The sequence below is a fragment of the Tiliqua scincoides genome, chromosome 2 (assembly GCF_035046505.1).
Source record: "Tiliqua scincoides isolate rTilSci1 chromosome 2, rTilSci1.hap2, whole genome shotgun sequence".
In the NCBI taxonomy this organism is placed as follows: domain Eukaryota; kingdom Metazoa; phylum Chordata; class Lepidosauria; order Squamata; family Scincidae; genus Tiliqua; species Tiliqua scincoides.
The window spans coordinates 248,366,635-248,507,897 of record NC_089822.1 but is presented as its reverse complement, the minus strand read 5'-3'; the positions used below and the strand labels follow the sequence as shown (position 1 = coordinate 248,507,897).

The window sequence follows — 141,263 nt, the reverse complement described above, 5'->3', positions numbered from 1 at the left end:
GGTCATTTGAGTTGACTTTGTGAATGTGCCTGTATGTGGCACAACTGGGCTTCAGTATATGTGGCCCAAAGTGAGCTGCCTTCTCAATGACAAGACTGGTCTATGCCACGAGGGGCGTGCCTAATGGTATTCCCTCCACTTTCCCAGAATGCATCCGGTTGGAATTGTCGCAGAAGATCAGCGTGGCAAGCAGTGCAAGCCCCACAGAGGCACTTTTGGGCAACTGTCTTGTCTTCATAACCCAGTATGGCTACCTCAGAACATTGGGCAAATCCTTCTGGATCAGACTAAGAGTCCATCCTTGGACCTATTTGGTCCAGTGCCCAGTGTGTCTCAGGGAAACTCACAGGCAAAGCACTGAAGGCAATAGCACTCCTTTGTTTTTCCCTAGCTCAGTGGTTTTCAAACTGGGGCATTGTGACACTCCAGCCAGAGAGCCCTGGCCACTTTCCCCTTAAGGGGTGAGGGCTAAGGGGGCTGCAGGGACTGGCATTTACTTACCAGTCCCTGCAGCAGCCTCCTGGAGGGGGTGCTGAGCGGATTGCACTCCACTTCTGGTTTTGCAGAAGCAGGGCAGGATTGCTCCACTTTAACTTTTTAAGACTTGGGGAGCCCTGCGGACGGTCGCACAGGGCTCCCCGCACCCCAGGGAGGCTGCTGCAGGGACTGGCAAGTAAATGACAGTCCCTGAAGCCCCCTTAGTGATGTGATCCTGGGGGTCGCGTCACTGCCTCCCCCCCCACCCTGCAAGGACGTACTGCGGCTCAAACTGTCCTAGTGTTTAAGAACCGCTGCCCTAGCTGTTGTCATTCCGAGAGATACTTCCCTTGAACATGAAGTTCCAATCACTGTTAATGGCTAGTATCAGTTTAAGAAACCTCTTATCATTTCCCACCCTTTACTTGTCCTCCCTCCCCCAAACTGAAAACACCCAGATGCTTTAGCCTTTCCTCATTGGAAAGGCACTCCACCCCCTTGATCATTTTGGTAATTCCTCTTCTCCTTTTCCAGATTGACAAAACATTTCTTGCTACTGGGCAACTGGAACTGAACACCATGTTTGAAATGCCGTTGCAATTTAAAGACATTCCAGTATTGTCAGTCCCTTTCCTAATAATTCCTAAACATGGACTTTGCCTTTTTCCTTGCTGCTTTTGTTGAGCTGTCTACCATAATCCCAAGATCCCTTTCCTGGATAATGAGCTCCTGCTGAGGTTTCTCACGTGACTCAGTCAGCATGTGTGCACAGTTGTTTGAGCCTAGTGCTCAACTGATCAAAATACTTGATGACCAGATCATCAAGCAAATGGAGATTCAGTTTCCGTGCATGTCAAAATGGTGGTGTTTTGACATGTTCAGAGGTACTCTGTGCATACTGTTTGGACAGGGCCTTGAATCTCCGGGTCCAGCGAACAGTCAGTTTATGTGCTTCGTGATGTACTTTGTGATTCAGTGCTTGGTGTTGGTGTGCGTGATGCCCACCAAGCACTGAATACTTTTGTAGATTCTTCTGACCTTGTATGGTAATTGCTGGAACTCTTGCACATTTCTAGCATCTATTGAAATGGGGGGGCCTTCGATACAACCATTAGGTTCCTTCGTGTTTTGCTATAATCTTAGAATTCTGTATCTGAGTCTGCATAAACTTGTGTGTTCAGTGCAAAGAAGATAAATATTCAGAGGCTAAAGAGTAGCGCATTTAGTACATATCTGATTCTGTACATGTCAGGTGAGATCATGGATGCTTGGAATCCAAATGGTCCTGCCAGTATCTCTTCTCCTGCTGATCTCTCCCCGTGCATGTCTTCTCCCTATTTAAGTGGTGGTAAGAAATTGTTTTGCAGGGGATTTGGGACCCAGTCCTATCCAACTCTCCAGCACTGGTGCAGCCACAATGCAGCTGTGAGATAAGGGAACAAACATTCCCTTATCTTGTGTAGGCCTCTGTGACTGCCTTCGCAGGACAAGATGCTGCACACGCCCCATTGGCACGGCTGCACTGGCACTGGAAAATTGGATAGGATTGAACCCTTAAGTCAGGGGTTTTCAAACTCTCATGGAGAGTTTGAGCCACTGTAAGTGCTTGCGGGGGCGGGGGGAGGCAGCAGGGATGGGTGGAAGGCAGCAGCGCGATCCCCAGGATCGCACCGCTCAGGGGGCTGCAGGGGCTTGGATGCACTTACCCAAGCCTCCTGCAGCCTCCCCAGGGTGCGGGGAGCCCGGTGCGAACCTTTGGCAGGGCTCCCGCAGCAGTGAATGTAAAGGCAGAGCAAACGTGCTCCACCTCCGCTAAAGTGGAGCACGATCACTCCGCTTTCACTTTCACTGCTGTAAGGAGCCCTGCCAAAGGTTCACACCGGGCTCCCTGCACCCTGGGGAGGCTGTAGGAGGCTTGGGTAAGTGCCTCCTCCCTGCCTCCAGGCTACCCGCGCCCCTTAAGGGGGCAGAGGCCAGGGCCCACAGACTGGGGCGTCGCGATGCCCCAGTTTGAAAAGCCCTGCCTTAGATGCTGGGGCTTGTGGTTTTGATACTGAGTGACCTCTGGCTTCTTTTTGTTTCCCACAGCAAGTGATGGAACAATGAAGGATACAAAAGGGAAGACTCTACAGGAGGACGAGGATGACTTCGAACCCCAAGTTGAATTGCATTTCACCATATTGGAAGAATCAGAAGGGGGCATTTCTCAGGGGAAGCTTTGGCACTGTGACATTGATGCAGAATTACAACCAGATAGTTCCTCTCAACCAGAACCAGATGATGAATCGGTTTACTCTGACAGAACACGGTCCCCCTCACCAGAGCTCCAGGAAGTGCTCCCAGACCTTGACAGGGTTGCTGGAGAAAGTAGGGTACAGACTTATCCACAGCAGGGCCCTGAGCGGCAGGTCGAGCTGCACTTTACCATCCTGGAGGAGTCAGAAGGGGGCATTTCTGAGGGCAAGTTGTGTGCCAGTGAGATCAGTCTGGATGAGCCACTGGAGGTAGACCACTCACTTCCTCAGAATCCAGAGCATCAGTGGAATAAATCCATGCACTGGGGTGAGAAATTCTGCCAGCCATCAGATGCTGAGATTTCTCCCCTGGTGCAGGAGAGGCTGGAGGGAGAGATGAAAGGGGATGTTTCCCAGCAAGAAAGCTCCGATCAACAGGTAGAACTTCATTTTACTATCTTTGATGATCCTGAGGAAGTGAGTCTTTCCCAGGGGCCTGAGGATTACCCCTCCTGGGAAAGCCCATTCAAACCAGGAATGTATCCGGGAGACTATCCAAAGGGGGATTGGGACACATCCATCGATAGTCTGGGCGATGTCTTCGAAGCATCTTTCCAGCAGCAGTTCTACCCGGGAGGGAGGATGTACCCCTGTACCGAGTGTGGACGAGTGTTCAACCGCAAGTCCACCCTGACAAGACACTGGAGGACCCATACGGGAGAGAAGCCCTATTCTTGCCTCTACTGTGGGCGGAGCTTCAGCCTGAACCTGAACCTGCTCACTCATCAGATGACCCACACAGGGGAGAAACCCTACAAGTGCCCTGACTGTGGGCAGAGTTTCACCCGTAGCACGAGTGTCACCAGGCACCAGCGAAGCCACCAGGAGGGGAGTCCTTATAAAAATGACCTGTGGGAGGAAACCACAGGAAACCTGTGGGAAGAGACCTTTGGGTGCCCAGTGCCCTTTCCCTACCCGATGCCTCTGGTAGAAGAGAAATCCTACATGTGCCCGGATTGCGGAGAGACCTTTACTCACAGCGGGAGTCTCAACCGACACCTGCGGATGCACAGGGGAGAGAGGCCTTATAAGTGCATGATGTGTGGGGAAGGCTTCTGCTCGATGTCAAAGCTTTACAGGCACGAGAGGATCCACATGGTGGATAAGCCCTACCATTGTGAAATCTGCGGGAAAAGCTTTGCTGTCAAATCGACACTGACCAGGCATCAGATGCTCCACCAGGCGGAGAGGCCTTACATGTGCTCTCACTGCGAAAAAGGCTACGTTCAGAGGAGCCACCTGGCCAGGCACCACCACAAGGCGCATCCCGGCGTGCCCTTCAACCCCGTCAAAGCGAACTGTATGCCTGCCACCATTCTGGATTCCGACAACCTAGTCACCTATTTCTGGGGGGATGAGGAAACGGACACTACCTCTGAGCCTGTCCCGACTCAGTTGATCTACTCGGGAGCAGACTGCTGAAGGTGGGAGGGGGGGGCTATCACTAGCCTGGAGCTATGTGCGCCCTGGAGAAGGAACACCTTGGTCCTCAACCTTTTGTACTCTGTTGATCTAACCAAGTGCTGGGATGCTCCTGAAGAGCTTGGGGGTTTGGCTCCCAGTGGATTCTTGCTGCAAAAACAAAGCAGACTTTGTTACAGGCAGTGCCAAGACTCCTTCCTTGCCTTGTTTTTACTACAACGATGCATAAGCCTCAGTGCCACCTTGGCATACAGGGAGGGTGCTTTGCCGATCCCCATCACCGGACACTGTAGGTGCCCCAGCATCAAAGTGCTATGTCCCCTGAGACAGACAAACCGCAGCCAACAGCAGAGTTCTGCAGAAACCTCACTCCAGGCAAACTGGTTCAAATGAACGACTACTTAATAGAACAGGAACAACAGTGCCATTTGTAATGGGGCAGCCAGAATGCCTGGGCTGATGCATCCTCCCTTGCAGAGGAAAGAGAGAGCAGCCCAGTCTATATGAAAATGTCTAGTATAGTGAGATGTGTGGGAGCTTGGGAATTCTTTCACATTTGGTTTTTGTTTGAAATAAGATGAAGTCTTGGGTTTTTTTTTTCTGTTTTGTTTCTTTTTTTAAAAGGAAAAACTATGCTTTCTATCTTTTTTGTTCGTTTGTTTTGTTTCCCTTTGATGGCCAAACTCTTGAAACCTAAGTAAAATACTGAAATGGAGCAAGTGTCCAGATGCTTCTCAGAAGTTTTTTTGCAGTGCAACCCCATATGGAATGGGAAACTAAAATCCCCAACCTTTGGTGGTGGGGAAAAGATGGGTGTTGAAAACTCTGAGAGGCTTAAATTGGACTAAAGCAGTGCTTGAGGGGCCAGATCTGACCCGACCCCCCCCTTACTGTTAGCTTAGGGAATTTTCAGCTTTTTTCATCTCACGGCACACTGACAAAGCACTAAAATTGTCAAGGTACATCATCAATTTTTTGACATGAGGCTGGCAGGGGGCTCACATCTCCCAATGTCCCTACTAATAAATAACCCTTCCCAAAGTCCTGCGGCACACCTGTGGGCTATCTGTGACATACCAGTGTGCTACGGCCCAGTGGTTGACAATTACTGCCTTAGCTACTGGGACCAGAAGGCTACAACAGAGCGTAGTGTGACTAACGTTGGAAGATGTGGGGCTTGTGGGTTGCATTGGGATCCCCTTCCAGCTTCCCCGATAATTTTGACCACTGGAATAAGGGTCCAAGTAGCCCAGTATCTTGTTTACTGCAGTTTCAAGTCAGGTGCCTGTGGGAAACCAGCAAGCAGGGTGCCTTCCCGCACCATTGCGCCTCCCACTGCAGGGACAGTATGCATGCCACTGAATAGCAGAACAGGGAGTTTTTGGTTTAATTATCATGGCTAACAGACCTGTCAGTGGTTGTCCCTCTATGAACTTGTCTAACCCCATTATAAAACCAGTGACTACCTGCATATCTCGTGGCAGTGAATTCCACTGGAACAGACCATGGTTCACTATGGGTCGTTTCACACGCACACAATTCATTGGATAATTTGTAGCAGGATGCGTGAACTGGCTCTGCCAAAAAGTGATACATCCGAGCCTGTATGGATGGAAGTTAACCTGTAGCGTTTAATCTACAGTGGTGTATCATGCGTGCAAGTTGCAGGTTAAGAATGCAGGCTTTAAGTGATGAACAGACACGTGTGATTGTATAGGAGAGGAAAGACATTGCCGCAAGGTTGTTTTGAAGCTCCAGACCTCATCTAAAAGATCATAATTGAACCCATGGGGTATTTGCACTGAAAAATGGTACCTTTTGTTGGTACCTTAGCAGAAAGAAGACAAGGAAAGGCAAGTCTGGGAGGTGACTCTGCTAAGGCACAGTATACCTGCTGTTGCAGACTTGCACTGTAGCAAAACTTTGTGTCTCTACCAAAGCAGGGGAAATAAAATTGTGCTGGACAGTTCATGCCATTTTCAAGGATGAATGAGGTGAGGTCGTTTGGCGTGATTCTCCAGCCTAGTGAAAAGGAACTTTATCTTAATGATTAAAAATAACTGGCCAATTAATTCAGAATGAATCAACAAAACATGCGTACACACACCACAAAGGATTCCAAATCACTGTTGATTCTGTGGCAGTGATGAACTGTAGCTGGTTAAAGAACAGTTTCTATGTTGTTTATTACTTATTATTACTTTTTCCTTCTTTAGTCCGTTTAGTTCAGTGGTTTTGCATTTTTCCTGAGCAGAACACTTGGATGAGGGAAGCACTTTTTTGTGTGCCCCACAGGTGCCACACCTCATAGGAGGGAGTATCTAGTAGATATTATAGTAGCTCACTGATAGCACTACGTTCCCGAAAAGAGTTTTGCCCTGTGGCACGTGACCAAAAAGATTGAACACCTTGTAATTCTTTGTGTGTTTTCTGGACAGATGCTGCAAATCAGTCACCGGTGGTAGTAGAATTAGGGCCCAATCCTATCCAACTTTCCAGCACCGGTGCAGCTGTAACACAGTCCCAAAGTAAGGGAACAAATGTCCCCATATGTTGAAGGGGCCTCTGAGACTGCCACCTCACCACAGGATGCAGTGCATGCCCCATGGGCACAGCTTTACTGGCACTGGAAAATTGGATAGGATTGGGCCCTTAATCTGAACTAGGAGTAAAACAAGACTGTAGAAATACTGAGAACAAAGCTAAGGAAATGCCCCCAAATGGTGGCATCTCCTAGGAGAAAGAGGATCTTCTGTGGTTATGATACCAGGGGCCTACATTGGCATGGTTGAATATTCCTGATAAGATTTACTGTTTAAAAGCTTCATCCCAGCCTTGATCTATTCCAGAGGTTTGGGACAGTTGACAAAATTACTGAGATGTTAGACAGAGAGGCTATGAATCAATCTCCCTATTCAAGAAACAACAGATTGTACCACTTCAGAATGGGGAGGGTGGGACTAGGGTTGTATCATCCATTAGACAGGACGAGAGGGCCTCAGTCATGGATTGGGGGGAACAACATGTTCAATTTTTTATTTTTGTAATACAATCAACAATAATCCAATGTTGTTTTATTTTTTTTCTGAGGCACTAAAGTGGATCATTGGGTTGGGGAGGGTATTTCAAAGGTTTTCCGACGGTTAAAATACACCTACCCAGTGGCTTTGCTAGGGGGTGTGGGCCACATCAGGTAATGCACATGGTGGGGGGGTGACAAAAATTTTTAAGTCTTGGTATTTTCGAATAATACCATCATGTTATTCGAAGCGGATTTTCATGAAGGATGCAATGGAATAAACAGCATTGAAATGATCTTCTGTTCGATCAGTGTTATACCCAAACAACCAGCAGGGAGTGAGGAGATGGAGCAATGCCACACCCACTGCCGGGGGTATTGTCCTGCCCATTGCATGGAAGGAGGTCCATCATGGGAGTGGCATGCAGGCCTCCTGGGTGTCACAAACCTTAGTGATGCCACTGCACCTACCTATCCCTTCTCCATTTCCATGTATGTACAAAACTGGATGGGGAAAAGGGAGGATGTTGGGACTACATACAGATCCTTGGCAAGGAAGGATGTGATTTTAAATGCATTTCATTCCTGATCCCAAGAGGACTGTATTGCCAGTAAGTGTGGCTTGGTTCTGAGTGAGACGGGTATCTCAATTTTTAACTGTGAATGGGGTGGGTAGTCTGAAGATTTCAAGTACTCTTCCACCTGTCCCTGCAAGGGTAGGGGACAAGGCACAGCACCACATTCGGTGATTACAATGTTAATGTGCCCATCTGCACACGCGTGTCGAAGTTCATCTTCATGTTTCTTAGAGTCACCAAGAGTAGTCCGCTTGCCATGGATAGCAATTCAGCTCAGTCGGGAACATGAGAACATTAGAAGAGCCCTGGATCAGGCCAAAGGTCCATCTACTCCAGCTTCCTGTATCTCACAGTGGCCCACCAGATGCCTCTGGGAGCACACAAGACAGCAAGAGACTGCATCCTGGTGCCCTCCCTCACATCTGGCATTGTGAGATAGCCCACTTCTAAAATCAGGAGGTTTCACATACCCTTCATGGCTTGTAACCCGTGATGGACTTTTCCTCCAGAAATCGGTCCAATCCCCTTTTAAAGGCGTCTAGGCCAGATACCATCACCACATCATGTGGCAAGGAGTTCCACAGACCAACTACACTCTGAGTCAAGAAATATTTTCTTTAATCTGTCCTAACTCTCCTAACACTCAATTTTAGTGGATGTCCCCTGGTTCTGGTGTTGTGTGAGAGGGAAAAAAACTTCTCTCTATTCACTCTATCCATCCCCTGCATAATTTTGTATGTCTCAATCATGTCCCCCCTCAGGCGCGTTTTTTCCAGACTGAAAAACCCCAAACATGATCATTTTGGTCGCTCTCATCTGCACCTTTTCCATTTCCACTATCTCAGTTTCCATGGACAGAGCTCTTTCTGAGTTGCAGAGAGAAGCCCCAGTCACAGTTTGGGTCTCTCATCTTCCACCCCCTTCCTTCTTTAGCGTATCCACCCCCCTCTGCTCTCTCTGCCTCATTTATCCTTATCTCCTGCTCTGGTTGTGCAACAGTTCATCATGGGGCTAGCCTGCTTGGGCAGGAATTGCCGCTGGAGTCAGCCGAGCCTCTGGAGGGTCCCCACAAATGCTTATCTTCAGCCTGAGAGTACAAAGTCTACTTGGGAACTTCATGTCCTGTGACCTGGAAATTTTGTTGGCTGGAGGGGGGGGGAAATACTACTGTCCATTTGCCTTCAACCTTTGCATAAAAATAGCACCAGCTGGTCTTCTTGAGTCTCTTGAGCCTCCCAAGAGGCTGGAGGGTGCCTGGCCTTCTCTTCCTTCCATGTGATGTCTTCCTAGCCACTGACTTGAGGGTTCTGGTTGGGATCCCTGGAGAAGACTCTGCCTTCTCTCCACCTCTGCGCTCCAAGTGCTCCTCTTTCCCTTCCTTCCTGTCTCATCAGTTGCTGGTCTGGTCTCTCCTTCTCTAATATTTCTTCTGGGTATCAGGAGAACTGGATAGTTTGTTTGGGGTGGGTGACCCTCTGTTCCAGCTCTTTCTGGCTGCAACCAAGGTGATGCCTATTTGAATCCTGAATCTTGAAGGACCAGCTGCAGCTTTTAACCCAGCAATCTTCAACCTTTTTATTTTTTAAATCTCAGGGCACACTGAGAAGGTGCTAAAATTGTCAAGGCACACAATCAGTTTTTGGTCAATTGACAAGGCACATCACACTGTTGGCCAGGGGCTCGCATCCCCCAAAGGCCCTACTCCTATATGATCCTCCCCCATATGTCTGCTGAACGCCTGCAGACCATTCACAGCACACCAATGTGACATGGCACAGTGGTTGAAAATTGCAGCCCACCTATGATGTAAGAGCACCCCTTTGCATGAAGGACCTGCTTCTTACGGACTACACCAAGTCACAATCACATATCATTGATCCTGTGGATTAGAATATGTTGTGTCTGCTCCTGTGCTTCCAACAATAGCCAGACCTAGAGAAATCTATGTTTTGAGCTTAAAACCTTGTTTTAGTGACAAAATGCAGAAGGCCACACACATCACATTCGATGAAAGAAAACAAAAGGACCCTGGTTTAGCATATTTAGCACACAACAAAGCACAATATACACACCCACCAACATCAAAAATTTATAACTTGGGTGCATTCCCAATCCCTGTGTACATATAGTTTCTGGAAGACATTCTGCATTGGGGTCAGGATTGGGGGCACAAACTTAAACCAGGTCTACTCAGAAGTAAGTCCTATTTTGCTCCAATGGAGCTTACTCTCAGGAAAGTGTGGTTAGGATTGCAGACTTTGTTGCTTTATTGTTATAATCATATTGCCCTGTGCTTGGAAACTGCTTTGGGCACCTTCCTCTGATAGGGAAAAGTCGAGTATGAATCTTAATAAATAAATAACCAGTATCCCAAAGAAAAAGCTCAGTAGGGTGTCCAGTTCCGTGCTTCCTTTATCATTATCCCCCCGCCCCCATGTTTCTACTCCATCCTGAGCAAGCACTTCTTCAATTCTTCATAAATGTGTTGGCAGGTGCTAGTGTATTGCTTACTAATAGTGTTTTTCCCCTTTTCATGTAACTTCTCAGATGGTGCACTTAATACTGCATGCGATTTTGTCCCCCAAATCTGATTTTATTGAAGGCAGAGATTTTCTTTTTCTACTCCCCAGCCAAAGGCAGGCTAGTTGGCTCACTGGAGGCTTCTCTTGAGACTGCTTGGCTGGCCTCCCAGTCTGGTCTGATCCAGGCTGCCAGCTCCTGGACCTCTCTCTCTCTCTCTCTCTCTCTCTCTCTCTCTCTCTCTCTCTCTCTCTGTTTGCAGTCTGTACTGCTGGCATCTCTTTGTCTTCCCATCACTTCACTGAGGGCCCTATCCTATTCAGCCTTAGCGCCAGTGCAGAGCTCCAGCGCCGGCGCTAGGTGTGTCGCAAATGTGCTGTAACGCACATCCGTGGCACCCAGGGAGAAGAGGCTGCTGGCACTAGACCAATGCCAGTCAGTGTTGAGGCTCAGCTCTGCATGGAGGGCTGGCTGGCGGTGAGTATTTTCTCATGGAGGGTGGGGCGGGAAAGGAACCAGCCTGGGAGGGCTGCAAAACCCTACATGGAGGCTCTCAAGACTGCACCAGGAAAATAGCCAGCGCAGACTTGAGAAGCCCCATTGTGGGGTCTGGGGCTTCCCCTGACGAGACCTCCAGCAGCCTCAGTGGTGCCACTGGATGCAGTGGTAGCCATTTTGACACTGCTGCACCTGGTGGAGCCACTGGGGATAGGATTGGGCTGTTAGGCTCCATTTCAAGACTCTTCCAGTGCAGCTGCCACAGATCTCTTTTGCCTCATCCGACTTCTTTTTCCCACCCCACCCTCCTTGCCCCTGCATTTCCCTGTTTGCCCTTCATCTTAAGTCAGTTGGCATCCTTCAGTCTCAGAAGACTGTGGTATTGCGCTCTGAATGGTGGTTCTGGAACAGAGTGTCCTCTCCAGTGCGCGAAGCCTGGGTAAAGTAGGTATGGAGGATAGGCTGTTACCCATGCAGCAAATCCCCCCTCTCCACTTCGCTGAAATGGTCCAATGGAGAGGCAGAAGCCAATATGGTTGGTTCCAGCGGCATCGCAGGAATTGCCAGAATGTGACTGTGTTCAGCCATGAACTGTCTCAGGGACTCCGGCTCCGGATTTTGCCTTGAGGTTGACTCCTGAAGCTTTTTCCATAAATGGATGTAGCCACAAGGCAGTGGAGGTTTGGGATCAGAGTTTTCCTTCTCTCAGATGAGTTGCCTTCCCAGGCTGACAAGTCCCATCTACCCGGTGGCTGTTTAGTCGCTTCTTACGACAAGTACAGCCAAACTGAGGGCCTATTCTTAGCCCCCAGGGGTTCATCTTAAGAGAGTTGTACATTGAGAAAGAGGTGGGCAGATTTTGCAGCAGGAGCAGTCTCTGTCACAGAGCTGCAGGAGAAAAGGCAGTTTCTAGAGGGCTAGTGTGGTACAATGGCTGTAGTGTACTGTGTTGCATGTGAGTATTGGAAGCTTCCCCATTCCTGCATGTGACTGATAGGGTGTTCTTGAGCAAATCACGGCTTCTCAGTCTTATCTACCTCCACCAGATAGCTGGGGACATAAATGAGTCAAAAACGGCAAAGTAAGTTGTGAAAAGCCACCTGTAGTCTATGTGTTCACCCAAAAGGGTGGGCCTAGGCATGCTGAAGAATATACCTTTCCCTCCAAAGTTTAATTTGGATGTATGTTTCCATCACAGTGGGGTCACTGCTGCGGAGGCCCTGCCTTGCCCCACACCTCTAGCTGCAGGAAGTCCGAGCATGGTGTTCCATCAGGAATGCTCAGCTTGGACTTCAATAAGTCCTACATCCAAGTCTTAGGATGTTTCAGTTCCATCCTAACGCCACAAATCACATTAATCTGTTACTACAACTCTCGGCGGGGGGAATTCTGTGACGTGAAAATTGTGGGTTGCAAGGAAAGCAAATATTGGGGATTTAGTTTTGCCAGACACTCTCCCCTGTGCCCTCTATACTTACTCTGTGCTACGGGTGTCTCATCTTTCCAATTCTTTTCTCCCACAAACTTGTTCCATTACTATAATTGTGTTAAAACGATATGGAGCAAATCCTCTGGGCTGAACTTTGCCAGTTTCCCTAGCAGACTGTTTGTCCAATGCTCCAGATCCACCCACCCCAATTATCGATACACTGTACATTATTGTTTATGCCACATAGACTCTTTTCCCTGGCACCATTCCCAGGGACTACTGAGCCCAGCCTCTGCTCTTTCAACTTAAAGGGATTTCTCAGGAAAACAAAACCTAAGTGGTATTTTGCTTACTGAAGGAGTCATGGCTGCTGCTTCTCATACAAAGCCACCCCCCAAACCTCAAGCCTGAAAGCCGGGACTCTCAAGGGCCAGAAATTCTGTCTTTTCTGTTTTTCTTGCTTGAAAAAGGAGACACTTGCAAACCAGCCTTCCCCTACGGATGGCAAGAGAGGAAAAAGTAAGGCAGACAGAAAGGAAGAGAGCACACCTGAGGAGACGGAGGGGCAGGGGCTGTGTGGGGAGCATGGAGAGGAGCCGACTTGGTTCTGCCTTAAGGAAAAGGTTCTCATCTGTGAGGTCTTCAAAGCTTCAGAGATCCATGCATCTCACTCAGCAGTACCCATTGAAGATGCAGCCCAGAAGTACAAGGTAGGAAAATGTTGCCTTTCTTCATTTTGGACACTTCTATCCTGCCTTTCTGACATCAAAAAAGCATGTGAAGGTAGCTAACAAATTATGAAAAGGAATAATAAAAATCTGGGACAATATGAAAACAAGACATCTCATAAATGTCATAACTAAACTAAACAGTAGGAAGATCAACACTATAAAATCAGCCATCACTTCAGTCACTCAAGGCATAGGAGAATCCAGCTGCCTCTCCCCTGCTGCTGAAAAGACAACATTGGTTCTGAAACAGTGTCTGTAGGTAGGGTGCTTTGGAAATAAGGTCCCAGCACAGGAGAGGCTCTCTCTCAGGTTGCCACCTGTTATGCTACAGCTCCTCCCCACTGGGTCACGTGCCCGCTTAAGGCTGATTAGTTTCCCTTTGTTTGACTCACCAGTGCAGCAAGCAAAAGTCAGAGTCAGCTCCCAGTCCAATCAGTCAAAGGTGCCAAGTCAGAGTCCAAAGTCAATATGCTGGGTCACAGTCCAAGGTCAGATTCCAGGTAAACTAGTTAGTTAGTTAGTTAGTTAGTTAGTTAGTTAGTTAGTTAGTTAGTTAGTTAGTTAGTTAGTTAGTTAGTTAGTTAGTTAGTTAGTTAGTTAGTTAGTTAGTTAGTTAGTTAGTTAGTTAGTTAGTTAGTTAGTTAGTTAGTTAGTTAGTTAGTTAGTTAGTTAGTTAGTTAGTTAGTTAGTTAGTTAGTTAGTTAGTTAGTTAGTTAGTTAGTTAGTTAGTTAGTTAGTTAGTTAGTTAGTTAGTTAGTTAGTTAGTTAGTTAGTTAGTTAGTTAGTTAGTTAGTTAGTTAGTTAGTTAGTTAGTTAGTTAGTTAGTTAGTTAGTTAGTTAGTTAGTTAGTTAGTTAGTTAGTTAGTTAGTTAGTTAGTTAGTTAGTTAGTTAGTTAGTTAGTTAGTTAGTTAGTTAGTTAGTTAGTTAGTTAGTTAGTTAGTTAGTTAGTTAGTTAGTTAGTTAGTTAGTTAGTTAGTTAGTTAGTTAGTTAGTTAGTTAGTTAGTTAGTTAGTTAGTTAGTTAGTTAGTTAGTTAGTTAGTTAGTTAGTTAGTTAGTTAGTTAGTTAGTTAGTTAGTTAGTTAGTTAGTTAGTTAGTTAGTTAGTTAGTTAGTTAGTTAGTTAGTTAGTTAGTTAGTTAGTTAGTTAGTTAGTTAGTTAGTTAGTTAGTTAGTTAGTTAGTTAGTTAGTTAGTTAGTTAGTTAGTTAGTTAGTTAGTTAGTTAGTTAGTTAGTTCTCCCTCAAATATTCACTCTTCCTACAACCCACACCCTTTCCTGCCTTAGATGCTCCTTATATCCTTTGGTACCTCATTACCTCTAGTGGCTGCAGCTGTGCAGCACACCCTCTACTGGAAACCCAGGCCTTGACTCTTAAAGGGGCCACTGTAGACACCACATTCTACCTCCTCGCCAGATCTTCCGCAATGCCAGTACACCACCCATTTAACTTTGGAAGGTAGGAAACACCCAAAACAGGACCTCTGGAGCATAGGGAACAAGAAGGTTCATATGGGAGTCATGGCAGGCCTACAACCTTCAATGAAAGCTGCCTTTCCAACAGTGCAATGCTAGGCATGTCTACAAGAAGTAAGTTCATTGTGTTCATGGGGCTTACTTCCTGCTAGGCGAGTTTAGGATTGCAGCCTAAAAGGTTCCTGCCAACAAATTTACCATACATACTATTTCTGAGCCCACCAAATTTTACAATTGTAAGCACTAGCACACCACTGGTGATTATATTAGATCAGTGAGATCTGGATTCAAATCTCTTCTTGGTTAGGAAGCCCAAAGTGTCCTGGGGCAATTCACTTTCTCAGCCTAACCAGCCTCACAAGGTTGTTGTGAGGCTAAAATGGGAGCGAAGAAACCACACAGGCTCTCGTAAACTCCTTGGAGGAAGGGTGGCATTAAAACCTCGTATAAAAATGCATGGGTGAAGTATTCTTTCTAGTCCTCTATCACTATTCTGAGTATGGATCCGGGAGGTTTTAGTTGACCTAGAACTTGTAATGCTGACTGCAAGTGTGAGATCTTGTTGGTTGGGTGTTAGCAAGTCCCTCTGCCCTTTGTGAAGCTAACTGACAACTAGAGGAAAAGCCTTCTCAGTTGTGGCACCTCATATGTAGAGTGCCCTCCCCAGGGAGGAATATTGGCCACTGAACTTCACAGCTTTCTGGCACCAGGTGAAGAGATCTGTTGATTTGCTTTTCAATCTTATTCTGGCACATCATCAAATCTGGTTTTAATCTATGCATTTATTTATCCTGCTGGTTTTATCACTGTGCTATGCTTCTAGTTGCTCTGCTGTTTTAACATAGAGTTTTATTATATTGTTTTTACTACCTTGTGAGCCATTCTGGGAATTTTTTTAACTGAAGAACAGTATATAAGAATTTCAAGTAAATAAATAAGTCCTGCTGCTAAGGTCTGGTCAAACTATTGCTGCTTCCTATGCCAGGCATTTTTCCCTCTCAGGCCCTAGCTCCTTAGACTACTAGACCCTTTCTCTGACCCTTTGTCTAGCCTGGGTTTCCTCTTGTGTTGCATTCCCTTGCCTATCTAAATACTAAAAACTGAAATATCAAGGGATAAAATATAACAAATGGAATATATTAGATACAGACCAGTCAGCTGGTGTCCTGCAAAATGTCTTATCGGATCAAAGTTCAGAATAAAAGCAAGCAGGCTAAAGTTCAGTAAATTGAAACAAAGACCCTGGAATCACAGTTAGCAGCGCATCAAAGTTGACAGTCACTTCATATTAAGGCTGTGAAATTGAAGTCCTGGGAAACTACTGCAGTTCAATCCAGTCCCATGTTTTATTTGTTGTTCCAAGTTGCCTTTTGGGCAGGAACCTCCAGGGGATGACAACCATCCTCCCTCCCCCCCTCACTCTTAAACTATGACAAAAGACTGGTTTCTCAGGCTGACATCACCTTCTACATGGCTGAGGCAAGAGGTGCAGTTTGCTGACAACATCATATCACCATGGGTACAGCTGCCGTAACCGTGCATAGTCTTTTATTTTTAAGCTTTACAAAGAACTGCCAGTTGCATTTCATGACTATTTAGCCCTCCCCCCCATTTACATGTTTCCCTCTATCCCATGCACACATGTTCACATGCATGCACACCCTCTGATGTAGTTCACAAACTATGCTTCCATACATTTCTAAGTCTTTAAAGTGCCACCTTTCTCGAATGAGGGCACAAACGTGGGGTGAAAATAAATCCTGTAATCAAAAATAACTCAGGTGCTCAGCTTTACAGATGGACACTTGGCCCCTTGGCCCGTTTCAATTCACCTCTCCCAGGTGCCTCGCCATGAAAATGAAATGCATGGAATTCAAATGGGCCCACTTTGCAGAGCCAAACAGAGATTCTCCAGAGCTATGAAATGAAAGGCTGGAGTGTTCCAGAACCACTTTCGAATAGAACCAAACACAAGGAGAAGAGTCAACATAAGGAATTTTGAAAAATACTTTTTTCCCCCTCTTTCCTGCCAGGAAAAACTGCAGCACAATGTGTATCTTTTAGAGCAGAATCTGGAAAAGTCTCTGGAGCTGAAATACCAGGAAGGGAAGAAAACAGCGCTGTGGAAGGCAGGTGTCATGTACAAGTCTCTCTGGGACTTGCTTCTGCTGTAGGATGCAGAACAACACTGATTTCCCGAGGGGTTTCCCCTACCAAAAAAAACAAACACTCGGCATCTTCCTCTGAAAACCTCTCTGACCTTTCAAAGTGCTAGTGAGAGTGTTCTAAAATATAATTGTGTTTTGGGGGTGGTAAACAATGTGTTAATATAGATCGGAGTGGCCATGTTTGTTTAATGGAAGCACCCATATATGATACGTTTCACTGGTTTGAGAGCCGCAATATTTAATACGTATAATAAATATATTTATTCACCATTTTACACCTTATTCATTTTATACCTGGTAAATAATTCTAAAGCTTGAAAATTTCTTATTTCCCTTTTATATTATATTATATTATATTTTTTGCATCATATTGTGATGCAAAAGAAGAGTTCAACCAACATATGTCCAAGAGCTGAACATTATTACATGTGGTTGGCAACCTTCAGTCTCGAAAGACTATGGTATAAGCCTTACAGCACCCGGTATTCCCAGTTGGTCTCCCATCCAAGTACTAACCAGGCCTGACCCTGCTTAGCTTCCAAGATCAGACAAGATCGGGCATACATGGAGGCCCCTGTATCTGTGGATCCCATATCCACTTATCCACATACATTCACTTACCTGCAGATCGAGTCCATGGGGCCCCTGAGCCCAGCAGAGGCCGTGGACATCTGCCGGGCTCAGATTGAGCATGACAGTTAAAAAAATCAACTTCCGGTTTCTCTGGAAGGCATTGGGCATCCCAATTCTGAGCTGCCCAGAGCGTGGGGCTGCTGTGGCACCAAAATGGAAGCTGCAGTATCCAACGTGTCCCAGGAAACCACAAAGTGAGAAGTCCTGCAAGGCGTGCAGAATGCCCTAAATTCCATCCTTGGCATCTCAAGTTGAAGGGTCTCCCATAGCAGGCCTGGCCACCGCCTGGAAAGCTGAGAATGTGATACTGGGCTAGGTGGTTCACCAGCCTGATCCAGTATGTGAAGTCTGTGACAGACAGATTGAGCTCCAAGCTGCCAGTTTCTCTCACAGGGAGTGAGAAGGGTCCAGCTGGAATGTGTGGATTTTTCTGCCTAAACTTCCAAGAGAAATGTTCTTTCCAGTTTCACAGTTTTCTAGGGTTCTGCCAGAGATCGAGCTTGGCCCCTAGCATTCATTTACACTTTTTCTTCCACTAGTGGATATGTCTCTGGATCCAGCTACAGCTCACCCCAGCCTTGTTGTTTCCAAAGATGGGAAGAGTGTCCAATACAGAGGTGCGCGGCAGGAGCTGCCTGACAACATGGAAAGATTTGACACTTACATCATTGTCCTGGGCTCGAAGCAATTCCCCTCAGGGAAGCACTACTGGGAGGTGGGAGCCAGCACAGAATGGGACCTGGGAGTTTGTAGAGGATCTGTGAGCAGGAAGGGGCAGGCAATCATGCTGTCTCCCAGGAATGGGTTCTGGAGGATGTGGCTTCGGAAGGGAGACCAATGCAAGGTCCTGATCTCTTGCCCTACACCACTGCCCATAAGCGTGAAGCCAACCCGGGTGGGGATTTTCCTGGACTATTCTGAAGGCGAGGTTTCATTTTACAATGTGACAGAGGGAAGCCACATGTACGCATATATTGGCGCCTTCTATGTTCCCTTGCGGCCTTTCTTTAGCCCAAGCCGCCATCGCAAAGGGGAAAAAGCAGACCCATCGTCTATCTGCCCTGTTATAAAACAGGATACTACCAGAAGCAAAGAGACAAGAGACAAAACTCAGAAGGTATTCAGGCACTGAAATAAGAGTTGTCCTGCCATACAGTACCAGCTATAACCTCATTTGATTGTTTATTGTCCTTATGGTCTACCTACCCTTTGATTCCCTCCCCATTGTAATGTCTCACTTTCCTAGACTACTCTAGTCTCCAAACCCATTGGCATGGAGGATTCCTCCCCTCCAGTTTGTAGGCCAGAACAGCTCCCATCTACTCCCTTGTCAATTTGGCTTTGAGAAAGAGGCAATAAGTACCAAGCCTCTTTGCCGTGACATTTTCTCTTTGATATGCTATGAGACCTCAGTGTACCAAACTATGCACACCACCCTGAGCTCCTTGGAAGAAGGGCGGTATAAAAATGAGAAAAATAAATAGAATAATACTAAACAGTTCTTCATGTCTATCATGTCTAGACTATCATGCTATCATGTCTCATTTCTTAAAAATGACTGTGTATGATCTTTAAGACTATACTGTTCAAGTCTTCTTAGTTAAAAACCACTAACTTGGATCCTTTTCATTACATTGCTTCATTTCCTCCTTTCCCAAGTCAGTGATCCTTGGGCCCAATTTGTTATCACTGCTGCCCGAAAAGCACCATTCAGCCATGCTATTGTCAAGAATGCTGGATTAATGGCTATGTAGGATCAGAGCTGAAAATTACAGCTCAGAACTGCTGGAGGCATATTGATGAGCAGTAGGAAGAGGGAAATACAGAGATCTGCAAAGAGGGATTCCCTGCAGCCAATGAAAAGATTATTAATAGAATAGAATCACAGAATCATAGAGTTGGAAGGGGCCTAATAAGAGCCCAATCCTATCCAGTTTTCCAGTGCAACTGTGCCAATGGGGCATGTACTGCATGTACTGCAGCCAAGGTCACAGAGGCCTCCTTAAAGTATGGGAACATTTGTTCCCTTACCTTGGGGCTGCATTGCTGCTGCACTGGTGCTAGAAAATTGGATAGGATTGGGCTCTCAGTCATCTAGTCCAACCCCCTGCCTGTTTTCATTCCACTCCTGTCCAAAGAAATGGCACCATGGTGACTGGATACCACTAGTTTGATTGTATAAATACTTTGACCCTAATAATTTCCAATATTTTTTCCAGTAAGGAAGGGCTTAAACCTTATATTAAACCCACGTGCTGTTAATTGCTTCAGCAATTATCATTATTATTTCTATAGCACCATCCATGTGCACAGTGCTTTACAAGGTATAAGAGCAGGTTCCTGTTCCGAAGAGTCGACAATATCAAGATCAGTGCAGAGAGAAGGAAGTGGAGGCTAGAATACATGGGGAACAACATTATTTCAGTTACACCTATTTGGATTCAGCTACAGGGTGATGACTACAGGGTTAGGCTATACAACATGGATATGCAGCTGTGTTGTACAGTCAGTGGTACACCCCTGTGCTTCCCCCTCGAAGTGCCTCTTACTTGCAAACAGATGGCTTTGGGAAAAATCGGAGTGCTTCAGGAGAGGAGCACATATTTGGACTCCCCTGTCCCTAACTGGAGATCCCACAGAGATCTATGCACAAGCACATAGATGCAGAAACCAACCCTCTGAGTAGAAGTTAACACCAGCAGAATGCTTCAGGCAGAGTATAACTCCAAACTCCTATCTGGGATCCTGGCTGGTGTAGTGTGAGCAGGGTGACCTTAACGTCCTCCTTTTAGCCTTGTGTCCCGGAAACAATTTAAATGTTGTCCTTTTCCCTGTGAGCAGGCAGCGCATAGCCTTCTTGTAATTAATAAATTCTAATGTAATGTGTAATTATATGTAATAAAATATATGGAATATAGTTTTGCATTTAATAATAAATAATATAGTGTTTAAATTAACCACATGAAATCAAGGTACAATAAAAAAAACTTTTAACTTTTATTTTGTCATGTCCTATATTTTGGGGTGCCCTGTCCTCTTTTGCTGTTATGACATCTGGTCACTCTATGACATCTAGTAACTTTAAATGACAGCTCGGACCTTTAAAATCCTGGACAGCCTCCTGAAATACCTAGGCTGCAATCCTATGCACACTTTCCTAGGAGTAAGCCCCATGGAACATAATAGGGTTTACTTCTGAGTAGTCATGCCCAGGATTGTGCTGTTAGTTTTATTAAACACGGGCCCATAAGAGTGCTGAAGAGAAGGAAAAAGCCACCCTAGAATTAGGAATACTCTAGCCAACCCCTTGTATACCCAGGCTCTGATCATTCCCATTCATTTCTGAGTATCTTTCCTGCTCACAGTCATTCCCCTAAACACCCCCAGCTGCAGTTCCCATGCTTGGGGTTGAAAGAAGGTGCAAAGCTGGCCGCAGACCCTTCTGGAAGGAAGCTACTGTCACAGGTCTCTGTCCCTTCCACATGGCTTGCCATGCCCAGTCTGGGAGCAACTGGCATTGCCCCACAATGTGCCTCCTGATATTGCCCATGATGATTCTCCTCAGAAGCTCATTGGGTTGAAGCAGCTTCTGCGCTGTAGGCACAGAGGCTTCTCTCTGGCTACCCCCAGCACTGGGCCAGCAAAGATTGTGACCGAAGCCAGAGATCAATGGATCCTGGGGAAAAAGGATCCAGGATCCTTTCTACAACCAGGACAACAAGGAGAGGAGGAGGTGTGTCCTCGAATTAGCTCCACCCTCTCCTTTCAGCTGAGGTTTCAAGGGTGTTGCCCACATCCAACCTGGCAGAGTTTGTTCCTCACCTTGCAGACATTTTTATGCAGGGAGGAGAAGGTGCAGATCCAAAATTTCCATACGCAAAAATTTTTTGTGCAGATCAAAAATTTCCATACATAACAATGAAGAGGAGGATTCTATAATTAGTTTGTTAGACAATGGAACATAAGAAAAAATAAAGTAATAACATGTAACACTCTGAGCATGTACAGAGTGGGGAAACAATTAGAATCTGTCCCCTCCTCACACATTGAATTCACTGAGTCTTGCTTCTGAGTAGATATTCAGAGTTGCACTATTACAGAGACCAATTTATCCTCTCTTTTTTTATGTCCTGCAGGGCTCCCACATAGCCCTGGCACCTCTCCTTTAAACATTCAGCACTGCTCCACCTTCTCTTGACAGCATTCTGTTCAGATAACACAGTTATCTTGAGTGGGTTGCATGCACAAGGATCTTACCCTTTTATTTCACATCAATTCCATCAGAACTACTACTGCTTAGAATCACCCAACAGAACATGGTCAGGTGTCATGAGAAGGGATCTTGCTGCTCTCTAAGAAGTCATTAGTGGTGGAGGGATGCACTGAAGAACACAATTCTGGGAAATCCTCTCATGTAGCAACTTGGGACTGAAACATTCCTTCAGGCTCATTGCTTCAGTTCATAAAAGTGTGAGCAACTTTTTAAAAGCACATCATGATTAAAATTTAGTAGAACTACTGCAGACCAGATAAAAAGTGCTTTAGTCAGCTCCTGGACTGCCAGATGGACAATGCTTGATGTATATCAAAACATCTGAGTTCTTTCCACTATCAAGAGGAAATAAACTACCAGCAAGGTTTAAAATGGTATCTGCATTCAGAAAAAAAAAACAGCTCCCCCACCCCAATATGCTTGAGGAAGAGCTCTGTGTAACTGGAAAACTTGCATAATGCAGTATGATTGTAATAAAACACTGTACAGTCTGTACTACAGTACTATTAATTGACTGTGACCAGGGCCTAGGAGAGGGGGGTAAAGGGGTTAATGTGTACCCGGGCCCAGGTTCAAAAAGGGGGCCCAGGAGCCCAGAAATTTCATGGGATCTTACAATTTCCTAGCTACTCAGACTTCTTGCCTGCACGGATGCTGGGGATACTATCACAAGCATGAAATTGCAGCTACTGCAGGTACTAGCAAGCCAGGCTGAGGAATGCATACATGACACTCCTTAACACAGTGTCAAATCTGGAAGGAAACTGACCTGCTACATTAGCTCTTTGGCTTGTAGATCTGTTTACCAAGGAGTGTATAGGAGCTCGGGGTACAGCTGCAAGACTACAGCTGCTGCAGAAGCAAGTTTTGGTATGCACAGGACACCTACCATTCTAGGGGGAGCCTCAGTATGATGGTGCTCATTTTCTGCATTATTTTCTATATTTTAAAGATTTTAAAGAGATTTTAGAGAGAGGGTGTTTGGTTTTCTGCATTATTGCATCTAGCTGCGGATGCTACATGGGTGGGTTGACCTGGGCTCCAATGACTTTTCCAGCTCTCATCCCTCCATCCTGTTTTGCCCCTCCCTGCCCCATTCTGCTTGCCTGTCACCACCCTCCCCTGCTCTGTTTCACCCCTCCCCCTTTGCAAAGGGGTCCAAAAGAAACTTTGTACCCCCTGATAAAATTCCTCTCAGAACCCTGAGTGCTACAAAAATTTGACTAAGTCTATACTGCCATCTATTGGTGGAAGCTCTTACTTGCACTGCCTCTTGGGAAAGAATTGAAAGATCCTGTGAATTCAAGCCATTTGTCCAACTAGAAAATAGCAGGCTGGCAGGATAATAGGCTAGCAGAAAATAGCAGGGTAGCAAATTCAACAGGTGAAAGCAAAGCCTTCCCATCACTGCATCTGCAGGCTCTGAAAAGCTTCAGCTGCCGACTTTCTTGTTGTGCTGCAGTTGTTCAAACACACAAGAATACTGTCAGGGATATAAAACTGGCAGCCCAAGATCAGCTGTGCTTATTTTTAAGTAACATATTTAGGATGGGAGGAAAATAAAGTAATATATACATTATTTGAAGAAGCAATGCTGGCATGGGTTTTTGTATTAACAATTATAAACACTGTCAAATTCACCATGCATGGGAGTGGAAAATTTCCCCTGGATTCCAAGATACAGTAGTCATATTTAAATTTGAAAGGCAGAGTTTTTGACATTCATGATGCTTTTTACATATCTGTTTTGTAAACCACCTTGAATAATGTTTCTAGGGCAGAGCATACTTCAAAATTTATAACAGTATAAAGTTAGGGGTAATGCTCTCCTACTTGAAAACTCTCTGCAGATGGAAAGTCAGCACCAAAAGCAATAGGCTAGGGTAGACTGGTTCTCCCTGCATGTTGCTTTTCTATTAGCAAGGAGTTCATTTGAAACCTGGAGGAGCAGTCAGAAATGGCATTCATAAGAACATAAGAAAAGCTCCTCTGGATCAGGCCAAAGGCCTATCTAGGCCAGCTTCCTGTATCTCACAGTGGCCCACCAAATGCTTCAGAGAGCACACAAGACAACAAGACACAACGTGCACCCTTGTATGCTATGTAGACATGGTGCTCTCCCCTGTATCTGGTACTCTGAAGTAGTACCATCCATTCTAACACTGGTGTTGATCCAACTTTAGCCATGATGCATTTAGCTGGGTCACTTTCTAGTGTTTCTTTGGTAGCATGACCCCCAAATTCTTTCTCTTTGGCCAGAATTTCCTAGTTTCCAAACATCTGGTGACAGAATGGACAGCAGGGCTTATTGGGGATGCTTATTGGGATGCAGGGGAGGGCACCTGGGAGCAGGTCCTGTCTTGTGTGCTCTCTGAAGCATTTGGGGGGGGGCACTGTGAAATACAGGAAGCTGGACTAGATGGGCCTTAGGCTTGATCCAGCTTTTGGGGCTCTTCTTATGAGTTAATATTCTTAAGACATTTGTCAGATTGACCTTTATTCCTGCTGCCAAGCCCCATGGTGAGAGCACTAATGTGCTGAAGCAAACTTAACAAAGAACCTTGTTCTATTTTGCAGGTAAGGCAGAAATTTTAGCATAAGCTTTGTGAATGAGCATCCCCTTCCATCAAATGCTGTTGAAATGCTAATCCAATGGGTGCTAATCTGTTTAAATATTTTGATATGGTGGCTCCTGCCTCCCTGCAGGCCTCTGATTTGGAGGGCTAAAGATTAGAAATATCTATTATCTCACCCATTGTTTGAGCCTGTTGCAAACAAGCACCATTGCTCCCTCTGAGATGGAGTACTCTTAATCAAGAAAAGGACAAGAACTGAAGCACTGGTCCTCAACCCTTTGGAGACCCAAGGACAATAATGAGGAATTGAGGAAGCTGTAGGGCTTCCTTAAATAACAAAAGGGGAAGGCTGAAAGGAATCTCATCAACACAATCTCCAACAGGAAAGGGAAAAGGACTAGGGCTCTGCTCCCTTCCTAGAAGAATCCAGGGTCATCAAGAGCAATTCATAAGTTTGCAAAGCTACTTTTTTGCAACCAATCCATCACCTCCAAGCTTGAAGGCACCAGATTTGTTTGGAAATCTATTCAAAATAAGGAGGGGGGGGGGAGAGCTGTTTATCAACTGGACCTTTTGGACTTTATCAAGGTCCAATCTCAACCAACCAACCAACCAACCAACCAACCAATCAATGGAGTATTTTCCAGCCCTGTCTGAAATGCTGGAGAATTACTTCCAGCCAGTGTTGAAGATACTAAACCAGAATGACCAAGGCTCTGAATCAGTATGCTTGTTATTTCAAGTTTTAGGGGTGGGGAAGGGATCCTATATGCTCCACCTGTTACTATTTAGCAAGTTCAGTGCCAATTTTCTTTGGAACATATCCCTGGTAAATAACAGGTCTGGTCTAGAGGGTAGAGCCTCCGTTTACCCTGAAGATAACATTTGAAGGTCGCCAGTTTGAGGCCACAGTCACCATGAATGGCAAGACCTTGAAGCAGCTGACGAGCTGAGTTATTCCACCTGTAAGTGTCTTGGCCACCCTTCAAGTGAGAGATGCTTCATGGGAGCAAACTGGAGGCCAGAATGTGATGCCAGATCAGCAAAGATCCATGTGCAATGTTGTGGTTCTTGAAAGACAGAACCTTTCTTCAATTGTAAAAATCCCTACGGGGCTTTAAAACAGCGTGCCTATGTAAACCGCCTTGAATTAAAGTCTGAGGAGAAATCTGACGACCAAGAAAGGCGGTATATAAATAACTGTATTATTATATTGCACTTTTCAATTCACAAGCTGCTATGTGAAAATTATATTTGGAGGAGGGGCCATAGCTCAGTTGTATAGCCCCTGCTTTGCATTCAGAAAGTCCCACATTCAACCCCTGACATCTCCAGACTGGGCAGGAAAAAATTACAGCCTGGAACCCTGAAGACTTGCCAGTCAGTGTCAGCAATACTCAGGTAAGGTTATCCTCTGACACCATATAAGGCAGATTCCTGGAACTTGCCAGGTAACAGCCCCCTTCCGAAAGATCCTGTAAATTAAACCCATGAACAGAAGGCAAATCCATAGTGTCTCTAGTACATGTGCTTGGGAAAGGCACATGAAGGACCACTAATGTGGCATGTGATACACAGCCTGCCATTTCAACCCTTGCCACTGGTGAGGACCATTTTGAACCATTGTCTAGCAAACAAGCAAGTCACATATTACACAGGCCAACACACATTTTGCTTCCTTAAACGTTACACCAATTCCTGGGTGTATTTGGGGTGCTGATTCCAAAAATGGCATCCGTTTTGCCCTATCACGTCTAGTTTTGGAGACACGGCAGAGCCTCATTAGTGAATGGTTCAAGCAGCTTCCTCATGAGGAAGCTGCTTGAACCATTCACTAATGAGGTTATACTATATCTCCAAAGCTAGACGTGATAGGGCAAAACGGATGCCATTTTTGGAAAAGGCACCCCAAATTCATATCAAACCACCATAAAGTTTGGGAAAAACTTTTCTGACCCTCAATTTTGTAGGCCTGTGTTATCAGTCTCTCTATCCTGCCACCCCTCCCCCCCTGCAGTGGTTCAGATGTTGGGCCCATATCCCCAGGGAGAGAGAGCACGAAACCTGGGCTTAGGGTTGTAACACACATGGGAGCATATTCAAGGACAATTATGATTTCTAATATAGTTATGAGCCTCTTTGTGACAAGGATCATTTTATTTTTTTGCTATGTAGACTGTTTTGAGAACTTTGTTGTTGTTGCAGTACCATATGTGTGGGGGGAGGGGGACAAGCACCCTCTTGGCTTTGAAATCCATGCAGGACAAGGCAACTGGAGATAAAATGAATACTATGCAACAGGCAGAGTCACCTTCTATCATGTGTAGTGGAAGGGTTGTAGGGTTGCCAGTATCCAACCAGCCTCTGTAAATATGTCTTCAACACATAGTATCTTGTTTTGCAGAAAAAGTATGTCTTGTCCCCATGCCTGAAAAGTCTCATGGGTTGATTGCGGCAGGCCAAAGCATGAGTTTTTAGAGCAGACCAAGCTGCTAATTTAATTTGTTCTTTAGCCCATTGGCAGCCCTAGGGATGTAGGGATAAGAGGAATCAGGAGTGATTCCCATGGGAAAACAGGGATGTTCCAAGTACACAAGCATGTCCTGTTTTAAATCTCTGTGACTCAGAAGGGCTCATGTTCTGATTAGATTACTTCCAGCACTGATTAACATCCCAATCTAACAGCCACTCAGCTCACACTGTATTCAGGGCTGAAAGTGGGTAGGACAGAGGTCTCCTTGGGGTAAGGGAACATTTGTTCCTTTACTCTGTGTCAAGCCCCAGCCTGTGTCAAGCCCCAGCCTGCCCAATGGGGTTACTTGGATCTGCAACAGTAAAATCATCCAGTGTGTCCAAGAAGCCCCAAGCAGGTCTTTCAGGGCTAGGACTGGGGGTCCTAGGACAGGCAAGCTGGGGGTCTTGCCCAGCACCCTAATATTTATTTAAAAGGATCTCTACCCCACCTTGGGACACCTGTCCATCTATACTGTTCATCCAAAGCTGCACACATATATGCATTGGTTCATCTTTCTCAGGTTTTCTGTAATGCAACCCTTTGGGGATAAGCAGAGATGTGGCCAAGTTTGTGGAAGATACTAAACCTTTTCAGGTAGGGAAGTCTAGAAGGGATTGTGAAGTGCTGCAAAAGGATCCCTGTGAACAGGGGGAATGGGCAGCCAAATGGCAGATGCAATCCAATGTAAATAAGTCTGGTCTAGAGGGCTGAGCCTCCATTTGCCTGAAGATAACAACCGAAGGTCGCCAGTTCGAGGCCACCGGCACCGTGCGACCTTGAAGCAGCTGACAAGCTGAGCCGAGCTATTCCATCTGCTCTGAGCATGGGAGGATGGAGGCCAGAATGTGCAGCCAGATCAAGAAGGAAACATCTGAATGTTGTGGTTTCTTGAAAGATAGAAACCTTCTTTCAAATTGTAAAAATCCCTATGGGGATTTAAATTGCCTGCCTATGTAAACCGCCTTAAATAAAGTCCAAGGAGAAATCTGAGGACCAAGAAAGGCAGTATAGAAATACCTGTATATAAAATAAATAAGTGTAAAGTAGTGCACTGAGGCAAAAAATCAAACCTTCACATGTACACTAATGGGTTCTGAGCTGTCTGTGATGGATCAAGAGACAGGCCTTGGGGGACTGGTGGACAGCTTGATGGAAGTGTTGACCCAGTGTGCAGTAAAGAAAGCCAATTCCATGCTGGGGACCATTAAAAAGGGGATTGAAAATAAAACAACCAATATTATAATGCTGTTGTACAAATCGATAGTAAGGGCACATCTTGAGCATTATGTCCAGTTCTGCTCACTATATCTCAAAAAGGATATAGTGAAAATGGAAAAAGGTGCAGAAGACAGAGACCACAATGATTAGAGGGCTGGGATACCTCCAAGAAAAGGCTAAAGAGCTTGGGGCTCTTCAGTCTAGAAAAAAAGGCACCTGAGGGGGGACATGATTGAGAAGAATAAAATAACGCATGGGATGGCTAGAGTAGATACAGCCTGTCCCTGAATAACAGATGAAAGGGAATGGCAACAAGATACAGCTATGATGTTATCTTGAGTGGTCCCTGAGACATCTGGTGGGCCACTGAGAGATATCAGAAGCAGGACTACATGGACCTTGGGCTGATCCCACAAGGCTCTTCTTATGCAAGGCACCTGCTCTGTTGCTGATCTATGTCCCCTCCCTTGAATAAGTGCCAGTAGTAGAACCACGCGACTCTCCTTGCACAGAAACAGCTTTGCAGGAGTACAGTTTTATTAACGCAGTGTGGCAGGCGAGGAAGAGAGGAATTAGGTATAAAACTTGTGCAACTGTAATTGCACAAATCTATAATTAAAAATCAGAATTTGGTAGAGAACAGAGATTTTCAGACTTTAACCTGACTTCTATAGTCAGGAAAAAAAATTGTTGAAAAGTGTATTTAAAGTGAAGAAATACTGGCCAGGTTTTGTGAAAAGTCCTGTGTCTTGCTTGCGCATGTTAGGGCCCAAATATCCCCCCTTTTAAAAAATGCAGCTCCGGACCTTCAAAGGCAGGAAACAGTCTGGTTATCATATAGCCACCACCACCATCTGATGATGTACCTTATTTCTAAGGGACCTGGCTGTCCACTGGTAAAGGACAAAATGGCCAGTTAAATAAACCACACACTTTTGTGTGACAGATGCCCCCCCCCCAAAAAGATCAGGATTAAAAAGACAGCAGTTTAAATTTTATTGATAAAAGAGACTTTATTATATAAGAAGTTACAATAGAAGTTTTATTTATGGGGCACAGAAACTATTAGGGAGTAACAACCCAATACTGAGCTGCCCAGCGCACTGGGCTGCCTCAGTGCCAAAATAGCTGCCTTGGCATCCTAAGGGGAAGGGGGACATTTGTTCCCTTCTCCCATGTAAGGTAAAATGCCCCAGAATGGGGCTACTCAACTCTGCCCGGCTATTTAGCCGGTGTAGAGTAACCAAGAGGCCTGACGCAGGGCTCTGGATTCAGGGGAGCTGAGCTCCACCGGTCCCGCTCCCTCCCTCTCCACCACACCTTCTCCCTGCCTTCCTCCTCACCCTGGAATGCCACCCCCACACCCCCTCTGCTGCCCAATGCTCACCCAGAGCTCCGGGAAGTGGTCGCCTGTCCTCTGCTCAGTGCTGACTCAGCTTGAGCTCGCACTGAGCCATTACCTGCACTGGCCGGGTGGTAAGTGTCGCAGGTGTGCCTTATGATGCATTTGCAACACTGCAAGCCAGTGTGCCAAGTTCAGGATCAGGCCCTAAATTCCTCAGGACAATAAGAAACACAAAGTTCAGAATAAAGCAAAAGATCCTACATTAAGAAAGAAATCATTATCAGAGGCCTATTAAGTCGCATTAGTCAAGGCATTGATACATAAGAATGACCCCACGTTTACTCTATGTCTGGAGCATGGCACCCTCTGCGTGTGGAAAAGAGTCATATGATGCAGGCTTTCTGGGACAGAAAGCCTACACAGAAAGTGGGGAGATATTGTCCCATCCAACCCTCCTCATTTCGTTTTAGGATTGAGGAGGTCATATCTTCATTAAAGTGCTTCGCTCATATTTGCTTGCCACTGTTGATCTTTCATTTTCAACAGTACTGGGGAGGGAGGATAGTTTTGATGGCCCATCCTAGATCGGTGGTGCTGTTGGAGAGAAGCAAGAGCAAATAACACAGGTCTGATTCAGCTTCTGGATGCAGTAAGAATTTGCTGGAGAGCAAGGCAAGGTGATGATCTGGAAAACAGGGTCAGGAAGGACTCTGGCTGGTCTGTGAAGGCCACCCATGATCCTCTGGTCACATGGAAGAAGAGGGGAAAGCACTGGGTCAGTGGGATGGCATGACCTTGTTCAGTCTACTCTCAGGACAGAGTGGTAAGGAGAGTTGAACGATCATATACACTAGGAATTTTTGCTAAGGCCAGACTCATCAGAAGGTGCTATTTCTCACCTGACTGGGGCAATTCCACTCCCGAATGGTGTTTGTATCGCCGGTGCAGCTTGAGGAAATTCTCATGTGTGAAAACCCGCCCACAGTCACAACACTTGTGCGGCTCTTTCTTGTTGTGGATTCTCGAATGAATCTGAAGGCTGTGGTTGAACCAGAACCTTTTCCCGCACTGTAGGCAAGGGTGCGGCCTCTCTCGGACATGGGTTCTCTTGTGCCTGCTGAGATTAGAACTCACGTTGCAACGAAACGGGCACTCGGAGCATTTGAACGGCTTCTCTCCTGTGTGGATTCTCACATGAACACGAAGGGTCGATATGTTGTAGAAACTTTTCCCACAGTAAAAACAGAGAAAGGGTCTGTTCCCTGTGTGGTTTTTCTCATGTATCAGAAGGTTTCCTCGGCTCCTGAAGGATTTCTTACACACAGTACAGATATGCTTCGCCTGCATTTGTTCTGATCGTTCCTGATTAGTGATGACCTTTTTCTTCGGAGCTTTGCTTTGGGGGTCTCTCAATATTGTTCTCGGGCATTCTCTTCCTTTCTTGAGGTCCCCTGGAGAGGCTTTTCCTGATGCTGAGGAAGTTCGTTTTACCTCCATTAAAATGAATCTTTTTCGTTTTTGCGGACTGAAAGAGATCGCCCCCAAGTTCTGAAGAGCGGAGCTTTTGAGTTCATTTGCAGCTAGAAGTCCTGGCAAGAACATGCTCTGAGATGGCTGACCAAGGCAGGGACTTACTGGCTTACAAAACTTTGGAGTATTTTTAGGCAACTTAGAGGAAATAGTCACATGTGGCTTATTTTGAGGACTCTTGCAAGTATTTACCTTCCTGCAGGTCTGAGGGCTTTTGGATTTTCTCCCTGGTGTTATCTCTGGTTTCTCCAGTTGACAGAAGCAAGATCTGGCCTGCCTGCCTGTCAGCTGGGTCTCTCTCTTAGATGTCCTTGTTGTCATTCTCTGCAATCCCAACCGCTGACCGGCACAGCCCCTTTTCTTCTCGCAGCTTTGAAGGACGTATGCTTTTCCGGAACACTTTCTTGGCTGAACCGGTTGACGGAGGGAGTGATTCGCTTGCCTGAAATGCTGAAGAGCACTGTCTTTCCTTGTCAGCTCTCTTCTCAATTTTACCAACTGTCTGACAACCCTCTGGTTCTGCTGAGCCTTTCCTTTGGATTTTTTGGATACAAACACCTGCAATTCTGCTTGTGCATTAATGCGCGTTTCTCCTCGCTTAGAACTTTGAGAAACTCTTACCTCAGATCCTTTCATTAATGCTGCCAGAGGCCCTGGTTCTCCCTCCTTCATGTTCAGGGAAGTTTTCCGTTTAATTGTGCTTGACGCCACCTGTGGCTTGATGTTTACAGGACCCTTCTCCACAGAGAAGTGGTCATTTGTGGAACGAGAAAATGCACAGTTTACCTCAGGCTGTTTGTGGTGTGTTTCTTTCAGGTGGATCTTCTCGTGTCTCCTCAGATGCCATGTTTGAATGAAGGCTTTGCCACACGTGGCACAGCTGAAGGGCTTTGCTCCTGAGTGGATCTTTTGATGTCTCTTGAGGTGGTAACTATCAGAAAAGCATTTCCCACATTTAAGACATATATATGGCAGCTTTTCTCTGTGGGGGCTCCTATGGGTGAGGGGAGAATATTTTGTGGTAATTTTTTGGTCAGAATCAGAGGATTTAGAGATTTTTTTCCTCATGTGGCCTCTCTGGTGGCATCCAAGATAGTTCTTTTGAGAGAACTTTTTCCCACATTCCAAACATTGATAAGGCTTCCTTCCCTTGTGGATTCTCTCATGATTGAGCAATGAGCTCTTTGTTTGTGTGCTCTTCCCACAATACTGACATTTAAAGAGGCTACTTTTTATGGGCATTTTTGGGTGCCTAGTGAGGTATGAGTTGCGAGTCACATCCCTAAGGGTCAGGCCTTTATATGGCTTGCATCCTTCGCTTGTTCTGTTCGGCACAGTGAGGGGACCTTTCACCTTCAATCTTCTTGCATGCTCGACGTGCGTATATGGTTTCTGTTTTATGTGGGTTTCCAGGTGCTTGACGAGGTGGTGCTTTTGACGGAAACAATTCCCACACTCGTCACATCTAAAGGGTTTCTCCCCTCTGTGGATTCTCTCATGATTTGTAAGTCCATCATTTGAACTTAAGCATTTTCCACAATATTGACACTTATGGAGCTTTTTCTCTACATGGATTTTTCGGTGCTGAGCAAGGTACAAGCTGCGAGTGATAACTTTCCTAGCGATACGGCCCCTAGAAGGATGTTCTGCTGCGCGGAGCGTTCCGAAATAAGAGGTAGAACTCCTTGTGCTCAACCGCCTCACCCTCTTGGGACGTTTGTAATCTGCCTGTCTCCTGTGGGTTTTCTCATGGTTCTGCAAACGCTGCTTATAATAGAAACTTTTCTTGCACCAGGAACATTTATAGGGCCTCTTTTCTGTGTGGGTTCTCTCATGTTCAATTAGCATAATTTTGGCCCGCAGACTTTTCCCACAAAATTGGCATTTGTAGAGATCTGTGTGAATTATCTGGTGTCTAGTGTCACCAATGTCCGACGTGACAGTTCTTTTACAGACAGGTGCTCTAGAGGGCTTCTTTTCAGGAGCACCGCTTGAAGTTTCCATTCTTGCTTCTTCTTGCCCCTTGGGAATTTTGTCAGCGACCTGCCTTGTGTGGATTTTTTGGTGTCTGGTGAGATGTTCTTTTCGAGAGAAGCCTTTCCCACACGCAGGACACTTATGCGGCCCTTCTGTTGCATGGCTCCTTTGGGGCCCCTTTGCTGCATGTCTCCTTTGATGCTTCAGAAGTTCCTTCTTCAGGTGAAAGCACTTCTCACACTCAGGACACTTATGAGGCCTGTCTACTGGGACAACCTTCGTAGCCCATTTCTCACTGCTGGGATGTTTATAACCCTTTTCTTCTGCATGCCTTCTGTAATGGCTAGCAAGGACTTTTTTGGCTCTGAACCTTTCTCCACAGATAGCACATTTATAGGGAGCCTCTCTAAAGTGAATTCTCTGGTGATTGGAAAGGGACAATTTTGACTTGAAGGACTGGCCGCAGTCAGGGCAGGCATTCCAGTGCTGCACCTCTGAAGTCCTCTCTTTGGCTGTGCTCACATTTACGTCACCCGCTTCAGCGAGATTACTCTTTATCTTTGCAACCTGGCTTCGTGAATATTTCTTCATCTGGAGCCAATTCTTACAGGGCCTGAGACTCCCTTTAGAACTGGCTAATGAGTTTCTGTGAAGCCTGGGGCCTCCACGCTGGGGATTTACTACTTCAGCTTCACTCTCAGGTTCATCATCTACAGGCAACAAAAGGAAGATTATATACCTAAGTGGGTCATGATCAGAGTTGGGAAAAGAAATAAACAAATTCAGTACAGGAGGGGAGAAGGGGAAAGGCAAGGGGTGAAATTGAAGCATGCGAATTTTGATGGATCAGACCAAACACCAGCATTATTTTTCACAGCAGCCAACCAGATGGCTCTGGAAGCTCAGGAGCATCTTTCCTCCATGAATTTGCCTAATACCTTTTTAAAACCAATGGCCATCACCATATGCATATCACCATAGCAGTGAATTCCTTAATCATGTACTGTTTGAGGAAGTATTTTCTTTCATATTTGTCCTGAATCTCCTGCCAGGCAATTTCATTGGAAGACCCTAATTTCTAGTATTATGGGAGAGGGGAAAAAAAAAACAACTCTTGCCACTTTTTCCACACCACACATAATTTTACAGACACATAATTTTACAGAAAGAAGGCCCTTTAGTGGCCTTCTTTCCACAATCATTACAGTCTTTTTCTTGTTGGGAAGGTACTCCAACTCATGCCCCAAAAATGTTGGCCACCCTTTCCTAGTTCCACAATATCCTTTTCTGGGCAATCCCAATCCTATTGGCAGGATTCCCAAACAGCAGTCAACAGGACAGCAGGCAAGTTATAAACAAGCATATCAATTAAATTCCACTTACAGCCCAGTCCTAACCAACTTTCCAGCACTGATGCAACCATGCCAATGCGCTGAACACCGCTTCCTGTGGTGGTGGTGGAGGCAATCATGGAGGTCTCTTCAAGGTGATGGAATGTCAGTTTCCTTACTTGGGGGTGGGATTGTGGCTGCATCAGTGATGGAACGTGGGTTAGAATTAGGCTGTTAAAAGCTTGGGTAAATAAAAATGGCTCTAAGTTGGTGCCTAACAGTATATGTATATGCCTGATAGGTGTGCCTGGGAAGGATGCAACCACACATCCTAAACTGGGTGCCACCACAGAAAAAGTCCTATCTCCAATTCCAATACCCAGAGCAGAGGTTTAACCCATTTCTGCCCAGTCCACAGGTATATACATTTGACCCCTGTTGTGCATATGCAACTTTGGGCAAAAATGTCTTAACAGATGAATTCAAGACACCAGCAAGTCATGTGGCATAGTAGAAAGATTACTCTGGAAGCCTTTGTGTTAACCAAGTGCAATGCTGAGCATTATATAGCCACTGATATAGAAGCCCCTTCAGGGCAAAAATGCTGTTACTTCTCTGGAACTTATGAATCTGCTGTACACCATTCCACTGCACATTAAAGTCTTGCTGGCTGAGCAGTGCTCAGCCATGGTCTTGTTTTAGATTAAGAACTAGTTTCAATTTTAATCCCAAACTTTTCATGGATAACCCTAACCTGAACTGGAGGAGTCTGAACTGCAGTAGATCACTGGGCTTCTATACCGATCCCACCAGGCTAAATGCTTTGGCAGTCGTTTCAATGTTGGTTTCACCGGCCCCTCATCTGCGCTGTCTTCAGAGCTCTGGAGATCTGGGACCCAGGCCTCTTCCCCACGATCCAGGCGACTGAGAATCTCAGAGGTGTGAACAGGAAACCCCCCTGCAGTAAACAGAAAGGGAAAGTTAAAAGTTTAAAAAATAATAATAATTGCTTACCTCTATTCTACATAATTTTATTTCATGCATTTCCATGTAGTGTGGATCAATTATAGGTCTTAGTGGGATGTTGTGATAAACTTTGGCTGATGAAATAAGCTGCCTACACTTTAGGAATGCATGCACCCATTTCACTGTTACCATGCAACTACATTGTAGGAAGGGCAATGGCTGCCCCCCATTTGATCCAGTTGCGGACCCACCATTAGCTCTGATGGGGCAAATGCCCCAGGCGCAAGCCTTTAGGACTCCGCGGAAGCTCCCGACGAGGTCGGAAACTGTGCTTCCGGTTTTCCAGAAACATAATATATAATTTATAGTGTTGGGGAACTTCAGAGAGGCTTCCCTGATGCAGCTCTGGATCGCGTGAAGCTCCATGAGTCTCAGGTGAGATGGGGGGCAGATTTTCACACAGGGGGGCGCCATCACAGACCTTAGCCCTGGGCGTGGGGTTGGGGAGGTCCACCACTGATTTGATCACCAACAAGCCCAGCAATGAGCATGAAATTTACTGCCGTGGAATCCTTACCCAGTGTAGACACGGTCCTGTAGTTCTCCTGCATGACACTTCTGTATAAAGCTCTCTGACGACGGCCTGTAAGGGAATACTGCCCTTCATTGGAATACACTATCACTTCCACAAAGGCTTCTGGCACCTAGAACAAGAAGCAACACAACACCAGCACAAAAGAAGCCCCTTACTTGGAACCAGCCGTGCTGGCCACAAATGAACGGGGCAGCATACATAATAATTAGCATGTTGGTCTAGGACCAGAGAAATGTGAGCACAAAGCTAACTGGGTAACTTGGAGTCCTTCTGAGTAGCCTATCTTGCAGGCTTGTTGTGGGAATAAAATGAGCCTGGGAGAAAGCTAGGGACACTCTTGAAGATCAGATGGAACAAAAATGTACAAAGAATATCAGATATCTAGCCGCCCTGGGTCCCGTTAGGGAGAAGGGCGGGATAAAAATAAAGTTTTATTATTATTATTATTATATGTATGGTAGCCCAGGGGTCAAAAATCCTCAAAACGCAGCGATAGGACCATTCCAGGGTCCTGAACAACTATGGACCTGGACAACTGGAACAGGTCCTGGGCAACTATATCCTGGTCAAATATATCCCAGTAATGGACACTTGTGTCCTCCATAGCCAGGGAGGCAGACCAGGGACAGACTGCACTTGCTCCCAGTGTGGAAGGGATTGTCACTCCCGAATCGGCCTTTTCAGCCACACTAGACGCTGTTCCAGAACCACCACTCAGAGCGCGATACCATAGTCCTCTGAGACTGAAGGTTGCCAACTAAGTCCATTCTTTTTGTGTTCCAGACATTTGTGTCCCAATATATGTATATTTATATTAGACGTAAGAACATAAGAACAGCCCCACTGGATCAGGCCATAGGCCCATCTAGTCCAGCTTCCTGTATCTCACAGCGGCCCACCAAATGAAAAATGTATTTTTTTAAAAAAAAATTTTTAATGCAAAGGTAGGATTATGGTTAGGGCGGGGATAAGAGGCTTAGGATATATAACATGGAGTTTGTTGCCCAGTTGGGATGGGGTGCAAACGATTGAGACACAAAACGAAATCCAGATGCAAATGTCCAGGGATGCCAATGACCAGGAAACATTTGACAAAGATACAATCTTCCAGGATGCAGATACCCTAGTCCCCAAAAACACACGTATGTAGTATATGGTATATCAAGCACTAGACAGGCTTTAAAAAAACAAAGAAAACCTGATGAGCCCATTTTTCAGGCTTGCATTTTTCAGGCTTTCAGGCTCAAAGAGATTTGAGGAGGAAAAGGTCCACAGAGGCAGCCAACGAAGAGAAAAACTGCACTCGTAGAAGTTGCAGTAAGCTAGGTACCGGTGGTGTAGCTGGAGGGGGGCGGAGCACCCAGTCTGGTGGGGAGCCTCAGCCCAGTGGCCCAGCCTCAGCCCGTATGGCTCTGTTTTGCCCCCCCCCCAGGAATGGCTCCAAAGGGAGGGGCTGCTTGCCCACTGGGTTGAGGCTCTGGGTGCTCCACCCCCCCTCCAGCTACGCCACCACTAGGAACTTTGAAAGATGGTCCGAGTGTGTGCAAACTGTACGCAGCAGGAGTTGGGAAGACTTCAGGCTCGCATAACTGACTGGTGTCGTCCTGTAGTTTTTCTACTAGAACCCCCCCCCCCCAATCAAAGGCAGGTGCAAAAGAGTGGCTTGTGGGAGGAACCAGATGCAATATGGTGGCAGGACCAATGACCTGCAGCACAGTATGAGCCACACACTGGGAAATATCTATTCAAATTATTTATTGCTGATCAAGAAAGCCCTGTTCAGCTTGAACCCAGATAGAGGGGGAAATGGAAAATGCTGGCTAGCCAAGCTCCTTGGCTTTGTGTTGACGTGCTCTATGGCCAGGGCCAGCCCATCCAATCCATGAGGCCTACTGAAGTGGTTGTCTCAGGCAGTAGGTTGTCGCAGGGAAGGTGCCCACCACTGCTACTCCCTGGATTGGAAAAGAAAGGAGGGGCAGGGCCTAGTATAGGGGGGTAAAGGAGGTCATTTGTACCCGGGCCCAGGGTGAAAAAGGGGGCCCAGAAACCAAAGGAGGGGGGCCCACAAATTTCCTGGGATCTTACATTTTACCATCTACTCAGACTTGTTGCCCACACAGGACACCAGGGACACTATTGCGAGAGTGCGGCTGCAGCTACTGAGCTACCGGCAAGCCATATATGCTGGGCTCAGGAATACTCACAAGACACTCCTTAACACAGTGTCAATTCTGGGAGTCTACTGGCCTGCTACAGTAACTCTTTGGCTTGTGGAATCTACTAACCATGAAGGAGCGTATAGGAGCTCAGGGACACAGCTGTAGGACTACAGAAGGACGTTTTGGTACGCACAAGACACTTTCCATTCTAGCGTGAGCCTAAATATGATGCTAATTTTCTGCATGATTTTCTAGATTTTTAAGGTTTTAGAGAGACTTAGGAGAGTGCTTGCTTTTCCATCTTACTGTATCTAGCTGCCAATGCCACATGAGTGGGTAGACCTGGGTTCCAAAGACTTTTCCAGTCTCCACGCTCCCCCTCACCCTGTTCTGCCCCCCCCACCCCCATTCTGCTTGCCCATCACCACCCTCCCCCACCCTGTTCCACCCTTCCCCCTTTGCAAAGGGGCCCAAAAGAAACTTAGTACCCCCTGATAAAATTCCTCTCAGAGGCCCGGGGAGGGGGGGGGAACAGAGACAAGGAGGAAATGTGGAGGGGAAGAGAGTGCTGAGAAAGAGTAGGAGAAGTAGAGGCTGGCAGGGGCATTTGGGGAGAGCGCCTACTCACATTCTGAAATCCTACCTGAGTGCAAAGGAAGCAGGGGGCATATCCACAGACCAGTGGCGGACCTCCCATTATGTTCTATGGGGCAAATGCCCCAGGTTCGAGCCCCCAGGAAGCCTCCCTGAGGTTCCTGATGGGGTCGGAAACTGCTTCTGGAGAAGCGGAAGCACAGTTTAAAGCCTTGGGGAAGCCTCAGGAAGCTAGCCTGCGGTCGTGCAAGGCTCTGAGCCTCAGGTGAGTGGTGAGGGGGCAGATTTCTGTGCTGGGGAGTGGCGACAGCACCTTTGCGGACCTCTGCCCCAGAGCGCGGGGCTAGGGAGGTCTGCCACTGCCACAGAGCACACTAATGTGAGGGGAGGGGACAGCTGGACTAGCCAGCGCACTCCTGCTGCCCCTCCAGCTAAGTTCATGCTGTGCACCTAATCAGAGCTGAATTCTAACAAAAAACTCTAGCAGAGCTATACAAAGACCTGCACAAAGGCCACCAATAAATACACTTGTTTTACAGGTGGATGGATAGCGAGGCTGAGAGACAAGCAATACAAGAACATCAATGCGGATAACTTTTTTTTTTCCAACTTGCCATTATAAAACTATATGATGCCAAAGAACCTTAACAATCCATTGCTAGTTACCCAGAGATCTGAATTTACCTAACCCAGTAGGACTTATGTACAAGAGAATCAGCATAATAGGCTTTAACCCAGTTCTGCCTGGCCCACAGATGTACCCATTTGATCCCTGTTGTGTATATGCAATGCTGGGCAGAAATGTAACAGAGGCACTGTACTGGGGACAAACAGGGATACTGCTTAGGTGAGCTTCCCAGAGGCCCTGAGTCTGCCACTGCCAGAAATGGGATCTCATGGACTTTTAGAGCAAAATCTTATGTCCACAGATTTTCCATCTGTGGATCTGGCTCAGTGTGGCCCCCCCCCCCCCCACCTGCACTGAGCCACTTGGCCCAATCTGAACCAAATCTTCCCAGGACTTCCTACTGCCTTTTAAAGACATAGAAACTTCACTTCCAGTTTTGATGAAAAACTGGAAGTTGTATGTCCTATATGCAGAAGTAAGTACCATTAGGTACAGTGAGACTTACTCCCAGGTATACGTGTGCACAGGATTGCAACCTGAGGGGCCAATCCTATCCAATTTTCCAGTGCCGATGTATCCATACCAGTGGGGCATGTGCTGCATCCTGCTATGGAGGGGCAGTCATGGAGGCCTCTTCAAGGTAAAGGAATGTTTATTCCTTGAGACTGCATTGCAGCTGCATCAGTGCTGGAGAGTTGGATAGGACTGGGGCCTTTCATCTGATCCAGCAGGGCTAATGTTCTAAGAGCAACTGGAGATTTTGCCATAATTGTGACTACTCTAATGTTTCAGTTGGGAGGGATATTTCTAGTCTCTCCTAGAAACACTGCTATCTCCTTAGCAGTGTTTCTCAAACTGTGGGTCAGGACCCACTAAGTGGGTTGCAAGCCAATTTCATGTGGGTCACCATTCATTTCTATATTTTATTTTTAATGTATTAGACCTGATGCTGCCATGGTACATGACTGCATTTGGGGAAACGTTATAGATCTGTACTTTTAACTGGCTACTACGTATATGCTTTTAACAATGACAGTAAATGAGACTTACTCCTGGGTAAGTGTGGGTAGGATTGCAGCCTAAGATTGTCTTCCTGCTTGATGATGTCACTTCTGGTCATGACATCACTTCCAGTGGGTCCTGACAGATTCTCATTCTAAAAAGTGGGTACTCGTGCTAAAAGTTTGAGAACCACTGCTTTATAGCATTATATTTAAGTCACCTCAGTCCCAGAATCTGCTAAAATAAATGACCACAATTTGTGCGTGCGTGTGTGTGTGTGTGTGTGTGTGTGTGTGTGTGTGTGTGTGTAAATTTTAAATCCTGAACAAGAGCAAAGTATATACAAATTGTGTAACTGTCAAGCTAACTTCCTGTTTAAAACATGCAAAATCAAATTAAGCAATCAATTTCATATGCAGCAATAAAGAAGAAAATGAGCAGGTGTTCAGTTATCTGAGTATGCTTCTCTAGTTACAAAATTAAAGGACAAGTAGAATTCCATTCAAGTATTACTCCATTAATACTGGAATGATTTCAACAAACCACCAATCTTGTTTCTACTCTGTCAAGAACAACAGTCATTCAACTGAAGGGTCCAAGTTTGGTCTTCAGAACTGACTTAAAGTGCTTTAAGTGCTGCATATATACAACAGGGATTAAATGTGTACACCTTTGCGCTGGGCAGAAATGGGTTAACATAAAGAGCAGGACCAGGGGATGTGTCTCAAGGGACACCCAGAGTACCAGCTACTCCCATATGCCCTGAGGCTAGGAAAACTAGGCTACTTTGGGGGCTGCAAGAAATTGCCTGAGCTCTGCAAATTCCCCAAGAACTGCCTCTTTTTTTAGGGGCATAGACTGTACTTTTAATTGCTGCATAATAGGCAGCAATCTAAAAGCTTGTATCAGCTCTGGGCGGGGAGAAGAGTTCTCTTTCCCAGGCTGGACTCCTGGATCTGTAAGAGCTGCAGGACAGGCAGTAACACTTTTGGCAAGAATACATTTCCCCAGCCTGGAGATGCAGTGATGGAGGAAGCTTGACCTGTTGAACTTCTGCTTGAAGTACAACTGCTAAATGTACAAGAGCCTGATTCAAAAATGACATTGGCAACCTCCACCAAATTGTCTTGAGAGACCAGCAAATTTTCTTTAGGGATTACCAGCCTTCCAAAGAGGGAACAGCATGAAGATTGCTAATCTGGAAGGAACTGGGATGTGCCCACCTCATGGGCTCCAGACTCAACTTGTTTTAGGAAACCATCAGAGAATTCTTGAGATAATTGGTGGTTATTTGTCTTCTGAGACTGAGAGGAGCCTGCTAAAGTTCAGATAAAGTTAATGGAGAATTCTGTTTCTGATCTATAGAATGGCAGTCTTGCCCCTGTCTGCATGCTTTTGCAGGTAAATGATAGAAGCAGGTAAAAGTGTTTTGATTGATATTGATATCAATATTACTGAAATATCAGTTGATACTTCAAGTATCCAAACTTTCACAGAGTGGATTCAGCTCTTACAAAGAAGCAATATAAGATGTGGCAAATGGGACTCCCTTATGTGCTTTCTAATGTCAGAACCGAAGGAGAAGCTGTTTAATAAACAATGCTCTTATTTCACATTTCTATTGCCTCCTTCTTCCAATGAGTTCAGGGCATATGAGGAACCTCAATATCAGCCTAGTAATCATCCTGTGTGTTAAATGAGCTGGCCTGAAGTAGAACAGACAAAACAGAATATTTCTTCACCCAGCGTATAATTAGACTATGGAACTCCTTGCCACAGGATGCAGCACTGGTGCCTGGCCTAGATGCCTTTAAAAGGGGACTGGACAGATTTCTAGAAGAAAAGTTCATCACAGGTTTTGAGCCATAATTGGTATGTGAAACCTCCTGATTTTAGAAGTAGGCTACAAGGGTGCAAGGGACTGACGACAAGATGCAGGTATCTTGTTGTCTTGCGTGCTCCCTGAGGCATCTGGTGGACTGCTGTGAGATACCAGACAGCTGGACTAGATCGGCCTTTGGCTCTTCTTATGATGGTATAGTGGTTCAAACCTGGAAGACGTAGTTTTCAAATCCCCTCAGCCATGAAGCTTCCTGGGTGACCTGGGCCAGTAATTCTCTCTCAGCCACACCTACCTCACAGGGTTGTTGTGAGGACAAATGGAGGGAAGGAACTATGTACACCACCCTGAGCTCCTTGGAGGAAGGGCAGTATAAAAATGTGATCAGATAGACTGGACACAGAGTACATTACTCAAGTGGGAGTTGGGAAAATTCTCACTTCCACTCTCAGCAATTTGGTATAGTGGTTACTTTGGATCCAGACTGCCAAGAGTAAATTCAAATCTCCAGCTCACTACAAGGTTTACTGGGTGACCTTGGGTTAGTATCTTACCAGGTTCTGTTGTGAGGATAAACCAGAGAAGGTGAGCATGTAGGCTGACCTAAGTATCTTAGAAGAAGAGCAGGATAAAAACATAACCATATACAACTCATTTGGTGGGCCTCACGCAAACCACCATCTCCTCAGCTCCTCTTTCTTCAGTAGGGGATTAACAATACTGGCCTACCTTACAGGGCTGTTGTAAAACCAGAACATGATTGGTAAGCCACAACGAGTACCATTTATGAAAGGTGGAGCACAAAATAGATATGATGACGCATGCTTAAAATGCATTCAATTATTCTAAGTTCAGTGGGAGATGGGTGAGCTTTTCCTTTACCTCAACCCTACACATCTCCCATCTGGAAAGATGGAAGCCCTTTAGACATTCTACAGGAAGAGTGAAAAGCGGGTGTCTCTCTTCTGTTTTGGCCCATCTGAATCGGCTTAATCCTGAAGCCTTCCTTTTCATCCACAGCTCCAAAGCAAGCCTCTCCCCCCCCTCTTGTTCCTTAAAGGTCTTTCTGCTCCCCCCCCCCAGCAGCTCCCTAGGCTTCCCTTACTTGAACTGCCTCCACCACAGCCATCTCCCTTCTGCCAGGAGTTCAGGATGATCTTGAATCAAACCGGAGACCGGCCTCATGAAGCCTGTTGGGGAAGGAGAAGAGCAATTTTTTTTTTATTAGAGGGCTAGTTGCTTTTCCAAGCTGGGAAGTTTTATTCAGGTTCATCCCCCCTCCCCCCCCCAAACAAAAGAAAGCCATGCTTCCCCATCCCATATGCATGTTAACAAAACAGGATCCGGCCTTGGGGCCCAATCCTATGCGTGCCTACTCAGAAGTAAGTCCCACTGAGTCCAATATGGGGCTGGCTCCCAGGAAAGCAGGCGTAGGATCCCAGCCTTTAGACCCTGTGAACATACAAAGTCACAGGTAGGTGCCCATTCGAAGAACATGATCCACTCAAAGCCAGCCACTTGCTACCCCCAACTCTCCCAGCACCCAGAATGGGGTGAATCAGTATCCCCGCGGACCCCTCCTCCTCCTCACCCCCCCCCCCATTCAGCCTCCCTCTCGGCTTCTCCAGGTTGGCCGGGGGACCACAAGCCCTGCCTCTTCCCTCTCCTGCTCACCTGGAGGAGCCTCCGACGAGTAGATCGCACCAGGAGAAGCGCTGAGCCCCAGTCAGACGGGAGGGGTGAAAAGATCCGGGGTGAAGGGCTGCCCTTCTCCCACCCACGTTCCTCTGGGGAAGCTGCACTTGCTCAGGCAAGGCCCCTGGCGATTTCCTAGGAGGGCAGAGGCTTCCGAAGCCTGCAGTAACTGCATCTGACCCATCAGGCAGTCACACTCCCAATTGGGGGGGGGGGGAGCGAAGGAGTAACATCCCTGCCCTCCACCGGGGCCCTCTGGTGGCCGCAGAAGGTTGCCATCTGTGCCTCCTGGCCCTGCTCCTGTGCCTTCAACTCCTGTCTTGTGTGTTGCTGCTGCAGACACCAAACCTGCAGGTGCAGTTTGGACCATTCCTTTTATTCATCCATGTTTCTATATTACATGTATGTCCTGCTAGATGGACAGCTAACAACAGTGAAAGGTTGTTGGGATACTGCCACCTTTTTTCGCTGGCAGGGCTCCTGCGCGTGTATGTCACTGCTAAGTGTCAGCAATAAAATCAATCCGTGATGTTTTCTGACATGGAGATCAGGAAGCTTCCTCTGTTGAATGTCCACCTGTGCAGCTGTTAAAAACATAGGAGCTGTTCCAGAAAAGAATGGATAATACCCCTGCGTGTGACTTAACAGTCCAATCCTATGTGTGTCTACTCAGAAGTAAGACCCATTGAGTTCAATGGGGCTGACTCCCAGGAAAGCATGCCTCAAACAGATGAAAGCACTGAAGCTGAAACAGTGCAGTCTGTTGAAGGTCATCTGAAGGGGCCAAGAACTGAATTTAAACATCCATGTTAAATGTTCCATGTTTAACATCCATGTTAAAAAAGAGGTTGCTCAAATCAACAGTAATAGAGGCCCAGCGGAAGTGAATATCGCAAAGGAAGAAGGGCTCAACTAAGTCCAGGAGGGTGCCTGCATGGCTAACCAACCAAGTTAGAGAGGCCGTAAAGGGCAAGGAAGCTTCCTTCCATAAATGGAAGTCTTGCCCTAATGAAGAGAATAAAAAGGAACATAAACTGTGGCAAAAGAAATGTAAGAAGGTGATACAGGAGGCCAAGAGAGACTGTGAGGAACACATGACCAGCAACATTAAAGGGAATAATAAAAGCTTCTTCAAATATGTTAGAAGCAGGAAACCCACCAGTTGGCCCTCTGGATGGTGAGGGAGGGAAAGGGGAAATAAAAGGAGACTTAGAGATGGCAGAGAAATTGAATGAGTTCTTTGCATCTGTCTTCACGGCAGAAGACCTCAGGCAGATACCGCTGCCCGAACGGCCCCTCCTGACCAAGGAATTAAGTCAGATAGAGGTTAAAAGAGAAGATGTTTCAGACCTCATTGATAAATTAAAGATCAATAAGTCACTGGGCTCTGATGGCATCCACCCTAGAGTTATTAAGGAATTGAAGAATGAAGTTGCTGATCTCTTAACTAAAATATGCAATGTGTCCCTCAAAACGGCCACAGTGCCAGAGGATTGGAGGATAGCAAATGTCACGCCGATCTTTAGAAAGGGAAAGATTGGGGACCCAGGGAACCTATAGGCCAGTCAGCCTAACATCTATACCGGGTAAGATGGTGGAATGCCTCATCAAAGATAGAATCTCAAAACACATAGACGAACAAGCCTTGCTGAGGGAGAATCAGCATGGCTTCTGTAAGGGTAAGTCTTGCCTCACAAACCTTTTAGAATTCTTTGAAAAGGTCAATAGGCATGTGGATGTGGGAGAACCCGTGGACATTATATATCTAGACTTTCAGAAGGCGTTTGACATGGTCCCTCACCAAAGTCTACTGAAAAAACTCCAGTCAGGGAATTAGATGGCAGGTCCTCTCCTGGATTGAGACCTGGTTGAAGACCAGGAAACAGAGAGTATGCTAATATATGCAAATCTATGGTAAGGCCACATCTGGAGTACTGTGTCCAGTTCTGGTCGACGTATCTCAAAAAGGATATAGTGGAATGGAAACGGTGCAAAAGAGGGCAACTAAGATGATTGCTGGGCTGAGGCACCTTTCTTAAGGAGGAAAGGCTATGGCGTTTGGGCCTCTTCAGCCTAGAAAAGAGACGCCTGAGGGGGGACATGACTGAGACATACAAAATTATGCATGGGAAGGATAAAGTGGATAGAGAGATGCTCTTTACACGCTCACATAACACCAGAACCAGGGGACATCCACTAAAATTGAGTGTTGGGAGGGTTAGGACAGACAAAAGAAAATATTTCTTTACTTGGCATGTGGTCGGTCCGTGGAACTCCTTGCCACAGGATGTGGTGATGGCATCTGGCCTGGATGCCTTTAAAAGGCGATTGGACAAGTTTCTGGAGGAAAAATCCGTTATGTGTTGCAAGCCATGATGTGTATGTGCAACCTCCTGATTTTAGAAATAGGCTATGTCAGAACACCAGTGCAAGGGAGGGCACTAGGATGCAGGTCTCTTGTTATCTGGTGTGCTCCCTGGGGCATTTGGTGGGCCGCTGTGAGATACAGGAGCTGGACTAGATGGGCCTATGGCCTGATCCAGTGGGGCTGTTCTTATGATCCCTTATGGCAGCCATTTTCAGCCACTGTGCCTGGCACACTGGTGTGCCATGAATGGTCTGCAGGTGCGCTGCAGGAGGTTGGGGGAGGGTCATCTATTAGTAGGGCCATTGGGGGATGTGAGCCCCCCACCAACAGCATGGTGTGCCTTATCTGTTGTCCAAAAGCAGATGGTGTGCTTTGACGGTTTTAGTACCTTGTCATTGTGCCATGATATGAAAAAGATTGAAAATCACTGCCTTATGGGAATTGGCTGCAATACTAAAACTACCAAAAAAAAAAGGCAGGTGAGTAAGTGAGGTGGGAGGGCAGGGCCAGCAGTATCGAGTAACCCCATTGCAGGACTGCTTCCCTTAGTTCCCTTCCACTGACGAGCCATAGGGGACTGCCTGATTGAGTGCTGGATACCAGGGCAGCCATTTTGTTATCGTGGCAGCCCTACATGCCAGGCAGCTCAAGACTGGGCTGCCCGCAACAGTGAAAATGATCGGCTATGGCTTTATGTCATTAATAGTCCCATCCTAACCAACTTTCCAGCACCAATGTAGCCATGATGCTGCTTGAAGAGGCCTCCGTGATTGCCCCCCACCTCAGGATGCAGCATGTGTCCCACTGGTATGACTGCCAGTTGAATGTGTGAGTGGTTAAGAAAGTGGGGCTCCCCCCCCCCCCGCTGAAGGACAATAGTAAATACTTCACCTTTATGAAATGAGAAATATGCCATTTATTTATTTCAAGATACTTATAATTAAGTACAGAGCGTAATTTTCCATTACACTCAGCGAATCAGTTCCTGCTTAGAAGAGGGGCTTCCTTAAAGAAGGTGTTCATTCTAAGTAAATAACTATCTGGAACTGAAAAGCAACTGTTTTCATCCAGCTTGATGAAAGTTTGGCACTAATCATTCACATGCCCTCAAATACACATACATATCTGGACGTTGAGAACAGGGATCTGGAACAAGGGTGCCCAAACCCTGGCCCTGGGGCCACTTAAGAACAGCCCCACTGGATCAGGCCATAGGCCCATCTAGTCCAGCTTCCTGTATCTCACAGCGGCCCACCAAATGCCCCAAGCACACCAGACTCAGTGGCCCTCAAGGACTCCCAATGCGGCCCTCAGGGAGCCCCGAGTCTCCAATGAGCCTCTGGCCCTCCAGAAATTTGTTGGAGCCCACACTGGTCTGATGCAACTGCTGTCAGCATGAGGGCAACTGTTTGATCCCTGTGAGCTGTGGGATGAGGGCTCCCTCCACTGCTTGCTGTTTCACGTCTGTGATGCAGTAGTGGCAGCAAAGGAAAGGCTAGCCTTTGTTTGGCCATGAACTTTTATAGGCCTTGAGCTATTGGAAGACCATCATTCATTCATATAAGTTCATCTTTAATATATTCATTTATGTAAACTTATGTGAATTTATTTAAATTTTAAATGTAAATTAATTTTTTTTCCCCTGGCTCCCGACAGTGTCAGAGGGATGATGTGGCCCTCCTGCCAAAAACTTTGGACACCCCTGATCTAGGAGTTTCTGTTGCTTATGAGGAAAACAGAATGGTTTTCTATTTCTTTGATGCTCTACCTAGAAATGTGGCAGCCTTCCTAGAAAGGACTGTTGGCTATGGCCCCATTTTGATTTAATGAATAACCAAATAGGCACTGGAGATTTTTATGAAGTGGGGGTGTGGGTATGTATGTGGATCTAAGTGTGTGAGAGAGAGAGCTTTGCAGAGGAATTGAAAACAGCGGGATGGGAAAAAGAAATATCACTGGCAGTGGGGGGAGCCAAGAGGTAAAGCAGAAGTAGCTGCATACATTGAAGCAATGGAAAGAAGTCCAGTTGGCCTTAGTGAGAACCCTGTCTTCAAAAATCATGGAGAGGCAATCAGCCTGGGAAATGGAGGGCTGATCTGAATCCTGGCTTGGACTACATTTGTCAACCCTGAGAGCTGGCTGTGGCTGTTTTTTCAGAGGCAGACAATAGCCTATTTCTAGGTTACACTGCTTCAGACTGCTGGTTGGGGCTCAAAAATTCCCCTATTTTTAAAAAATACCCTCCTACCCACCTACAATCAACAATCCAAAGACAGGTTTACCTCCTTGTGAGAACAAGGCAAAGACAGCTAGGATAGGTTCAGAAGTTAGACCTGGAAGATCCAGGTTCAAATCCCTGCTCAGCCATCAAGCTTCCTAGGTGATGTTGGGCCAGTCATGATCTCTCAGTGTAGCCTACCTCACAGGGTTGTTGTGAGGACAAAAGGAGGGAACCATGTGCACCACCCCGAACTCCTTGAAGGGTGATATAAAAAAATATGGGGGGAAAAAGTTGAGGGGGCATGCCAAAACAGGGTGAGAAGTCATAGACTCTTACTCAGCCACGGGTGTAGATTCAGAAAATATTTTGAGACTGGCACCCCAAAACTAGATAGGCTTTTCATTTTTGCTGATATCTAGAAATAAACAGAGATATTTCATTATCTGGGATGCACTTTTAGGCATGCTTCTTCAGAAGCCAGAGCCACTGCTTTTAGTGGGACTTGCTTCTCAGTAAATATGCTGAGGACCGAAGCCTACTGTTAACCTTAGCCCAAGTTGTGTATGTGTAGAACTGAAGAAAATGGAAGGTAATGCTGTTTAATGTGCTCAGATAAATCAAGACACATGCTCTAAATAAACACTTCATTCTTTTAGGCAGAGGGATTGCTACATCCAGGTCATTTAAACATATTTAGAAATGGCCACTTTTTTCCCTAGGTGGCCTGTTCCATTCAGTTGCAAGAGGAAAGGCTATAAAATGCATGACATCATTTTGTGTCATGTACCTCTTCTAATTTGGTTACATTTTTGAATGGCTCTCACTTTTTCTAATATTGACCTTTTGGGCAGGCATATTGGGTCATGTGAAGACACTAGTTGTGTATTGTCTTGGGAGACGGTATGGAGGGGGGAAATTTGGGGATAAGAACATAAGAACAGCCCCGCTGGATCAGGCCATAGGCCCATCTAGTCCAGCTTCCTGTATCTCACAGTGGCCCACCAAATGCCCCAGGGAGCACACACAACAAGGGACCTGCATCCTGGTGCTGTCCAGGATGTGTCTTTATTCCCCCCCCCATCTTCATCATTCTCATGATCTTCTTCTGCCATCAGTGCTCCTTGCTGTCCTACCACCCACCCACATGCACAAAATAAAACCCAGAAAACAGTTCCTGCTGACAAAGTTTTATGAAGAACATGGTAAATAATCCAAATTTGTGGTTTCGGATTCTCCTGGTGGCTTCTGAAAAGAGTCTGCTGCTCTTGGAGAAGTCATAATACAAAACATTTACCAGAAAATCCTAATTATTTGGATTGTTGCCCAAGATGGACATTGAAGCCTTAAAAAAAAACCAACAACAACAATCCTGGGCATTATATATTGTGTGTCTTAAGAAGTGGAACCGCTCTAGTTTTGTAACCCACAAAAAATACTTAATTCTATCGTTGTCTGTGGTGCGAGTTTCACCTTTTGGGGTTTCAGTTCTTGCAAGTCAACAACCTCCATGTAGGAGCCAGGGAAGGACACTATAAAATGTTTACCAGGAGCAAAGAGAGAACTGCACAAGCAGCCTTTATGGCACTGTCCTGTTTAACACACGAGAGTGTCGTGGAAGCTGTGTAAGTGGTTATAACCCCTTGACAGCCCGGAGATTGGACAGGCACCTGATAACACACCTAATGGGGAAGGAAGAAAGGAATATACTAAAGAGTAGCAAAGTACAGTTAAGGCTGAAACAACCTGTGCAGTCTGAAATGTTTCATTTTTCACAGACAGTCATGTGTACAGGTGTCCCCCCTCCCCCAAATATCCTTAGTAAATAACTCCTTTGTGGATTTTTCTGGCACATACATATTCTGAAGAGGAAAGAGAAGCTTTGAATTAGGATTCAGATAGTTTAAACATCAAATTACGCGAAGCCCCCTCTCCCTCGACTAGGCAGACCAGTCACTCCATTTTTTCCATTATCATTTGCTTCTTCTACCAGGCAGGCAGCTTGGTACCCACAGCATCCCAAGCAGCTTGTGTAATTTAAACGATTTGAAACTCAAGATCTTTCTGTCACAAGCACCCTGAATGTCCATTTCCTGAGCAGAATCCTTTGGGTGCTTTGAATGTGAACAAGTACAGCAGATGGACCTTTCTGGTTGTGAGGTAGTTTATTACCATTGACAAATCACAGCTTGAATCTTGCAATAGCACTGAATAGTTCTTGAGGGACTGTCCTATTCCATCACAATGGAAAAGCATTTAAAAAAAAAAAAGTCATAATAGACCTACTAAGAAGTTGTGGAAATACCTATTAAGAAGTCTGATTTAACTCATCCACATTGGGGACCTTTGCTGTGTTTATCTTTAAGTGAGCCTGCAAATGTTTTTTGAGGGATGAACGTCTAGCGAAGCTTGTGTCACATTCTGCACATGTATAGGGTCTCTCTCCTGTGTGGATTCTCAGGTGACGATTAAGACCTGAGTTTGTTGTGACTCTTTTGCCACAGAAAGAGCAGCAAAAAGGTTTCTCTCCTTTGTGGCTCATCTGATGCTTAAAAACACTGGATTTTCTCTTGAAAGATTTTCCACATTCAGTGCACTGATAAGGCCTGAGATCCGTATGGGATGTTTGATGTCTTGCAAGGTCATTGGGAGTCACGAAGCTTTTCTCACATTTTCGGCAGTGGTACGGTCTCACCACACTGTGAGTGTTGCTATGTCTTTTGAGGGCATACTGGTCTTTGAAGGATTTCCCACATTCAGAGCACGTATGGGGTTTTTTGCTAATGATAATTTTCTGATGACGAGAGTTGGGAGAGTTCTCTTTGATGTATTTCTCACCATGTAGCCCTCTAACTGAATTTTCTTCTCTGTGGGTGCTCTGGTGTTTAATAGGCGTTGAGCTAGCCAAGAAGGATCCTTCATCCTCAGAGCATTCTGGGGAATTATCCTCCACATGGGCTCCTTGATGTCCTGAAAGGACTGAATTTTCAGTCAATTCATTGACATTGTCTTCCATATGATTAAGTTGATCTGGAATGAGAATTGAACCAGCCTTGACGGTTTTGTCACCATCTAACCATTCAGCATAATTTTCTTCAGAGTGAACACTCTGGTGTTGAGGGAGAGCGGAACGGTCCCCACTCTCAGCACATCCATGGGAATTTTCTTCCACATGAACGTCCCGATGCCCAGAGCAGACTGAATTGTTAAACAAGTTATTAAAATGGTCACCTGCATTGCTAGCTTGATCTTTAGGACATTCTGAGCCATCTCTGAAGCTTCTCTCATAGCCTAACCTTTTAGCAGAACATTCTTCTAAATGGGCATCTTGGGCTCGGGTGAGGGCAGAGTCATCCGTGCTCCTGCAGCATTCAGGATCTTTCCCTTCCAGGTGGACTTCCTGATGCCCAGAGAGGGTTGAACTGTCAGACCAGTTATTAGAGTTTTCTTCTGTATCGCTGGATTGGTTTTTAGCCAGGGCTGAGCTGCTGCCAAGATCTTTCCCATCATTGGGCGAATGGCCTAGACTTCTTTTTGCATGTATAGCCAGATGCCTTCTGAGGGAATACTTTGTTCCAAAAGCTTTACCACAGATGGAGCACTGATAGGACCTTGTTTCCATGTGGATACGCTTGTGTCTATTGAGGGAATCATTGGTTGCAAATGTTTTGCCACAGAAAAGACAGATGTGTGACCGTTCTTGCATGAGGATGTGGATCTCCTGGTGATGAGCGAGGGCATCTCGGAAGGCAAAGCCTTTCCCACAGGTGCTGCACCGATAGGGTTTGCCTTCTGTGTGCTGCTGCTGGTGCCTACGGAGAGATGACGGGGTTCTGAATCCTTTCCCACAGTGAGCACATTTATAGGGACAGACTTGTCCTTCTGCATGGACTTCCCGATAGTGAGAGAAAATATGTTCAAATGCCAAGGTTTTCCCACAGTCAGTGCACTGATAGGGCTTGCCTTCTGTGTGAGTTTTCCGGTGTTTGTTGAGCAGATTTTTAGCTCTGAACTGCTTCCCACAATAGGAGCATTTGTGCTGATGAGGTTGTCCTTCTGTGTGGTCTTTCTGACACTCAGGGAAGGACTTCCGGAAGGCAAAGCCTTTACTCCAGTTGGTGCTTTCAGAAGATCTGCATTCTCTGTGTTCCTGCTGATGTCTCCTGAGATTATAATCAGTTGAGTAGACTCTCTCACAGGTAGGGCATCTGTGGAGATGTTGTTTTGGGTGTATTTCCTGTTCGCCAGCAAGCAACATTCTTTCCTTAAAAGTTTCCTCTTGGGAGGCATTCTTGGACTGTTCTTCTTGGGTGTGACTTCTGAGATGATTAGTAAAATTTTGGTTGCCTTTGAAAACTTTCCCACAGTGAGGGCATATATGGAGGTTTTCATCCATTGTTGTCTTTGGTGACGAGCCAGTGTCAAGGGGTTGCCCACCATCACGCCACTGATTACAGTTCAGCTCCTCTTGGACAATCTGATTTGGAGCAAGCAGTGCTCCCTCCTTGAAGACACCCCCTTCACTCGGGCATTGGCGTTGTGGCTCTCTTGTGTGGATTACCTGATGATCAGCTAAACACCTCTCATCCTTGACACATTTCCCACCGTCTGGGCACATATGGGTCATTTCTTCCACGTTGCTTTCCTGAGGCGTCATGCGGGGCGGGCTTTTCAAAAAATGCATCTCATAACTCAGGGATCGGTGGAGTTCTTCTTTCTCACACATCCTCCAGTGACTAGCCAGGCTTTGATCTCTAAAGTTCATCTTGCATTCCCTCATGTGGACTCTCTGATGTTTGAGTAGGGATGATTTCTCCTTGTAACCCTTTCCACAGTCAGGACACCGGTAGAAACTGCCTATCTTGTGAGACATCATTTGATGCCTAACGAGATCTGTCTCTTCCAAAAAGCCTTTCTCACAGGCCGAGCATTTATAGAGATTTGCTCCCGAGTGGGCCTTCATCAAATGTCTAACCAGATGTCTTTCAGCTGCATAGCTTCTCTCACACTCAGGGCACTGATAAGTGATTTCACTGGCATGCATGCGCCGATGTTTGGCATAAGAGCTGCTTGTAATGAATTTCTCCCCACACTCAGGGCATTTATAGGATTTTGTTCCTGAATGGGAACTTTTCATGTGTCTTCTTAGATGCTGAGAAAGGTTCCACTTCTGAAGGAAGTGCTTAGCGCAAATGGAACACTGATAGGGCTTCTCACTACCATGGACTCTGACATGTCTGTTAAGGGATGATTTTCTAGCAAAGTTTTTCCCACACTTAGAGCATGCGTTCTGGCTTTCTCCTGCATCTGTTCTTTGCTGGCTGTTACCAAAAAGGTTCTCATTATTTTCATTGGCATGATGGAACTGGTCTCTTATACTGCCCGGACAGCTCTGCAGGTGGCTGTCCAGACCCTTACAGAGTTCAGCCCTTGTATCACCAAAGTCACATTTACCCAGCAGTGAAGCCCGTGGCTTTGTTATCCTGGCACCTTCTAGCCCTGCATTCTCTTCTTTCTCACTTGTCAACTCATCATCTGTTGGAATAAGAATAAAAAGGAGTCATTCTCTGAGCAAGCTGGGAAGAGAGAGACACAGACACAGACACACACACACCCCTACCTCAGATCGGTTAAGGCAGTGGTTCTCACACATTTAGCACTGGGACCCATTTTTTAGCATGACAATCTGTCAGGACCCACTGGAAGTGATGTCATGACCGGAAGTGACGTCATCAAGCAGGGAAAATTTTTTAGCAAGCCTAGGGTGCAATCCTGCCCACACTTACCTGGGAGTAAGTCCCATTTACTATCATTGTTAAAAGCATATACATAGTAGCTTGTTAAAAGTATAGGTCTGTAACATTTCCCCCAATGCAGTCACATACCCTGGTAGCATCAAGTCTAATATATTAAAAATATTGAAATGAATGGGGACCCACCTGAAATTGGCTCGCTAATCCACCTAGTGGGTCCCGACCCACAGTTTGAGAAACACCGAATTAAGGCATCTTGTCTAAAGGTTAAAACGTGCAAGGCTGTTTGGCTGCAATCCTAACCACACTTTCCTGAGAGTAAGCCCCATTGAACAAAATAGGACTTACCATTCCACCCCCCCAGCTATGCTACTGGAACATGATAGAGGTTTATAAAATTATGGCCAGTGTGGAGAAAGTGGATACAGAGATGTTTTAGCTTCCTCTCTCATCCCATTAGAACTTGGGATTACCCAACTAAGTTGATTGGCAATAGATTCAGTTGTGGGCTTTCGTTTCTGTCTTTTCTTCACATAAAAGGTACTTCCAATGTGCTGCTTTGACCATTGGCGAATGACAGCATCTCAGCAGTACGGCACACAGTCTACTTGCAGAAGGCCCCAAGTTCAATCTCTAACATCTCCAGGTACGGCTGAGAAAGACCTGTCTACACTGGAATTCTGCAGAGCCACTGCCAGTCAGTGGTACATGATGCTGGACCAAATGCTGAGATTCTGCATTAGGGCCAGTCCATCATGTCCCTGCTTTTTCTCCAGCTATGAAAATACTGGAGAAAATGGGGAAGGGCACAACATCGTGGTTTTCATGGATAGCCCAACTACAATTTTCTGGGGCGCCAGTAGGGCAGGAGTTATCAGGCCAGTGGGGCAGCTCCTCTTTTTTTCTTTTTAATTGTTGTTTGAACTTCACCCAGCCACCACCTAGAATGGAAGGAGGCTCATAGCATTTTCTATCCTGAAAGAAGGCATCATTCTGCAACTTGAAAAGAAAGCTACCCCCTACTGCCGTACCAATAATCTCCCCAACACCACCCAGAAAAATGTGCCCTCAACCACCTCAAAAAGCAACAGGCTGATTAGCTTCCCACAGGGATTCAAAAGTGCTGAGTCCCAAACCATCACCCCAGTTCTACTCGGAATGATGAGTATCGTATGTTCATACATTTACTTATAGAACTGAGAGACTGAACTCTTAGACCTGACAACTACCTGCACAACATGCACACACGAACAGGGTCCACCCATATAATCTGACCCACCCACTGAGATCCACCTTTTAACCGTGTCCCTTTTAACCATGCCATCATTGGTGGAAGTGGGGGTAGTGGTGAGGAATAGGGCCTTCTCAGTGGTAGTACCTCGACTGTGGAACTCCCATCCCTTTGGAATTAAGAACTGTTTCCTCTAAAGCAGTAGTTCCCAACCTATGGTCCATGGACCACAGGTGGTCCACAAGACCCTAAGAAGTAGTCACGAGGTCTCAAGGAACAAAACTCACATTTGATCGCTTCTAGTATCTCGCTAAGCAAGAAATCGCCCAAGGATCACCTTCACAGAAATGTCAGCTGTGGGTGGTCCATTCTCCATCCTCTTTGATAGTCTGTGGGTGAATTCTCAGGAGATGGACCACCAGAGAGGGCAGAGACCAGACTGCCCACAGCCGCATGTGGTCCACAACAATTCCAATTTTTACCTCAGTGGTCAGCAGGCTCCTAAAAGTTGGGAACCACTGCTCTTTGGAGACCTTCCAGCAGGGCCTTAACACGTTTTAATTTAGGATAGCAGTCAATGATTGACATGTTTCACTGGCATTTTTTATTAATTTTTAGTGGTTTTTAATTCATTGTTATGATCCAGTGGGTTTCTCCGGTTTTACTGTTTTTATTGATAATTGTTATCGGTTTTAAATGTTGTAAGCCATCTTGGGTACCCTTACAGGAAGAAAGATGGGGTATAACTTCAGTAAATAAATACAGAGAGAGAGAGAGAGAGTGTCCTGGTCTTGATGCACTAGGGAGAAATGCTGGCCCTGACGACAGGACGAAAGCCATGCCTGCTACAAAGATATCAAGCATTCCAGAGACAATCCTGACCTGAACTAGATGAATCTGAACGCACGTTCACCGGGCTCCGGTAGGAATTCCACCAGGTTCCCGTCATTGGGCACTTTTCCAACAGTAGTTCAACAGGCCTTGCAGCAGAAGCACTCTGGAGATACGGGGCCCAGGCCTCCTGTTCTTGTTCCAGAGGAGCAAACAGCTCAGATTTTTCAAGAGGAGGGGCTGCAAGAGAAAAAAAAAGAACCAGATAAGCTACTATGGACACACTCCCTTGCCCCCCCCTTTTTTTGTAAAATCAGATTCCCCAGGCAGTTACTGCTTTCTTTCCAACAACCCCTTCCCATCTGGCAGTTACGGGCATACCTGAATATTAGCTTTTTAGATCTGGTCTGCTTGGGTTCATTGTATTCATCCCCCACCCTCTAAGTGGTGCAAGTCATAGGCTGCATTCTTTTTTTTAAAGATAATTTGCAGAAGTGATGTTTCTAGCATGCTGTTAGCTTCCAGCGCAATTAATTTAAAAACAACAAAATGGCATCCCTTCATTGAAATCTATGGTATGGAGGTCGCCATATTGTAAGCATACTCTGCACACACTATGGAGGCCGCCATGTTCCCGACAGGCTTCTCCATTCATTTGAATAGAAAATAGGTGGAAGTGAAATACGCGAGGTGGTGGCCGTCTTTCCTAGCTCTGAGCTTGCTCGGAGAAATTCTAGCATGGCTAGCACGCTAGAACCTAAAAAAGAACATAACCCAAGCATGTTGGAAGTGTACAGAAAAGACTCTCTAGTGCTTCTAGTGCTAGAAGGAGAAAAAAAATACAGCCATAGCTTCAGGGGAGGGCCCATCACTCTTCAGGTGAGGGCCCATCAGTGGTAGAGCACATGTTTTGTATCAAGAAAGTCTCAAGTTCAAAACCCACCATTTCCAGTCAAACAGGTATCTGTAGCAGACCTGAAGAGGGAGTTCTGCCCATGATGTTCTGAATTGAACGGTGTTTCTCAAACTGTGGGTCGGGACCCATTAGGTGGGTCATGAGCCAATTTCAGGTGGGTCCCCATTCTTTTCAATATTTTATTTTTAATATGTTACGACTTGATGCTACCATGGTATGTGAATGCATTAGGGGAAATGTTACAGACTTGTACTTTTAACAGGCCACTATGTGTATGCTTTTAACAATGATAGTCAATGGGACTTACTCCTGGGTAAGTCCCAGTAGGGTTAAGATTGCAGGCTAGGATTGTTAAAAATTGTCCTACTTGATGTCACTTCTGGTCATGACATCACTTCCGGTGGGTCCTGACAGATTCTGACAGATAAAAAGTGGGTCCCGGTGCTAATTGTGTGAGAACCACTGAAACAGATATTACTGGGGCAAATGGATTAGTGGTCAGATTTCACATAAGAGAGATTAATATATTATATCCCTGGCAGAATTTTGTAGGACAAATGACAATAAGGTTGCTCTTGTGTCTTGGGGGGTACTATCTACCTAGAGATCAGGAGCTACAGCACCCTCTTGGTCCTGTATGATCTTTCTATGGCTCTTGATACCACTAAAGTCAGTTTTCTTTTTAGAAAAAAAATTACAAAATCACATTATAATCAACAAGAAAAAAATTAAAGCATTAAAAAAGTATACGAAAGGATTCCCAAACTTATTCCAATAAATTACAAAAAAATACCCTTTCTGAATGAATTTTATCTTGCAGTTCTGTGGTACTTCTTATGTGTTAGACCAGGGGTGCCCAAATCCTGGCCCCAGGGCCACATGCGGCCCTCGTGACCTCTCAATGCGGCCCTCAGGGAGCCCCCAGTCTCCAATGAGCCTCTGGCCCTCTGAGTATTTGTTGGAGCCCGCACTGGCCCAACACAACTGCTCTCAGCATGAGGGCGACTGTTTGACCTCTTGTGTGAGCTGTGGGATGAGGGCTTCCTCCACTGCTTGCTGTTTCACATCTGTGATGCAGTAGGGGCAGCAAAGGAAAGGCCAGCCTTGCTTTGTGCAAGGCCTTTTATAGGCCTTGAGCTATTGCAAGACCTTCATTCATTCATACAAGTTCATCTTTAATATATTCATTTATGTAAACTTATGTAAATTTATTCAAATTTGAAATGTAAATTAATTCCCCCTGGCCCCCCAACACAATGTCAGAGAGATGATGTGGCCCTCCTGCCAAAAACTTTGGACACGCCTGTGTTAGACAATTTTGCAGGATGAAATCCTGCACCCATGCAATCCTGCACCAATTTTACACCCATGAAATCCACCTCCAGTCTTTTCCAACCACACTCTCACAGTGGTTAGCAAACCTCATTCTTGAAGAAACACAACAGCCAGAGAATGTTTGTGAGGCCATTCTTAAAGGGTCTGACCTTGCGAGCACAAACCTATGCTTGTCTATTCAGAAGTCCCATTCAATTAGGCTCACTCTCAGGAAAGTGTCCATAGGATCACAGCCTTAAAGTGTAATCCAAACAGAGTGCTTGGTCAGCACAGACCCCCATGCCAGCCCAAAACTGTAGTGAATGTGCAGTAAAGCACATTTGTGACTACTCTCTAGCCAGCTAGGCTGGCAGGAGGACGTGCGCTGGCCTCCCTGTGCCAGATCCAGACCTGAAATGGGTAAGTTCGTGCTGGTTGAGGCAGGCCGGAGTGGGTTTGGGTGGGAGAGGGTGGAACGGAGGAGGGAGAAGACATTTTGGGGCAAGAGAGGAGGTAGATCGGCCTGGGAGGGGGCGGGCCCGGCTGCAGCAATGCAGGCCAAATCCTCGCCCCCACCCCTGGGCCCTGCTTTAAGACTTTAAACAGGCTGCTCAGATTTGCACCAGCAATTTTGCTGGCACATATCCAAGTAGCTCCATAGGGGTGGCTGAGGTGTGACACAGGGTAAGGGGAAAAATATTCCTTTACCCTGAGTTGCTCTCCAGCCAACATCTACCTTGCGCTGGATACAGTGCAGGCCACTCAGCCTGCCTGTTCCAGAGCAAGCAGGGATTGGTCTGTTAGTTTGCTTATAAGAGGCTGCCTTTGACCACTGGCTCATTTAGTACTTTCTGCACTGAATGGCAATAGCTTTCCAGGGTTCACCCTTTCCTGAATATTAGGGATTGAACCTGGGATCTTAGCATGAAGACCACGAGCACTCCCCTCTCCTGCTCTACACACGTGCTACTGCTCCTCCCCCCTTCACCCATAAACATGTTCTGGACCATCATGTTTTGCCTGCACCCCATGAAGCTACACTCCATCTCTTATAATATAGTGGCAAGCCTTCTACAAAAACGGCTAACTTATGTGATTGTGTGTAATGGAATTTAAAGCCATTTCTGCCCGATGTTGCATAAACGCAACAGGGAACAAATGTGTACACCTGTGGGCTGGGCAGAAATGGGTTAATGAGGAGCCACAGTTCAGGGGTAGAGTACCTGCTTTGCACACCTAAGGTCCCGGGTTCAATCCCTACCACTCCAGGTAGGAGAAAGACAGATTCCTGCATCGGACTTTGGAGAGTCACCTGCCTGCCGGCATTAGCAATACTGAGCAAAGTGGATCAGTGATATATACTCTGTATAATGCAGCTTCCTATGTTTCTAACTGCATTCAGTTTCCAATCCTATACAACTCAGCAATTTTCAACCAGTGGACCCACAATTTTAGTGCCTTGTCAGTGTGCTGTGAGATGAAAAGGGTTAAAAATCACTGCTATACACTTTCCTGGACTAAGCTTCATTGAACACAATGGGAATTCCATGGCATCGTCACTACTGATATACAGTGGTTTTAGACCACTTCCAACTGTCACTGCAACCTCCACAGACTCTTGGAAATGGTACAGCAAGGATGTTAAGAATTCCCAGTTAAGAGACCCCCTCAGGCCTGCGATTTTCAATCAGTGTGCCGTGGCACACTGGTGTGCTGCGAGTGGTCCACAGGTGTGCCGTGGGATTTTGGCAAACTTATTTATTTATTACTTATTTATTACTTATTACTTTATTACTTATTTATTAAATAAGTAGCATTCATTAGTAGGGCCACTGAGGGATGTGAGCCCCCTACCAGCAGCATGGTGTATCTTGTCAATTGTCAAAACTGTGATGGCGTGCCTTGACAATTTTAAAGCCTTGTCAGTGTGCCGTGAGATGAAAAAAGTTGAAAATTGCTGCCCTGGGCCTTACTTCCTCTCAGAACTACACATCCCAAGATTCCCTGGGAAAGAACACCTATTAATCCAATTTAAGTCATAGAGCTATGTGCCCAGTATATTCTTAGCTCCGCCTTTCATGCACGCACATGCAGCAATTCAGCTTCCATGATTCCTTGGGCATCTTTATAGTTAAATCAGGCCAGATTCAGTTTCAGTTTGCAGCACTAAAGATGTACCCTTAAAGAAAAGACAACTGGAATCTGTCTCACCCATGGAGAGGACGGTTCCACAGCTCTCTTGCATGGCATTCCTGTAGAGGCTTCCTTGATCAGCACCCAGGAGATTCCCCTGCTGTTCCTGAGAGGAAGACACCTAAGCCTGGAGGGTAGGGACCAGGCCTCTGAAACCACAAAAAACCATCAATTTACTCACTCAGGTCTGCAAGTTGTATGCAAGGATTCCACCTCCCCAGTCCTTTAGCATAACCCCCCCTGAGAAAGGAGGAATCACCCCTTTACCTGGGCTTATGTTCTTATGTTATATTCTTACTCCACTCTGGCAATTTGTTTCTGAAGGGAGTGAATATGGGCAGTAGGATCTGGAAGGGAGAAGGACCAAAAGGAGGTGGTGGCATTTTTGGAAAGGAATTTGCATGAAAACAAAAAGATGTCCCCCTCCCCCAGTGATCTGGGCTTTATACACAGAATCACTCAGTCCTCTTCCTCTAACAAATCTCCATTTAAACCCTGGGGGAAATGAAGTAGCTTTCTTAAGAGGTATCATGTTTCCCTTTAGCAAGGCCTACATCATACCTTCTCAAAGCCCACCCTCTTCTGTGAAGACTTTGGCTTAACCCCTTAGCCTACAACAAAACCTAGACACATGTAAAACTATCCCCTTGTCTGCTTCTCCCTTTCCCCCCCATCTCCTCCAAAGCCTAAATTGTGTAAGCTCTTTGGGGCAGGGGTCTTGCCTTAAGCTTCTGTGACTCTGTAAAAACGCCACGTGCAGTGGCATAAATAAAATAATACCCATTATCACTGAGTTTATACCCAGGAGCTATGGAACTCATCACTGCCATTTTCCACTCCACACCCCTTGCAGATCAGGGCTCTGCCTAAAACACCAGTGCCTCTGAGCATGTGCAAAGTACTTGACACCCTCCCCACCACAGAGCAACCACAAAGGCTCCCAACACATCTTGGGGAAGGGTGGGGGAAATCAAGAAGAGTTTCCAAATCAGAGGCTCCATATGGCCTTATTTCAAGTCACTGCTGAAAGGGAATCACATCGACCTGCGCTCCCTCCCCAGATTCATCTCCCTCCCTCCTCCTCCGTTGTAGCAGTCCCCACACGACAGGGGAGGGGAAGGACAGGCGTGGTTTGCAGGCAGCACCTCTCATTTGGATTGATCGCCAAGCCTGCCACCGAATACCCCCACCCCCCCTATTGAAACACCAGGGAAAAAAAGAAATCAATGGCAGATGCCAGAAAGGCTGCAGTTTCCAGGGCTGGTGATGGACGTGGAGCAGCTCAGGACAGAACTGGCTGGCTCCATCCCCTCTCCTGCCCCTTTTGCAAAACCTCAGTGTGGATTGAAAGGCTTGCTCCTTGTAACCCTGGCTGGGAAGCTTTGCCCATATTGATCACCCCACTCAGAGGTCTCCACGATTCCTAGGAATCCCCTCTTCGTCCCCAAGCCTCCCCCCCCCGGTCCTTACCTGGATCTCCAGTCCCAAAAAGGATGGCAGCAGCAGAATCCAGTTCAGTCTCCTACTTGCAACTTCTGTAGCAAAACTCCCATGGCAGCAGGTAGAGACAAAGAATCAGACTGATCTTCTCCCTTCCCTGTGCTTAAAAAAAAAAAAAAAAATCCAGCTTGGAGGAGCTGCAGGAAGAGATGGATCCCGGATCACAATGGAGTCTGCAGAAGCATCTCAATTTCAAAGCACAGCCCCCAATATGCTGAGCGTAAGGAACAGAAAGCTAGCCAGCCAGCCAAGCAGCAGCAGCCCCTCTTTCAGAGGGAACCAGCGACCTCTGCTGGCAAAGGAGAATGAAACAACCGCTCATCCCAGTTCCGTGGTCTTCTAGGGGCCGGTTCACACGATACTGCAATCCCTGCATGAAAGAACAACCCATATGATCAGGGCGTTCCAGCATCCAGCAGAGGGGGTAACACTAGAACTAGGGGACAACCACTAAAATTGAGTGTTGGGAGAGTTAGGACAAAGGAAAGAAAATATTGCTTTACCCAATGTGTAATTAGTCTGTGGAACTCCTTGCCGCAGGATGTGGAGTTGGCATCTAGCTTTTTAAAAAGGGGATTGGACCCATTTCTGGAGGAAATTGAAAAGTCCATCACAGGTTACAAACCGTGATGGGTATGTGCAACTTCCTGATCTTAGAAGTAGGCTACCTCAGAATGCCAGATGCGAAGGAGGGCGCCAAGATGCAGTGTTGACTTGTTGTCTTGTGTGCTTCCTGAGGCATCTGGTGGGCCACTGTGAAAAACAGGAAGGTGGACTACATGGGCCTTTGGCCTGAGCCAGTGGGGCTCTTCTTATGCAAATCTGTTTGAATAAATTGTGCTCTTTGGAGGAATTTCATGTAGAGGAGGGAAGACAGAACACATGAGATGTTGGGGAGGGATGAAATATAATGGACTATCTTACAGGAGAGGAAACTGAACACTTTCCACATGCGCTGCCTCCGACGCATCCTCGGCATCACCTGGCAGGACAAAGTTCCAAACAACACAGTCCTGGAATGAGCTGGAATCCCTAGCATGTATGCACTGTTGAAACAGAGACGCCTGCGTTGGCTCGGTCATGTCATGAGAATGGATGATCCCAAAGGATCTCCTCTATGGAGAACTCGTGCAGGGAAAGTGCCCTACAGGTAGACAACAGCTGCGATACAAGGACATCTGTAAGAGGGATCTGAAGGCCTTAGGAGTGGACCTCAACAAGTGGGAAACCCTGGCCTCTGAGCGGCCTGCTTGGAGGCAGGCTGTGCAGCATGGCATTTCCCAGTTTGAAGAGACACTTGGTCAACAGTCTGAGGCTAAGAGGCAAAGAAGGAAGGCCCATAGCCAGGGAGACAGATCAGGGACAGACTGCACTTGCTCCCAGTGTGGAAGGGATTGTCACTCCGGAATTGGCCTTTTCAGCCACACTAGATGCTGTTCCAGAACCACCATTCAGAGCATGATACCATAGTCTTTCGAGACTGAAGGTTGCCAACTACTATCTTTACAAGGGCCAAAGACTCATGGAAGGGGGGCAAGGAGCTGGGCTCTCCCAGTCCTCAAGATTTGGCAGTTTTGCTATTTGTGGCCTGATTACAGGTATGCAGGTGGTGTTTTAGACCCTCTATTGACAGTCAGTGGTATTGCTTCTGAATAACCTTTGAAAGAAAAGTAACTGAAAAGTTACCTGCTCAGTACAACGCAGGGCTATCCAGTGAAACTGATGATAGGAGATCCATGACAAACTACAGAAAGCACTTCTTCACAAAGTGCTCAATGAACATACGGAATTCACTATAACAAAAAGTGGCATTATTGGCCACTGGCTTAACTACCTTAAAAAGGGGAAGGTATAGCTCTATCACTCTCTATTAGCCATAATGAAACCTCCATGTTCAGTGGCAGTATACCAGTTGCTAAGGGGCAAAAGCAGGAGGGGCATGCAGTATTCCCTCCCCTTTGCTGGTCATATGCAATTCATTGCCAAATTATATCACTTTCCCCTATTAAAACTGCAAAAACCCTTCCCTTCTACAAAAAAAAGTAGGCTCATCTACTTATGACTACTGCAGCCTTCTTCTCTCTGACTTCCCCTTGTCAGGTCTTAGTCTGATCTCTATTCAAAGCTCCCCTACCAAAATCATTCATCTCTCCTGTCTGCTCAGATCATTGGATGCCCTTGGTTTCCCATCCCCTTCTGCACTCCACACAAACTACTTGTTCTTAGCCTTCTACAATCTGGCCTGCAGGAGAGGAAGCACCAACCCTTCAGAGAGAAAGGAGAGTTAAATGAGAATTGTCATCACCCTCATCAGAATGGAGTCATGGTTCAAGTGTTGGATTTGGATCATGAAAACCTGGGTGGAGAAAGCGCACCAGTAAGCCCCACCCTGTTCCCACAAAACCTTACCCCTTATAGGGTCAGTGAGTCTGCAGCGACAAACGTTAAAGATAAGGAGAGTGGCATCCTGGAATGTACCAGATACAAAAGAAGCAGGGCTCTTGCACAGAAGTAATAATTGAATATGGTGTGGCAAGTCATGGAGAAGTGAAAATCTGCATTGGCCAAAGTTCCCCCTTCTGCACAACTGCTAAAGTCATGGGAATTTTTTTCCTCTTTTGCATCTATCCCAGGCCCCTCATATTTTGTTGTGGCTGGCTGGCTGGTTAGAATCAGTTATTACAAAAGAATGCTGATAAGATTGCTCAGTGATCCAGCAAGGCAATTCTTGGGGCCTTTTCCCTTGAAGTAGAGGACTGCAAAATACCTTACCCTCAGATAATCTTCCTATATTGATCTGTGGGCTGAAGAGAATCTTTTTCCATACTGACTCATTTTCTCTGAGTCTGAACAAGGGAATCCCCATGCATCCTTAAATCCCCATTAAGGCCTGGCTTGAAATGCAAATAGCCACAGAGTAGCCCTGTATGCATAACAAAGGAGGAAAAAACATCCAGAGATGTTGGAATTGGTAGTAAATAGTTACATGATTTGTCTGCCCCTTGGATCAAGCCCAGACAGTGAGGTACTGTGCAAGCTTCTGAGTGACACAGAACAACTGCCTGTAATTAGTCTGTGGAACTCCTTGCTACAGGAAGTAGTGATAGCATCTTGCCTAGATGCCTTTCAGAGGGGATTGAACAGATTTCTGGAAGAAAAGTTCATCACAGGTTACAAGTCATGGTAGATATGTGCAAGGTAGAGGTAGGCTGCCTCTGGTTGCTAGATGCAGTGGAGGGCACCGGGACGCAGCTTGTGTCTGTTGTCTTGTTTGTTCCCTGAAGCATTTGGTGGGCCTCTGCAAGATACAGGAAGCTGGACTAGATGGGCCTTTGGCCTGATCCTGTGGGGCTCTTCTTATGTTCTTATATTAACTGGCAAAACGGGGAAAAGTAGCTCATGCGCAAGCATACAGAAAGCAAACCCGGTCACAGATAGGAATATTTGAAACAATAAACATAAGAACAGCCCGCTGGATCAGGCCATAGGCCCATCTAGTCCAGCTTCCTGTGTCTCAAGTGGCCCATCAAATGCACCAGGGAGCACATAAGAAAACAAGAGACCTGCATCCTGGTGCCCTCCCTTGCATCTGGCATTCTAACAGCGCATCATGCAAGAGAACAAAACTTGTTTTCAGCATCAGCACAAACCCACCTGAAGGTGGGAGACAACTTTTTGCACAGGAGTGAATTGAGAATTTGATTGATTTAAGTGAAAATAGTTCTTTTCTATACCTATCAGGAGAATAAAACCATAAAGGCAGGGGTACGAAGAAAAGGATCTCACAAGACTGTGCAACTGTGAACAAAAAGTATCTTTCAGTTAATGGCTAACACCCACCCCATGAATGAATGATAAACCTTAAAATGCTGCCGATGGTTTAATATTCAGGGATTGCCCCAGCAGGTCAAGGATTCCCTCCTGCCTTACACTTTTCCATCTTTTATTTCAAATAAAGATGTCTGGTGAGTGTGCCTTCAGTCTTTTTCACATATTAGCAGACCCATCATATTTGGGGTCTGCCTCAATGATGAAATGACTCTTCCTGCAGCTGTGAGAGTGGACCCATCCATGACAACAGCAACATTGGCTGAAGGAATGAATGGGCAGCATTTCCACTCTGGTGCCTGAACCAGTGGATCACTTTTCAATGGGGTTTACTTTCACATGAACAAAGGTAAGCAGTGCAAATACTCCTGAGTTAGATGGCTGAGAGGGGGTAAAAGCTTATACCGTTCATACACGTTGGCGATGGATTGTGTCCAGTGAATATACCAGAGTTCTCTTGCTTTACTTTCTTCGGGGGTCACTCCAGTGGTGTCGCTAATGACCCTGTAGCCTGATGCCAAGCTCAAAATGATGCCCCGGAAGTGATATCACAGCTGGGCTTTTAAAAGTGAAATTGAGGGAAAATCTGCCTCCCCCCCCCAGCAGCTCGCCACCCACTTGCTCTGCTCTTTAATAAATGAATATATTAAAGGTGAACTTATATGAATGAATGAAGGTCTTGCAATAACTCAAGGCCTATAAAAGGCCTTGCACAAAGCAAGGCTGGCCTTTCCTTTGCTGCCACTGCTACATCACAGATGTGAAACAACACGCAGTGGAGGGAGCCCTCATTAAAATTTATTGAAATTTTAAATGTAAATTAATTCTTTTTTCCCCTGGCCCCTGACACAGTGTCAGAGAGATGATGTGGCCCTCCTGCCAAAAACTTTGGACACCCCTGCTCTAGCATGTAGGCTGGTTGCCTGCACATTGGGCTCTTTAGTTAAGCAAGACTGTTTAAGAAAACAAACACTTGCACTGCAAGCACTTCTTCAAAAAAAAAAAAAAAAAAAAACTCAGGTAATGTAATGGGCCTCCTGAATACAGAGATAACTCAATTCACGGAAACCAGATAGCTAGATAAGATTCACTGCTATCTTTCAGGAATCCGCGGAAGTAATGGGAACGCATCCCTTGCGGATTTGGGGGACAACTGTGTCCTGCGGACTTAAACTTGTCATCATTTCTTTTTCCCAGGGCACTCTGGGAAAAGTTGTTCTGAGAGGTAGGGATCACAAGCAGAGATTTTACCAGAGGTTCTAGTTTACCAAAGGTTCTAGGTTCCTAGGACTAACAGGAGAGTTAAGAACAGACAAAAGGCAGCTGGACTAGATGGGCCCTTGGCCTGATCTAGCAAGGCTCATCTTATGTGTCTCCATGTCTTTGCATTTGTCTCCTCGCAGCTCCTTGCCTTCACTGCTACTGTTTGTCCCCTGCAAGCCCTTTGTTCCACATGGTTCTTGCCAGGCAGCTCTGATACAACGTGTTGGAGAAATGAATCACACACCAAACAAGGTTGGAGAAGGAAATTGGTTTCTGGGTTTATTAAAACAGCACAACAGAGGTGAGAACCTAATGCGCCTGACAAATTTTAGGATTCAAGCTTTTTCTTGACAGAACAAAGAGATGCTCATGAAAAGCAGGTTTGCCAATGAGCTGCCATAAAACTAAAAACATTTCACATGGCTCCAACAATGAAATGATGGGGTCATGTCTAGATAAGACCTTTTTGAATACATCCACATTCTTGGGAAGGGGAGGTGACAATATAATTTTCCAGTTCTCACAGCAATAATTCAGGGCCTCCGGTGAATGTGGCTCTTGCCTAATAGAAGAAGGCAAATAGTTTATCCAAGATGGAATCTGGAGCTCGAGCTGTTTTAAAAAGAAGACAGATCTTAACTTATAGCAACTACAACTAACCCACACAGCAATCCAAGCAAAAATCAGATTTTCTCCGTCAAATAACACAGCCATCAGAAACACTATATTCTGGTGGGCCTCTTGAACCCAGCAATCATAAAAGACAGGGAGTCCAAGAACTGGCATCACATTTTGGAAGGACTGGATTTCACAGACCAGAAGTCCATCATGCAGCCCATCTTCCTGTTACAGTGGCCACTGGTCAACCAATGGCTTATGGGAACCTCACAAAAACAGCATGGAGGCCATAGACCTCCTTTGATTTTGACCCCCACAAGATACAGGACACTGCCTCTGAACCTGTATGCTTATAAGCCCCTCTCCCTCCTGCTGCCCACAAAGTGTTTAAAAACAGACTAGATTTCAAGAAGCCCATGCTTCTCCAAGATTAGCTGGTGTCTCCTGAGGAATTCTGGGCTGCTTAAAATAAAACTTTTGACTTTGTCAATATTTGTCTAACAAATAATAACAAACAAATAACACTAACTAACAAATAATGGTTGGCAACCTTCAGTCTCAAAAGACTATGGTATAACCCTACAGCACCTGGTATTCCCAAGCGGTCTCCCATCCAAGTACTAACCAGGCCTGACCCTACTTAGCTTCCAAGATCAGACAAGATCAGGCATGTGCAGGGCAATAACAAACAAATAACAGTAATATTTGTCTAACAAAAGGAAGAGGAGATGCTGACCGCCTCTTATTGACTTTGCCTGCTTTAATGACTGACATTCAAGCACTTCTTGTGGACCTTACCTGTTTTAACGTCTGATGTTGCTGGGGATGCTGCAACCAGCTGCTGGGAAAAAAATGGCGGTGACAGCCGCTCATCGCATCCGAACTCCTGCTCCGAAAGTGTCAGTTTCAGAAGCTGCCACTTCCTGTCTTCCGGGAAGTGACTGTTGATAAGAATAGCAGGATGGGTAAGGAAGAAAAATTCTTCATACCTGCAGGAAAGAGAAAAGAATCTCAATCAGAACAAAGCACTGCCATGTTTCACAACAACACTTAAATGAGTGTTAGGAAGAAACAGGCAAAATAAACCTTAAAATCCAAACAATGCATCATCTTTACCATTTGATGGATCATGGCTTGTACCCCGTAATGGATTTTTCCTCCAGAAACTTGTCCAATCCCCTTTTAAAGGCGTCCAGGCCAGTCGCCATCACCACATCCTGTGGCAAGGAGTTCCACAGACCAACCATACGCTGAGTAAAGAAATATTTTCTTTTGTCTGTTCTAACTCTCCCAACACTCAATTTTAGTGGATGTCCCCTGGTTCTGGTGTTGTGTGAGGGTGTAAAGAGCATCTCTCTATCCACTCTGTCCTTCCCGTGCATAATTTTGTATGTCTCAATCATGTCCCCCCTCAGGCATCTCTTTTCTAGGCTGAAGAGGCCCAAACGCCATAGCCTTTCCTCATAAGGAAGGTGCCCCAGCCCAGCAATCATCTTAGTCGCTCTCTTTTGCACCTTTTCCATTTCCACTATGTCTTTTTTGAGATACGGCGACCAGAACTGGACACAATATTCCAGGTGTGGCCTTACCATCCATTTGTACAACGGCATTATAATATTAGCCGTTTTGTTCTCAATACCTTTTCTAATGATCCCAAGCTTAGAATTGGCCTTCTTTACTGCCGCTGCACATTGGGTCGACACTTTCATCGACCTGTCCACCACCACCCCAAGATCTCTCTCCTGATCTGTCACAGACAGCTCAGAACCCATTAACCTATATGTGAAGTTTTGATTTTTTGCCCCAATGTGCATGACCTTACACTTACTGACATTGAAGCACATCTGCCATTTTGCTGCCCATTCTGCCAGTCTGGAGATATCTTTCTGGAGCTCCTCACAATCACTTCTGGTCTTCTGGATAAGTTTGGTGTGGTCTGCATTACAGGTCTGCAAGTTGGTAATTTGGTAATTTTTTTGTAAGGGTCATTATCCTCTGGGAGAGGGGAGGTGCAACATTGCATTTTGGCTTAAAGGTACACACATATAAAAGCAGCAACAAGTAATTAGCATATTTTTGGCACACTTAGCATACTGTTAACCCAGGTCATCCATTCACCAATTGGTGTTGTCTTTAGTGACTTTATGGAAGACTACTACTGCACCTTTTTTTTTTTCTTTGCTTGACTACTGTTGTTATACAGAAAACTATTTTTGATTACATAAACTAAATAGATACAGCTGAGTAGCTGAGATATGACTGGTACCCAGTGAGATACATAGTGAGTATTAGGGTGGTTGTAGGTGCTTAGGGATGCAATTGAAGTAGAAACAGGGAAGTCTTTTGTTTGTTGTCCTATTGGATGACTCTTTTAGGGTACACTAGTCCACTCAGAAGTAGGTCCTATTTTGTTCAATGGGGCTTACTCTCGGGAAAGTGTGGTTAGGATTGCAGCCTTAGGGCCCAATCCTATCCAATTTTCCAGTGCCAGTGCAGCTGTGCCAATGGGGAGTGCACTGCATCCCGTGTTGGGGATGCAGTCACAGAGGCCTCCTCAAGGTATGGGAACATTTGTTTCCTTACCACAGGGCTGCATTATGGTTGCACCGGTGCTGGAAAGTTGCATAGGATTCGATCCTTAGAGAATTACAGCCTAATCCTATGCCTGTAAGTCCCATTAGAGTCTTGGTTGGCAACCTTCAGTCTCGAAAGACTATGGTATAAGCCTACAGCACCCAGTATTCCCAGGCGGTCTCCCATCCAAGTACTAACCAGGCCTGAGCCTGCTTAGCTTCCGAGATCAGACGAGATCGGGCATGTGCAGGGTAAATGTGGATAGGATTGGGCTGTGAGTCTTCTTGGGAAAAGCTGGGCCAACCACTCCCTGAGCAACCACCTTCCATTGAGCTGAATAGAAAGACACCTTATCACCTGCCCTACTTCTATAGGAATCACTCTTGAGGTATATCAGGGTGGTGGGATTTCAGTCCACCTCCCACAGTTTTCCTTGCAGAACAAGGTACTGAGCAGTGTCCAGATGGTCTAGAGGGACAAACAAACTTCAGACCTTAGTCCTGGGTCCCCCTCCCACACCACAACGTTTTTTTTCTACTTAAACAAAAACTTGAGTCTTAACTTGTCTTCTGAAGCCAGATGCACAGGCTATTGATGGCTGTCTGATTCTGGAACTGGAACCGTTCATGTTGTTGAGGTGAAACTCACACACCACATTGCTTTTTTGATGAGGGACTGCAGACTGAATGCAGAAACATTGTCTAACGGTTTTTAGCTCCAAGGGCCACATGCTAGCACACAAAAGATGAAACTAGAGTGCTGGGGAGGGGAGGGGGTCAGTCAGTTTTAGTCTTTCATTTTTTTTTTTTTACTGGAACACATTAAAGCAAGCACATTTTAGTGCTAAACTGGCATTATTCTATAATTCATTTCTGAGCACACAAATACTAAAGTTCAGCAACAGCAATTGTTTTTGGAAAGAGGTGACAGCAGAAGTTGTATTAGCACAAAGAGACAGTTGAGTTGCTGGTACAGGTGCAGCCTATTTATCCACGGATTTTTTTTATCTGCTGAATTGTCTGGGGTGGGGGAACTGAAAGTCACACACACCTTTGCCTCCTTTGCCCTTCACTTTCCAGGCAGCCCAAAACACTGCAAAAAGGCTCCGCACAGGCAGGGAAATAGCCCTGGAAGAGGCTCCCCTTTCAAAGGAACAGTAAGACTCCTGGAGCCCCTGAGCCTGCAAAGAGCTGGAAGGGGGGGGCGGAAAACCTCTGTAGCCAGAGTACCTGCAGCAAGGTGGAGCTCTCACTCTCTCTCACTCACACACACACAGGGGCAGGGGCAGTAGCAGCAGAGGGGATTGCTTTAAAAAACCCAGGGAGTGTTTGCCGAATTTCCCTCCCCCCCCCATGGTGCAGGCTCTCCATGCTCCAGCCTACAGAAACAAAACAGCCCAGCAAGGCTACAATCCTCTCCACACTTTCCAGGAAGTAAGCCCCCTTGACTAGAATGGGACTTACTTCTGAATAGAAATGCATAGGACTGGACTCTCAAAAGTTCAGCATCCCACCTATGAAAGAAGCGGGACTGCTGGCAATGGGAGGGCCGAGTACAGAGGAGGGGAGGGGATTGGTAACAGCTGCCTTAGTTTCCTTCCATCCGGAAGTGTCAGGCTGCAGCATATTTGCGTAAGTCGATGGAATTTAGCACAATGCATTTTTAACAGAACTAACAGATAAATAGGCTCCACCTGTATAATCATTTTTTGAAATGCAATTAGGAGTGCAGGTCTGGACCAAGGGCTTTAGACATCAACAACTTTATGGAGCTAAGCTATACACTGGAAGTGTATACGCAATTATGTTTGCCAGGGTTAGTATTCATTATATAGCCCTTACTGTAGAATTTTTTTTGCTGCTGCTCTTCTTTTGTTAGGATCATAGTCCTTCAGGTCACATTTGATAGTGGTGGTCTCACTGTCGCAGAAATTGCAGTTGTTGTTTGAATGACTTTACACCTTATTGGAGCAGTTCTCAAACTTTTAGCACTGGGACCCACTATTTAGAATGATAGGACCCATCATAAAGCAAATTAAAATAAATAATTATAAATAATTAAAGTAAAACAAATAATTAAATAAGCAGAAGCCAGCCCTGTTTCACCAAGTGATTTTTCTCTGTAGCCTGCCTGCAATAACACCCCCCCCCATAAAAAAGAGTCAGTAAGATTTTCACCCCTACCCAGTTCAATTTAAGTTTGAGTTTTTTTTTCCTAAGGAGGACACAAATTGGTTTTGCCAATACTTGTATTGCTCATCTTTTTTTAAAACAGCCATGAGAAAAGGAACAAATTATTAGTCGAACACAAAGGCTTTTACTAAGTTATTTTTTTTACTGTGCTTTTTCTTAAAAATTACCAGAAATTAGAAAATTTCTTTAAAATTAGCAGAGATTATGCTTTTTCTTAATATAGATACAGGAGCCTGATGTTGAGGTTTGGTTTTACTTTTTAGAAGATGTAATAACCTTCACAATGCACACTAGTTCAGCAGGTATGGAGTCTTATGTAGCATATGCTTATGAGTCTTATGTAGCATAAGTCTTATGTAGTGACATTATTTTTTTCTTAACTGCAGCTTCTGAGAGGATTCTGATAAGAGGACAGATTTTAGTACACCCATAGCAAAACAGGTTATATTGCTTTCAGCACAAGATATACTTAAACAATTTAGGGGGTAATCCTATCCTGCGCTGCAGCAGGCAAGCCAGGAGGCTTGCGCTGTATCCAGCGCAGGATAGTGGCCATAAGCCGCTCAGTCAGAGGCAAGGGTAAACATTTCCCCTTACCTCTAGGTAAGGGCCTCTGGCCCCTATGGGTCTCCTCGGACGTGTGTCGAGGTGGCACAAGTCCGAGGAGAGCGGAGAGACTTGAAGTCTCTCCATTCTCCCTGGGAACGAGGGTTGGGATCCGGCATAACTGCTGGATCCCAGCCCCACCTCCTATTCCCCGCCTCCCTGCCCCCGGGGCTGCCCACCGCCCGAAATCCTCCCACCCAGGAACTGAGTTCAAAAAATTCATTAAACTATTTGAATATAGCTAAATAACTGGTGCCTTTATATCCAAATAAACTATATGAATATAGCTAAATTCTCTGTGCATACTGAGGTGTTCCCAGCTCTCTCTCTCTCTCTCTCTCTCTCTCTCTCTCTCTCTCTCTCTCTCTCTCTCTCTCTCTCTCTCTCTAAGTTACAAGTGCATCCTGTGCACGTCTGTGTCAGCCCCAAGATACAAGAGGAGCCAGAAATCAGTGGCAAGAGAAGAAATGCAATAAATGTGGGGGAAAGACGGCTGTTGTAATTGATGTGGCAAGTTGATGGGTATTTCCAAGGCTGCTCCTTCAGTCATTTGTCTTCAAGTGAATTACTTGTACTTGTCTTCAAAGAGTGCAGCATATTTAGCAACACTCTTTTCTGATCCAAGTACAGCTGCTGGCTCAGAGGATCCCTTGAATCCATTGTATTCTGGAGAAACAAGAGACAAGTGTGAGATGAGATGTCACCCCTTGGAGCCTGCAGAACACAATTGGTATGGTGCTGCAACAGCCACAGTTGAGCGTATTTATGATTGAATCTGAGTGATCCAGCAACCAATTCCTTAAACACAGGTAGTGCATGGAAATGACCACAGGACATCCACAGGCTCACAAAGCCTCTCAGCTTTGTAAGTGGTAGGCAATCACATAATGGTCTGGAACAGGGATGCCCAAACCCCAGCCCTGGGGCCACTTGTGGCCCTCGAGGACTCGCAATGTGGCCGTCAGGGAACCCCCAATCTCCAATGAGCCGCTGGCCCTCTGGAGACTTGCAAGGGCCCGCACTGGCCTGATGCAACTGCTCTCAGCATGAGGGTGACTGTTTGACCTCTCGCGTGAGCTGTGGGATGAGGGTTTCCTCCACTGCTTGCTGTTTCATGTCTGTGATGCAGTAGCAGCAGCAAAGGAAAGGCCAACCTTGTTTTGTGCAAGGCCTTTTATAGGCCTTGAGCTATTGCAAGACCTTCATTCATTCATATAAGTTCATCTTTAATATATTCATTTATGTAAACTTATGTAAATTTATTCATATTTGAAATGCAAAGTAATTATTTTCTTCCCTGGCCCCCAACACAGTGTCAGAGAGATGATGTGGCCCTCCTGCCAAAAACTTTGGACACCCCTGGTCTGGAAGAATAAAGGTACTCATGAAATGGATGACATCAATAGCGGCTGGTACTTTGGACAGCTACTGCAATTTCAAGGCTTTCAGATGAACTTCACAGTTTGTTCTGCCTGCACTCTTATGTAGCAAGGCCTGGAGCTGCTAATTCACAGCTGTTGTTTGTCACCTGCATAGAGCTGTTTTATCATTGCATTGTTTAGATAAGGAAAGGCCCAGAGGCCTGGCTGTGTGAGAAGACATCATAATTTTACCTGTAACAGAAGTTGTCTCTAGTAGCTTCTAGAAGCTTTCCTGAGTGCTGTTAAGGACCTACCATTTGGTCTGATGGGGCAAATGCCCCAAGTGCGAGCCTCTAGGACGCCGCAGAAGCCTCTCTGAGCCTCAGGGAGGCTTTCCCAATGCAGCCCTGGGTTTCATGAGGCTCCGTGAGCCTCAGGTGAGTAGGGAAGGGTGGATTTCCGGGGGGGAGCAGCAATACCCTGCTGGGGGGGGCACCATTGTGGACCTTTGCCCCAGGCGCGGGGGCTGGGGAGGTGCACCGCTGCCTGTGTTGGTCTATTAGCCTCAGAAATGCCTCTGCCCTTTGGATGTCAGCAGTGGATGAGGAACTACACGGGCATTTCCCAGAATCTCACCGCTTTGGAGTCCATCTGTTGCTGTGAATCCCCAGCAAGCTGAAGGAATGTCATAAGCTTTTTAAAATTTTGCCCAGTTCATCTTCCATATATATTTATCTTCTTTTCCCTATTGCTTTTTTTCTGCAGTTGCTGAAGGTCTCCTTGGTTATTTGGCTGGCGCAGACTTGAGAGACTCCGTGTCTGGCCTTCCGGCCCAAAACAGAGTTCAGGATCCGGTGGAGCAGGGCTCCACTGGTCCCATCCTCCTCCTGCCCCTGTTCCTGCTTAATGCACTGCTTAAGGTACTGCTTAATCTGATTGATTAATCAGTTGATAATCGCAGATCATGAGGAAAAAGTGTTTCCAGGCAATCTGACCCTTGTGAATGTTGTTTAATGGTGATGGGGTTTTACAACCCAACATCACACACTCCTGAATTAAGGCAATGCCCACAGATGGGTATGGAAGGTGAACAAGTCAACAGTACACGCCCTATGTGTGCCCAGGGCTGGAGATCTCCATCAGAGATCTGATGTTTAGGATTAGGAGGCCAGCCGATAATTTTGCCTGAGTAATTTCACTTACAGTCCAATCCTAATCAACTTTTGTGAACCCATGCAGCTGTGCCAATGGGGTGCATCAGTGCCAGAAAGTTGGTTAGAACTGGGGCAGTGGTTCCCAAATCTTTTTGTGATGTGACCCACCTCCACACTGGGTCCTGACAGCATCACATCATGACCCATCACTAGAGGTGTTTGTTTCCAATGAGTACATAAGAACATAAGAACAGCTCCGCTGGATCAGGCCAGAGGCCCACCGAGTCCAGCTTCCTGTATCTCACAGCAACCCACCAAATGCCCCAGGGAGCACACCAGATAACAAGAGACCTCATCCTGGTGCCCTCCCTTGCATCTGGCATTCTGACATAGCCCATTTCTAAAATCAGGAGGTTGCACATGCACGTCATGGCTTGTAACCCGTAAAATAGGATTATAAGAACCCGTAAATAAGATAGGATTACAGCCTATGTCTTACTGATCACAATGGCCTTACATCTGAGTGAATAACACATTTTTAAACCCCTCTACTATCACATATTAGGTTCTGACAATGCACTAATATTTGCCTATTAAAATGGAAGAGGAGATGCTGAACACTTCTTGTTGTCCCTACCAGTTTTAATGTCAGCTATTCCTGGAGATGCAGCAACAAGCTCCTGTAAAAAAATAACATTGACAGCCGCTTGTTGCGCCCGAACTCCTGCTCTGACAGTGTCGGTTTCAGAAGCTGCCACTTGCTGTCTTCTGGGAAGTGATCGTTGATAAAAACAGCAGGATGGGTAAGGAAGTAAAATTCGTCATAGCTACAAGAAAGAGAAAGGCATCACAATCAGAGCAAAGCACTGCCACGTTTCACATCACCACTTAAATAAACATTAGGGATAAACAGCCAAAACTATCCCTAAAATCTGAACAATGCATGGGAATCTTTACCATTTGCATGGGAAACAGTCTATCCTCCATATCTACTTTACCCAGGCTTCACGCACTGAGAGGACGCTCTGTTCCAGAACCACCATTCAGAGTGTGATACCATAGTCTTCCAAGACTGAAGGATATCAACAACCATTTGATGGCTCAGACTGGGCCTTTTTTTTTGTTTTTTGGCTGCAATCCTATACACACTTTCCCTGGAGTAATCCAATTGAACAGATTCGGTGGTTTGGGTTTCTTTTACAGTGCAAACCTATGCATGTCTACTTAGAAGAAAGCCCCACTGAGTTCACCAAAGGAATTCTCAAAACAATTTATATATAGCTAAATAAATGGTGCCAGTCCTCAAAGGGACTCACAATTTTTTAAAGATGCAGAAGAAACACCAGCAGATAGCCTCTGGAAAAGATGTTGTCCTGCACTGAAAAGGAACCTTGCTAAATATAAAGTAGAGCCCCACTCTACTTAGCATGGATTGATTGCCCAGTACTATCCAACTTGCCAGCACCAATGCAGCCATGCCAATGGGGCGTGTGCTGCATCCAGCAGCGGGCAGTCACAGTGGGCAGTCACAGAGGCCTCCTCAAGGTAAGGGAACCTTTGTTCCCTTATCTCGGAGTTGCATTGCAGCCGCATTGGTACGGGAAAGTTGGATAGGATTGGGCTCAATGTAGAAAGAAAGGAAATATACCCGGTCTTCAACACAACCCATCCAAAGCGTGGTCTTCCTATTGCTTAATAATGTACCTGAACGTGAACTTGCCATCCTTCACAAAGCCACTTGCCCAGGTGCAGTCCAACAGGTGCCACCTTCCATCGATGTAAACAGCGTTCCAGGCATGACGCTTATCCTTAACATCTTTTCCTTCTTTGAAAGAATACCCTTTGGCATAGCCAGCCAGATACTTGCATCCTATCCCTGCAATGCTGAGAGCAAAAAGGATTCAGAGACATCACCGTGGTGTGGTCATAAGTTGAATATATGTGATGATGACAACATGGCAGGGCAAAAGCTCTGCCTGGGGACAAACTTAGGCCACAATCCTATCCACACTTACCTGGGAGTAAGCCCCATTGACTATAACGTAGACAAGCATAGGATTGGGCTCTTAGGCAACAACATACATTTTAGTTGAAATATGTTTCGAGGTCAAGGCAAAAAAAAGTTTGAAAAATGTGTAAGCAATTCAGGAGGAAAGAAGGGATTTCTAGAAGTTGAAGGAAGACTGCAGCAGTCTTGTTGATGTTCCTGGAGGGGAGGCAAAACAGTTTCTTTCAGGCCCCTGGCCCCTGGTGTAAAGTGGCCCTTCATCCTTGCATTCAGTTGCAGTAACAACTGGCTCACATAACACCAGAACCAGGGGACATCCACTAAAATTGAGTGTTGGGAGAGTTAGGACAGACAAAAGAAAATATTTCTTTACTCAGCGTGTGGTTGGTCTGTGGAACTCCTTGCCACAGGATGTGGTGACGGCATCTGGCCTGGACGCCTTTAAAAGGGGATTGGAGAAGTTTCTGGAGGAAAAATCCATTACGGGTTACAAGCCATGATGTGTATGTGCAACCTCCTGATTTTAGAAATGGGCTATCTTAGATGCAAGGGAGGGCACTAGGATGCAGGTCTCTGGTTATCTGGTGTGCTCCCTGGGGCATTTGGTGGGGCTGCTGTGAGATACAGGAAGCTGGACTAGATGGGCCTATGGCCTTATCCAATGGGGCTGTTCTTATGTTCTTATGAGGAGGGGCCGCTTTACGCCAGCAGCCAGGCACCTGAAGAAACTTAGCCTTTTGTGTGTCCCCTCCAGGAAGCCAGTGGGCTGCAATGCTATGCATTCTTCTTCTTTACTTTCCCCATGACCACAAGGGTCTGAATAAATAATGCCAGATCAGAAAATATATGAAAATTCACTTGATTGGGATATTATTTAGCTAGAGTCACAGTATTTAGCTTGACAAAATGATTTACAGGTTGAGCCTCATTATTCCTGTGGGTTCAGTTCCAAGCACTCACTTGGATGGCAAAAAACGTGGATGGCACTTGGATGGCGCTATAGCAAATCAATTTAAAAAGGCTTCACCCTCCCTTCACCAATGCAAAGTATCTTTCTTTCACTGCTCAGGGGGAAGGGAGGGGTCAGCTGGAGAGAGAAAGATGGATGGATTGTCAGCCAGCTCCTCCCCCCCCCCTCATTAAGGAGGCTATTGTTAAAGGACTGTTCAGTTTTTTAAACTGATTTTAAAGGGGTGCATTTTTCCCCTTCTCCAGGGATCAGCACATTCCTTCTCATTTGCAGTGGCCATTCATGTTGAGTCAAATCTGTGTATAAAAAATCTGTGTATAAATAGGCTAGACCTATACTTCATTTTCAGCAACACAGTTAAATCTTTAAAAGACCAAGAAACACCCAGAAAAAGAGACACTGGTGACTGTTTAGCATTTTTTGGTCAGGACTGAGGTCACTAGAACAAAGGTTGGACTTTTTTTTTAAGTACAGAGTATTCCCTGCTCTCTCTCTCTCTCTCTCTCTCTCTCTCTCTCTCTCTCTCTCTCTCTCTCTCTCTCTCTCTCTGGGTTACAGGTGCATGCTGGGCACACCTGAGACAGCCCCAGGACACCAAAGGGCCCAGAAATCAGTGGCAAGAGAAGAACTGGAATAAATATGAGAAAGAGATGGCTGTTGTAATTGATGTGGTGAGTTGAAGGGCATTTCTAGGCTGCTCCTTCAGGCGCAGTGCCAATTACCTGCACATTTTTTCAAAGAGCCTAGCATATCCGGCACAAACAGTCTTCCCTGATTGAAGTACATCTGCTGGCTCATAGGATGCACTGGTTCCATCATATTCTGGAGAAATAAGAGACAAGAATGTGATGAGATGTCACCCGTTGGAGCCTGCAGATCACAATTGGTATGGTGCTGCAACAGCAACACTTCAGTTGGACACATTTGTTACTGAATGTGAATGATCCAGCAACCAATTCCTTAAACAAAGATAGTGCATGGAAATGACCACAGGACATCCACAGGCTCACAAAGCTCTTCAGCTTTGTTAATAGTAGGTATTCATATCAAATTCTGGAAGAATGAAGTTACTCATGAAATGTATGTCGTCAGTACTGGTTGGTACTTTGAACAAGTATTGCAAGTTCAGGTGAACTTCACAATTTGTTCTGCCTGCCTGCTTATGTAGCAAGGCCTGACAGTAGCATAGCTAGAAGGGGGTCACAGCTCTAAGTTTTGCAGGGCGCTAAATCACAGGGCGCCTTGCCATCGGAGCCATTCTGAGCAGGGAGAGCAACATGGAGGAGATGCGGGGGAGGGATAGCTTGCAAGGCATGAAAACTTAGCACAGGGACTCCTCTCTATCTATGCCATTCTTTGGTGGTGGGATAACCACCTACTCCTCAAGGTAAGAGAACATTTGTTCCTTTACCACTAGGCTGCATTGCAGCTGCTTCAGGACTGAAAAGTTGGATAGGATCTGGCTGTGAATTTTGGGGCATTGGGGAAGGGTGACAGGGAGGTGTGACGCGGGGAGGGGGGCAGGCTGGAGGCATGCCTGGGGGAGGGATGGGAGGCAAGTCCGCGGAGCTCTGCTCTGCAGGATCCAGGGCACTCATGTACGGCTCCGTCCCCTAACTTACCTTTACCTTAGGTAAAGTGAGTAGCCCCACTGCGGGACTGCTTACCTTATCCGGGAGAAGGGGACGAAAGTCCCCTTCTCCTGAGGCGCCTCCTGCGATCGCTCGGGAGGCGCAAGATCCGGCGGCAGCCCTTCTCGGTGCTGCCGAGCCTGGGCACCCCAGGTAGCTCAGGTTTGGGCTGCCCATTGTTGTCAAAGGCACTTAAACCTTCATTGTGAAGAAGTTGGCAACCCCACTCACCTATATGATGGCAAATCCACATCCAAATGGCTCGGACTTTCTCCAGGTCGCTGTGGGCCTCTTGGAGCAGGACACTCACCAGACTTTCCACACTGCTCCTGGCACTCACCTGTTGGGTAAAGAGTAAATATATTCTGTCAGAATAAATACTGTATGCCAGAGCACTACCCAGTTCCCACTTTTAATTTACTTGAAATATTTATAGCCTGCCTTTCTCCCTAAATGACCACAGCAGTATAACAAACTAGTAAACAACCAATAACAGGGAACATAGCAAAGCAAAAACAATAGAGCTGAAAAGAAAGGCTAAGGGAATAGAAACTTTTTCAGCCTCAGCCAGAAGAGAGACAGGGAGGATATAGATGTCAACTTAGTGGGAAGGGAATTCCATACTAAAAGTCTTGTTGTCACAGGGAAAGCCCCAAAAAAGTAAAAGGGAAAGCACCAGGATTTCAATAGACTTGACTGTCACTCCCGAATTGGCCTTTTCAGCCACACTAGACGCTGTTCCAGAACCACCTTTCAGAGCGCGATACCAGAGTCTTTCCAGACTGAAGGTTGCCAACAACAGCAACAACAACCTGGTGTTACAGCCCAATCCAATGCTTCCCAGTGCCCAGGGCTGAAGCTGTGCTGAAATGGCAACTGCTGCATCCAGAGAGAGCCAGGATGGTGTAGTGGTTTGGGAGGTGGACTTAGACCTGGATGATCCAGGTTCAAATCTCCCCTCAGCCACAAAGCTTCCTGGGTGACCTTGGGCCAGTCACTTTCTCTCAGCCTCACCTACCTCACAGGGTTGTTGTGAAGACAAGAAGGAGGGGCGGAGCAGCTGTGTAAACCGCTCTGAGCTCTTTGGAGGAAGGGCGGTATAAAAATGTGAATAAATAAAATAAATAAAATCCAGTGGGGCTGGGAAACAGCGCCAGGTCTCTTCAGGGTAAGGGAGATTATGCTTATGCTCCCTTACCCGTGTAAGACACAGGCGGTCCCAATGGGTCTCCTTGGATCTGTGCCTGCTATTGAGAGAGTGCAGAATCAAAGAGAACTATGTCGGGTCTCCCAGACCAGAAGGGAAGTCAGGATACGGCAGAAGAGCCTACTGCTGTCTCCGGCCCCTCCCACCCCACTCCCACACCCGCCCCGCTTCCCCCATCCCAAAATGCCTCCCCCCACCCTGACTCACCATTCTGTCGCCCGCGCTCACACAGAGATCTGGGCAGCGTTTAACTGGCCTCCACACGGCGCTGGTTCAATGCGGGCTGGTGCTGAGCGCCGGCCCAGCAATAGGTGTCACAGACATGCCTTACAGCACATTTGCAACACTGAGCGCCGGCATTGGGCCAGCACAGGCCTGACAGAATTGAACACTTAGATGGCAAAGAAGGTAGAGCTGGGTGATATCTGCCTGTTGGTGATTCACTCATAAGATATTCTAATATCTTGTCCTGTTTATTTGTTGTGAAGCAGCTGATGGTGAAAAACTTTTCATCTTCCTCCAGATACACCATCATATCTTTTCTGAGAGCAGATTCAATCCTACAGCAATTTCTCCACAGTAGTCGGTGTAACAGTGAATGGGGAGAGGGGGAGAGAATGGCATGGTGACCAGTCCTGTTTCTTGACATGCATTAAGGCTAAATGCATGTTCCATTGCCTCTCCATACAGTTAATTGAAATTAAGGAGGCAGTTGCACAAGTCTCCCCAGGGTAAAAGAACTTTTGTATCTTTCCCCATGGGTCTCCTTGCTCCTGCACCAGCTATTTTGCTGGCACCAAACCAAGGAGTGCAACAGCAACAGCGAGGGAAAGGGATAGGATCTGGCCACAGTCAAGTGCCACCCATCCCAACCCCTTCCTCCCTCATTCTGCTTCCCTCCCTGCCCAGAAACTCCCATATTCCTCCCCCTCCCTCACCTCACCACTCACCTTGCACTGCCAGATGAAATCCTCTCCAATGGTTAGGGCACTCGGCCACCAGCAATTGCTCTGTGAGCCTCAATGCACTTGCTAGCGGAGGTGACATGCAGCTGGCACCTTCCACTGGTGGGATGTGCTTTCTGCCAGTGGTGGTGGTGGTGGGGATAAGATTGGGCTGGAAGTCTCCTAGCAAATTCCATTCAGAACAGTGTATCACAATAACATACAGCTTATAACTTATAGCTTACCTTCCGTGCATAGGCATCCAGTTTCTCAAGCTGTTGCAAATCGATTGGCATTGATTTCAGGCTGGATTTATCCCAGGGATAAGCTGACAACAAACACGAAACATTTATTTTAGAAACAGAATATAACCAGGGAAAGAAGCTCAAAAGTGGGGGGGGGGGAGAAAAGACTTCATGTTGTATTTAAAGCAAGGGACTCAGGAACCAAAAATCCAGTGATTTATTACTTTGAAAGATTGTCCCACCTTTTCTATCCTCAAAGCCCAAGGCAGCTTACAATAAAGAAATTTAAAAAAAAAATCACATAAATATAACAACAAAACAGAATCAACCTATTTTGCCAGATATCAGTTAAAAAAACACAGAGCCAGTCAAAAGAATGAGAGTCAAATCCAAAAATACATTCTGACAGAGAGCACAATCAATCAGCAACAAAATTAGATCAATGAATGTTTTCTGGAAGCAATAGAGTTTCAAGGTCTCTATTTAACACAGGCAAGATGGGAGATATCCTGTCTTCCTGTGGGATCGAGTTTAACAAGCTTGGTGCCATGACGAAAAAGGCCCTATTGCCAGTCGCCACAAACTACACCTTCCAAGACAATGGCTCTCACAAAAGGGCCTCCCTAGACCATCTTGGGGGTAACAGATTTGTATGGGGATAACCCTATAATTCCTAAGTCAGATCAAACAAGTGAGTGAAGACACACCAGCCTTTAATCTTGCATTGACTCAAAAATATTGTATGGAAATTGCTGCAGTCAGATCTCCAGGTTTGACGGTTCTTTGATCCCAAGTCAAGAAGAAATTTTCCACCGTATTCCATTTCTTCAGCTAATCAAAAAGTGGGAATCAGGGGGAGTTTGCACCTCTCAGAGCAAGTGTTAATGCTTCCTTAGAGAAGCCCCTTTCATAATGAAGTGAATGACTTTAAAATAACCAAAGGCTGGGGGGAAAAATACAAGTGATGACTAGCACCTCTATGGTGAAAGCTTCCTCAATGGTAAAACATCCCTCCCTTATCATTTAGCCAGAGGACACAATATCTGAGAACTCATGTTAAAGGTTCTACTCCTAACATAACAATGAAGCAAAAGCACAGTGCAGCTGATATTCACCAAATAAGTCTTGTTCCCCAGGAGATGATCTTGGTCTTCCACTATCCTTAAAGACTGCAGAATGTTATAGTTGGGATGAGATGAACAGAGGAGATATCAAGCATTAATTTATGTGTCAGCAAATTTGTTTCAAGATATATATTCTTTTGCATTTTAATATGTTTTGGGATCTGAGTTATCCTGTGATAATTCTTTGTGACAGTTTATTAAAAACAACACACACTCCACGTTCCAATCTTCAGGTTTCAGCCTCCTATGCCTGATCTATGAAAAACAGAGAACATGCTGGAGATGAAAATTCAGGCTCATTTGAGCCTCATTTGGGCTTCAGTCACTGGTGACATTTGACCTTTCAACTGCCCTGAGAGATGTCATGCAAAATGATGCCCTGGGCTCAGCTATGAGGTCGGGCAGCCCAATCCTGAGCTGCCTGGCGCCCGAAGGCTGCAATGGCGCTGAAAATGGCTGCCACTGCATCCTGCACCAGTAGTTCCTTGGAAGAAGGGAACTTTCCTCCCCCTTCTCCCTGGTAAGGCAAGTAACCCTGCAATGTGTTCTAACTTTTCTCAGTAGCTTTTCTCCAAACAAACCATGCAGTTTTGCATCCTGGTTCAGAAAGATTTTTTTATCCCGATAGATGCTTGAAGGTTCTTTGCCTTGGAACCTGAAAGAGGAGCGACCCCCAAATTTCTGCGCAACTTCTGTTTATATAAATATTTGATGCCTCTCTTTTAAGGGCCTGGGAGGCTGAATCAAGGTAAGGCTTGTAGAAAATAGCCTGTAGCAATCAAGCGTGGTGGTGGTCTTGGGGGGTGGGGAGGTCAACCATAAGAAGCCCTCACATTGGTTCCAACATCATTTGGCAGCAATTGGAAGAATTAAGATAGAAAGGCAGGACAAGGTCTACAAATCAACACTCTTAGGACACACACTCAAAAGTATGACAATATAACGGTAATTGGTTTTCCCAAAGAATCTTGGGAATTGTATTGTGGTGAGATCAGAAGAATTTCCTGCTTCACATCAATCCTATTCACATATTACGCTGAACATGCTTATGGATTGTGTGAAGTGTACACAGTGGGTTAAGGCGGATGATAATTGTCCAGCCAGCCCCAAGAAATTAAGGAGGTTGTATTCATGGCACATGCACATCCTGATTGTTTCCTCATGTCCTGGTTTGTTTAATTATGGGGGGTGTCATCTGAACCTCTCCTGTATTGGCAATGCTAATACTACTCTGAAGTTTTACTTTAAAGTACTGAAGTAGTATTAGCAGTGTGTATAGAGGGGGATCTTGAAAGAACACCACACACCCACCATTTAAGTAAACTCACCTGGATATGAAGGAAGCAGCCAGGATGTGTGTGTGCCACACATACTTAAAGGTGTGATGAAAGTATCTTGATCAGTGATTCAGTGTGGATATAATTTTACTTTGTATTGTTAAGAGGCTTTGGTCCCTAAGCAGACTCTTAAAAATGAGCAATACAAATGAACTCAGGAACTTATAAAATGAATTCATGTACCTGTAAAAGTCTTTAGGCACAGAGACAGCAGTACATGTTTAGTGAGTGTATTCTGAAGTATACTGCAAATTTTGAAACAAATATGTGCTTTACATCTCTCTCTCTCTCTCTCTCTCTCTCTCTCTCTCTCTCTCTCTCTCTCTCAGCCTGGAAGCTTCCTGGATTACCCTAGGACAGTCACTTTCTCTCAGCCTCACCTACCTTACCAGGTTGTTGTGAGGACAAAAGAAGGGGAGCAACAGTGTACACCACCCTGAGCTCTTTGGAGGAAGGGTGCTATAAAAATGTGAATAAATAACTTATGGGCGCAGTCCTAACCCCCTGTGTCAGTGCTTTCCAGCACTGACTTAAGGGCAGTGCAGCTCTGAGGTAAAGGAACAAACTTTCCCTTACTTTGAGGAGCCTCTGTGAGTGATACCCAACTGCAGGATGCAGCATGTGTCCCATTGGCACTGCTATGCCAGTGCTGGAAAGCACTGACATAAGGGGTTAGGATTGTGCCCTATGTAGGTTAAATGTGATCAAGGAAATTTACTACTCACGTAGGTAGGACGGCAGCAGTAGATAATCCAGGATAAGTGACAAACCGCCTTGATAGGGCATGGCTCCTCTAGATTTTCAGCTGGAAAGGGCAGCAGCAAACAATAGATTGATTAAGTCCTGGCATTGCATTCATGGAACATAAGAACAGCCCCACTGGATCAGGCCATAGGCCCATCTAGTCCAGCTTCCTGTATCTCACAGCTGCCCACCAAATGCCCCAGGGAGCACCCCAGATAACAAGAGACCTCATCCTGGTGCCCTCCCTTGCATCTGGCATTCTGACATAGCCCATATATAGTTCTTACTTTGAGAGTATGCTACAATATAAGCATATTGTTCATTCCAGAAATAAAATACATCATCATCTGCCCAGCACAAATGGAGAAATACAGACCCATACACCCCAACACAGCTTAACTGGCATGGATTACTTTCCAGAAACGGTCCCAGGGAGTGCAGATATTCCAGATTTGACTAGTCCCACTCCTTTCATCAGATGTCTGGTGAAGTGCAAGCCATGAATGATGATCAAAGAGAGGCAGAACAATAACCTGGTCCTGTTCATGCTTTCAAAATTCCCTCTTGCTTCTTTCCCAGAGGAAATCACCCTGGTAATTACTTCTCTGTAATAACTATTCTGTTTCTTTTTTACGCACCCACCTCAAGTGCTCCAGACAGAAGTACTGTACTCCCCATAAGAACATAAGAACATAAGAACAGCCCCACTGGATCAGGCCATAGGCCCATCTAGTCCAGCTTCCTGTATCTCACAGCGGCCCACCAAATGCCCCAGGGAGCACACCAGATAACAAGAGACCTCATCCTGGTGCCCTCCCTTGCATCTGGCATTCTGACATAACCCATTCCTAAAATCAGGAGGTTGCGCATACACATCATGGCTTGTACCCCGTAATGGATTTTTCCTCCAGAAACTTGTCCAATCCCCTTTTAAAGGCGTCTAGGCTAGACGCCAGCACCACATCCTGTGGCAAGGAGTTCCACAGACCGACCACACGCTGAGTAAAGAAATATTTTCTTTTGTCTGTCCTAACCCGCCCAACACTCAATTTTAGTGGATGTCCCCTGGTTCTGGTATTATGTGAGAGTGTAAAGAGCATCTCCCTATCCACTCTGTCCATCCCCTGCATAATTTTGTATGTCTCAATCATGTCCCCCAGAGGGCAGACTTGCCTCACTGACCTTTTCAAACTCCTGTAAAAATGGACTCTGCTTATGGTGGAAGCCAGGAAGGACAAAGGGTAAGCCTGCAAGGATCTGATGCTATTTCACTGAGGATGCAAGCCTATACACCCACTTTCCTGTGAGTAAGCCCTGCTGAACCCAATGGAACCATCTTTTGAGTAGACACACTGCCTAAGATTGGGCTGCTACTCACAAATGACCAGGAGCCAGAAGTGAGCAGTGGAAAGGCCAAGTGTGTGGAATGATACAAGATGATGAAACTGTAACACTTTGCTTTGCAAAGAGTCCCAAAAGGATCTATCTAGATTGTGTGAATGAGCAATAAAATAGCAAACAAGATCCCATGTGAGCACTGTAAATGTAAAATTATGCACATTGGGTAAATAATCTCAACTTCAGATATATACTGATGGGTCTGTGATGCAACAGCCTGCATATGTCATTATGTCTGGTGAGGGAAAGTATAGGCAGGTTGAAATCTCAAGTTACTAGACTTCAATGAGTACGATATTCCTCTTCCTCCATACCAGCAATTTTCAACCCTTTTCATCTCATGGCACTCAGACAAGGGGCTAAAAATTGTCTAGGCACACCATCATTTTTTGTTTGTTTTTGAAATTGACAAGACACACCACACTGCTGCGGGGGGGGGGGGCTCACATCCCCCAATGGCACTACTAATAGAGGACCCTCCCTCACATTCCTGCAGTACACCTGCAGACCATTCATGGCACACCACTGTGTTGCAGCACATTGGCTGAAAATCGCTACACCCTCATCATGCTAAATCAAGACTGATATCCCTGATGCCAGCAAGCAAAACAATAAATCAAATGCCACACACATTTCATCAACTCAGGTGAGGATAGATAGCCTCCCGTGCTCCTTTAGGATAACTTCCTTCATGTAATTAGGGGCTGAATATCTATGATCTGGGAGTTCTCTATGCTGAAACCATCATAGTGCAGAATATTGTTTCCTTTCCTTCTGCTTACCCTTAAGGTAGCATGGTGCATACCAGGAAGTATGATTCAGTTAGCAGGGATCAGAAGCCAAATCAAAGACACACATAGGACACTTTTTAAGAACAAAATAAAAGTTTTCTTGGAATATGATCCTGTCTGAGGCTATTCAAAAATCAGATAGGTGCCATCTGCCCTTCAAAGAACTGCACTCCTGTAGTTAGCAAGGTAACTTCTAATTGACCTGCAAATAACTGAGCTCCTGGAATTTGCAGGCTTGTGTAAATATAGGAAGCTAAACATCTGAGCATCTTTTTTTCTACTGCGGCAATTTTCAACCTTTTTCATTTCATGGCACGCTGACAAAGCACTAAAACTGTCAAGGCACACCACTGATTTTTTGACAATTGACAAGGCACACTGCACTGACAGCAGGGGCTCGCATCCCCCAGGGGTCCTACTCACAAATTATCCTCCCCAAACTCCCGCAGCTCACCTGCAGGCCATCCACAGCACACCAGTGTGCCACGGCACAGTGGCTGAAAATGGCTGTTCTAGCGTGTTTATTTCCAAGTCCATCAATGACAGGTAGTGGGGGCAGGTGAAGGCTGGGTAAAATAACTAAAACCCTGAGGCTATTCATTAGGGCTGTCTCATTACAAAAAATGGATTGAGCTTTTTTTTGCAAAAAAAACAAAAATTTCTTTCTTTCTTTCTTTCTTTCTTTCTTTTTCTTTCTTTCTTTCAAGTCTCGTAAGGCTAGGTGGGTCCTGATAGAGTGTCACTTTTAAAAGGGGGGTCCCAGTGCTTCAGAACCACTGTTCTATGACTTCAATCACTTCTTTCATGTTGTAAAAGCTGTTTAATTAAAGAAATATCTCAACAAGTAAGATGCTCTGCTTACCTTTTCTGAGAAGCTGAGCAGGATCTATGATGATTATTTCAAGAGTAACACGGCTTGCTACAGAGAATAGCTTTGGGCTGTGTAGAACAGATAACTGCTTCATTTGCTTTTAGGGAGACTATTATATACAAGCTGAAATGAACTTTGTCACTATACACTGACAGTAAGCCGTATTGGTCTGGTCTTGGAAAAACCCTGGATGTGTCATTTGTTGTGCATGTGTTCAAGGCGCTGGGTGAAGGCCAGAATAAAATGACACTGATTCATGGTTTGGGCTGAGGAAAAAAGTACCAGATCCTGTGAGCCTTCAGAGAAAAGATCAAACTTTGGTTTATCAGAGCAACCACCACTCCCACCCCCACTTAGGAGAAATCCTGTGGCTTAGGAGAAATGGCTTAGGAGCAATTCCATCATTGGAAAGCACTATGACCAGCTGCATCTTGTTTGGCCAACAGATTCAAAACTGTAAACACAATTGTTAAAGGTCCAGGAGCCATAAAATTGACAGGTTGGCCACCCCTGAGCTAAACAATCTATAGCTTAGCTATTTACATTGCTCAAGGAATACCTAGCCCATGCATTCATAGGTGAGCAAGTGGGTGCTCTTCACTGAGCTACCAGCAAACGGATCACTTGGGCAAGTGGGAAAGAACAACCTACACTTCCTGGGGGCTAGGAAATATATACAAAACAAATCTTCATTGTAAAGCATTGGCTGGACTTCTGATTGGCAAACAGCATATCACGTGAGGCTTTGTCTCTCCCTACACATCCCACTACTCAAGTCCTGCCCAGCATGCTCTGCCAAATATGGCACTTTAAATATGTGAAATCTTTCTAGCTGCAAAAAGTCCTATCTCCTTCCCTGCACTGTCTAATAGCACGCTGACAAAAGTCTCTTTTCTCTTCTAACCACCTGCCTGTTGCGGTTAGTTAGCTGTTTCCTTTTTAACTGCAAAAGGTTCTACAGAACAACTTCTTGGGGTCAGAGCTTGTGTCTGCTCTTTAACACCACTTCCTCTTTAACACAGACACAAAAGGGGCATTCAGGGGGCATCTTCTAAAATATCTTGTTGACCCAAGCAGCTAAGGATAGGGCCTGCTTTGGCCAAAGCACTCTGCTTATGCTCGCAGCAAGGCCCAAACGGGGCTCTGAAGGGGTTTCAAACACTCTAAATTCTGGGGGTTCCCTCACAATGTCATGGCTGAAAGTGACAACAACAAGCAAATTAAAATAAATAATTATAAATATTTAAATTAAAGAAAAAAATAATTAAATAAGGGGAAGACATCCCTGTTCCACAAGTAAATTTTCCCTGTTGCCTGCCTGTAATAACACTCCCCTACACACACACACACACACACACACACACACACACAATTAGTGAGATTTTCATCCCTACCCAGTGTCCAGTTGAATTTAAGTTCTAATATTCAAATCTGTCAGGACCCACCTGGTTTGACAAGTCTAAAATAGAAAAAATTCACTTTACCAGTTCAAGCCTCTGTGTTATTCTTTTTATGGGGGGAGACTGCCTTCTGGAGCATTTACTGAGCTCCACTTTCATTAGATTTGGACCATTCCGGTGGCCTCGCATTCCCCTTTGCCTGACCTGATCACAAGTCTAGGCATGTTTGCTTACTCACGTGTAAATGCTTAGTTTCACTTTCCATAGGGCTCAATACATTCGTCAGCTTGAAGGGAGAAACTTCCTTCTCGGATGTTTTTCAGGGGCTGCGTTCATCAGATTAGGACCATTCTGTTGTCATTGGATTCCTCTCAGCTTGCCCTTTCTGATGGACTAGATCTCTTAAGGCTAGCTGGGTTCTGATGGAGTGTCATTTTAAAAAGTGGGTACTGATGCTAAAAAGCTTGAGAACCACTGTCCTATGACTCCAATCGCTTCTTTCATGCTGCAAAAACTGCTTAATTAAAGAAATATCCCAACAAGTAAGATGTTCTGCTTACCTTTTCTGCAAGAAGCTGAGCAGGCACTATGATGATTATTCCTTTTGGAGGAACACAGCTTGCTTCAGAGAATAACGCTCTCCTGGGCTTTGCAGAACAGAGAGCAGTTTCATTTTCTTTAAGGGACAATCCCATGACTTATGAGAAATGGCTTCGGAGAAATCCCATCTTTGGAAAACACCATGACCAGCTGTATCTTGCTTGGTCAGCAGATTCAAAGCAGTAAACAATGCAATCCTGATAAGCAGGATCATTAGTGATCCCAAAATAAGTGCCTTCATCCTTGGATTCCTTCACCAACTTCACTGCAAATTCATTCATAAGTTCAGTTGTATGTTAATTGAGACCCACCCCCCCCTTCTTGTCCTCTTATCTTCAGCTCTGCACCCATCCTAATAGGGAAGAAGATAGCTAAGGGGTGAGCTCTGATCACTGTCCTGAACTACACCACACTTACATTGCCTAGGTCACACCAACCTACTTTCTTATGCAGTGTGGACTAGGAGAATGAACTGGTGGCCACAGCTTCCAGTGGGCTTCTGCTGCCTTGATCCTGTTCCCCACTGCAGAGGAAAAGGAGTGGCAAGACAACTGGAGCAGCTCAGTGAATGTTAGGTCAGAGGAGGGTGGTGGGTAGAAGTGGGGTGGAAGACACATTTCGCAGTTTGACACTCCTCCTCAACTCAATGCAGATGTTTCAATGAGTATCATGGATGGGCTAAACCCCCACCCCAAGGGCCCCCTTCTTCAGGGATGAACCATTAAGGGCCATCCAGACAGAAAGAACCTTTGATGAGCTCACTCCACAGTAGCCTTATCTTAGGCAAACTTATCTAAGGGCACAATCCTAACCCCTTATGTCAGTGCTTTCCAGCACTGGCATAGTGGTGCCAATGGAACGTGTGCTGCATCCTGCAGTTGAGTGTCACCCACGGAGGCCTCCTCGAAGTAAGGGAATGCTTGTTCCCTTACGTCAGAGCTGCATTGCCCTTATGTCAGTGCTGGACAGCACTGACATAAGGGGTTAGGATTGCGCCTTAAGTTTCCAAAGAGTGGAAGAAAGACAAGATACCCTAGGTAGCTGTGAGTGGTCGCAGCACATGGGTGTATGGCAACAGAAGGAATACAGCATGGGGAGGGGACTGAGGAAGCACAAGGAGTCTGTGACTCTACTTTTTAGAAATAAAAAAATCAACCTTCATGCATTTTGTTTTTTTTAAAATGAGAGTTATTGTTAATCATTTTAATTACGTTGAATCATTCCTCCTATCATTGAGATGGGGGGGGGTGTGGAGAAAGATGGAGAGAGAATGCACAAAAGTTGAAATAACAGTTTATATTATAACATCCCATCCCTCTTTCTGGCCATTTGAGTTGGAGAAATGAGAGGAAGAAAGAAAAAGGAAGGATGGAAGCAAACAAACAAGCACCTACCTGATCAGAGGACTGCTGTTATCAAAACCAAAAGAGAAACTGGAATAAAAGGCTATGGAGGAGGGGGGCATATAAGCAAGGGGCAGAACATAAGTCATAAAGGAAGGAAAGAGGCACCTGAAATGGCATTTTTGTTGGGGGGGAGGGGAAGTACTGTACTGCCTGCAGAGAAGATGGAACAACCAAATGAAGGAAGTAAGATAGGCAAGAAAGGCAGCAGGATCAGATTGTTGTCCTCAAGATGAGAAGTTCTAGGAAAGGGCTACTACATTTGCCTGCTCCAAGAATTGGAAATCAAGCAGCAGGCACACATGTTAGCATGGATGGGATGCTGAGGAGGAGGGCCCAGTTGTTGGAGCGTCAAACCTGGGAGGAACTGCAGAGTGGGTATAGTGTGAAAGGAAAATACTCTTTGTGGTTTGGAATGAGACAGAGAAACAGAAAGAGTGGACAGTTTAGCTGGAGCTAACTTAAGTACAGCTTTGGAGAGGCAGAAGGTCAGGAGGCTGTGTCCATTCCCTGAACGCATTTATTTGCCCTGTGTTCAGATCAGGTCAACATTCGGCATACTCTATCTACATTGCTCTACGTTGCTGTTTACAGTCATGTGGAGTTATCTTTCCATAGCAGCCAGGAACGTGTGATGTATCTGTACAGTCAAGCTGAGCTGCTTACAGATGGTGCGGGCCCTTCTGCCTCCATAACCAGGAACAGCTGCAAGTGCATTTGCAGTGGCCTCCCTCTTAGCAGTTGCACCATGAGAATCAGCTGACAGCAAGAACAAGAGCTGAGGCTCCTGAAGGACTTCTCAGTGTTCCTTGAGAACAATGAAAGAGTGGGAAGGCATCAAGGGCCAGCCAGGCTGGGCACTAGCCAAAGGCTCCCACCCAACAGAGGACCCACCCCTGAACCCTCAATCCCTGAACCCAGCCCCTGAACCCTCATTCTCAATGCAAGTGGTAGTGTTCAGGTAGACAAGGAGCAACGTGAAGGACCTAGCAGAGGACTTTGCTCTCAGGCTCCAGCAACCCAGCCTCAGCACCGGAAAACAGCAAATGTTGTTTATGCCCTCATGAGCAGAGGAACCTCACACACAGCAGAGTCCTTCAGGTCTATGTGATACCCACAGGAAAAGGATTCTGGGGCAACTGTCCTCTGTCCTTAGAAGCCTCTTGGGTTTGTGGTGCGTGTAACACTGTGACAACCTCTATGCCTGAAGTCTGCACAACAGTCTCCCTTTTACAAGACCTACTGGAGAAGCTCTATAGTTAACAGGGAGTGTGTGGAAATGCTGTTTCTGTTAAAAACTGAACGTTCTGTTGCTTATAAAATCAAAATGTTCTGTGATATTCTACCCCCTTCACTCTTTTCTTGAAAGTAGTCAGAGTCCGGAACACTTATAGCATTCTGGAACACGCTATTCACCCCTACTTCAATTCTCTCACTCCGCTTCAGGACATCATCATCTCCTCCCTCTGTCCCATTCAAAGTGGCTGGCTCCTGTTGGACTTCCAGGGGAAAGGGGTTAAAGCTAGCCAATTATTCAAGCTCCCCTTTGTCTTTTTCTTCCCAATGAATACCCTCAATATTCTGTGTCTCAACCTTGAATAAGCCCCATCAAGGTGTTTGTTTGGTCTTTCTGTGTATCTTTCTCCTGCCTATGCAAAAAGTACCACCTTACTTTTTTGATAGAGGAATTTTGACAGATATGAATGGAACCCCTCCACCCCAAACTGGGTATTGTTGACAATGATGACAATACCTTAGAAAGAAAGAGTTATTTATTCTATTTACAGGGCTCCTAAAATTGCACTCTGTGCCAGAGCTGAAAAGGATGTCTATTACACATGGTCAGAAAATCCAGGTTCAGAAGCTGGTCGTACTATAACTGCTCTTCTCATGGCTCTCCACCTTGTACTCCAACAAGGACCAGAAGACATTACTATCAGCACTTTTGGATACTCCGATTGTCACTTGTGAGCCACCTGAGGTGTGACAGGCTCCCTCCCAGAATCCATCTTGACTTAGAGTCAGTGGGTGAATCTCTCCACATTGAACCCATGCCGTGGCTATACCTGGGAGCTTGAGCTTAAACTGCGTCAGGCTGTTGCTGGGCAGTATCCCGGCAAGAGGTTCCACTAGCTCATAGCCGTCCTCCCAATTCGTAAAATACTGGGGAAAAACTGGCCACTTCACATTCTTGTTTTGGGAGGAAAGGAGGTAGCTAAGGGCACAGTCATGGTCACCTGGATCAAATCTTTTCTTTGCCCAGATGTGAAGGGCAAAGTTGCCAGCATGGGGCAGGTGAATCTTTAATTCAACCTGGTCTTCCCGACATGTTTTCCAGATGTGATGCCTCCTTCTGTCCTCTGGCACGATGCTGGTGTCAGACTCTAGAGTGACGAAGAAGTCTAGATCAGTGCTCCGCGTGAATGTGACATTGCAGCGCCCATCATCGGTGTGGATAATTGGGCTGGTGGGCAAGGCCTTCAGGATCCCATTTTCTTCTGTGTGCCAGCTGGGTCCCACAGGATAGAGGAGTGTTTGGGGCAAGCACATGTTCTTATCCACAGAACTGCATTTCAGGGAGTATTCTAACACATGGCTATAATTCGCCTCCTTGTCTTTGAAAGCTTTGGCAAAGATCTGTAAACTATGAGTCCCAGTCTGCTGGGGATAGACTTCCAGCCTCACCCCATTCCTCTGAAGCATAATTAAACAGTTTCCCTTTATTCCATTCATGTTACATTGGAAGAGTGCTGGAGAATGACTCTCAATCAGAACAGTTGCTTTGCCATTGTCTGTGAACAAAAAGTATCCTTTGGTTAATGGCTGAAAACCATCCCATGCAGTCTTGATCAATTCTGGGCCACCTGAGCATAAAGGAGACAGTCTATGGAAGAAGGACTGCCCTGCTGCCTTACAGCTGCCCATATTTTATATTTTAGATAAAGATGTTTGGTGAGTATGCCCTGAACCTCCTTCACATAATAAAAAAACCCATTAGGCTTGTGGCCTGTTTGATGATGAAAACTCTCTTCCTGCAACTGCTGGAGATGAACAATCTGTGACTTCCACAGTGCCTGAAGGAATGGGTGGCATTCCCATGATGATACAAAAACCAGTCAACTACTTTTCATTGGTGTTTGCACTCACATAAATAAAGCAGTGCAAATATTCCTGCACCAGAAATCAGAGGGGCAAGTTTTCTTCTTCACTCCTCATGCACTCGTTATATACAGGAAAATAAAAATAAGTACTTGCCCCTTCGTAGGAAGGAGCACATTCAGTGAAAGAAAGCACTGACATAAGGGGTTAGGATTGTGCCCAGAGAGATTGAAGAGGGTTAGTTCTTTCCCAGAGGAAGTTTATTTATTTATTTATTTATTTATTTATTTAGAAAAAGTTTACACAGAGCTAGGGTGCAATCCTAACCAACTTTCCAGCACTGACATAGCTGTGCCAATGTGGCGTGCACTGCATCCTGCAGTGGGGAGGCAGTCAAGGGGGCCCCCTCAAGGTAAGGGCATGTTTGTTACCTTAACTTGGGGCTGCATTGCAGCTAAGTCAGTGCTGGAAAGTGGGTTAGGATTGCGCTGCTAGTCCACAAACTTAGGTGGGTTCTGTAACTGTCTTGCAAGAATTTTCTGATTAGGATTCCTAACATGCTCTCTTCACACCCAGAAACTACTGAAGCCCAGTGGAACTATGTTCTGCTGTCATAAATGCCTCCACACAAGGGTCTAACCCTGGATAAGATTGGGCCATAAACCTGTTGTCCCTCCACCCTCCAGAAACTTGTAATCAGTGGTATGCTACCTCTAAACATACAGTAAATGTATTTTTATACATGCGCCCCACTCATGTGTAAAAATGGGTTCGGGATTCATGCTCCCCTAAGATATATTTAAACCTCATGTGGAAATCTCCGCAAACCCTGCCCCAAGAAACATGACCTTATTGTCGGTGCAGTTGAACTCATAAAAAGGTAGAGGAGATGCTACGAGCTTCTTTCTCACTTTACCTGTACTAATAATTGATGCATTTGGAGATGCTGCAACTAGTCCTACTGAATAAAATGCAGATTTATACCACAGATTGTATTCAAACTGCTGCAGTGTCAGGGTCTGTTTCAGAAGCTGCCACTTGTGTTCTTTTGGGAAGTGATCATTAATAAAAAGAGCAGGATGAGTGAGGAAGTAAAATTCATTGTATCTGCAAAAGAAAAAAGGAATCTCAATCAGGGCAAAATTCTTTTGTGTTGCACAGCATCCCTTCAATGAATTCTAGAAAAAACCAGGCAAAGCTGCTGGCAGATAAGCACAAACTACTTTAGCACTCATAGTTAAAATCTCTGGCCATAAAATTCAAAAACAACTAATGTTGTTTGATGAATTAAAGAACAAAGTTTTGTCCTATAATCCCTGTAGATGTCATCAGGCATGGTGGAGTTTTGCCTTTGGATGCCTCATGATTTCTACAGCGATTCTAGGATGAAACGGTGTTTTTTAGTTCATCAAACAACATTAGTTGTTTTCTAATTTTATGGCCAGTATGCCCAGAGATTTTAACTATGAGCGCTGTTGCTTCTGGCTATGATAATCTGAGAACCTATGAACTACTTTAGTCTCTAAAAATGCACACTGTGGCACAAGTTGCACAAGCCCCTCTGACATGACTGGGAGCGGTGCAAATGTATGGAACTGCTCAAGCACAGCTTCCAATCATTTTAATGGGATTTGTGAGGGGGGAAAAATATCCTGTGGGTTGTGCTCAACTTGTCCCCCAAGTATGAAAGTTCACATGGGGTAAACTTTCAGTTCCTTTGTCTTTGGCACTAAAATTGGCCAGGGAAGTTCCACCACATTGCACCTTCTCCTGAATACTCAATATTATAAAAAGAACTGCAGTGGCACAATACAGGGTGCGTGTATATGTCCTGCAATGACCCAGCCTTCAAGTTCCCCACAACTACACTGATGCTGTAGATGTAACTAGTATGGATTGAAGGTCCATGCACTCTGTGCTGTCATAAGGATTTAAAATTCCTCATCAACTCCAAGAGTATAAATGGACAATTGCCAGTTTATGTACACCTCCTGATCCTCAGGTTTAGCAGCCTCTGCTGGTCAATTCTGGCAACTTGCCCCTCTAAACAATGTAGGTAAACTTAGCCCTCGAAGCATCCCATACAGTGACTGGTCTTTCTACTGCCTACCAGATAGCATCCTCAAAGCATCCCACACAGTGACTGGTCTTTCTACTGTCCACCAGACCCATACCTGCAAATGAACTGGGTACAAGAGTCATTCACACTGCCACTTCCCCAGGTGCTGTCCAACAAATGCCACCTTCCATCGAGATAAACACTATTCCAGGTGTGATTAGTATCCTGAAAGCCATTTCCTATTTTGTAGGAATATCCTTTGGCATAGCCTGACAATTTCTTGCATTCTATCCCTGCAATACTAAAGGAAAGAAGGGGATTCAGAAACACCATTGTAGTCAAGGAGACTATTGCATTTATTTGTACATAGGCAGGACTGTGTGCTGCAAGTACATCGTGCAGGTTGAGATAGTTATTGTGAGCAGAACAGCCTGAAGATTAGAAAAACCAACCTTTTCCAACTATTAAAACAGGGAAACGAGACTTGAAATTATGTGGGTAAGCTGGTGAAGGATGAAGTGGGCAGTGGGTGTTGTCTGAGCAGGATTTGAAATGGTTGTGGGAGGACTTCAGTGCTGTGAAGATTTTTTTTTAATTATTCCTTTGTTAGTCAATGTAGATGTCAAATTATGCCAAACAATGCCAAATTAAAAAACAATAACAACTTGCAAATGTTCTTAATTTAGTCACCTTACTATAGTTGAGTATGTGTACTTAGGTTGCAATCCTATGCACACTTTCCTGGAAATAACCCCCATTGAATACAATGGGATATACTTCTGAGTAGACCTGCATAGGATTGCACCGTTAGAATATCTTTTTCTTCCCAAGTCTATCCCTGCCTCCACCTTCCTCCTTTTCCCTCTGTTGTCTCTTTTCCATTTTGAGATTGTAAGCCTTTTGAGACACAGACCTGCACTCTTTCTAAGGGTCAAATAAAACATTTGTGGGGAAAGTGTACAAAAGAGGAGAGATTTCTTTGGCTCAGAAACACAGTTGATCAAGGGAGGAGAGCTTAAGTTTTCCCCCTCCTGCCATTTTCCTGTCCAAAATCAATACCCTCAAAGTGACTATTTGTTCAAATAGTTTGCTTCAGAAGCAAATCACCATTTGGGGGAAATTTTTGACAGGAAAACATTGCAAGGGGAGACAGTAACATTTAATCTCTCCCCCCACACACACACACGGATGCTACTGTCACAGACAGGATGCCCCCTCATCCCAGCTGTTCTCTGAGGAGGTCCTTTTGTTTGGAAGCATGCCTCTTTAGCACATTCCTATGAGCATCTAGTACTTGAGTGCACAACATGCGGTCCACTAACACATTTTGCATGGCCCATGAGATGGGATGTATGTTGGCAATACTTTTAGCTAAAGCTCTCCTGCCTTTCCCACAGCAGATGACAGCATCTGCAGAAGCACTCAATTGCTGTCTTTGAAAAACTTTTCAAAGTCTGTTGCCTCAGCTGTTATAGCTGGTGTCAGGATCAGCTGGATTTGTCTAAGGGCCATGAACCAGTATTCCGTCTTGTCTCGATGCCTAGCTGAGCCTTATGTGTGCTTCAAGCAACCAATTCTGAGATTCTCCAGCAACCTCACTACTGGTCAGTGGTCACTATTTGACCAATACCTTGAACAGAGGAGGAAGCATTGCTGCATTTGGGCAGGTGAATGCACTGACCAAAATGATGGAGTAACTGCATAAACCTGACTGGCCCACAAGCAACAGAGGGAATCTTGAGGTAAAAGGCAGTGATGAGTTGAACAGCAAAAGTGGGAGAAGGTTGCTAGTGTGTGTGTGTGTGTGTGTGTGTGAGAGAGAGAGAGAGAGAGAGAGAGAGAGAGAGAGAGAGAGAGAGAGAGAGAGAGAGAGAGAGAGAGATTGTTCATTTCCTTGAAAATGTCCTGTTTCCTGTGAGAGGAGGATGGCCCTCAGCTCCTGTGTAGTAGCCCATTCCTCAGCTTCCCAGTACCCACTGGAACAGTGGCGCCAAAACGGCTACCGCTGTATCCAGCAAGCGCTGGGAAGCAGCCAGAGGTCTCCTTGGGAGAAGAGGACAAAAGTCCCCTCCCTCCAGGAAAGCCCCAAGCCCCACAATGGGGCTTCTCCAGTATGTGCCGGCTATTTCGCTGGCACAGACTTGAGAGACTCCATGTTGGGTCTTCTGGTCTGACACAAAGTTCAGGATATGGTGGCACCAGAGCTCCGTATGAATGAAGCAGAGCTGTTTGAATGTGGTTATAATTTAAAATGGCTGAAAGAGCAAAGCAATGAAAGTCAAGTGGATGAAAGTCAAGGTATTGTATTATGGTGGCTTAGCTCTCTCACGTTTAACATGTAAGAGGAGACCTTGGAGCTATTTGAGTTGTGCGTACCTGAGTTTCTCCTTTGACCCTAAAGTGTAATGTACATAGACAGCACTATATAAAAAAATTGGCAAAATTTTATTATCTGTATTAGGTTAGCTAAATCAGTGTTTCTCAACATTTGTCCTCAGCCACACCACTTCACATGTCCCACCTATCTAAAGTACCATCAGAAGTAACTGGCAATGACCATTGGCAGCTACTTCTGGATTGAGATGCCAGATGCAATGCAACAAACACCGGTAAGAGGCTCAGGGTGGGCAGGAAGGCTTTTCTGAGCATGGAAAGCATGTTTTGGAGCCTCCTGCTGCTAGTTGTGTCATGTTCCTGGTCTCAGTGCTGGGCAGCAGGTGCCCAGGGGTCCCACAAGTACCACCAGACACCACCTCAAGTACCACTGGTGGTACCCGTACCACTGGTTGAGAAACACTGAGCTAAATAATAATTTATCTTTCTGGCCCATAATTTAGATCACTTTGGTGCAGTATTGTGTTTTTTTGTGCCGCCCTGGGTCCCTTTGGGGAGAAGGGCGGGGTATAAATATAGTTATTATTATTATTGTTGTTGTTGTTGTTGTTGTTGTTTAACGTACAGAACTTTCACAGCCCTCTCTATAGTTTGCGGTCAATTCCTGGGAACATGTGAATATGACAAAAAATGTGAGAATTTAAAAAAAAATTACACAAATGTAGGAAAAAGATTACTGTTGTGATTGATCTGATGAATTGACAGGGCTTTTCTAGGACTGCTCCATCATTGCCAATTACCTGCACATTTTTGCAAAGAGTGCAGCATATCCACAGCAAATACTCTTTCGTGACTGAAGGACATCTGCTGGAATACAGGCTACCTTAGCACGATCATGAAAGCCATCCACATCATATTCTGAAGAAATAAAAGACATTTGTGAAATGTCACCCCTGAAGCCTACACCATGGCTTCCTCATGAGGAAGCTGATTGAACCATTCACAAAAGAGGCTATACTATATCTCCAAAACTAGACACGATAGGGCAAAGCGGATGCCATTTTTGGAATCAGCATCCCAAATTCATATCAAACCACCATAAAGTTTGGGAAAAACTTTTCTGACCCTCAATTTTGTAGGCCTGTGTAATTAGCCCACAAGTGGCAGACCTCCCATTATGGACAATGGGTCAAATACCCCAGGCCGAAGCCTTTAGGATCTTTAAATGAAGTATAAGTTTGAAAATAAAAATAAATGGCAGGAGAATAAAATGCTCTAATGTACAAAATAAATGTTTGGTGTCTCTTTCTGTATACTCAGTGAGGTGTGGCCATTGTGTCATGATAAGCTCCTGCACTTCAATATTTATCACTGTACCACTGCAGCTATGAATCAGGAAGATTCCTTGGCCAAGAAATTATTTGGCACTTCCTTGGCCAAGAAGTTCCCTGTATGGTCATAAACATAGCCGCCTTGGATCCCTTCGGGGAGAAAGGCGGTGTGTAAAAAAAGTAAATAATAATAAATAAACAGGTCATTCACTCTCAGCCCAGCCCTTGTCTTCAGTATGACGAATGCTAATAATAATGATCTCCCTTATAGGCTGCTTGAAAAATTAGAGAACAATATAACATATGTGAAGTACTTTGAGCACTCATGTCCTGCATAAATACAAAGTATCATTCTTATCACATAATTGTTGCTGGTGTTTACCAGCCATTTAGTGCTAGTGGTAATATGGTTCTATATAGAGCAAAAGAGCAACATAACTTCTGTCCCATCAGTCAGAACCTATAAAAGAACAGCATGCAATTTGTCAGTGTGAAGCAGGCCCTAAATTAAACAAATTATGAAAACCCTGGGAGCGGAGCCATCTTAAAGGAGCAGAAGAGAAGAAGGCTAAATCCATGCTTGGGATAATTAGAAAAGGTATTGAGAATAAACTGGTTAATATTGTATAACTCGATGGTAAGGCCACACCTGGAGTACTGCGTCCAGTTCTGGTCACCACATCTCAAAAAGGATATACTGGAAATGGAAAAGGTGCAGAAGAGAGTGACCAAAATGATTACGGGGCTGGGCACCTTCCTTACAAGGAAAGGATACAGCGTTTGGGGTTCTTCAGTCTAGAACAGGGGTGGGCAATCTTTCAACTTTAGGGATCCTGGACCTTTAATAATTGTGTAGGAGAATCTCAGCAGTTATAGCTTGTCATCTCACGGATGACAAGTTACACCTTCTGAAATTCTCTCTTCTATACCAGGGGCGTCCAAACTTTTTGGCAGGAAGGCCACATGATCTCTCTGACACTGTGGGAGGCGGTGGGAGGGGGAGAATTAATTTACATGTCAAATTTGAATCAATTTACATAAATGAACTTATATGAATCAATGAATCAATCAATATGAATCAATGAAGGCTGTTGCAATAGCTCAAGGCCTATAAAAGGTCTTGCACAAAACAAGACCTTTTCACTTCGCTGCTGCTGCTGCTTCACAGACATAAAACAGCAAGCAGTGGAGGGAGCCCTTGGCCCGCAGCTCATGCAAGAGGTCAAACAGTCACCCTCATGCTGAGAGCAGTCACGTCAGGCCAGCATGAGCTCAAGCAAGTCTCTGGAGGGCCAGGGGCTCATTTAAGACTGGGGGCTCTCTGGGAGTCCCCAGGGTCTGCAAATGGCCCCTAGGCTGGGGTTTGAGCACCCCTGTTCTATATAATTGTTAAAGGTCCAGGATCTCTAAAGTTGAAAGTTTGCCCACCCCTGGTCTAGAAAAAAGGGGGGGCCACGACTGAGACTTACAAAAATATGTAGGGGATGGATAGAGGGATGTTCTTTTCCCTGTCACACAATACCAGAACCAGGGGATGTCCACTAAAAATGTTGGGAGAGTTAGGACAGAGAAAAAGAAATATTTTTTCGCCTAGTGTGTAATTAGTCTGTGGAACTCCTTGCCACAGGATGTGGTGATAGTACCTGGCCTAGATGCCTTTAAAAGGGGATTAGGCAGATTTCTGGAGAAAAAGTCCATCACAGGTTACAAACCATGATGGGTATATGCAATCTCTGGATTTTAGAAGTAGGCTACCTCAGAATGCCAGATGCAAGGGAGGGCACCAGGATGCAGGTCTTTTGTTGTCTTGTGTGCAGGCATCTGGTGGGCTACTGTGAGATACAGGAGGCTGGACTAGATGGGCCATTGGTCTGATCCAGTGGGGCTGTTCTTATGTTCATTGAAAAATACTTACAGCTAAGTCAGTAACATGGGTATACAGGTAGTTTTGGAAAATTGTCTAAGGGTGCAGTCCTAACCCCTTATGTCAGTGTTTTTCAGCACTAGCATAATGGTGCCAATGTTGCAAGGTTGATAAAGCAACTCAAGAATAACTCAGGAGTACTCAAAGTACTCAAGAATAACTCAAAAAGTACTTAGGAGTGAAGGTTTGCAGGCTTTTTAATTTCATTGCAAGCAATGGGCATCTCACAGGACTAGTGTCCAAAGTATGAGAACAATTACCCAATATTGATTTTAACTTTTATACAATTTTTGGCTCTTTGTCCCAAAATCTAGACTTCCCATTGGCTGAAATTTTACATCAGAGATGAGGCTAACACCTTATAGGTCACAGATAAGGTACAATTCATCTCATAGGTATATTTCAGATTAGATTTGCATTAAAGATGGAAAAATGGAAATAAAGAAGGCAGGAGGTCTGGTCTAGAGGGTAGAGCCTCCGTTAGCCTGAAGAAGGTCGCCAGTTCGAGGACACCGGCAGCTCCCTGAACGGCTGAGAATGGCGAGACCTTGAAGCGGCTGACAAGCTGAGCTGAGTGATTCCACCTGCTCTTGGTGTGAGCAAGAAGCGTCTTGGCTGCCCTCCATGTGAGAGATGGAGCTGCTTGTCAGCCTGCGTGGGAGAACTGGAGGCCAGAAGTGAGACCAAACCAGGAAGATCCATTTTGAAATTTTGCGTGGTTCTTGAAAGGGAGAACCTCTATGATTGTAAAAATCCCCTTGAGGGATTTAGAAATGCCTGCCTATGTAAACTGCCTTGAATAAAGTCAAAGGAGTAATCCGATGATCAGAAAGGCGGTATATAAATACCTAGTTGTTGTTGTTGTTGTTGTTGTTGTTGTTGTTGTTGTTAATTCTTTGACTTAATTTCATTTTCATTTCATTTTCATTTTCATTTCAACTTAATTTTTACTAATGAAAATTCCCCCCCCCCCAGAGTTTCCTCTTCAGTAGCTGCCTAGCACCTGCTATCTCTTGAGCTACAAACACCCTGAGCAGAGGCTTCAGCCAGCTTCTTTCGGTCAGACTTGTAAAAATGATTCTTTCTTAACACCAACCAGCTTTTTTCACCATCTTATGTGTTGCTATGCTTATACTGGGCTATCCGGTGGCCTTTACATGTGGGTTACAGTCTGGGGTCAAAGGTCACCATGCCTTACCAATGGGCTGTGTGGTGCATCTTGCAGTTGGTTGTCACTCATGGAGGCCTCCTCAAAGTAAGGGAATGTTTGTTCCCTTACCTCGGAGCTGCATTGCCCGTATGTCAGTGCTGGAAAGCATTGACATAAGGGGTTAGGATTGCGCCCTAAATATGAGGAAACACGGTGAAACTTAGAAAAATATAGGAATTGTGTTAAGTACCAGTAAATCATGGCTCCAGCTTACCAGAAATCTCTTCTTATCTATATTCTAGATAATAAGAATAATTTCGGGGACCATGCAGAAATCAGATAATTCTGCCTAAGAAAGGCAAAAGAATAGTTTGTGTTACAGGTAGGGGCATAATAGTAGTATGGCTCCCTCCCAACTCTCAACACTAGTGTCATCTGCTGAAATAGTATCCAGAACTCTTAGAGCTGGCAGAACGGTTCCCTGTGCACAGTGGCTTTGCTAGGGGGGTGGGCTGCGCTGGGTGACGCGCACAGAGGGGGTGGCACTACTACCAGCCAAAATTTTTAAAATCTTGGTATTTTCAAATAATACCATCATGTTATGTATCATTCAATGTGTAATTTCATGCAGAATGCAAATAAACTGCATTGAAACAACTCTATTCTCTAAAAGTTATTTCAATGCAGTTTATTTGTATTCTGTATGAAATTGCAGAACAAAAGTTATAGCCGTAAAACCAGCGGGGCAGGGGGATAGTGCATCACCATGCCCACTGCCCAAGGTCCTGTCAACAGCATGGGAGGAGGTCCATCATGGGGCTGACTTGCTGGCCTCCCATACTGGGTGACTCAAATCCTAGTGATGCCACTGCCTGTGCAGGTTCGAGGTCTTGTTTAGGCCCCAAGAGAAAGTTTACACTAGTGCAGGGATTAAAGAGGCAGGGCAAAGGAGTCTGGATGAATGCCTCCTTATTCTAGTGAACTTCACGGCTAAGCAGGGGTCTGGATCTGGGTCTCCCACAGCCAAACAAAGCCCTATATGCAAAAAGACCCCCACAGCTGACTATGAGCAGGAACAAGCCTGCATGTGCGTCTTCCATAGTTTGCCTGGGGCTCTGAATCTCTGCCAGAAACCTAACATTTAGGGTTAGGGTACCAATTAATTCTCTTAACGTAGCAGGTCCGTTCACAGTACTGAATGGTCAACATAAATAGTAGTTTTATCCAGACCCGGGGGGGGGGGGTATTTTGAGCTTATTTAATGGTGTCTGCTCTGCAGAGAAACAGCAGCGGCCACCAATTTTCCTCCCAGTGTGGTGACTTCAGCCTGGCAATAAGGATTTTCCACCTCTGGTAAAACCTCTGTACCTTAAGCAGATGCATTACAGACAGAAATTCAATTATGAATCTCCCCACCTAGCAAGAAGGTGCAACAATGAGAAAACTGTCACTTTGGAAGGGCTGTATGTCATGTGATTGTCAAAGGGGCAGAGTGTCTTATGTAAAAGATGACTACTCTACCTACCCATATTATGGCAAGTCCACATCCAAATGGCTCGGACTTTCTCTATATCATTGTGGGCCTCTCGGAGCAGGACACTCACCAGGTTTTCTATGCTGTTCCTAACGTTCACCTGTTACAAAACAGGCAGTAATAGTATAGATTCAGTAGAGGTTAATGTCAAGGAAAGCCACCTGCTCTAGTAGAGCCACCTGCCCCACTAACATAGAAAGAGCTATATGAAGGATGACAATAGCACTTTCCAAGTCCACACTGGACAGGCACCTACTACAATATAGCATTCTAAGTTTTAAAAAAATCATCACAAATAGTTTATCAAAACAGACAAGACACAGAAACCCTGATGTGCAACAGGCTGTCAACAATGCAATCTATTGCCCATAACCTCAATTTTCAAAATGTACACAGTCTCTCCTAACTCCAGTTTGGTTTCTTAGCTGACAATCCTGAGAGCCAGCCAGGACTTTGCCTTGAAGGGGGGAAGATATGGTTTCTTCTAAACAAGATCATACTAATAAAGGGCCAGTGATAGGAATGGAAAGCTGTAGCACTGATGGGCATCCATTGATCTGTGTGTCACCTTTCTCTGAGGACTTGCAAATTTGGGCTCTCCTTCGTGACATATTCTCATTTGCAAGCCCAAGTCTTCCTCAAGAATAAATTAACCTTAACAGCCCAGTGGCCAGGCTACTTACAGCACAATCCTATCTTCTGCTGCAACAGGCAGGCCAGGAGGCCTGCGCTGTATCCAGCGCAAGATAGGGCCCCAAAGTGGCTTAGCTGGAAGCCACTGCAGTCCCTATTTGTCTCCTCAAACCTGTGCCACCTCCGGAGGTGGCATAAGTCTGAGGAGAGCAGAGCATCTTGAAGCCACTCCATGCTGCTCAGGAATGGGGGTTGGGATCTGGCATAAATGCTGGGTCCCAGCCCCATCTCCTGCTCCCTGCCCGCCCACCCCCAGGATCACCCTCCCCCTCCCTGGAACGCCTCCCTCCCTCCTCCTTCCCACCCACCCTACAGCCTTGCATCGGCCGAACTTGGCCAACACAAGGCTCCCTCCCCAAGTTGGTGCGGAGGTTGGATTCAGCCTCCACAGGCTGGCGCACATCCCTGAGCCAGCCCAGCTGACTCCCAAGGAGGCGCAACCCTCCTGGGTCAGCGCAAGTGTCAGCCCAAGGGCACATTAGGATTGTGCCCTTAACAGCCTTTTCAGTCTCCTTCTCTAGGATGTCTTTCCCACCAACAATTCAAGCATTGGTACAGCCAATACCCTGCTATACCTTTTGTCCCTTCAGGAACCTTTGATTGGGGTGCAATTAAGCCTTTGTGCCCTCCTGGAAGAATACACCTTAATTTAACCAAGCACACTAAACCCCTGGCTACACACCCAGAAGATGTTCCAGATACCATATCCAAGAATGTCTTTGAATTATTTGTTCAAAGTCCCATAACTAACCCAACTTTGGAAGCAGAATTTTGCAATTTTCTTCTCCACTGAAGGCATTCACACCATCTGTTTTGATAGTCTTTCCCTCCAACAGAGACTTCTACTCTGTTGGTTCTTGGTGAGATTTTCCTGCTTGGATTGCCTCTTGCCTTCAAAGCCACCCTCACCTTTGGGGGAGCTACTTTCCCTGCCCATCAAGGGGCACCTTTTTGTTCTCTTTCAGGTGCCAAGTGAAATTTGTTTTTCCAAACTTTTCTGCATTTATGGAGGATTTTTTTAAAAATTGCTGCTGGAATTTGATGCCATTTTTTACTAAGTTCTTGACATTTTATGCGTTTTAATTGTTGTTTTAATGATTCACTAATTTTTATTGTATGCTGCCTTGGCCCCATTTGTGGAAAAGCAGGACATACATGTTTTAAAAACATAAACCTATGGTCCCTTGGTGCATTATGTTTTTATTGTACTTCTTGATGCAGACAGGAGAAGATTCCTTCTATGAATAGATCATGCTTGTTAGGGTCCTCAAATTCCAAATCTAGACGGGATACCATCATCAATACCATAGTAAACTCCAATGAAGAATGTATGTCAACTTAAGATATGGCTCACCTTCAGTGCATAGGCATCCAGTTTCTTAAAGTGTTGCAAATCCAGTGACATTGATTTCAGGCTGGATCTATCCCATGGATAAGCTGGAAGTAAACAGAGAATATTTGTTGTACAAATGGAGCAAAGGCATTATGTGTCTCAGAGGAGAACATGGATAATTTGAACTTACCATAAATTTTCATTCTCAGGGATTCCAGAGTGCAACAGTGTTTATAGCTTGGGAAATGCCTCCTTTGGTTGACACCAGCAAGAATGACACAAAGAGGTTTCCACACCCAGACCAAGCCTGGAAGAAAGCTCTTAGCCTTTACTCGTGAAAACTATATACGGTATAAAGAACATTCAACAGAACAAGCACTCTGTGGGGCACATGGCAGTAAAAAATACTGGAGAAGAAAAACAGAACATCATCCCACCAAACCTAAACTGATGTGCAGGTCCAACACTGTCAATAAATTAGAGGCCACAGACTTATGCATCCAACTCTGACTAGCAGATTTTCCTCTCTCTCTCTCTCTCTCTCTCTCTCTCTCTCTCTCTCTCTCTCTCTCTATATATATATATATATATATATATATATATGTACAGCAGGGATGGACTTACCCCTCCCTGCACCTGGGACAAAGGTCCACGATGCCCCCCCCCAAGTGAAGCCACCTGCCTACCTTCCAAGCACGACGGAGCCTCACATGACCATAGGACCGACTGGGGAAGCCTCTGAGACTTCCCCTCGGTCTTGAACTGCACTTCTGGAAAACCAGAAGTGCAGTTTCTGACCGCGTCGGGAGCCTCAGAAGGCTTCCCACATAGTCCTAGAGTTGCGCAGGCTCAGTGCCTGGGACTTCTGCTCAGTGCTAGGTTCACTGCTGTGTACCAACAAAAGGTTGCATCAATGGCAGTAACAATATGACAGTTCCTGAATGAGTGACAGTTGTGACACATTTTCAGGTCACTTTTCGACACAATGGGTCAAAGGATAGTCCCTATAAACTGCTTAAAAAGCAGAACCTCTAAAACAGGGATGTCAAACTCATTTCATACAGAGGGCCGAAGTTAGCATCATGCTGCCTGCTGAGGGCAAGAAGCAGCACCATAACGTAGAAAGAGACACCATTAAGCAGACAGTGGCCAGAAGTAAGCACTTTGTTCACACATTGAAACTCATTAGCTGCGAACAACAGAAGAGCAAATGTGCACATCTTGAGAGATAAGAGACAGCCCAACTAGCAAGCTGAGAGAGCCCACATAACAGGGGCCAGATAAATTGCTTCCAGGGGCTGCATTTGGCCTGCGGGTCTTATGTTGGAAACCCCTGCTCGAAAAGAATCATACATAATGCTTTCCAGTGAGGAATGACCCAAGCCTGCAAAACCAGATGAATGCAATCTCTTCTCCATCATGCCACCATGGAGGGAGAAACTCTGCATTCAAAGAACGGTATTTCAAAGACACAGAGCAGCCATTTTCAACCAGTGTGCCGCAACACATTGGTGTGCCGTGAATGGTCCCCAGGTGTGCTGCAGGAATTTGGGAGAGGGTCATTTAGTAGTAGGGCCTTTGGAGGATGTGAGACCCCCACTGGCAGCATGATGTGCCTTGTTGATTTTTCAAAAAACAAATGGTGTACCTTGACCATTTTAGTGCCTTGCCAGTGTGCTGTGAGATGAATAAGGTTGAAAATCACTGACACAGAGATTCAGACTGGGTCCCTGAAATGCAAAGAGAGAAGGCTCTCCAGACATCCATCTTTCTCCTTTGAATGAAAGGGATTTAGGCACAAAAAAGGCAAGATCTGCAAACATGAAACGTGAGCTGAAATCCTATATACACTTACCTGGGAGTAAGTCCCAATAAACTCAATAGGCTTTACTTCTAAGTAGTGCTATTTAATCTCAGAAATAAATGGAGCATATGAGGAGGATAGATAGACACCTAGCATTTTGTGATACGTTCTTTTTTTTTTTCCTTCCCTTTTCTAAACTTAGCACTGACTAAGCCAGATGGACACTTTACCTTAAACATCAATCTCCACTGCAGGTAAGACAGAACTAAATGTCTTTCTTTCTCCCATCTCTGGGCAAGACCCAAGGAAGATACTGTCAAAGCATGGAAAAGACTCACTTTTTGTAGGCCATGGCAAAATAAATACCCTCTTCGGTCTGAAAATAAACTGAAATTAAGAGAAAGCTCTGAGGTGCTTTCCAGTATCCTGGTTTATTAGCTATGTTTCAGTTTAGGTGCCTGGGCTGAATAAACAAATTGCTATTGCTTTCAGTTTCATTCTGAGATGTTTCAGGATTCCTGTAACTTTCATCAGTTACAATAAATGGAACCTGCATACAGGGTACATTTTGTGATATTTGTGCGAGCTCTTATCTTTTAAAAACAAACCTACCACTCACAGAAAAGGCTCTTTTCTTGCAGATCAAGGTGTGCTGCAAGGTCTACAAGTTCAATAAACAATCTCTAATGGCTATGGAAAACTAACTGGAATTCTGTGTTTTGGAGACTGCTTTTGAAGAATCTATAGATGCCACAACATCTAAATCCAGATGCTGCTACTGTCACTTCAGGATGGAAAACTGAAATCATTAATTTCTCATTCCATTATCAAGCTCAGCCTTAAATGGGTTGAATGTTCCTAATCCTTGGAGTCCCATTTAATTGACTATTCACTATTGAGTGCCCTGGGACACCTTGTCCTGAAGTCCAGTAAAGTGTTATGTACAGAGACTGAAATCTTTAAAATTCAGAAAATGGTCCTTAGGTAATGCAGCAGCTTCAAGGCTGGAGGTAGTTTCCACCATCCTGATTTTTGATTATGTATTAAATGTCCTTCAGTTTATTCTTAGGACTGAGTAAACAAGTTACTTTTACCTTCAGTTTCATTCTGATACGTCAGTTTTGGGGATTCCTGTAATCTTCATTTCTTCATAACGGAAAATTATTTCTGGGGCTATGTTTCACAGAATCTGTGTTATCTGAGGGCAGAACTAGCCGCTGTGGCAGAAGTACTGGATGAATGATGTACTGGAATACAGGTGACTGTCAAACACAGCCTGTGGGAATTTGAAGCTGACAAACTGACAAAACATTGTTAAGGGATGAGTTTAAAGCAGAAATTGAATGGTAGGAAATGGTCCTTTTAAGCCTCTGACAGCTAAGAGGAGCTCTAACCCTGTGTAGTGTGCCTCCATCCTGGAGGCCCTGTCACATTTTTCAGTATTCATCTGGAGGTTAATGTTGATTCTTGGAGATTTGAGACCAATCCTGGTGGTTTGGCAACCTTTGAAGAGGGAGATGGGGGCTGTTTTTTCCGCAAAGCTAGGCCTCAGTGCACCTGTAACTGATCTGCTGGGCCTCAGTACTTCCATTTTTCTAATGTTATACTCAAACCCTGTGGTTCTTAAAAGTAAGAGGATGCTGCTTGCTCAGGAGAGGAAAGAGACAGGAGCTTCCCCCAGTTTTGTTCATCTCTGAACTCTAAGACCCTTGCATCACTGCTTGGTTCTTGACACATTTCTCTTGCACATCATTGAAGAGGAAAACAGGAAATGTTCAGGAAACATCCCTCTCCTTTTCCACCTCAGAGGCAAGAGCTCAGTTTTGCAGTTTGGCAACTATCAGACTCCAGTCTTGCATCTCAAAAGGAAAAGGGGGAGCTTGTAATCAGGGGAAAAGAGATACTGGGAACTGCCACACCTCAAGTGCTTGTACTATGCTTCTCTGAGGTACTACTGAGGAGAAAAAATAAATAGGAGCAACCAAGCTCCTGGTGACACTGCTGAGGTAAAAAAAGATGGGATACAGCAGTGGCCTCAGAGAAACTCTTTGGGGTTTTACTTAGAACATGTCTCATGGCTGCTGAGGAGGTGTGGAAGTTGGTGAACTAGAATTGTGATTGAGGGGAGCAATTGTTTCCTGCCTCATCTGCAAAATTCAGAAGGATGTCTGCCTGTTGTGAGGTTCTGCAGGACACCACAATTCTGGCTAGCTGACATGATGGAAGGGTCCCTGTGGCCAAATAGCCACTTTGCCTCACTCTTGACATTAGCCAGGCAGGTGTGCAAGCAGACATAAAGGCTGTCACCTCAAGAAAACATCTATCCTCAGATGCTGCTGGGGTCAGGGTGCAATCATTCCACAGCTCAAGTCTCTGCTTTAAAGAGAAAAAAAAGAAATAAGCTGCTGAAAGAAAATGGAAATAGTGTCATCATGATTGCTCAGAGACAAGTGAAACCAGAACTGTGAACCAGAACTGAGCTGTCTGCTATCCAGGCAAAGCCAAAATGGAAGCCAAGGGGAAGCCCTTGTCCTTGGTGTCATTTCTGCTGTTGGATTTTACTTGTAAACCAAGAGGAGGCACTTTTTCAGAAATAATGACAGCCTCATTCCAGAATTACTGGAAAAAAGAAAAGGGCCCAAATTGTTATTTAAGGCTACGTGAATGCGGAACCCCAGGGAACCCCAAGGCTCCTAAAAATAAAGACTTTTCCTACTGTCTCCAACTGTCTCAGTTTGAAGTGATGTCATTAAGCAGGTCATGACCACAATGAAGCTCTGCAGCTGAGAGCAGCTGAAAGTGGTGCTTGGAGGGCCAGATAAAGAGGTTCTGCAGGCCACATCCAACCCCCAGGCCTTGTGTTTGACAACACTGCCCTAGGAAAATCCATGAGAGAGTGCAAGCACATCACCTACATGGCTGGTCCTCTTGGTCTGATTACAAAGGGCTGGTTGAACAGCCACTGTTGGAGATATAAATAAAAATAAGGCCCAAATCCTAACCAACTTTCCAGCACTGATATAACTGTGCCAATCGGACATGTGCTGCATCTTGCAGTTGGGTGGCACTCATGGAGTAAGGGAATGTTTGTTCCCTTACCTCACAGCTGCATTGCCCTTATGTCAGTGCTGGAAAGTAGGTTAGAACTGCGCCCTATGTAAGTAAGCAGGTAAATGCAGTCTTAGCAGTGGGTTAGATGGACCTTCGACCTGATCCATCAAAGTCATTCTACAGAATGTTCAATTTGACAGACCCATAAAAGTCAACAGTCTGGTGGTGGGTATGGGGAGAAGTTTACAACTGACCTCCCACAGCACTGTTTAGCTCCAGTTTGCCACGGGGCAGGATTTAACCCCTCTACTTTTAGAGCAGTGGGTCGCAAACTGTGGGTCGGAACCCACTGGGTTGTGGTCTGATTTTTGGTGGGTCACCAAAGGGTGATGAAAAGATCAAATAACGAATTGCCGCAAGCCCATTCAGAAATCAGTACTGTAGCTGCCAATTACCATGGAAAGAGCTTAGTTCCTGCAGTTTGCAAGCATGTGTAAATATAGGGGGATAAATGTTTGAGGGTCTTTTTCTGGTTATTATTACTTATAAATTACTTACAAATTACTTATAAATAAATAAATAAATGATTTCTAGATCTCCTTTTTTAAGGTGGGTCCCAATGCAGCAGTGATTTTCAACCATTTTTATCTCGTGGCACACTGGCAAGGCACTAAAATGGTCAAGGCACACCATCAGTTTTTTGACAATTGACAAGGCACACTGTGCTGTCAATGGAGGATTCTCATCCCCCAATGGCCGTACTAAAAAATGACCCTCTCCCAAATTCCCATGGCCCATCTGGGGACCATTTGCGGCACACCAACGTGCCACAGCACAGTGGTTAAAAATGACTGTGATAGAGCGTCTTTTACAAAAGTGCATCCTGTTGCCAAGCAGTTTGGGAACCACTGTTTTAGATGAAGGGTCTGGTGATGGGGAAGACTGCATGTCTAGGAGCCAGCCAAGGAGCTGCCTTGACTGAGCTTCCCATAGAAGGGAAGACCAGGAACCCGCCATGCCTTCACCTGCTCCAGCCAAAGGGGAGCCTCTGCCCCTGTTGTCTGACTCCTCCGAACTCTCGACACTGTGGGACGGCATCCCTCTGCTGCTGCACCACATCTGGGGATAGAAGTTGGCTCCCCAGCTCCCCCAAAGCCAGCACTTGAGCCACAGGGCACGGTTCCTTTAAGTCCCAACAGTTTTTCTTGGAGTGGGCGGGGCCTGAGGCACCAACCTGCTTGCAGGGCCAGATAAACTCTCAGTGGGCTTCAGACCTTCTGTTCCTTCGGCAACATTCCAAGCCTGCTGCTTGGGGCATAACTATCATGACTTGTAACCTGTGATGAACTTTTCCTTCAGAAATGTGTCCAATCCCCTCTTAAAGGCATCTAGGCAAGATGCCATTACTACTTCCTGGGGCAAGGAGTCCACAGACTAATTACATGCTGGGTAAAGAAATATTTTCTTTTGTCTGTCCTCCCAACACTCAATTTTAGTGGATGTCCCCTGATTCTGGTGTTTTGTGACAGGGAAAAGAGCATCTCTCTCTATCCACTCTATTCATCCCCTGTTAAGTAAGTTGGCAACCTTCAGTCTCGAAAGACTATGGTATCGCGCTCCGAATGGTGGTTCTGGAACAGCGTCTAGTGTGGCTGAAAAGGCCAATTCGGGAGTGACAATACATCCCCTGTATAATTTTGTATATCTCATCATATCCCCCCTCATGACATGAGGGTACCTCTTTTCTAGACTGAAGAGCCCCAAAAGCTGTATCCTTTCCTTGTAAGGGAGGTACCCCAGCCCAGTAATCATTTTGGTCGCTCTCTTCTGCACCTTTTCCATTTCTCTATATCCTTTTTGAGATGTGGAGACCAGAACTGCACACAATACTCCAGGTATGGCCTTACCATTGATTTGTACAACAGCACTATAATATTAGCTGTCTTATTCTCAATAGGAAATTGAGGAAAGGAAAGCACCCTACAGGTAGACCACAGCTGCGATACAAGGACATCTGCAAGAGGGATCTGAAGGCCTTAGGGATGGACCTCAACAAGTGGGAAACCCTGGCCTCTGAGCGGCCCACTTGGAGGCAGGCTGTGCAGCATGGCCTTTCCCAGTTTGAAGAGACACTTGGCCAACAGTCTGAGGCTAAGAGGCAAAGAAGGAAGGCCCATAGCCAGGGAGACAGACCAGGGACAGACTGCACTTGCTCCCGGTGTGGAAGGGATTGTCACTCCCGGATTGGCCTTTTCAGCCACACTAGACGCTGTGCCAGAACCACCTTTCAGAGCGCAATACCATAGTCTTTCGAGACTGAAGGTTGCCAATACATTCTCAATACCTTTTCCAATGATCCCAAGCATGGAGTTAGCCTTCTTCACTGCCACCACACATTGGGTCGACACTTTCATTGAGCTGTCCACCAGCAACCCATGATCTCTCTTCTGATCTGTCATAGAGAGCTCAGAACCCTATATGTATTGATTCTTTGCCCCAATGTGCATGACTACATTTGCTTACATTGAAACTCATCTGCCATTTTGCTGCCCAGTCTCCAGGGAGATTTTGATTAAACATTAGGAAAAACTTCCTGATGGTACAAAGTGTTTGGCAGTGGGTCTGCCTCAGAAGATGATGGACTTGCCATTGTTGGAGGTCTTTAAACAGAGGCTGGATAGCCACCTATTGGGGATGTTGTAGCTATGGACAGCCTGCATTGGCAGGGGGTTGAACATGATGATCTACAAAGTCCCCCCAAACTCTATGATTCTATGAATGCTGCTTTTCTGCTTAGATGAGAATGGACTGTGTTAGTGTTTCCATAGATACTAGGGGTATGAGGGGAAAAAACATGGCTAAAACACAAGGCACAAGCAGCTTGTAGCTAGCATGAGAACCAAGCAACATGTAGCTAGCCTATGAGAACCACATAAACTTCAGTTGAGCCCAGCAGTTCTCACATCAGAAGTCCAGACAGCCAGAAGTTATCAAATAGGAAGTAGGCCTGAAGAATTAAGAAAAGTCGGCCAAAAAGAGAAAGGCGTTGATAAGAATAGGTGGGAATGTAATTGGGACCCCCATGCAGTGGCGAAGCTAGTGAGGGGCGGGGGGGCAGTCCACCCCAGGTACCAGCCTTAGGGGGGTGACACCACAACATTGCTAACATCGCAGAGGTTACATGTAAACCCATCATGCAATATACCATTGGATGCGGAATTTCCAGCTGAATACAATGCAAAAAAACAGAGGAAATGATCTCCTTTTCATCAAAAATTATAGCCAAAAAACCAGAAACAAAAGATGCATGGAGCCCTATGAATAGTGAAACTGAGCCATATCACGTGTTTACTCGCAAGTAGGCAAATGTGCCGTAGTCCCCTGGCAAGGGCAGGCTGAGAGGAATCCAAGGACACCAGAATAGTTCCTATCCAATGAAAGCTGCCCCCAAAAAACACCCAAGAAGGAAGTCCTTCCCTCCAAGCAGGCGAATGGATTGAGCGCTATGGAAAGTGAAAGTAAACCACATGGTCGCGTTTACTCGTGAGTAAACAAACGTGCCTTGTCTGCTAGTCAAGTCAGGCAAAGGGGAATGCAAGCCTGATTGCATGGTCCCAAGCTGATGAAAGTGGAGCTCAACAACTGCTCCAGAAGGCAGCACCCCCCCCCCCCAAGAATAAAACAGAGGCTTGAGCTGGTAAGGTGGGCACTGGGGAGGAATGAAAATCTCACTGATTTTTTTTGTGTGTGGGGGGGTGTTATTGCAGGCAGGTCACAGAGAAAATTCACTTGGTGAAACAGGACTGGCTCCCCCTTATTTAATTATTTATTTTAATTTAATTATTTATAATTATTTTATTTTGCTTGACGATATCACTTCCAGCCATGACATCACTTCTGGTCGGTCCTGGACAAGTTGTCATTCTAAAAAGTGGGTCCCAGTATTAAAAGTTTGAGAACCACTGCCTTAACTCAAAACAGGCCAATGAGACATCTGGGGTGGGGGGGGGTGACACCCTAGTGACCATAATTCTGGGAAATCGTGGCTTTTAGGAATAATACCATCATGTTATATACCATTTGATGCAGAATTTCATCCATTGCTTGTGGGGAAATATTCACTGCATTTATTTTCTAGCCATTATTATTATTAATTTCATGTCATGATTATTTCTATCTCTCAGAATCACCTACCTCACATGCTTCCTCCTTAATAATAAACTAGCTAACGCAGCCCCAAAGGTCTATCTAAATAACAACCTACTCCCTTACAATCTCTATCCAAAATATCTTGGAGTAACTTTGAACCTGACTGTCTCTTATAAGTCACGCCTCCAGAACACATCCACAAAAATCAATACCAGGAACAACATACTCCAGAAATTAACAGGAACAAGATGGGGAGCTTCAGCCACCACTCTCAGAACATCAGCATTAGGATTGATCTATCCGCAGCTGAATATTTATTTTATATTTATTTATTTTTCACATTTTTATACCGCCCTTCCTCCAAAGAGCTCAGGGCGGTGTACACAACTGCTCCCCTCCTTCTTGTCCTCACAACAACCCTGTGAGGTAGGTGAGGCTGAGAGAAAGTGACTGGCCCAAGGTCACCCAGGAAGCTTTGTGGCTAAGGGGGGATTTGAACCTGGATTGTCCAGGTCTAAGTCCACCACCCAAACCACTACACCACCCTGGCTCTCAGAATACTGTGCTCCAGTACAGTTTAACAACTTTCATACTAGCAAGATTGATGTCAGATTAATTGAAACCATGAGGATCATAAGCAGCTGTATAAGACCCACTCCTGTCTGTTGGTGTCCCGTCTTGAGCCACATAGCACCACCAGCACTACGGAAACAAGAGGCTTTAGTGAAAGAATACAGAAAAATCACCAACAACCCACTTTTACCAGTGCACGCTGATCTTCCTCATCTATCAGTCGGGAGGCTCAAATCCAAGAAGCCTTCTCTGGCACTCGCACAGCATCTGCACAACAATTTTAACATCAATGCCCAATGGAAAGCTAAATGGGCAGTCGAACACCCAGAAACGGGTAGATATATAGACAATCCTACACTTAAGGTGCCAGGTTTCAACTTACCTCGCCAGCATTGGAAAACTTTGAATAGGATCCGTACTCTACATGGTGTTTGTCAGGACTCAATGTTTAAATGGGGGCTAGAATCTACCCCTCAGTGTGATTGCAGGTTCTCCCACCAAACCACGTAGCCACGTGTCTGGCTGCAAACTGAGGGCGTATATTGGCCCATGGTCTGACTTTTTCTATGAAGGTAACTCTGTCCTTGAATGGCTGCATGAACTGGACATTGAATTTGATCTAGTCTAACTGATATATAAGTACATGTATTATATGCCATACGCTAAATAAAATAAACCTACCTCACAGGGTTGTTGTAAGGACAAAATAAGGGGAGGAACCATGTATATCACCCTGAGCTGCTTAGAGGAAAGGTGGTATAAAAATGTGAATTAATTAATTAATTAACTAATAATAAATAATATAATATAATATAATAATTAATTATGTCATATGGGGTGACAAAAATTTATGGGCCCCAGGTGTCAAATGACCTAGCTACGCCTCTGCCCCATGTATAATGAGCTCAGCCACCAAGGGGGGCAGAAACTTACCTGCGTGTATGACTATGTGTAAATACTGAAGCCCTGCCCCACAGGGGGCAGAGACTGGCCTGCTTGCTTCCCTATTCTGCAGCGTTGTCTTTCTTCTGCAGAATACACCTGGAAGCATTTCATCCTTCAAACCTATTACATATTGATTTTGTTGCACCAGGACAAATCATGCACCCTCTATACCAGTGATGGCTAACCTTTTAGAGACCAAGTGCCCAAACTGCAACCCAAAACCCACTTTTTTATCACAAAGTGCCAACACGGCAATTTAACCTGAATATTGAGGTTTTAGTTTAGAAAAAAAAAAACTCATACATTAATATCTTTTACCCACTATTACTTGTAACCCTTAATGAACTTTTCCTCTAGAAATTTGTCCAATCCCTTCTTAAAGGCATCTAGGCAAGTTGTCATCACTGCTTCCTGTGGCAAAGAGTTCCACAGACTAATTACATGCTGGGTAAAGAACTATTGTCAGGGAGGGGGTGGCTGCAAGACCATGGCACTGCTCATTTTCTCAAACAAGAAAATATACTTTTTTAAAAAGCCCCACCCACAGAAGTGGGCTCTAAGGCTGCAATCCCAGCCACTCTTTCCTGGGAGTAAGCCTCATCAACTCTACTGGGGCTTACTTCTGAGTAGACACGCACAGGAGCAGACTCCAATCCAAGCTTGCAGAACAGGCAAAAAACGGAAACAAATGCGGGGCAGGTGGGGTGAAGGGAGAGGGCAGAGGGAAGCAGCCGGCCCTCCCAACACACGGGCTCAGAAGAAGCCTTGGTTTCCTTTAAAGGGACACGCAGCTTCAGCGCCCCTCCCCAGGCTGCCTGGCTCAGCGCTGCCTGCATGCCCTGTCTGGCACACGTGCCATAGGTTCGCCACCACTGCTCTATACATTCCTTCTGGTAAGCAGATCCACAAGCAAAGAGCTACTGTAGCAGGCCAGTTTCCTCTCACACCTGGCACTGTGTTAACAAGTGTCATGTATGCATTCCTTGGCCTGGTGCATATGGCTTGTGGCAGCAGCCAGTACTGTGCCCACAGTAGTGCCCCCAGCATCCCACGCGGGTAGCAAGTCTGGGTGAGATAGGAAAATGTAAGATCCCAGGAAATCTCTGGGCCTCTTTTGAAACCTGAGGTGCTAACAGCTCAGAGTGACCTCAGATTGACCACAATGGCAGGTGAATGGAAAAACACATGGCTCTGGGTATGTTAAACTTGCAGTTACTGAACACCTCCAGGCAAGCTGTTGATAAACAGAAAATAATCAGGAACATGAAGAGAGATCCCCAGCAGGGCACCAGAGTGCTGCAGAGGGAGGACTCGGAAGTCAGGGAGGACTTGGGCTTGCTACATCTCTGGCCTGCTAGGTTTTAAAGAGCTAAACTTGGCCCAGAAAACCAAAGCAAAGGTGTCCAATATGCTTTGCGACACAAGGACAAAAACTGGCCTTTGTGCAAACAGCCTTCAATTCAGTTGACCCCACAGGCCTTGCACCCAAGTCCATGGAGGAAACCACAACAGAACGCATTTCCATGCACAAGAGAGCGTTTTGTGCATGCATGCCCACTAGGCCCCATGAAGCAGGTGCCCAAGGATACCTGGTGCCATCGCTCTTGGGATGCCAATGCAGAGAAGGCCCTGTCTGCCAGACAGGGAAATGATTATGTGATGCCTGGCATTGATTTTGCCGCAGTGGCTGTTACTGATCAGTTATTTACTCTGCAATTTAACGGTGGATTTCTTAATGCTGCAACTGCTAAGATACTTTCTTCATGCATCACAATCTAAACATGATTTCAAATGATGGAAGGCTGTAGGTAGCCTGCTGCTTCCCTGGGGCAGGGCTGGCCCACCCACGAGGCCAAGTGAAACACTTGCCTCAGGCAGCAGGTTGGGGAAGAACGCTCATCTCTGCCTACTTGCCTCCACTGCTCCTCCTTCTCCTTCCACACGCTGGGCGGGGGGGGAGGGATGGAGAGGGGGGAAAGGAGGAAGGAATGACCGAGTCGTGCCAGTGGCTGAACCGCATCGCAGCCCAACCCGGAGCTGCGCGTGGTGCCCGCTTTGCTGGGGAGACACGAGGGTGAACTTCTCCTGCAGGGAGGGGGGCTGAGCTCCCGGGGACCAGGTGTCGTCCCTGCGCGAGTGCTGTCGCCTGCAGGGGCTGCCCCTCCCTCTGCGGGCCGCCAGCGCCAGCCCCGGGACTGGGGGACTCAGGGCAGCAAAAGGGGCGGCGCAGGCGCCTCGGGGCCCCGGAGCTCGGCGGCCCTTGCCCGGGAGACCGCTGGGCACGCCCGCAGCCTCCCCGGGCGGCGCCGGCCGCGAGCCGCGCTCGCCCCGCGCTCTTGCCTGGCCCGCCCCCGGGAGCGCCCGCGCGCTCCGTCTGGGCGCCCACCAGGCGGCGCCGGCTCCCCGGCAGGCGCGAACTCATGGCTGAGCCACGGTCCGCATCCCTGCCGCGGACACACCCGCTGCGCCAACGCGCCGCCCCCGAAGACGGGCTGCTCCGGCCGCCTCTTAGCTCTGTGGCCGCGTCACGGGGTTCTCCCGGCGTCACTGCTGCACTGCTCCAGCCCCGCCCTCCGCCAGGTGCGCCACCTGCCCGGGCTCTTCGCAGCGCCCCTTCGGGTGGGCTGCGCCTGTGACGCCAGCGGGGGGTGCCCCGCCTCCCCCCTCATCGCAGGCAGGCAGGAGAGGAGGGGGAGGCGCTCCTTTGCCCCCCCACCTCCAGGCTGCTGCTGCTGCTAGACCCATTTTCCCTTCCTGACCCCACCTCTGGCTGGGTGACTCTTCTCCTCCTAGGAGCCTCCTGGAGAGAGGGAGCCAAGACCCCCCCCCCCAGCAGGACCGGTCTGACCTGTGCCTGCTGGTGTCAGTGAACAGCAGTCCCCAAGGAGGTGTCCCTGCCTGCAGCAGTCCAGCAGGGCACGTGGGGCTCTGCACTCTTCACCCCTTTGCAGCCTGTCAGTTCCCAAAATGATGGCACCTGGGCTGGGGCTCCAGCCACACAGGGAGACCCAGATGGGGTGCTTCACAGCTGCAGGGAGCTGGCCACAAGAAGGCCCACTTGCCCACAGAATCTGTGCAACACCATGAAAAGCTCCCCATCCCAGGCCCTGAAATCCAAGGGCAGAAAGCCTGCCAGTCAGCTAGCCAGCCCCTGTGTCCAGCACCTCTGTCTCTGAAAGGCATCCGGGCCATCAGGTGCCATCCCCACCACCTCCTGTGGCAAGGAGTTCCACAGACCAATCAGAGGCAGGCAACCACTGTCCAGACTTCCCTTTCAGCACCCCTGCCTGTCCAATCCACAGGTATCCAGTCTGCTGGATTAAACCCAGGAGTTTTTGCATTCAGAACAGATGAACTACGCTAAGTAATAATAACAATAAACTTTATTTGTATCCCGCCCTTCTCCCTGAAAGGGACCCACCCCCACCCCTCCAAGTTAAGGTGCATAAGTAGGGTGAATCCACAGACAGGAATGTCATCAGGTCTTACTAGACCCAGGGAGTGGCCTGCCTAGTGGACACAGGACTGGGTCCTGAAAATTTATTGGTGGGACAGGGCGCAAGCTGTCGGCCTGTGCAGCAGTGTGTGCATGCATATATGTTGGAGCAGTAGAGGAGCAGCAAGGCAAAGGCAATTGTTTGCAGGAGCCTTCTGATCTCCCAGAAGCGGGGCTTAGGACTCAGAAGTTGGCATAGGGCAGGGCCTCTGAGAGAAATTTTACCAGGGGGTATGAAGTTTCTTTTGGGCCCCTTTGCAAAAGGGGAGGGGTGAAACAGGGGGAAGGTGGTGATGGGTGTGCAAAATGGGGGCAGGGAGGGGCAAAACAGGGTGGGGGGGAGGGTGGAGACAGCTGGAAAGTCTTTGGAGCCCAGGTATACCCACCCACCTGGCATTACATTCCTAAGCTATGCACTCCTAAGTCTAACCAAACACACTCCTAAGTCTCTCTAAAATCTTTTAAATATAGAAAATCATGCAGAAGATTAACATCATTATATTCAGGCTCACACCAGAAAGGAAAGTGTCCTCTGCATACCAAAACTTGCTTCTGCAGCAACTGTAGCCCCACAGCTATGTCCCTGAGCTCCTATACTCTCCTTCATGGGAAGCAGATCCACAAGCCAAGGAGTTATTGTAGTAGGCCAGGAATGTAATATTCCAGGAAATTTCTGGGCCCCCTCCATTGGCTCCTGGGCCCCCTTTTTGACCCTGGGCCCAGGTACAAATTAGTCCCTTTACTCCTGTCTCCTAGGCCCTGCTCCTGTGCCCTGGATTGAGAAAAGAAGGGGGTGGGACCCAAAATCTGGAGGAGAGTGATTAGACCAGGGGTGCCCAAACCCTGGCCCTGGGGCCACTTGCGGCCCTCGAGGCCTCTCAATGCGGCCCTCGGGGAGCTCCCAGTCTCCAGTGAGCCTCTGGCCCTCCTGTCTCCTAGGACAATGATATTTTTTGGAGCCCACACTGGCCGGATGCAACTGCTCTCAGTGTGAGGGCAACTGTTTGACCTCTCGCTGAGCTGTGGAATGAGGGCTCCCTCCACTGCTTGCTGTTTCACATCTGTGATGCAGTAGCGGCAGAAAAGCAAAGGCCAGCCTTGCTTTCTGCAAGGCCTTTTATAGGTCTTGAGCTATTGCAAAACCTTCATTCATTCATATAAGTTCATCTTTAATATATTCATTTATGTAAACGTATGCAAATTTATTCAGATTTGAAATGTAAATCAATTCTTTTTTTCCCCGCCCCCCCCGGCACAGTGTCAGAGAGACAATGTGGTCCTCCTGCCAAAAACTTTGGACACCCCTGTTTTAGAGAGTCATAGGAGTAAGTTTGGTTTTCCGTATGACTGTATCTAGCTGGCAACACTGTAAGGGCAGGCAGACCTGGGCTCCACATCAGGGAAACCAGGTAGACTTGGGTTCCAAAGACTAATCTGGCTGCTGCCATCCTGTCCTGCCCTGTTTTGCCCCCTCCCCACCGCCATTCTGCCCATACCCATCACCACCACCACCACCCCCATTCCTTTCCCCTCCTCCTTTGGGAAGTGGCCCAAAAGAAACTTTCTACCCCCGATAAAATTCCTCTCAGAGGCCCTGGTCATGCCTCTGCCGGAGGTCCCCTGCAAGGGATGTCACTGTAAAAGAGCAGAGGGAGGACTCGGAAGTCAGGGAGGACTTGGGCTTGCTACATCTCTGACCTGCTAGGTTTTAAAGAGCTAAACTTGGCCCAGAAAACCAAAGCAAAGGTGTCCAATATGCTTTGCGACACAAGGACAAAGACTGGCCTTTGTGCAAACAGCCTTCAATTCAGTTGACCCCACAGGCCTTGCACCCAAGTCCATGGAGGAAACCACAACAGAACGCATTTCCATGCACAAGAGAGCGTTTTGTGCATGCATGCCCACTAGGCCCCATGAAGCAGGTGCCCAAGGATACCTGGTGCCATCGCTCTTGGGATGCCAATGCAGAGAAGGCCCTGTCTGCCTGGTACCCCCTAAGGTACCAGCCTTAGGGGGGTGACACCACAACATTGCTAACATCGCAGAGGTTACATGTAAACCCATCATGCAATATACCGTTGGATGCGGAATTTCCAGCTGAATACAATGCAAAAAAACAGAGGAAATGATCTCCTTTTCATCAAAAATTATAGCCAAAAAACCAGAAACAAAAAATGCATGGAGCCCTATGAATAGTGAAACTGAGCCATATCACGTGTTTACTCGCAAGTAGGCAAATGTGCCATAGTCCCCTGGCAAGGGCAGGCTGAGAGGAATCCAAGGACACCAGAATAGTTCCTATCCAATGAAAGCTGCCCCCAAAAAACACCCAAGAAGGAAGTCCTTCCCTCCAAGCAGGCGAATGTATTGAGCCCTATGGAAAGTGAAAGTAAACCACATGGTCGCGTTTACTCGTGAGTAAACAAACGTGCCTTGGCTGCTAGTCAAGTCAGGCAAAGGGGAATGCAAGCCTGATTGCATGGTCCCAAGCTGATGAAAGTGGAGCTCAACAACTGCTCCAGAAGGCAGCACCCCCCCCCCCCAAGAATAAAACAGAGGCTTGAGCTGGTAAGGTGGGCACTGGGGAGGAATGAAAATCTCACTGATTTTTTTTGTGTGTGTGGGGGGGGGTGTTATTGCAGGCAGGTCACAGAGAAAATTCACTTGGTGAAACAGGACTGGCTCCCCCTTATTTAATTATTTATTTTAATTTAATTATTTATAATTATTTTATTTTGCTTGACGATATCACTTCCAGCCATGACATCACTTCTGGTCGGTCCTGGACAAGTTGTCATTCTAAAAAGTGTGTCCCAGTATTAAAAGTTTGAGAACCACTGCCTTAACTCAAAACAGGCCAATGAGACATCTGGGGTGGGGGGTGACACCCTAGTGACCATAATTCTGGGAAATCGTGGCTTTTAGGAATAATACCATCATGTTATATACCATTTGATGCAGAATTTCATCCATTGCTTGTGGGGAAATATTCACTGCATTTATTTTCTAGCCATTATTATTATTAATTTCATGTCATGATTATTTCTATCTCTCAGACTCACCTACCTCACATGCTTCCTCCTTAATAATAAACTAGCTAACGCAGCCCCAAAGGTCTATCTAAATAACAACCTACTCCCTTACAATCCCTATCCAAAATATCTTGGAGTAACTTTGAACCTGACTGTCTCTTATAAGTCACGCCTCCAGAACACATCCACAAAAATCAATACCAGGAACAACATACTCCAGAAATTAACAGGAACAAGATGGGGAGCTTCAGCCACCACTCTCAGAACATCAGCATTAGGATTGATCTATCCGCAGCTGAATATTTATTTTATATTTATTTATTTTTCACATTTTTATACCGCCCTTCCTCCAAAGAGCTCAGGGCGGTGTACACAACTGCTCCCCTCCTTCTTGTCCTCACAACAACCCTGTGAGGTAGGTGAGGCTGAGAGAAAGTGACTGGCCCAAGGTCACCCAGGAAGCTTTGTGGCTAAGGGGGGATTTGAACCTGGATTGTCCAGGTCTAAGTCCACCACCCAAACCACTACACCACCCTGGCTCTCAGAATACTGTGCTCCAGTACAGTTTAACAACTTTCATACTAGCAAGATTGATGTCAGATTAATTGAAACCATGAGGATCATAAGCAGCTGTATAAGACCCACTCCTGTCTGTTGGTGTCCCGTCTTGAGCCACATAGCACCACCAGCACTACGGAAACAAGAGGCTTTAGTGAAAGAATACAGAAAAATCACCAACAACCCACTTTTACCAGTGCACGCTGATCTTCCTCATCGGGAGGCTCAAATCCAAGAAGGCTCAAATCCAAGAAGGCTCAAATCCTCAGTCGGGAGGCTCAAATCCAAGAAGCCTTCTCTGGCACTCGCACAGCATCTGCACAACAATTTTAACATCAATGCCCAATGGAAAGCTAAATGGGCAGTCGAACACCCAGAAACGGGTAGATATATAGACAATCCTACACTTAAGGTGCCAGGTTTCAACTTACCTCGCCAGCATTGGAAAACTTTGAATAGGATCCGTACTCTACATGGTGTTTGTCAGGACTCAATGTTTAAATGGGGGCTAGAATCTACCCCTCAGTGTGATTGCAGGTTCTCCCACCAAACCATGTAGCCACGTGTCTGGCTGCAAACTGAGGGCGTATATTGGCCCATGGTCTGACTTTTTCTATGAAGGTAACTCTGTCCTTGAATGGCTGCATGAACTGGACATTGAATTTGATCTAGTCTAACTGATATATAAGTACATGTATTATATGCCATACGCTAAATAAAATAAACCTACCTCACAGGGTTGTTGTAAGGACAAAATAAGGGGAGGAACCATGTATATCACCCTGAGCTGCTTAGAGGAAAGGTGGTATAAAAATGTGAATTAATTAATTAATTAACTAATAATAAATAATATAATATAATATAATAATTAATTATGTCATATGGGGTGACAAAAATTTATGGGCCCCAGGTGTCAAATGACCTAGCTACGCCTCTGCCCCATGTATAATGAGCTCAGCCACCAAGGGGGGCAGAAACTTACCTGCGTGTATGACTATGTGTAAATACTGAAGCCCTGCCCCACAGGGGGCAGAGACTGGCCTGCTTGCTTCCCTATTCTGCAGCGTTGTCTTTCTTCTGCAGAATACACTTGGAAGCATTTCATCCTTCAAACCTATTACATATTGATTTTGTTGCACCAGGACAAATCATACACCCTCTATACCAGTGATGGCTAACCTTTTAGAGACCAAGTGCCCAAACTGCAACCCAAAACCCACTTTTTTATCACAAAGTGCCAACACGGCAATTTAACCTGAATATTGAGGTTTTAGTTTAGAAAAAAAAAAACTCATACATTAATATCTTTTACCCACTATTACTTGTAACCCTTAATGAACTTTTCCTCTAGAAATTTGTCCAATCCCTTCTTAAAGGCATCTAGGCAAGTTGTCATCACTGCTTCCTGTGGCAAAGAGTTCCACAGACTAATTACATGCTGGGTAAAGAACTATTGTCAGGGAGGGGGTGGCTGCAAGACCATGGCACTGCTCATTTTCTCAAACAAGAAAATATACTTTTTTAAAAAGCCCCACCCACAGAAGTGGGCTCTAAGGCTGCAATCCCAGCCACTCTTTCCTGGGAGTAAGCCTCATCAACTCTACTGGGGCTTACTTCTGAGTAGACACGCACAGGAGCAGACTCCAATCCAAGCTTGCAGAACAGGCAAAAAACGGAAACAAATGCGGGGCAGGTGGGGTGAAGGGAGAGGGCAGAGGGAAGCAGCCGGCCCTCCCAACACACGGGCTCAGAAGAAGCCTTGGTTTCCTTTAAAGGGACACGCAGCTTCAGCGCCCCTCCCCAGGCTGCCTGGCTCAGCGCTGCCTGCATGCCCTGTCTGGCACACGTGCCATAGGTTCGCCACCACTGCTCTATACATTCCTTCTGGTAAGCAGATCCACAAGCAAAGAGCTACTGTAGCAGGCCAGTTTCCTCTCACACCTGGCACTGTGTTAACAAGTGTCATGTATGCATTCCTTGGCCTGGTGCATATGGCTTGTGGCAGCAGCCAGTACTGTGCCCACAGTAGTGCCCCCAGCATCCCACGCGGGTAGCAAGTCTGGGTGAGATAGGAAAATGTAAGATCCCAGGAAATCTCTGGGCCTCTTTTGAAACCTGAGGTGCTAACAGCTCAGAGTGACCTCAGATTGACCACAATGGCAGGTGAATGGAAAAACACATGGCTCTGGGTATGTTAAACTTGCAGTTACTGAACACCTCCAGGCAAGCTGTTGATAAACAGAAAATAATCAGGAACATGAAGAGAGATCCCCAGCAGGGCACCAGAGTGCTGCAGAGGGAGGACTCGGAAGTCAGGGAGGACTTGGGCTTGCTACATCTCTGACCTGCTAGGTTTTAAAGAGCTAAACTTGGCCCAGAAAACCAAAGCAAAGGTGTCCAATATGCTTTGCGACACAAGGACAAAAACTGGCCTTTGTGCAAACAGCCTTCAATTCAGTTGACCCCACAGGCCTTGCACCCAAGTCCATGGAGGAAACCACAACAGAACGCATTTCCATGCACAAGAGAGCGTTTTGTGCATGCATGCCCACTAGGCCCCATGAAGCAGGTGCCCAAGGATACCTGGTGCCATCGCTCTTGGGATGCCAATGCAGAGAAGGCCCTGTCTGCCAGACAGGGAAATGATTATGTGATGCCTGGCATTGATTTTGCCGCAGTGGCTGTTACTGATCAGTTATTTACTCTGCAATTTAACGGTGGATTTCTTAATGCTGCAACTGCTAAGATACTTTCTTCATGCATCACAATCTAAACATGATTTCAAATGATGGAAGGCTGTAGGTAGCCTGCTGCTTCCCTGGGGCAGGGCTGGCCCACCCACGAGGCCAAGTGAAACAGTTGCCTCAGGCAGCAGGTTGGGGAAGAACGCTCATCTCTGCCTACTTGCCTCCACTGCTCCTCCTTCTCCTTCCACACGCTGGGCGGGGGGGGAGGGATGGAGAGGGGGGAAAGGAGGAAGGAATGACCGAGTCGTGCCAGTGGCTGAACCGCATCGCAGCCCAACCCGGAGCTGCGCGTGGTGCCCGCTTTGCTGGGGAGACACGAGGGTGAACTTCTCCTGCAGGGAGGGGGGCTGAGCTCCCGGGGACCAGGTGTCGTCCCTGCGCGAGTGCTGTCGCCTGCAGGGGCTGCCCCTCCCTCTGCGGGCCGCCAGCGCCAGCCCCGGGACTGGGGGACTCAGGGCAGCAAAAGGGGCGGCGCAGGCGCCTCGGGGCCCCGGAGCTCGGCGGCCCTTGCCCGGGAGACCGCTGGGCACGCCCGCAGCCTCCCCGGGCGGCGCCGGCCGCGAGCCGCGCTCGCCCCGCGCTCTTGCCTGGCCCGCCCCCGGGAGCGCCCGCGCGCTCCGTCTGGGCGCCCACCAGGCGGCGCCGGCTCCCCGGCAGGCGCGAACTCATGGCTGAGCCACGGTCCGCATCCCTGCCGCGGACACACCCGCTGCGCCAACGCGCCGCCCCCGAAGACGGGCTGCTCCGGCCGCCTCTTAGCTCTGTGGCCGCGTCACGGGGTTCTCCCGGCGTCACTGCTGCACTGCTCCAGCCCCGCCCTCCGCCAGGTGCGCCACCTGCCCGGGCTCTTCGCAGCGCCCCTTCGGGTGGGCTGCGCCTGTGACGCCAGCGGGGGGTGCCCCGCCTCCCCCCTCATCGCAGGCAGGCAGGAGAGGAGGGGGAGGCGCTCCTTTGCCCCCCCACCTCCAGGCTGCTGCTGCTGCTAGACCCATTTTCCCTTCCTGACCCCACCTCTGGCTGGGTGACTCTTCTCCTCCTAGGAGCCTCCTGGAGAGAGGGAGCCAAGACCCCCCCCCCCAGCAGGACCGGTCTGACCTGTGCCTGCTGGTGTCAGTGAACAGCAGTCCCCAAGGAGGTGTCCCTGCCTGCAGCAGTCCAGCAGGGCACGTGGGGCTCTGCACTCTTCACCCCTTTGCAGCCTGTCAGTTCCCAAAATGATGGCACCTGGGCTGGGGCTCCAGCCACACAGGGAGACCCAGATGGGGTGCTTCACAGCTGCAGGGAGCTGGCCACAAGAAGGCCCACTTGCCCACAGAATCTGTGCAACACCATGAAAAGCTCCCCATCCCAGGCCCTGAAATCCAAGGGCAGAAAGCCTGCCAGTCAGCTAGCCAGCCCCTGTGTCCAGCACCTCTGTCTCTGAAAGGCATCCGGGCCATCAGGTGCCATCCCCACCACCTCCTGTGGCAAGGAGTTCCACAGACCAATCAGAGGCAGGCAACCACTGTCCAGACTTCCCTTTCAGCACCCCTGCCTGTCCAATCCACAGGTATCCAGTCTGCTGGATTAAACCCAGGAGTTTTTGCATTCAGAACAGATGAACTACGCTAAGTAATAATAACAATAAACTTTATTTGTATCCCGCCCTTCTCCCTGAAAGGGACCCACCCCCACCCCTCCAAGTTAAGGCGCATAAGTAGGGTGAATCCACAGACAGGAATGTCATCAGGTCTTACTGGACCCAGGGAGTGGCCTGCCTAGTGGACACAGGACTGGGTCCTGAAAATTTATTGGTGGGACAGGGCGCAAGCTGTCAGCCTGTGCAGCAGTGTGTGCATGCATATATGTTGGAGCAGTAGAGGAGCAGCAAGGCAAAGGCAATTGTTTGCAGGAGCCTTCTGATCTCCCAGAAGTGGGGCTTAGGACTCAGAAGTTGGCATAGGGCAGGGCCTCTGAGAGAAATTTTACCAGGGGGTATGAAGTTTCTTTTGGGCCCCTTTGCAAAAGGGGAGGGGTGAAACAGGGGGAAGGTGGTGATGGGTGTGCAAAATGGGGGCAGGGAGGGGCAAAACAGGGTGGGGGGGAGGGTGGAGACAGCTGGAAAGTCTTTGGAGCCCAGGTATACCCACCCACCTGGCATTACATTCCTAAGCTATGCACTCCTAAGTCTAACCAAACACACTCCTAAGTCTCTCTAAAATCTTTTAAATATAGAAAATCATGCAGAAGATTAACATCATTATATTCAGGCTCACACCAGAAAGGAAAGTGTCCTCTGCATACCAAAACTTGCTTCTGCAGCAACTGTAGCCCCACAGCTATGTCCCTGAGCTCCTATACTCTCCTTCATGGGAAGCAGATCCACAAGCCAAGGAGTTATTGTAGTAGGCCAGGAATGTAATATTCCAGGAAATTTCTGGGCCCCCTCCATTGGCTCCTGGGCCCCCTTTTTGACCCTGGGCCCAGGTACAAATTAGTCCCTTTACTCCTGTCTCCTAGGCCCTGCTCCTGTGCCCTGGATTGAGAAAAGAAGGGGGTGGGACCCAATGGAAGACAAAATCTGGAGGAGAGTGATTAGACCAGGGGTGCCCAAACCCTGGCCCTGGGGCCACTTGCGGCCCTCGAGCCTCTCAATGCGGCCCTCGGGGAGCTCCCAGTCTCCAGTGAGCCTCTGGCCCTCCTGTCTCCTAGGACAATGATATTTTTTGGAGCCCACACTGGCCGGATGCAACTGCTCTCAGTGTGAGGGCAACTGTTTGACCTCTCGCTGAGCTGTGGAATGAGGGCTCCCTCCACTGCTTGCTGTTTCACATCTGTGATGCAGTAGCGGCAGAAAAGCAAAGGCCAGCCTTGCTTTGTGCAAGGCCTTTTATAGGTCTTGAGCTATTGCAAAACCTTCATTCATTCATTCATTCATATAAGTTCATCTTTAATATATTCATTTATGTAAACGTATGCAAATTTATTCAGATTTGAAATGTAAATCAATTCTTTTTTTCCCCGCCCCCCCCCCCCGGCACAGTGTCAGAGAGACAATGTGGTCCTCCTGCCAAAAACTTTGGACACCCCTGTTTTAGAGAGTCATAGGAGTAAGTTTGGTTTTCCGTATGACTGTATCTAGCTGGCAACACTGTAAGGGCAGGCAGACCTGGGCTCCACATCAGGGAAACCAGGTGGACTTGGGTTCCAAAGACTAATCTGGCTGCTGCCATCCTGTCCTGCCCTGTTTTGCCCCCTCCCCACCGCCATTCTGCCCATACCCATCACCACCACCACCACCCCCATTCCTTTCCCCTCCTCCTTTGGGAAGTGGCCCAAAAGAAACTTTCTACCCCCGATAAAATTCCTCTCAGAGGCCCTGGTCATGCCTCTGCCGGAGGTCCCCTGCAAGGGAGGTCACTGTAAAAGAGCAGAGGGAGGACTCGGAAGTCAGGGAGGACTTGGGCTTGCTACATCTCTGACCTGCTAGGTTTTAAAGAGCTAAACTTGGCCCAGAAAACCAAAGCAAAGGTGTCCAATACGCTTTGCGACACAAGGACAAAAACTGGCCCTTGTGCAAACAGCCTTCAATTCAGTTGACCCCACAGGCCTTGCACCCAAGTCCATGGAGGAAACCACAACAGAACGCATTTCCATGCACAAGAGAGCGTTTTGTGCATGCATGCCCACTAGGCCCCATGAAGCAGGTGCCCAAGGATACCTGGTGCCATCACTCTTGGGATGCCAATGCAGAGAAGGCCCTGTCTTCCTGGTACCCCCTAAGGTACCAGCCTTAGGGGGGTGACACCACAACATTGCTAACATCGCAGAGGTTACATGTAAACCCATCATGCAATATACCGTCGGATGCGGAATTTCCAGCTGAATACAATGCAAAAAAACAGAGGAAATGATCTCCTTTTCATCAAAAATTATAGCCAAAAAACCAGAAACAAAAAATGCATGGAGCCCTATGAATAGTGAAACTGAGCCATATCACGTGTTTACTCGCAAGTAGGCAAATGTGCCGTAGTCCCCTGGCAAGGGCAGGCTGAGAGGAATCCAAGGACACCAGAATAGTTCCTATCCAATGAAAGCTGCCCCCAAAAAATACCCAAGAAGGAAGTCCTTCCCTCCAAGCAGGCGAATGTATTGAGCCCTATGGAAAGTGAAAGTAAACCACATGGTCGCGTTTACTCGTGAGTAAACAAACGTGCCTTGGCTGCTAGTCAAGTCAGGCAAAGGGGAATGCAAGCCTGATTGCATGGTCCCAAGCTGATGAAAGTGGAGCTCAACAACTGCTCCAGAAGGCAGCACCCCCCCCCCCCAAGAATAAAACAGAGGCTTGAGCTGGTAAGGTGGGCACTGGGGAGGAATGAAAATCTCACTGATTTTTTTTGTGTGTGTGGGGGGGGTGTTATTGCAGGCAGGTCACAGAGAAAATTCACTTGGTGAAACAGGACTGGCTCCCCCTTATTTAATTATTTATTTTAATTTAATTATTTATAATTATTTTATTTTGCTTGACGATATCACTTCCAGCCATGACATCACTTCTGGTCGGTCCTGGACAAGTTGTCATTCTAAAAAGTGGGTCCCAGTATTAAAAGTTTGAGAACCACTGCCTTAACTCAAAACAGGCCAATGAGACATCTGGGGTGGGGGGGGTGACACCCTAGTGACCATAATTCTGGGAAATCGTGGCTTTTAGGAATAATACCATCATGTTATATACCATTTGATGCAGAATTTCATCCATTGCTTGTGGGGAAATATTCACTGCATTTATTTTCTAGCCATTATTATTATTAATTTCATGTCATGATTATTTCTATCTCTCAGACTCACCTACCTCACATGCTTCCTCCTTAATAATAAACTAGCTAACGCAGCCCCAAAGGTCTATCTAAATAACAACCTACTCCCTTACAATCCCTATCCAAAATATCTTGGAGTAACTTTGAACCTGACTGTCTCTTATAAGTCACGCCTCCAGAACACATCCACAAAAATCAATACCAGGAACAACATACTCCAGAAATTAACAGGAACAAGATGGGGAGCTTCAGCCACCACTCTCAGAACATCAGCATTAGGATTGATCTATCCGCAGCCGAATATTTATTTTATATTTATTTATTTTTCACATTTTTATACCGCCCTTCCTCCAAAGAGCTCAGGGCGGTGTACACAACTGCTCCCCTCCTTCTTGTCCTCACAACAACCCTGTGAGGTAGGTGAGGCTGAGAGAAAGTGACTGGCCCAAGGTCACCCAGGAAGCTTTGTGGCTAAGGGGGGATTTGAACCTGGATTGTCCAGGTCTAAGTCCACCACCCAAACCACTACACCACCCTGGCTCTCAGAATACTGTGCTCCAGTACAGTTTAACAACTTTCATACTAGCAAGATTGATGTCAGATTAATTGAAACCATGAGGATCATAAGCAGCTGTATAAGACCCACTCCTGTCTGTTGGTGTCCCGTCTTGAGCCACATAGCACCACCAGCACTACGGAAACAAGAGGCTTTAGTGAAAGAATACAGAAAAATCACCAACAACCCACTTTTACCAGTGCACGCTGATCTTCCTCATCTATCAGTCGGGAGGCTCAAATCCAAGAAGCCTTCTCTGGCACTCGCACAGCATCTGCACAACAATTTTAACATCAATGCCCAATGGAAAGCTAAATGGGCAGTCGAACACCCAGAAACGGGTAGATATATAGACAATCCTACACTTAAGGTGCCAGGTTTCGACTTACCTCGCCAGCATTGGAAAACGTTGAATAGGATCCGTACTCTACATGGTGTTTGTCAGGACTCAATGTTTAAATGGGGGCTAGAATCTACCCCTCAGTGTGATTGCAGGTTCTCCCACCAAACCATGTAGCCACGTGTCTGGCTGCAAACTGAGGGCGTATATTGGCCCATGGTCTGACTTTTTCTATGAAGGTAACTCTGTCCTTGAATGGCTGCATGAACTGGACATTGAATTTGATCTAGTCTAACTGATATATAAGTACATGTATTATATGCCATACACTAAATAAAATAAACCTACCTCACAGGGTTGTTGTAAGGACAAAATAAGGGGAGGAACCATGTATATCACCCTGAGCTGCTTAGAGGAAAGGTGGTATAAAAATGTGAATTAATTAATTAATTAACTAATAATAAATAATATAATATAATATAATAATTAATTATGTCATATGGGGTGACAAAAATTTATGGGCCCCAGGTGTCAAATGACCTAGCTACGCCTCTGCCCCATGTATAATGAGCTCAGCCACCAAGGGGGGCAGAAACTTACCTGCGTGTATGACTATGTGTAAATACTGAAGCCCTGCCCCACAGGGGGCAGAGACTGGCCTGCTTGCTTCCCTATTCTGCAGCGTTGTCTTTCTTCTGCAGAATACACTTGGAAGCATTTCATCCTTCAAACCTATTACATATTGATTTTGTTGCACCAGGACAAATCATACACCCTCTATACCAGTGATGGCTAACCTTTTAGAGACCAAGTGCCCAAACTGCAACCCAAAACCCACTTTTTTATCACAAAGTGCCAACACGGCAATTTAACCTGAATATTGAGGTTTTAGTTTAGAAAAAAAAAAACTCATACATTAATATCTTTTACCCACTATTACTTGTAACCCTTAATGAACTTTTCCTCTAGAAATTTGTCCAATCCCTTCTTAAAGGCATCTAGGCAAGTTGTCATCACTGCTTCCTGTGGCAAAGAGTTCCACAGACTAATTACATGCTGGGTAAAGAACTATTGTCAGGGAGGGGGTGGCTGCAAGACCATGGCACTGCTCATTTTCTCAAACAAGAAAATATACTTTTTTAAAAAGCCCCACCCACAGAAGTGGGCTCTAAGGCTGCAATCCCAGCCACTCTTTCCTGGGAGTAAGCCTCATCAACTCTACTGGGGCTTACTTCTGAGTAGACACGCACAGGAGCAGACTCCAATCCAAGCTTGCAGAACAGGCAAAAAACGGAAACAAATGCGGGGCAGGTGGGGTGAAGGGAGAGGGCAGAGGGAAGCAGCCGGCCCTCCCAACACACGGGCTCAGAAGAAGCCTTGGTTTCCTTTAAAGGGACACGCAGCTTCAGCGCCCCTCCCCAGGCTGCCTGGCTCAGCGCTGCCTGCATGCCCTGTCTGGCACACGTGCCATAGGTTCGCCACCACTGCTCTATACATTCCTTCTGGTAAGCAGATCCACAAGCAAAGAGCTACTGTAGCAGGCCAGTTTCCTCTCACACCTGGCACTGTGTTAACAAGTGTCATGTATGCATTCCTTGGCCTGGTGCATATGGCTTGTGGCAGCAGCCAGTACTGTGCCCACAGTAGTGCCCCCAGCATCCCACGCGGGTAGCAAGTCTGGGTGAGATAGGAAAATGTAAGATCCCAGGAAATCTCTGGGCCTCTTTTGAAACCTGAGGTGCTAACAGCTCAGAGTGACCTCAGATTGACCACAATGGCAGGTGAATGGAAAAACACATGGCTCTGGGTATGTTAAACTTGCAGTTACTGAACACCTCCAGGCAAGCTGTTGATAAACAGAAAATAATCAGGAACATGAAGAGAGATCCCCAGCAGGGCACCAGAGTGCTGCAGAGGGAGGACTCGGAAGTCAGGGAGGACTTGGGCTTGCTACATCTCTGCCCTGCTAGGTTTTAAAGAGCTAAACTTGGCCCAGAAAACCAAAGCAAAGGTGTCCAATATGCTTTGCGACGCAAGGACAAAAACTGGCCCTTGTGCAAACAGCCTTCAATTCAGTTGACCCCACAGGCCTTGCACCCAAGTCCATGGAGGAAACCACAACAGAACGCACTTCCATGCACAAGAGAGCGTTTTGTGCATGCATGCCCACTAGGCCCCATGAAGCAGGTGCCCAAGGATACCTGGTGCCATCGCTCTTGGGATGCCAATGCAGAGAAGGCCCTGTCTGCCAGACAGGGAAATGATTATGTGATGCCTGGCATTGATTTTGCCGCAGTGGCTGTTACTGATCAGTTCTTTACTCTGCAATTTAACGGTGGATTTCTTAATGCTGCAACTGCTAAGATACTTTCTTCATGCATCACAATCTAAACATGATTTCAAATGATGGAAGGCTGTAGGTAGCCTGCTGCTTCCCTGGGGCAGGGCTGGCCCACCCACGAGGCCAAGTGAAACACTTGCCTCAGGCAGCAGGTTGGGGAAGAACGCTCATCTCTGCTTACTTGCCTCCACTGCTCCTCCTTCTCCTTCCACACGCTGGGCGGGGGAGGGGGAGGGATGGAGAGGGGGGAAAGGAGGAAGGAATGACCGAGTCGTGCCAGTGGCTGAACCGCATCGCAGCCCAACCCGGAGCTGCGCGTGGTGCCCGCTTTGCTGGGGAGACACGAGGGTGAACTTCTCCTGCAGGGAGGGGGGCTGAGCTCCCGGGGACCAGGTGTCGTCCCTGCGCGAGTGCTGTCGCCTGCAGGGGCTGCCCCTCCCTCTGCGGGCCGCCAGCGCCAGCCCCGGGACTGGGGGACTCAGGGCAGCAAAAGGGGCGGCGCAGGCGCCTCGGGGCCCCGGAGCTCGGCGGCCCTTGCCCGGGAGACCGCTGGGCACGCCCGCAGCCTCCCCGGGCGGCGCCGGCCGCGAGCCGCGCTCGCCCCGCGCTCTTGCCTGGCCCGCCCCCGGGAGCGCCCGCGCGCTCCGTCTGGGCGCCCACCAGGCGGCGCCGGCTCCCCGGCAGGCGCGAACTCATGGCTGAGCCACGGTCCGCATCCCTGCCGCGGACACACCCGCTGCGCCAACGCGCCGCCCCCGAAGACGGGCTGCTCCGGCCGCCTCTTAGCTCTGTGGCCGCGTCACGGGGTTCTCCCGGCGTCACTGCTGCACTGCTCCAGCCCCGCCCTCCGCCAGGTGCGCCACCTGCCCGGGCTCTTCGCAGCGCCCCTTCGGGTGGGCTGCGCCTGTGACGCCAGCGGGGGGTGCCCCGCCTCCCCCCTCATCGCAGGCAGGCAGGCAGGAGAGGAGGGGGAGGCGCTCCTTTGCCCCCCCACCTCCAGGCTGCTGCTGCTGCTAGACCCATTTTCCCTTCCTGACCCCACCTCTGGCTGGGTGACTCTTCTCCTCCTAGGAGCCTCCTGGAGAGAGGGAGCCAAGACCCCCCCCCAAGCAGGACCGGTCTGACCTGTGCCTGCTGGTGTCAGTGAACAGCAGTCCCCAAGGAGGTGTCCCTGCCTGCAGCAGTCCAGCAGGGCACGTGGGGCTCTGCACTCTTCACCCCTTTGCAGCCTGTCAGTTCCCAAAATGATGGCACCTGGGCTGGGGCTCCAGCCACACAGGGAGACCCAGATGGGGTGCTTCACAGCTGCAGGGAGCTGGCCACAAGAAGGCCCACTTGCCCACAGAATCTGTGCAACACCATGAAAAGCTCCCCATCCCAGGCCCTGAAATCCAAGGGCAGAAAGCCTGCCAGTCAGCTAGCCAGCCCCTGTGTCCAGCACCTCTGTCTCTGAAAGGCATCCGGGCCATCAGGTGCCATCCCCACCACCTCCTGTGGCAAGGAGTTCCACAGACCAATCAGAGGCAGGCAACCACTGTCCAGACTTCCCTTTCAGCACCCCTGCCTGTCCAATCCACAGGTATCCAGTCTGCTGGATTAAACCCAGGAGTTTTTGCATTCAGAACAGATGAACTACGCTAAGTAATAATAACAATAAACTTTATTTGTATCCCGCCCTTCTCCCTGAAAGGGACCCACCCCCACCCCTCCAAGTTAAGGCGCATAAGTAGGGTGAATCCACAGACAGGAATGTCATCAGGTCTTACTAGACCCAGGGAGTGGCCTGCCTAGTGGACACAGGACTGGGTCCTGAAAATTTATTGGTGGGACAGGGCGCAAGCTGTCAGCCTGTGCAGCAGTGTGTGCATGCATATATGTTGGAGCAGTAGAGGAGCAGCAAGGCAAAGGCAATTGTTTGCAGGAGCCTTCTGATCTCCCAGAAGCGGGGCTTAGGACTCAGAAGTTGGCATAGGGCAGGGCCTCTGAGAGAAATTTTACCAGGGGGTATGAAGTTTCTTTTGGGCCCCTTTGCAAAAGGGGAGGGGTGAAACAGGGGGAAGGTGGTGATGGGTGTGCAAAATGGGGGCAGGGAGGGGCAAAACAGGGTGGGGGGAGGGTGGAGACAGCTGGAAAGTCTTTGGAGCCCAGGTATACCCACCCACCTGGCATTACATTCCTAAGCTATGCACTCCTAAGTCTAACCAAACACACTCCTAAGTCTCTCTAAAATCTTTTAAATATAGAAAATCATGCAGAAGATTAACATCATTATATTCAGGCTCACACCAGAAAGGAAAGTGTCCTCTGCATACCAAAACTTGCTTCTGCAGCAACTGTAGCCCCACAGCTATGTCCCTGAGCTCCTATACTCTCCTTCATGGGAAGCAGATCCACAAGCCAAGGAGTTATTGTAGTAGGCCAGGAATGTAATATTCCAGGGAATTTCTGGGCCCCCTCCATTGGCTCCTGGGCCCCCTTTTTGACCCTGGGCCGATCCTTTGATTCTTTTTCCTCCTCTGGATGCTTCCTGAGTCCTGGTAGAGCAAAGCAACACTACCAGTTGTTTCCAGTCTGCACCTTTGTCTTTGGATTACAGTGGATTTTAAAAAGCTGCTTCGATGGGGAAGAGGAGAAGGCATAAACACTCCCCTGGACAGGGCAACTCTCCTACCAAGTCAGCCAAGCAGCGATGCCTGGAGGATCTCCCAGCATGGTCAGACACAGTAGGTGAGCTCATGAATCTCGCTTCTCCCAACAGATATGAAGCTCTTCATGTTTCCAAATCAGAGGCAGAGAGGAATTATCAGTCTCCCCTCAGTCATACTGGCACAGCGTCAGCCTGCCCTCCCTCACCCACCCTTTCAGCTCCCTCTCCACAGGACAAGCAGTCATTATCTCAGCAGAACGATCCCAGTAACTGCTTCTTGACCTTGTTGGGCGATTACAATATTATCATTGTAAACACGCTCCTTTTTGTATGTAAACAGCTTAATACTATTCTTGCGCAGCTGGACTCACTTCACAAGGCCATTCAACCGCCTTTACCTTCCCTCTCTGCTCAAGCTTTGGGTCTGAACTTTAACAAGCCAGGGGAAGCTGAACTGCTGGGGCTGCGTGAGAATCTGGATTGTGGAGAAGCTGCCTATTGTTTGTTGAAAAATCAGATACTGCTGGAATTCCAGGATTCTCCCATTCATAAGGGGTGCTGGGCCAATAAACTGAGGGCAAAAGACTCTCTATGCAGATTATTATACCTTGATCCATCTCAGGCTGACTGTGTTGATCTGCAGGAAATCATAAAACTCCCTTGGATTCCCCAGTCTCCAAATTGGACCCGGCTTCTTTTGAAGTTTGGCACCTCTCAGATCCCAGGCCAGCTGCATGGGAAGAGTTTGTTTCTTCGGTCCTTTGGCATTTTCTTGCGGAGGGTGTTTACCGACTTGATTATTAAACCTCTGCTCCCAAGGTACAAAATGCAGCCTCCCCCTCCTCTCCTTCCATCCAGCCTTGCGCAGGCTGGCTCTGTGCCCAGTCGCTGGAGGAGAGATAATCGTACCCAGAGCGTGGGAGTTGCCAATTGCTTTTCTCCTGATTCAAGCCCCTTGGTGCTGCCTTGTGCTAATGAGTTAAGGTCTGCAGCTGACTCTCTGGGAAATGCTTTGCTTCACTTGAAGTCTTCACTGCACAAGCCACAGGCTTTTGCTTTCTCCCAGCCAGTTAATTCAACAATTGGCTGTTCAACTGGTGCAGCTTCTAATAGCAAATGGCAGGTCCAGCCTTCTGGCGCTGGCACCGAACCTCAAGCACCAGACCAGGCACATTCTTCGTTGATTTCTGAGATGATGGGAGCTCAGTCACCCTCTGTCTGCATACCCCCCCTAACTGGAGCAGATGAGTCTATGGATAGCTCTCCTTCTGAAGCCTTTAAACCTGTGCTGATGAATGAATCGGCCAGTGAGGTGGACTATCTCAATGGAGTGGGTTTGCAGTGCCATTCAACTAACTCGGAGGAGGTCCTGCATCATGTTGTGGCTATCCAACAATTGCCTAGAGACTCAGCCCAGGTCTTGTCATCTTCCCCAAGCTCATCACAGCCTAATATGAACTCCTTATCTAAAGCCCTGGATGGGGTACCATCAGGGGCAACATCTGCTGCTCCCTGCGATGAGGAATTGGAATCAGCTCTTGTGTCCTGTAAAGCTTTGCCAAAGATTCCTGGCTCCCACCTACCCTCCAGGTTCCTTGGGGACATAGAAGTGAATGACCAAAATTCAGGTTCAGCTAACGCAATTACTACTGCCCTCCCAATGCATTTACCTACTGACGACCATTCACTCATTGCAAGGGCGCTCCCAGCCCCCAAAGGCCCCTTGTCAACGGAACAAGGCCCTAGGGCAGATCCTCCTGCATTGGTGGCTAAAGATCTGATAATGGAATTACAGCTGGAGGGGGATGACATTGTGGAGGGTGCCATCAGCGCCTTTAAGGAACTCACAAGACCAGAACAAATAAATATTATCAGATCCCTGGACAGGGTTAAAGCAGAACTTCTCAATTATAATACGGAAACTTCGACCTATGAAATCCATTCTCTGACCCTTCCAGTGCCAGCATCTGCTCATCAATCTGCTTTAGAAGTAGCCACTGAGGCAATTCCCATCCCTTATTCCAGGGATTTTACACCATCTCCGGTGACCAACTTAGCCCTGAGTAGCTGCATGTCTCATCATCCTTCTGGTGCTGAGTGTCCATCAGGAAGCAAAGATTGACTAATTAATGCTTCTCCAGCCCCTGCTACTTCTTCCCAACTAAAAATTCTTTCCTGGAACATTGCAGGGTGGAAGAATAAGATAAATGACAGTGGCTTCTTAAGCTATCTTAGAACCTTTGACATTATTCTGTTGCAGGAGACATGGGCTTTGGACCATCTGTATATCCCTGGCTACAAGGCTTTTGTAGTACCTGCAACTAAATCCACCTCTAATGGTCGTCCTTTGGTGGGTTTAGCCAGCTTTGTACTGAAGCAGTTTAAGTCATGCCCTCTAGACATCATTCCAGGCTGTTGCAAGATAACATAAGAACATAAGAACAGCCCCACTGGATCAGGCCATAGGCCCATCTAGTCCAGCTTCCTGTATCTCACAGCAGCCCACCAAATGCCCCAGGGAGAACACCAGATAACAAGAGACCTCATCCTGGTGCTCTCCCCTACATCTGGCATTCTGACTTAACCCATTCCTAAAATCAGGAGGTTGCGCATACACATCATGGCTTGTACCCCATAATGGATTTTTCCTCCAGAAACTCGTCCAATCCCCTTTTAAAGGCGTCTAGGCTA

The 141,263-nt window shown here is 46.5% G+C and overlaps 7 protein-coding genes and 1 pseudogene across 12 annotated transcripts in view; 2 read left to right on the top strand and 6 right to left on the bottom strand.

Moving 5' to 3' along the window:
- LOC136640942 (zinc finger protein 436-like) overlaps positions 1 to 5,239 on the top strand; it is a 9,061-nt gene extending 3,822 nt beyond the window's left edge. Inside the window, exon 2 of the mRNA XM_066616387.1 lies at positions 2,566 to 5,239. Coding sequence (XP_066472484.1) covers positions 2,580 to 4,193 — 1,614 coding nt within the window. The 5' untranslated portion in view covers positions 2,566 to 2,579 and the 3' untranslated portion in view covers positions 4,194 to 5,239. The remainder of the gene's footprint in view (positions 1 to 2,565) is intronic.
- Positions 5,240 to 17,174: 11,935 nt separating this feature from the next.
- On the top strand, positions 17,175 to 18,375 carry LOC136638986 (E3 ubiquitin-protein ligase TRIM58-like). Its single transcript, XM_066613011.1, has 2 exons — positions 17,175 to 17,307; positions 17,783 to 18,375. The coding sequence occupies exons 1-2, from the start codon at positions 17,175 to 17,177 to the stop codon at positions 18,373 to 18,375; spliced, it is 726 nt and encodes a 241-aa protein (XP_066469108.1).
- Positions 18,376 to 30,058: 11,683 nt separating this feature from the next.
- Positions 30,059 to 42,921, bottom strand: LOC136638985 (zinc finger protein 107-like). The gene is made up of 6 exons (XM_066613009.1): positions 42,898 to 42,921; positions 42,347 to 42,403; positions 35,552 to 35,678; positions 34,763 to 34,966; positions 31,322 to 33,387; positions 30,059 to 30,718 (listed from the first exon to the last, which is right to left on the bottom strand). Exons 1-6 carry the CDS (start codon positions 42,919 to 42,921, stop codon positions 30,059 to 30,061), a joined length of 3,138 nt encoding a protein of 1,045 aa, XP_066469106.1.
- Positions 42,922 to 49,247: 6,326 nt separating this feature from the next.
- LOC136641235 (zinc finger protein 721-like) lies at positions 49,248 to 56,013 on the bottom strand. Its single transcript, XM_066616931.1, has 2 exons — positions 55,940 to 56,013; positions 49,248 to 53,608 (listed from the first exon to the last, which is right to left on the bottom strand). Exons 1-2 carry the CDS (start codon positions 56,004 to 56,006, stop codon positions 50,382 to 50,384), a joined length of 3,294 nt encoding a protein of 1,097 aa, XP_066473028.1. The 5' UTR covers positions 56,007 to 56,013; the 3' UTR covers positions 49,248 to 50,381.
- An 11,169-nt stretch (positions 56,014 to 67,182) lies between these two features.
- Positions 67,183 to 72,318, bottom strand: LOC136640760 (kyphoscoliosis peptidase-like). Of its 2 annotated transcripts, none has more exons than XR_010793824.1 (4): positions 70,657 to 71,295; positions 69,349 to 69,469; positions 68,319 to 68,509; positions 67,183 to 67,514 (listed from the first exon to the last, which is right to left on the bottom strand). XR_010793824.1 is itself a non-coding variant. In XM_066616068.1 (4 exons), the coding sequence occupies exons 2-4, from the start codon at positions 69,381 to 69,383 to the stop codon at positions 67,465 to 67,467; spliced, it is 276 nt and encodes a 91-aa protein (XP_066472165.1). In that variant the 5' UTR covers positions 69,384 to 69,469; positions 71,936 to 72,318; the 3' UTR covers positions 67,183 to 67,464. The 2 variants fall into 2 exon arrangements, 1 of the variants encoding a protein (XP_066472165.1); XM_066616068.1 differs by lacking the exon at positions 70,657 to 71,295 and adding an exon at positions 71,936 to 72,318.
- LOC136642714 (5S ribosomal RNA) lies at positions 70,244 to 70,361 on the bottom strand (annotated as a pseudogene).
- An 885-nt stretch (positions 72,319 to 73,203) lies between the features above and the next one.
- LOC136640759 (kyphoscoliosis peptidase-like) lies at positions 73,204 to 90,917 on the bottom strand. Of its 3 annotated transcripts, none has more exons than XM_066616065.1 (9): positions 90,638 to 90,917; positions 85,599 to 85,678; positions 83,528 to 83,581; positions 82,413 to 82,495; positions 80,248 to 80,356; positions 79,108 to 79,207; positions 77,112 to 77,291; positions 76,045 to 76,234; positions 73,204 to 73,558 (listed from the first exon to the last, which is right to left on the bottom strand). In XM_066616065.1, exons 2-8 carry the CDS (start codon positions 85,657 to 85,659, stop codon positions 76,060 to 76,062), a joined length of 762 nt encoding a protein of 253 aa, XP_066472162.1. In that variant the 5' UTR covers positions 85,660 to 85,678; positions 90,638 to 90,917; the 3' UTR covers positions 73,204 to 73,558; positions 76,045 to 76,059. The 3 variants fall into 3 exon arrangements, with proteins under 3 accessions (XP_066472162.1, XP_066472163.1, XP_066472164.1); XM_066616066.1 differs by lacking the exon at positions 90,638 to 90,917 and adding an exon at positions 90,162 to 90,267; XM_066616067.1 differs by lacking the exon at positions 83,528 to 83,581.
- A 2,917-nt stretch (positions 90,918 to 93,834) lies between these two features.
- Positions 93,835 to 139,417, bottom strand: LOC136641125 (kyphoscoliosis peptidase-like). 3 transcript variants are annotated; one of them, XM_066616786.1, is made up of 7 exons: positions 139,180 to 139,417; positions 107,559 to 107,641; positions 105,503 to 105,611; positions 100,373 to 100,490; positions 97,354 to 97,539; positions 96,096 to 96,286; positions 93,835 to 94,872 (listed from the first exon to the last, which is right to left on the bottom strand). In XM_066616786.1, exons 1-7 carry the CDS (start codon positions 139,187 to 139,189, stop codon positions 93,938 to 93,940), a joined length of 1,632 nt encoding a protein of 543 aa, XP_066472883.1. In that variant the 5' UTR covers positions 139,190 to 139,417; the 3' UTR covers positions 93,835 to 93,937. The 3 variants fall into 3 exon arrangements, with proteins under 3 accessions (XP_066472883.1, XP_066472881.1, XP_066472884.1); XM_066616784.1 differs by lacking the exon at positions 139,180 to 139,417 and adding an exon at positions 107,728 to 108,029; XM_066616787.1 differs by lacking the exons at positions 105,503 to 105,611; positions 139,180 to 139,417 and having other exon boundaries at positions 107,559 to 108,029.
- Between the last annotated feature and the right edge of the window lie 1,846 nt (positions 139,418 to 141,263).

Excerpts from the sequence above, each read along its gene's own strand:
- LOC136638986 (XM_066613011.1), top strand. The coding sequence starts at position 17,175 with ATGGAGGCCCCTGTATCTGTGGATCCCATATCCACTTATCCACATACA. Across the intron at positions 17,308-17,782 it reads GGCTCAGATTGAGCATGACA|TGGATATGTCTCTGGATCCA; the intron begins GTTAAAAAAATC and ends TTCTTCCACTAG.
- LOC136638985 (XM_066613009.1), bottom strand. The coding sequence starts at position 42,921 with ATGGCTGTGGTGGAGGCAGTTCAA. Across the intron at positions 34,967-35,551 it reads CAGGACCGTGTCTACACTGG|GGGGGTTTCCTGTTCACACC; the intron begins GTAAGGATTCCA and ends TGTTTACTGCAG. Across the intron at positions 30,719-31,321 it reads CATTAATGAAAGGATCTGAG|AACTTGGGGGCGATCTCTTT; the intron begins GTAAGAGTTTCT and ends TCCGCTCTTCAG.
- LOC136641235 (XM_066616931.1), bottom strand. The coding sequence starts at position 56,006 with ATGACGGGAACCTGGTGGAATTCCTACCGGAGCCCGGTGAACGTGCGT. Across the intron at positions 53,609-55,939 it reads TTCAGATTCATCTAGTTCAG|ATGATGAGTTGACAAGTGAG; the intron begins GTCAGGATTGTC and ends TTATTCCAACAG.
- LOC136640760 (XM_066616068.1), bottom strand. The coding sequence starts at position 69,383 with ATGGGCAGCAAAATGGCAGATGTGCTTCAATGTCA. Across the intron at positions 68,510-69,348 it reads GCAGATGTGCTTCAATGTCA|GTATGAAGAATTTTTCTTCC; the intron begins GTAAGTGTAAGG and ends TCTTTCCTGCAG. Across the intron at positions 67,515-68,318 it reads AACATCAGACGTTAAAACAG|CTCGAGCTCCAGATTCCATC; the intron begins GTAAGGTCCACA and ends TTTTTAAAACAG.
- LOC136640759 (XM_066616065.1), bottom strand. The coding sequence starts at position 85,659 with ATGCCCTATCAAGGCGGTTTGTCACTTATCCTGGATTATCTACTGCTG. Across the intron at positions 82,496-83,527 it reads TGGGGAACAAGACTTATTTG|CTTATCCCTGGGATAAATCC; the intron begins GTGAATATCAGC and ends GTTTGTTGTCAG. Across the intron at positions 80,357-82,412 it reads TGGATGCCTATGCACGGAAG|GTGAGTGCCAGGAGCAGTGT; the intron begins GTAAGCTATAAG and ends TTTACCCAACAG.
- LOC136641125 (XM_066616784.1), bottom strand. Across the intron at positions 97,540-100,372 it reads CTCTTTGCAAAAATGTGCAG|TATTGCAGGGATAGAATGCA; the intron begins GTAATTGGCAAT and ends TCTTTCCTTTAG. Across the intron at positions 94,873-96,095 it reads TGCATCAATTATTAGTACAG|ACAATGGCAAAGCAACTGTT; the intron begins GTAAAGTGAGAA and ends TTTTGTTCACAG.